The sequence below is a fragment of the Nicotiana sylvestris genome, chromosome 10, assembly GCF_000393655.2.
Source record: "Nicotiana sylvestris chromosome 10, ASM39365v2, whole genome shotgun sequence".
Classification (NCBI taxonomy): Eukaryota; Viridiplantae; Streptophyta; class Magnoliopsida; order Solanales; family Solanaceae; genus Nicotiana; species Nicotiana sylvestris.
In genome coordinates this window covers 116,518,117-116,662,295 of record NC_091066.1, presented here as the reverse complement: position 1 = coordinate 116,662,295, position 144,179 = coordinate 116,518,117, and positions in this window count along the sequence as shown.

Below are 144,179 nucleotides of genomic sequence, written 5' to 3'. Positions count from 1 at the left end.
GAATTGCGAAGGAATATGATCTAGGCTGTCATCGCAAATGCGAAAAAACTTCACAAAATCGAAGTCAACCAGGGGAGTCAAACTTCGCAAATGCGAAGTCCTCTTTGCAAATGCGAAAGTGCACAGTATAGCCATACTTCACAATTGCGAACCTTTGTTCGCAAATGCGAAAATCGAGCTTCAGAACTGGGCAATTCTGGAATTTCACATTTTTTGTCCCCAAACCATTTAATACCCGGCTAGGCTCATTTGTAAAGAATCTTTGTCATATCTTTTGCTTATTTTCTGTTCTTAAGGCTTGAGAGAACAAGGTTGGAAGCTAGGGCTTTGCACACACACTTTGGTCTTGAAGATTTGAAGCTTTTGGTTGAGAATTTCTTACCCATTTATGTTTTTTCTTCATTTCCTTGCTTTGTATTGTATATCTAAGTGAGTAGTATTTTATCCAACACTTAAATCTTGTTTATGGAAATATTCTTGCTTAAAGTGTGGATTAAATACCTTGTTGTGCTTATGTATTGAATGATTTTTATCCTTTTATGAGGTTAGTAATTTTTACTTTAATTATTCTTGTTCTTTAATATTTCCAAAGGGATTAGCTAACCCTAGGACTCGATCATTAACTCCAAATTGATTTTAGAAAAGATAATTTGGGGTTGGAAAAGATGAATTAACAAGAACTTTAGGTTTTAACCCTCATTTTATAGATTCTACCTAGGGATAGGATTGAACTACTTGTAGCCATTCTGGGTGTGCTTAATCTCTTAATTGTTTTAGAGATAATTCAATTAGGAAGTCTTGTTAGTCTTCGGAAGAAGCTAATTAATAATTATTATCCATGGCTAATTAACATAAACTTGCTCATATTTGTAAAATCATGAAATACATTGGATCGTTATTTGAGAGTAATTCCTGATGCATCCATACTTGTAGCCATTGATCATTTTACTTGCTTTCTAGGTTAGTTTACATTTCCGTTTTTAGATATAAAATATTTGCTAAACCAAAATCTAAGTGTTTGGCATTGCGCGATAAGTGATAATTCTCTTACATTCCTAATCGCCTACACATTGTTCTCTATGGGATTCGACCCCGACTCATAGTTGGATAAATTATATTGCATGTGACCGTGTCCATTTACTTTTTATTAGTGGATTTTGATGTCACCAAGCACTTGATGCAGTATTCAGGGAGCACTTTGCACCATTTTACTCTATCATGTTTTTTTTGCATTGGGGACATTGCAACATCTTTTGTTGGGGGTGGCTTCTTGTATAACTGTTGTTCTGGCAGATTGGTACTGTAGTTATTTTTCATTTTATTGTTAGTATATTTTCATGTGATATGTGATATTATTATGTTTAGTAGCTTCTTAATTTCTTATCTTTATATATATATATATATATATATATATATATATATATATATATATATATATATATTATGTTTTAGTTACTTGATGTTTATCAACTTCTTAATATTGGTTAGTAGCTTCTTAATTTTTTATTTTATTTTATTTTTCATATAGTATATGTTATGTTAGTGGCGATATCCTTGGTTTTTTTATACCACGGTTATTTTTTCGAGGATGCCAATTTTCTATGGTCATCACTTGTTTTAAAATGAATTTTGCATTCTGAGGATTTAAAAACCTCTTTCAACATCACATCGATTTGCGTGCACAGTTCGGGCGCGTAGCCAGAAAGCTAGTATGTGAAAATCTGTGACAGAATGTTGAAATTTTGACTTAAAATGCATTTAAGTTGACATCAATCAGCATTTTAGGTAAACGGACCCGGACCCATATTTTGATGGTCCCGGAGGGTCCGTTGAAAAATATGGGACTTGGGAATATGCCCAGAATCGAATTCCGAGGTCCCAAGCCTGAGAAATGAATTTCTAAAGAAAATTATTTTCTGGAAATTTTTATTAGTTTTCGAAATGAAATGCATTAAGAATTTGATGGTATCAGGCCCTTATTTTGGTTCTGGAGCCCTGTACAGGTCTTATATATGAAATAAGATGAGTCTGTGAAATTTGGTAAGAAACGGAAGTCATTTGAGGTGATTCGGACCCGTAGTTGTGAAAATTCATATTTTGAAAGTGTTTAGATTTTTCTTAGATTTCTACGCTAAATTCATTGTTTAAGAGGTTATTTTGGCGATTTGATCACACGGATAAGTTCATACGATGTTTTTGAGTTAGTTGTATGTTTGGTTTGGAGCCATGAGGGCTCGGGTGAGTTTCGGATAGGTTTCGAAAAGTTTTTGAACTTATGAAAGTTGCAGTACACAGGGATTTTGTTCTTCGCGTTCGCGTGGTCCCACTCGCAAACGCTTAAGGCAAATTTCCCAGGTGCCAGACGCAAACGTGAGGCTGAGGGGGGAGTACCGTTCGCGAACGCATCGAGGCACTCGCGAATGTGTAAGCCAATTGGCCGGGGGGAGGGGGTTCTCACTTGTTCTATGTGAACGCGGCCACTGGCCGGCGAATGCGAAGGCTCGAGGAGTCAAAGCTTCGCGAACACGAGCCTAAGGTCGCGAATACGAAGGTCACCTAGGCCTAACTCATCGCGAACGCGACAGGCCTATCACGAATGCGATGAAGGCCTGTCCAGTGATTTTAAAACAGAAGCAAAACGGGACTTAACCAAAATTTCATAACTTCTTCTTCCAAACTCCAAATTGGGAGATTTTTAAAAGGGAATTTCACCACCAATTCATAGGTATGTAATCTTAGACTCATTTTCTTCAATTTTCATTAACACCTATTAGATTTCTAGTCTTAAATCATGCTCTTAAGGATAGAAAATTAGGGATTTGGGTAGAGTTAGAGCTTTTTTGTATATTTGGGATTTAGACCTTGTTTTGGGTGTCGAATTTTGGAACGAATTATATATTCGGACTCGTGGGTGAATGGGTGATCGGGTTTTGTCCGAACCTTGTGTTTTGACCATGCAAACCCGAGGTCAGTTTTTGACTTTTTGGAAAAAATGATGGGAAAGCTATAATTAAGCATAGGAATTGGATTGTGTAGCGTTTATTGATGATATTAAGTCCATTATGTCTAGATACAATTGATTTGGAACCAAATTCAAAAGGAAAAGCGGTGTTTCAGGCTTGAGTTGGTCGTGGAAGTTCGAGGTAAGTGTTTGGTCTAACCTTAGCTTGAGGGATTAGGAGTTGTGTCCTATTTGCTACTTGTTTCTTGTTGTGTACGACGTATAGGCATGCTGACGAGTATCTATACATTGGTGTCGAGCATGACCGTGAGTCTTAAATTGAAATTTATTGTGTCCTAAATAATACAACGGATGCTTAAGTTGATGATTCTCTGTATTGAGCAAGGATTATGATTATTCTCGTGGAAATTACTTATGATTGATTATTGGTGTTAGTTGAGGTAGTTAGATGTTGGAACAAATTTGGATATAACTGTTTCTCCCACGCCGGGATGTATTTACTTATACTGTCGATTCACTTGTCGGGATAGCGTTGTTTCTTTATTGATCCCTTGCCAGGATAGCGTTGTTTATTTATTGATCCCTTGCCGGGATTCTATTTGTGAATTGGTATCGAACTGTATATGTGGATCGGGTTGCACGCCGCAACAATAATATAATTGGATCGGGCTGCACGCCGCAACAGTGATAAATTATATGGATCGGGTTGCACACCGCAATAGTGATAAATGATATGGATCAGGTTGCACGATGCAACAGTGATAAATGATATGGCTCGGGTTGCACGCCGCAACAGGGTTATTATGTTTTTAATCCCGTTGTGTGCCGCAACAATAGAAAATACAAATTATTTATAGATTTGCTGCGAGTTCTTCATTGATTTGCTGTAGATTCTAAACTGTTCCTTATGCTTTTGTCTTAATTTACTGTTGCCATTGATATTCCCCCGCAGCATGTACCCCCCTCCCATCTTTACTCGTTTATGCCTTTTTTATTTTCCATCGTATATTATATAACTGCACAGGTTTATCTGGTCCTAGCCTCGTCACTACTTCGCTGAGGTTAGACTAGGCAATTACTAACACATGGGATTGGTTGTGCTGATGCTACATTCTGCACTATGTGCAGATCCCGAAGCAGCTTTTGGACCATAGCTTTGGGTGGCTGCCTTCATTCCAGCAAAAGATCCCGAGGTAGTCCTGCAGGCATCCGCAAGCCTGACGTTCTCTTCAATCTTTTTATGTATTCTCTTTTCATTTACTTCTGAGATAGATTGTACTTTTCCTTTCAGACACTTGTATGTAGTATTCATAGACAGTCTGTGATATTGTGACACCTGATTTCGGGTAGAGACATATGTTGGCATTGTCATGTAGGCTTTGGTTATTTTTATCAGATTAAGTCTTCCATTTGTTTTATTTATAGTTAATGCTTCATTGTTGATCACATGTTAGTTTAAATTGTTAAAAAGGGCTAATAAATGAGTTAGTAATTCCGCAATACGCGACATGCCTAGATTTCACGAGTAGGTGCTATCATGACTCCCAAGGGCGGGAAATCCGGGTCGTGACAAATTTGTATCAGAGCACTAGGTTACATAGGTCTCACAATTCATGGACAAGCTTAGTAGAGCCTGAGGGATCGGTACGGAGATGTTTGTATTTACCCCCCAAAGGGTACAGAGTTACGAAAAACTTCACATTTATTCTTTCTTGTCGTGCGGTTTGGTTTCTCAATGCTAATTGAATTTCTACTTTGTTCTTTCGCAGATGGCAAGAACACACGCTTCCTCATCCACTGATCAGTAGCCCGAGCCCCCACCAGCAGCTCCCATGAGGGGAAGAGGGCAAGACCAAGGCCGTGCTAGAGGCTGAGGTATGGGCAGAGCTCAGCCTAGAGTAGCAGCACCAGCAGTGGAGCCTCAAGTTGACTTTAATGATGAGGTTCTGGCCTAGACAACTTCTACGGTCCCAGCTTAGGTCCCATAGGGGTTTATTGCTACCCTAGTACTCCAAGATGCTCTGGTCCGTCTAGTGGGCCTTAGGGAGAGTGTCACCTGGGTAGGCTTACTTCCCGTAGCCCCAGCCATCTCTCAGGATGGTAGAGGAGCCAAAACTCCTACTACTCGCACTCCGGAGCAGCTAGCTCCCCAGTTTTAGACACCAGCAGCTCAGCCAGTTAGAGTAGTTCAACCGGGTATGGTAGCTCAGACCAGCGATAAAGCATCAATGTCTGCCGATGATTTGTGGAGATTTGACAGGTTCACCAAGTTCCTCACTACTACATTCAGCGGTGCATCTTCTGAGGATCCCCAGGATTATCTAGACAGTTGTCATGAGGTTCTTAGTAACATGGGGATAGTGGAGACCAATGGGGTCGATTTTGCTACTTTTTTCTTATCTGGATCCGCCAAGACTTGGTGGAGAGATTGTTTCTTGGCTAGACTAGCCGGATCACCAGCCTTGACTTGGGAGTAGTTTACCCAGCTATTTCTGGAGAAGTTTCTCCCTATTACTCAAAGAGAGATCTATCAGAGGTAGTTTGAGAGTCTCCAGTAGGGTTCTATGACTGTTACTTAATATGAGACCAGATTCATCGACATGGCCCGTCATGCTCTTATCATACTTCCCACCGAGAGAGAGAGGGTGAGGAGGTTCATTGAGGGCCTTATCCAGCCTATTCGACTTTAGATGTCCAAGGAGACTAGGAGTGAGATTTCTTTCTAGGAGGCGGCCAATGTGTTTAGGAGAGTTGAGATGGTTCTATCGTAGGGAGTGGTCTGGGGTCTTGCAAGAGGCCTCGTCATTTAGGCTGATTCAGTGGTACCTCATCTAGAGGCACAAATTTGTATGGTAGAGGCCATCCTCCTAGGCCTTTTCAATCAGCTCTTCAGATTTCTCACGGTGCTTCAAGTAGCCATGGGTCCCACACATAGTATTCTGATCAACACCCCTACAGTGCACCACCAGCTCCTATCAGTGCACAGTCGCGCCAGAGTTTTCGGGGTGGTCATTCAGGTCGCCAAGTTCAGTTTTAGTTTCCTCAGCCACAACACTCAGGTGGATACTTTGCGTATGGTGAGTATGGTCATATCTGGAGGGCTTGCTTGAGATTGGTGGGTACTCAGTCACAGTAGCAGGGTCCCCGAGCTATGGTTTATGCACCAGGTGTTCCACCGCCCGCTCTGCCAGATAGGGGTGGGGGTAGAGGTGCTAGAGGTGGAGGTAGAGGTGTTAAAGGTGGAGGTAGAGGTGTTAAAGGTGGAGCTCAGACCGCTAGAGGTAGAGGCCAGCCTGCTGCAAGGCATCCCAGAGATGTAGTTCAGGGTAGTGGGCCCAGCCCCGATGTTATGCTCTACCAGCCAGGCTTGAGGCCGAGGCTTCCGATGCAGTTACCACAAGTACTGTTCTGGTTTGTGGCAGAGATGCTTCAGTTTTATTTGATCTAGGGTATACCTACTCCTATGTGTCATCTTATTTTACACCATTTTTTGTCATGCCTAGTGATTCCTTGAGTGCCCCTGCATATGTGTCTACACCGGTGGGTGATTCTATTGCGGTAGATCGAGTCCATCGCTCTTGTATAGTTGTGATTGGGGGTCTTGAGACTCATGTAGATATGTTTCTTCTAGACATGGTTGATTTCGATGTCATATTGGAGATGGACTGGTTATCACCTTACCACTCTATCTTAGACTGCCATGCCAAGATTATGACCTTAGCCTTGCCGAGTTTACCTCGTTTAGAGTGGATAGGGACTCTTGGTAATTATACCCATGGTGTTACCTCTTTTGTGAAGGCTTGGCGTATGGTCGAGAAGGGGTATCTGTCCTATTTGGCATATGTTCGTGATTCTAGTGTCGAGGTTCCTTCTATTGATTCGGTGCCTGTTGTTCGTGAGTTCCCTGAGGTATTTCCTTTAGTCCTGTTGGGTATCCCACCCGACAAGGATATTGACTTATGCATTGATTTGGCTCTGTGCACTCAGCCTATTTCTATTCCGCCGTATCGTATGGCCCCGCCTGAGTTGAAAGAGTTGAAGGAGCAGTTGCAAGACTTGCTTGAGAAGGGTTTTATTAGACCAAGTGTTTCGCCTTGGGGTGCACCGGTGTTGTTAGTTAAGAAGGAGGATGGATCGATGACAATGTGTATTGATTACCGATAATTGAACAAGGTTAGAATCAAGAATAAGTATCCATTGCCGAGGATTGATGATTTGTTTGATCAACTTCAGGGTGCCAAGGTATTTTCGAAGATTGACATGAGATCTGGCTACCATCAGATAAGGATTAGGGCATCCAATGTCCCTAAGACAACTTTCCGCACTTGGTACGAGGCATTATGAGTTCTTGGTGATGTCATTCGGGTTGACAAATGCCCCATCAACTTTTATGGATTTGCTAAACCAAGTGTTCAAGCCTTACCTGGATTCGTTCGTGATGGTCTTCATTGATGAAATTTTGATATATTCCCGCAGCCGGGAAGAGCACGAGTAGCATCTTAGAGTGGTTCTTCAGACATTCAGAGATAGTCAGTTGTATGCTAAGTTTTCGAAGTATGAGTTTTGGTTGAGTTGAGTTGCATTCCTGGCTCATGTTGTGTCAGTAGAGGGTATTCAAGTTGATTTGAAGAAGATTGAGGCAGTCAAGAACAGTCCTAGACAAGCACCAACTACTGAGATCCGGAGTTTCTTGGGGTCGGCATGTTACTATCGTCGGTTTGTGGAGGGGTTTACGTCTATTGCAGCCTCGATGACCAGGTTGACCTAGAAGGGTGCCCTGTTCAGGTGGTCGAACGAGTGTGAGGCGAGTTTTTAGAAGCTCAAGACAGCTTTGACTATGGCACCGATGTTGGTTTTGCCAATAAGTTCAGGGCCATATACAGTTTATTGTGATGCATCTCATATTGGGCTTGGTACGGTGTTGATGCAGGATGGCAAGGTCATTGCTTATGCTTCACGGCAGTTGAAGATTCATGAGAAGAATTATCCGGTTCATGATTTGGAGATAGTAGCCATTGTTCACACGTCGAAGATTTGGAGGCATCATCTGTATGGCGTGGCATGTGAGGTGTTCACGGATCACAATAGTCTGCAGTATTTGTTCAAGCAGAAGGAGTTGAATTTGAGACAGAGAAGGTGGTTGGAGCTAATAAAGGACTATGATATCACCATCTTATATCATTCGGGATAGGCCAATGTGGTGGCCGATACTTTGAGTAACAAGTCAACCAGTATGGGTAGTCTTGCTTATATTCCCGTTGGTGAGAGACCGCTTGCTTTGGAAGTTCAGGCTTTGGCCAATCAGTTCGTGAGGTTGGATGTTTCTGAGCCTAGTCGTGTGTTAGCTTGCACGGTCGCTCGTTCTTCTTTATTGGAGCGTATCCATGATCGACAGTATGATGATCCCCTTTTGTGTGTCCTTAGAGACACAGTGCAGCACGGAGGTGCCAAGCAGGTTACCTTAGGTGATGATGGAGTTTTAAGATTGCAAGGTCGAGTTTGTGTGCCTAATGTGGATGGACTTTGCGAGTTGATTTTTGAGGAGGTCCATTGCTCCCGGTACTCTATTCATCCGGGCGTCGCTAAGATGTATCAGGATTTGCGGCAGCATTATTGGTGGAGGAGAATGAAAAAGGATATTGTTGCATATGTGGCTCAGTGTTTGAATTGTTAGCAGGTTAAGTATGAGCATCAGAGGCCTGGCGGTTTGTTCAAGGACATTGAGATTCCTGAGTGGATGTGGGAGAGTATCACTATGGACTTCGTTGTTGGACTCCCACGGACTCAGAGGAAGTTTGATGTAGTGTGGGTTATTGTTGATAGGTTGACCAAGTCAGCACATTTCATTCCTGTGGCAGTCTCCTATTATTCTGGGAGGTTAGCTGAGATCTATATCGAGGAGATTGTTCGTCTTCATAGTGTGCCCGTGTCTATCATTTCGGACCGAGTTACGCAGTTTACCTCGCATTTCTGGAGAGCATTTCAGCGAGAGTTGGGTGCACGGGTTGAGTTTAGCACAACATTTAATCCTCAGACGGACGGTCAGTCCAAGCGGACTATTCAGATTTTGGAGGATATGCTCCGAGCTTGTGTCATTGACTTTGATGGCTTGTGGGATCAGTTTTTTCCTTAAGCAGAGTTTGCCTAAAACAACAGCTACCAGTCGAGTATCCAGATGAGCCGGGAGAGGCTCGGTTGTTGGGCACGAATCTGGTTCAGGATGCCTTAGACAAGGTCAGGATTATTCAGGATAGGATTCGTACAGCTTAGTCCAGGCAAAAGAGCTATGCCGATAGCAAGGTTCGAGATTTGGCTTTCATGGTCGGTGAGCGGGTATTGCTTCGAGTGTCGCCTATGAAGGGCGTGATGAGATTTGGGAAGAAGGGCAAGCTTATCCCTAGGTTCATTGGCTTGTTTGAGATTCTTGATCGAGTGGGAGAGGTGGCTTATAGACTTGCATTGCCGCCGATATTATTAGCCGTGCATCCAGTGTTTCATGTGTCCATTCTTCGGAAATATCACGGCGATCCATCCCACGTGTTAGATTTCAGCATTATCCAGTTGGACCAGGAATTGTCTTATGAGGAGGAGCCGGTAACTATTCTAGACTAGAAGGTTCGTCAGTTGAGATCGAAGAGTTTTCCTTTTGTTCCTGTTCAGTAGAGAGGTCATCCTGCTGAGGCATCAATCTGGGAGTCCGAGTCTGATATGCGGAGCCGTTATCCCCATCTTTTCCCCGACTCAGGTACTTGCTTCTTATGTCCGTTCGAGGACGAACGATTGTTTTAGACGTGGAGAATGTGATGACCCGAAAGGTCATCACTTGTTTTTAAAATGAATTCTGCGTTCTGAGGCTTTAAAAAGCTCTTTCAGCATCACCTCGATTTGCATGCGCAGTCCGGGTATTTAGCCGGAAAGCTATTATATGAAAATCTGTGAAAAATATTGAAATTTTCACTTAAAATGCATTTAAGTTGAGTTTGGTCAACATTTTGGGTAAACAAACTTGGACCTATGATTTTATGGTCTCGGAGGGTCCGTGGAAAAATATGGGACTTGGTCGTATGCCCGGAATCGAATTCCGAGGTCCCAAACCCGAGAAATAAATTTTTAAAGAAAATTATTTTCTGGAAATTTTTATGAGTTTTGCAAATGAAATGCATTTAGAATTTGATAGTATCGGGCCCGTATTATGGTTCCGGAGCCTAGTATAGGTCTTATATGGGAAATAAGATAAGTCTGTGAAATTTGGTAAGAAACAGAAGTCGTTTGAGGTGATTCGGGCCCGTAGTTGTGAAAATTCATATTTTGAAAGTGTTGAGATTTTTCTTAGATTTCTATACTAAATTCGTTGTTTAAGAGGTTATTTTGGCGATTTGATCGCACGGATAAGTTCATACGATGTTTTTGAAATAGTAGGTATGTTTTGTTTTGAGCCCCGAGGGCTTGGGTGAGTTTCGGATGAGTTTCAGAAAGTTTTTGAACTTATGAAAGTTGCAGGTTTTTGTTGTTCAGTACACAAGGATTTTGTTCTTCGCGTTCGTGTGGTCCCACTCGCGAACGCGTATGGCAAATTTCTGAATGCCAGTTTTCTTCTTTGCAAATATGAATCCTGAGACACGAATGCGAGGCTGAGGGGGGGAGTACCCTTCGCGCATGCGTCGAGGCACTAGCGAACGCGTAAGGTAATTGGCCTGGGGGAGGGGGTTCTCACTTGTTCTATACGAATGCGGCCACTGGCCCACGAATGCGAAGGCTCGAGGAGTCAAAGCTCAGCAAACACGAGCCTAAGGTCGCGAATGCAAAGGTCACCTAGGCCTAACTCATCGCAAACGCGATGAAGGCCTGTCTAGTGATTTTAAAACAAAAGCATAACGAGGCTTAACCAAAATTTCATAACATCTTATTCCAAAATTCAAATTGGGCGATTTTTGAAAGGGAATTTCACCACCAATTCATAGGTATGTAATCTTAGACTCATTTTCTTCAATTTCCATTAACACCCATTAGATTTCTAAGCTTAAATCATGCTCCTAAGGGTAGAAAATTAGCGATTTGGGTAGAGTTAGGGCTTTTTGTATATTTGGGATTTAGACATCATTTCGGGCGTCAAATTTTGCAACGAATTATATATTCGGGCTCGTGGGTGAATGGGTGATCGGGTTTTGGTCCGAACCTTGTGCTTTATTCCAGCGGGCCAGGGGTCATTTTTTTACTTTTTGGGAAGAATGATGGGAAAGCTATAATTAAGCATTGGAATTGGATTGTTTAGCGTTTATTGATGTTATTAAGTCAATTGTGTCTAGATACAATTGATTTGGATCCAAATTCAAAAGGAAAAGCGGTGTTTGAAGCTTGAGTTGGTCGTGAAATTTCGAGGTAAGTGTTTGGTGCAACCTTAGCTTGAGGGATTAGGAGTTGTGTCATATTTGCTACTTGTTTCTGGTTGTGTACGACATATAGGAATGGTGACGAGTATCTATACATTGGTGTCAAGCATGACCGTCAGTCTTAAATTGAAATTTACTGTGTTCCTAAATAATACTATAGATGCTTAAGTTGATGATTCTCTGTATTGAGCAAGGATTATGATTATTCTCGTGAAAATTACTTATGATTGAGTATTGGTGTAAGTTGAGGTAGTTAGATGTTGGAACAAGTTTGGTTATAGTTGTTTCTCCCATGTCGGGATGTATTTACTTATACTGTCGATTCACTTGCCGGGATAATGTTATTTCTTTATTGATCACTTGCCGGGACTCTATTTGTGAATTTGTATTGAACTGTATATATGGATTGGGTTGCACGCCGCAACAATAATATAATTGGATCGGGTTGCACGCCACAACAGTGATAAATGATACAGATCGGGTTGCACGGTGCAACAGTGATAAATGATATGGATCGGGTTGCACGCCGCAACAGGGTTATTATGTTTTGGATCAGGTTGCACGCCGCAACAATAGAAAATACGAATTGTTTATAGATTGGCTGTGAGTTCTTCATTGATTTGTTGTAGAGTATAAATTGTTCCTTATGATTTTCTCTTAATTTACTGTTGGCATTGATATTCCCCCGCAGCATGTACCCCCCTCCCATCTTTACTTGTTTATGCCTGTTTTATTTTCCGTTGTATATTATATAACTGCACAGGTTTATCTGGTAGTCTGGTCCTAGCCTCGTCACTACTTTGCCGAGGTTAGACTAGGAACTTACCAGCACATGGGGTCGGTTGTGTTGATGCTACACACGGCACTATGTGGAGATCCCGAAGCAGCTTTTGGACCTTAGCTTTAGGTGGCTGCCTTCAGTCCAGCTAGAGATCCCGAGGTAGTCCTGCAGGCATCCGTAGGCCCAGCGTTCTCTTCTATCTTTTTATGTATTCTGTTTTCATTTACTTCCTAGACAGATTGTACTTTTCCTTTCAGACATAGACAGTCCATGATATTGTGACACCGGATTCCGGGTAGAGACATATGTTGGCATTGTCATGTAGGCTTTGGTTATTTTATCAGATTTAGTGTTCCGCTTGTTTTATTTATCCTTAATGCTTTACTATTGTTCACATGTTAGTTTAAATTGTTAAAAAGGGCTAATAAATAAGTTAGTAATTCTACAATACGCGACTTGCCTAGCTTTCATGAGTAGGAGACATCACGACTCCCGAGGGTGGGAAATCTGGGTTGTAACATTTTCTTCTTGAACCGGGTAATTGTAGAGAATTTTTGTCGACTTTTCTCGATGATGGATATATAGACAACTTTCTTAAGGGAATTAGTCTTGTAGTTTAGATATAGCTATGTTAATATTAGGAAGAATAAATGGTTTGTGTTGGAGTTTGTGCCCATTGACCAAGTTGTGGCTTGCTTGGTACCAACATGATTTAAACCTCGTCATATGAATTCTTGGTTGTTGAAAAAGAAAAGTAATTGAAGTAGACATGTCATGACTTTTACACTCAAATTTTGGCCCTTTGATTCACTAAATAGTTTCCGATATAGACAGATGTAACCTCTTTGAGTCATTGATTTCAATTGGATTTTGGATTTGTATTCCACTTGAGTGTTCATGTTCCATGTGTGGTGAGATTATTTGTGAGTTCATTTGCATTACTTGTAGTCTAGAACTTGCCCGGAATGTGCTTCAAGGCGAAATCATAGACTAACTTGGTTTGAAAAATGATATTAGGCCTTCCTTGGACCGCTATTGTGCCTTAAATTTTCTACCCTTAAAAAGTTTCCCTAGTCAACCCATTTTGAGCCTTTAAACTTATTCTTTGGCAACCATGTTACAAGTTAATCCTTTGTTCTTTATTGATCTAGATTTTGGCAACCTACCTCCCTAAGTACTTTGAAAGTGTAAACATAAGTTAAAAGCCTAAGTTTGGAGGTAAAGGTTGGAAAAGTTATGATATGGAAGTTGTTTAAAAGGTGGAAGGTAGAAAAAAAATGAATGATAAGAAGTGAAACCTTCCTTGATTTTGAAAAGGAAGGAAGACCAAAAAAATAGAATAAAATGATAAGAAGTTGGGAATAAGGGGAAGATTAGGTGTGAAATGAAAAGTGAAGAAAGGATGGAGAATGTTTTTGAAGGAAGTGGATTTTGATTGTAAATTTCGAAGTGCTTGGGGAGGTTTTGAGTCACACTAACCAAAGTTGTGCCACACCTTAACCAAAAGCCTAAACTACAACCCTTTAAGTCCTAATTGATTTTGAACCAAGTTGTCTACATTAGTAGAGGAATACATGAAAGGCAAGCCTATGGTGCTACTGGTATGCATTTGAACATCTTTTTAAGAGAGAGTTAATTCTTTCCATTTGATATCCCATTTGTGTATTGGTTTAAGATTCATGAGTTTGAGATCCTCTCTTAAATGTGAGGGCACATGAAATTTTAGTTGTGAATTGAATCCCATTTTCAATTGGAAGAAATGACCGAAGAATGATAATTGTGATAGAGAGGCAAATTTTGAAAATTTAGTGTCAGGACTTGATTTGCTACTTTGATTTGCATAGTGCTTGGGCATTTGAAATGTAATGAAGTTTATGAAAAGTGTTCGGCAATTCATATGCATTGGTTTAATTGTTGGTATCAATCGAAGTCACGCATTTGTGCTTATAGTAGACCTTTTTGGCTTGGCATGATAAGGATACAATGTTGAGTTAAACACTTGGGAAGAGATTTTGTCGCTTTTATTGCTTGAGGACAAGCAATAGTTTAAGTTTGGGGGTTTGATAAGTTGTATTTTACCAACTTATCTTGTCTTTAAGCTTAAATTTTTGCAATGATTGATGTGACAAAATCATGTGTTTAATGCCATTTACTTCTATATTATAGGTTCTATGTGATTTAGAAGTGATGTTGAAGAAACCAAGTGAAACAAGTCAAAAAGAAGCTAAAAAGAGAAAAATCTGGGCAATGCCCTTAGTGGTCGCAATTTCGACATAAGCTTGAGAATTGCAAAGATTACAGGATTGGGTATTGCGAGGAAAGTATGGGAATGGCGAAGGAATATGATCTAGGCAGTCATCGCAAATGCGAAAAAGACTTCGCAGAAGCGAAGTCAACCAGGGGAGTAAAACTTCACAAATGCGAAGTCCTCTTCGCAAATGCGAAAGTGCACAGTATAGCCATACTTCGCAAATCGAGCTTCAGACCTGGGCAATTCGTGAATTTCATATTTTTTGGCCCCAAACCATTTAATACACGACTAGGCTCATTTGTAAAGAATCTTTGGCATATCTTTTTCTCATTTTCAGTTCTTAGGGCTAGAGAGAACAAGGTTGGAAGCTAGGGCTTTCCACACACACTTTGGTCTTGAAGATTTGAAGCTTTTGGTTGAGAATTTCTTACCCATTTATGTTGCTTTCTCCATTTCCTTACTTAGTATTGTATATCTAAGTGTGCAATATTTTATCCAACACTTAAATCTTGTTTATGGAAATATTTTTGCTTAAACTGTGGAGTAAATACCTTGTTATACTTATGTATTAAATAATTTTTATCCTTTTATGAAGTGAGTTATTATTACTTTAATTATTCTTGTTCTTTAATGTTTTCAAAGGGATTAGCTAACCCTAGGACTCGCCCATTAATTCCGAATTGATTTTGGAATGATAATTTGGAGTTAGAAAGATTAATTAACAAGAACATGAGGGTTTAACCCTCATTTTATAGATTCTACCTAGGGATAGGATTGAACTACTTGTATCCATTTTGGGTGTGCTTAATCTCTTAATTGTTTTAGAGATAATTCAATTAGGAAGTCTTGTTAGTCTTCGGAAGAAGCTAATTAAGAATTATTATCCGTGATAAAATAACATAAACTCGCTCATATTTGTAAAATCATGAAATACATTGGATCATTACTTGAGTGTAATTCCCGATGCATCCATGCGTGTAGCCGTTGATCATTTTACTTGCTTTCTAGGTTAGTTTACATTTCTGCATTTAGATATAAAATATTTTCTAAACCAAAATCTAAGTGTTTGCAATTGCGCAATAAGTGATAATTCTCTTACGTTCCTAATCCCCTACACATTGTTCTCTGTGGGATTCGACCACCACTTATAGTTGAGTAAATTATATTGCCTGCGACCGTATCCATTTACTTTTTAGTAGTTGATTTGGACGTCACCAGCCAACCACAAGTAATGGCCACAATCATCGCAAACTCTTTGGAACCCATATGCAAATAATTAAACTAGCGGAACTGAATAACTCTAGATCAGCCAAATCACACAGACTGCCAAACCCAACATTATTACGTCAAAGACACATGTAGTGCGCTATATTACTAAGAGAACCGATCATTTTGCATTAGCATACTAAACTAAACCGCTACTATGCTGACCCCAACTCCTTCTGATTATTCATGACCCATTGTTAAGCCAACACTACTCATTCCCAGTACACCATGTTCCTCAATCAAAAACTCATCCCATATGATCCCCACATGAAATCTCGTAGTCTTGAGATTTATTCTCGCTCATGCATCCAATAGTACCTCGAGCTAAAATGCCCACTCTACAAGTTGTTCTTTGAATATGAATTTGTTTTTTCCATCTCTCTAATACTGCCTAACAAAACTATACAGAAATGCCCCAGGTCTCTTCTATAATCCAATGTATATCTCTAATCCTCAATCTATATATCTCACACAAATCTTGAAATTGTTAGATACCATTTATCAAATCATGAATCCATTAGAGCTTTATCGTGAGTCTCCCACTCCGTCCTAGTCCTAACTACATAGCCAACCAGTGCGCCTTTAGCGCATTAATACTCCAAAAGGAAACAACCGAGCGAATCCTTTCCCTTGCACACTACCCCTATAAAAGAATGTCGAATCGATTCCTTTCACAACCTCCATATACCACTATGGTGAAATATCACGAACTTAGCAATTCCTTGATCAAATCATCCTAGATGATATCCTTCTCAAGTCATAACAAAACCACAAACGTACCTCAGTCCAACATCTATAACAACACATGACTAGATGACCCAATCGCCGATAGTAAATTCCCCCACTCGGCTTTAACTCACCATCACATAATCCAAGAACCCATAATGACTACTCTTCTTTAACTTCCACGATCCCACACTGTTACATAGCTGAATTTCTATAAGCACATGTGGTACTAAGCATCACACATCCCTGAATCATCGGCTCAAATGTGCACTCAACCTCGTGATAGTTGTATAATCTTAATCAAGCAATCCAAACTCATATAATAGCACAAACATTCCACTGGGTAGAGGGTAGAACCTCATAAGAAATCATGCAGCCCCTAACCTTTGACAGCCCACCTGCGTGACCTTATATTAACATTTTTCTATGACCTTGCCATGGATACAACCACGAAGAAATCACTAAATATCCTAAGTCCACACTCATCCACAAGCTGTAAAAATCATTTCATTTTCTTAACGAAAGATCCATCAACATATCCAAACTCAAGACCATCTAGTATATCAAGATGATAATGAAGCATTCACATTTACTTTGTAGCTTAAACAACCCTTCCTCTCTGTAATGCACCAGAAAATTTGTTAAGTAATTTAGGATTTCGTGGTGCCAGGTAGGCTAATTATAATATTTTACAAGCTATTAACATGATGGACATCAATTGGATTTGGTAAATAAGTGTATAAGTCATATAATAAGTAATTTGGGGTCTAAGGAAAGTCCTAATTCTAAGTTAAACTGGAAAATTTCATAATAGACTAAAATTCAAAATGAGTTCTCATAAGTCTACACTTTAGACGAGCATATCTAAATAAATATAAGGTTATATGTGATGAAAAACCTGTCAAATAAAAGTTCATCGGGTCTAATTTCTAACGCTTCAAACCGTTTATCATTTGGACATTCCTACACAAAGTTATGATCAAATTACCAAAGGCTGGATTTGAGATCAGTTTCGCAATCGCAAAACGACTCTGCGGACCGCATACGCATCGCATAGTGAAGCAAAGTCGGGCAAAAATTACGCTGTCGCATGTTGATTATGTTGTCGCATAATTGATTATACTATTGGATAATGATTATGCTGCAGGTCTGCTGCCCACATATCGATTATGCTATAGCATAATTGCACCACATATTTGACTTCGGGGGTCATTTTTGAAAATTTTCATATCCTAACCCACTTTGATAAATAAGCTTTGGGGCTTCATTTGGGGCAATTTTATACTAAATCTAGAGAGAGGTGAGACCATTTTAGAGAGAGAAGGAGGAAACGTAACATTATAACCATTCAATCATTCATCAATCTTCAAAAATCAAGGAAACCAATCACGTCATCATCTAAGAGGTAAGGTTCTATACACTAGACTTTAATTTCGAGTTTGGGGTATACGATGGGTTATTGAGGTATGATTCTTGGGAGGAATAGTATTATGTATGCATGCTTGTACAAATTAGGTTTGTGGGAAGATTGTTGTATACAAATAAGTAAATATTGGGTTGGGGGATGAAAGAAATCGTGTAAAAGAGCTTTGAAAACAAGATGCACAACTAGTGTTAGATAAAATGCTCAAATGAGCTTAAACAATCAATATCTTCCTATTTTATGTTCGATTTTGTTATGTGTCAAAGTATATTGAGATTCCTAGAATTTTCAGAACATTGTAGTAACTTAAGGAAAGCTTAAACAAGGTATGATGGCTAAACTTTCTCTCTTAGAATCAAATTCCATAAATATGTACATAAGTTCAAGCATGGTGGCTCAAATATCATAAATCTTATATTCCAAGTTATTATCCATAAACATGACTATTCCGAAATGAGCCTTATGAATAAATAAATATATATATATATATATATATATATATATATATAGACACAGACTAAGTATGAGTTGCATATTAAAATGTTACGGCTTGAGCCGTATTTCAAATAAAGGCTAGTATACCAAATTGTGTGAGAAAACTCGATATGGTTGATACTCCTAATTGCTCTTATGTGTACCAAATGTATTTGATTGATTGTGTCTAGTTGTTGGTAATCTATAAAGATGTTTGAAATGAATTAAATGAATTTGGGAAATAGAGGGTGGCCAACGTGCTGAGAACTTGAATTATAAATTGTGCCTGGCGATGCCTATGACATGAGAAAATGTGAACAGATTATGAAATGAGCCTTGACTGTACTTTCCGTAAATGATTTAAAAATAATAATAAAGTGGCCTAAAGGATTTGTACTCAATTTATGCCCATAAATGGTTGTTCGAGATAATGTTTTGCCTTATAAGTACATCCAACGTGATACAACTTGCTACATACTCCTATGTTGAAATTGTATATTGTCGTGATTGGAAATGAGTAATTCAAGAATAATTGGTGTGATTGCTTTCTATGACTTTGATGTGTGTTTCTATTGTGATTCGGTGTATCCCCTCCTTTTGGAAGAATCCTTTGTGTTTAAAGTTCCATTGATAATGAACTTGAGGTGTATAATTTCTGAAATTTTCTATATGACCATGATTCATGTTTCCTCTCATGTGTACTTGACATCTTGAATTTTAATGGCCTATTGTTGAAATTGATATTGATGTGAAATGTGGGGGAAAGGAGTTTAATTTATGAAAGGTGGCCTAGTGCCAAGTATGATGCGATAATTGTGGCTCCAAGTGACGATGAACTGATGTATGTGAATTAAACATGGAAATAAGATGAATGGTGGAAAAGGAAAAATATCTTTGTAAGACGACCTAGCCGATCGGGCCGTGATCGGACGCCATGCCGCACACATGGTGGAATTGTGCAGAAAAACAATTGATACCAAAATTGAAATGGGAATTGATATTGTCGAAAATGTCTCCAAAGGAGTTGACCTAGACGGTCATTTCGTGATCCGACTCCGTTCTAAAATTCACGGTGGAATATGTATACGTATATATTGGCACAAAAATTGTGATTGAAATTGGGAGTTTGTTATGATGTGCATATTGGGAACAATGGTATTGTGAACAGTGGTATTGTGAATTGTGGTGAATCGGTATTATATATCTTCTATCCAATAATAGTATTGTCTTCATATCTAGAGTTTCATTTGTTTTTACCTTATGAACTTTTGTATATTGAAAAATTGTTATGCTTAACTTGGTCTTTGGATATCATTGATTGTTACTTGTTGTTTGCGTGATTGTCTTTTCTTATATTGGCATTCTATTTTGGAAGAGGACTTTTAGCTATCCATACTAGTGCTACTTGATGGCGCTAACGTCCGTTTCACCGGGGGTGCTACATCTTTATATGGATGTAGGTGGTTCCATAGCAGGCAGTGGTGCTCGCAGCTAGTGACGCATCTTCCTTTCAGCTGACTTGGTGAGCCCACCTTCATTTTGGGGTCCTGTATCATTGTTTATCATGTACTTTGTATTTTGAGGTTGTCACGACCCTAGTTCGCCCTCCGTTAACCATCGTGACGAAAAACCATCGTGACATCGTGACCATCATACTAGGTAAGCCTAAGATGCGGAAGATAAACCAAATTTGCAGAAGAAAATAATTTAAAATAGAAATAGAGTAATAAAACAACGTTTAAAAGTGCCGCTCGGCATACACAATATTAACTCTTAAAACGAATACACTTTCCCAAAACCTGGAAACCCATGAATCACAAGCTACGAATATAATAAAACTACTCTAACTTCGGAAAGTCTACATCAACAGAAGAAAATGGAAGGGCTATCACTACAAGATTGAATGGAAAGGGACACCTCGGTTTGCGGACGCTGCAGATATACCTCGAAGTCTCTGGAACAGTCACCTCGCCTTAAGGGTGATAGGACATAGTCAAAGTACCTGGATCTACACATGAAAAACATGCGCAGAAAGGGCATGAGTACACCACAACGGTAATCAGTAAGCCAAGCCTAACCTCAGTCGGGTACTGATGAGGAAGGTCAGGGCCCTACTGAGGTTAAATAAAATATAAGGTATAAAGTGTAGAATAAGATAGTATAATTAAGTGGAACAATAAGAAATGATAAATAATAGAAAGAACAACAACAACTAGAACAGAGGAAAAATAATCACGAAAAGGAAATACAACTCAACACACAGATAACAACTGGGGTACCTTCCAAGATATCGTCATGTAATCCCAGTTACATCTATCCAGTGGATCTCCCGGGATATCGTCCCGTGGTCCATCATATATATCTGAAGGATCTCCTGTGATCTCGTCCCACAGTCCAACTATCAGTGCACGGGGATCTACCGAAATCCCGATCCGTAGTCCCAAATATAAATACCCAGTACTGGGGTAATCTACTGGGTGCAGTCCCGTAGTTCTATATAACTGTGTAGGGGGATCTACCGGAATCCGACATCCGTAATCCCAATTAAACAGACAAGGGGGATCTACCGGAATCCGACATCCGTAGTCCTAAATAAACAGACAATGGGGATATACCAGAATCCCACATCCGTAGTCCCAATGTAAATACACAACAACAACAAGAAAATATTCAGCAAATATCAATTTCATAATTAGGCAAACAAGTAATTCTAGTCTAGCATGCTGCACAGAATTCAGGTAAAGCAGATTGAGCAAATAAAGCAATTAAATTCCTTAGACATGATTTCCTACGCTAACAACAGGCTTAAAGTGCAAGTAATATAAACAGGGAAGGAAGCATACTAGTACTTACTTAATAAAAACCGGATTTTCAACAATTAGCTCAAGTACGTACTCATCACCTCACGTACAAAGCATTTTAGTTAACAACAATACCAAATCCTAAGGGGAAGGTCCCCCACACAAGGTTAGGCAAGCCACTTACCTCGAACCAGCTCAAAATCAACTCGAAACCACGTTCTTGCCACGAGTACTCGACTCCAAATGGCCCAAATCTATTTAGTTCAATTTCATAATGTAAATAATACTTCAAGTAACTGATTTTACAAAGAAATTCTAAACTAATACGCGAAGTTAGGTAAAATGACAAAAACGCCCCTCGGGCCAAAGTCTCGGAATCAGGTAAAATTTACATTTCTAGAATCCTCACACTCTCACGAGTTCAGTCATACCAAAAGTACCAAAAATGAACCTCAAATGATCCTTCAAATCATCAGTCAATGCTCTCTAATTAGTGAAGCCCTAACCCCCAAATTTACCACTGATTTTCCTTAAATTTTTATGTTTATAACCTTAAAAATCACCTCAATAACGAGTTTAGGTTCCAAGAATCTTACCTCCTCAAAGATCCCTTGAATTCCATCTCAAAAACCTCCCCAAAAGCTCACTCCCTTGATGAAAATGGTGAAAGAATAGCTCAAATTTGCCAAGGCAACTATTTATGTGTTCTGCCCATCAATCCCAAATCTGCGGTCCACCCATCGCATTTGCGATGCCGCTTCTATGGTTCTCACATAAAGTTCCATCTCCGCATCTGCGGTCCCACAGGTGCGGAAATCCTATCGCTTCTGCAGTCCCTGCTTAAATTCCTCTTAGTCGCTTCTGCGGCTCAACTCCGCATTTGCGGTAGTCGCATCTACGGTCTACCAACTGCAGATGCGGTTATGACAGCAGCCCAAAGACTTCAGCTGCAATTTCAAACTTTCCAACTTCCCGTTAACCATCCAAAATCTTCCCGAGGTCCCCGGGACCTCAACTAAAAGCACAAACAAGTTCAATACCCATGTCCAAACTTTTACCAATTCTTAAAACACCTAAAACAACATCGAAACGACGAATCAATCACGAATTCAAGCCTAAGAACTCCGAAACTCTAAAAATACGCTTTCGATCAAAAAGTCTATCAAACCTCGTCCGAATGACCTGAAATTTTGCACACACATCACATTGAACAATATAGAGCTACTCCAACTTTCAGAATGGAATTCCGACCCTCGGATCAAAATTTCACTATCGAACCGGAAACTTCCTAATTCGACCTTTCGGAATTTCAAGCCTAAATTAGCTACGAACCTCCAAAACACAATATGAACACGCCCCTAAGCCCGAATTCACCCAACGGAGCTAACAGGAGCATCGAAATTCCATCCTGAGGCCGTCTTCACAATGTTCCGACTATGGTCAAATTTCTAACAGTTAAGCTCTCATTTAGGGACTAAGTGTCCCAAAACTCTCCGAAACTCAAAACCGAACATCCCAGCAAATCAAAATAGCAGAATTAAACATGGGGAAACAGATAATAGGGGATCAGAGCGCTAATTCTTAAGATGACCGGCCGGGTCGTCACATCCTGCTACACTTAAACATTCGTTCGCCTTCGAATGAGCATAGAGACATACATGAAGTAGTGAAAAGATGAGGGTAATGGCTGCGCATATCCTGCTCGGTCTCCCAGGTCGCCTCCTCGACCGACTGGCCCCGCCACTAAACCTTTGTTGATGCAGTGTTCTTCGACCTCAGCTTTCTAACCTGCCTGTCCAATATTTTTACCGGTTCCTCAACATAAGATAGATTCTTTTCCAACTGGACTGAACCACGTGCGACGGATCACCGTGATACCTCCGAAGCATCGAAATATGAAATACCGGATGAACTCTTGTCAAGCTGGGAGGTAAGGCAAGAACATAAGCAACCTCCCCAACACTCCGCAATATCTCAAAAGGATCAATAAACCTCGGACTCAACTTTCCTTTCTTCCCAAATCTCATAACGCCCTTTCATAGGCGAAACCCGAAGCAGAACCCGCTCTCCAACCATATAGGAAACATCACGAACCTTCCGGTCCGTGTAGCTCTTCTGTCTGGACTAGGTTGTACGGAGTCTATCCTAAATCACCTTAACCTTCTCCAAAGAATCTTGTACCAAGTCTGTGCCCAATAATCTGGTCTCACCTGGCACAAACCAACCCACCGAGGACCTACACCGCCTACCATATAAGGCCTCATACGGTGCCATATGAATGCTGGACAAATAGTTGTTGTTGTAAGTAAACTCCGCCAATGGCAAGAACTGATCCCAAGACCCTCCAAACTCAATCTCACACGTACGAAGAATATCCTCAAGAATCTGAATAGTGCGCTCGGACTGTCCGTCTGTCTTAGGGTGAAATGTTGTACTCAACTCCACTCGAGTAACCAACTCATGTTGAAAGGCCCTCCAAAATCGCGATGTGAAATGAGTACCTCTATCTGAAATGATGGACACTAGAATACCATGCGGACGAACAATCTCCCGGATATAAATCTCCGCTAGGTGCTCTGAAGAATAGGTAGTACACGCACGAATGAAGTGCGCGAACTTGGTCAGCCAATTCACAATCACCAAAATAGTATCAAATTTTCTAAAAGTTCGTGGGAACCCCTCTACAATGTCCATGGTGATCCGATCCCACTTCCACTCCGAAATCTCTATCTGCTAAAGCAATCCATCCGGTCTCTGGTGCTCGTACTTCACCTGCTGCCAGTTGAGGCACCGAGCTACAAATCCAACTATGTCCTTCTTCATCTACCTCTACCAATAGTGCTGCCTCAAATCCCGATACATCTTCACGACACCCGAATGAATGGAATACCGTAAACTATGGGCCTCCTCTAGAATCAACTCCCGAAGCCCATCAACATTGGGTACACAAATCCTACCCTGCATCATCAATACACCATGATCACCAATAGTCACATCTCTGGCATCACCGTGCTAGACCTTGTCGTTGAGGACAAGCAAATAAGGGTCATCATACTAACGCTCCCTAATACGATCAAATAAAGAAGACTTAGAAACCACGCAAGCTAGAACCCGACTAGGCTTTGAAAGATCCAATCTCACAAACTGGCTAGCTAAGGCCTGAAAATACATCTCCATTGGTCTCTCCGATGCTAGTAAATAAGCCAAACTCCCAAACTCTCTGCCCGGCAACTCAAGGCATCGGTCACCACATTGGCCTTGCCTGGGTGATACAAAATAGTGATATAATAGTCTTTCAGCAACTTCAACCACCTCCTATGGTGCAAATTTAGATCCTTTTGCTTGAACAGGTGCTGCAAGCTCCGATGATTAGTATAAATTTCACAGGGGACACCGTACAAATAATGACGCCAGATTTTAGGGTGTGAATAATAGCAACTAACTCTAGATCATGGACAAGGTAATTCTTCTCATGTACCTTCAACTGTCCGAACGCGCCTGCATCAAAACCGCTCCATGGACAATCCTCGAAGCATCACAATAGATAGTGTAAGACCCCAAACCTGTAGGCAATATCAAAATTGGGGTTGTAGTCAAAGTTGTCTTAAGCTTTTGAAAGCTCGGCTCACACTTTTCCGTCTAGTGGAACGAAGCACCCTTTTGGGTTAGTCTATTCATAGGGGATGCAATCGATGAAAATCCCTCCACAAAACAACGGTAGTAACCTGCCAAGCCAAGAATATTGCAGATCTCTGTACCTAAGGATGGTCTGGGCCAACTCTACACTGCCTCTACCTTTTTCGGCTCCACATAAATACTCTCACTCGACACCACGTGGCCTAATAATGCCACATAATCCAACCAAAACTCACATTTCGAGAACTTAGCATATAACTTCTTTTCCCTCAAGGTCTGAAGCACAGTCCTCAGGTGCTGCTCATGATCTTCCCAATTCCGGGAATACACCAGAATATCATCAATAAAGATAATAACAAACGAGTCAAGATACGACCGGAACACATTGTGCATCAAATGCATAAAGGCTGCTAGGACATTGGTCCGCCCAAATGACATAACAAGGAACTCGTAATGACCATACCACGTCCTGAAAGTTGTCTTCGGGATATCTGGCTCCCGGATCTTCAACTGATGGTAACCTGAGCACAAGTGAATCTTAGAAAACACTTGTGCACCTTGAAGATGGTCAAACAAATCATTAATACAAGGCAAAAGATAACGAATCTTCACTGTAACTATGGTCAACTAGTGATAATCAATACACATACGCATACAACCATCCTCTTTCTTCACAAACAAGACAGGAGCACCCCAAGGTGATATACTGGGCCGAATAAAACCCTTACCAAGCAACTCCTATAATTGATCCTTCAACTCCTTCAACTTAGGAGGAGCCACACAATACGGAGGAATATAAATGGGCTGAGTGCCCGGCAACAGATCAATGCCAAAATCAATGTCTCAATCGGGCGGCATACCCGGAAATTCAGTTGGAAACACATCAGAAAAATCTCGTACTACTGGAACTGAATCAACTGAAGAGGTATCAATACCAACATCTCTCACATAAGCTAGATACGCGTCACACCCCTTCTCAACCATACGCTGAGCCTTAAGGAAAGAAATAACTCTACTAGGAGTGTGATCTAAGGCACCCCTCCACTCAACACGCGGTACACTTCACATAGTCGGTGTCACGGTTTTGGCGTGACAATCAAGAATAGCATAATGGGGAGACAACCAGTCCATGCCCAATATAATATCAAAATCAACCATGTTGAGCAACAATAAATTGGCTATAATCTCAAAACTACTAAAAGCAGCCAAACACGACCGATAAATGCAGTCCACAACAAGAGAATCTCCCACAAGAGTAAAAACATAAATAGGGGAACTCAAAGAATCCCTAGATACACCAAAATGCAGAGCAAAATAAGAAAATACATAAGAATAAGTGGAGCCTGGATCGAATAGAACCGATGCATCTTTGTGACAAAGTATAATACATGTGATGATAGAATCTGACGCAACAACCTCGGTATGGGTAGGAAGGGCATAGTATCTAGCCTGTACTTCCCCCTCTTAGGCAACCTCTACCTTCCGGACCTCCGCCTCTAGCTGGCTGAGCCAGTGGGGTAGCAACTAGAGCTGTAATCATAGCTTGAGAACTCTGCAGGGCATGCTATGAATGAGAAGTCTGTGGAGGTGCACTCCTCCCAAGTCTAGGGCAATTCCTCACCACATGGCGTATATCACCACACTCAAAACAACCTCGCGGCAGATGTGGTAGTGGAAACTGTGCGGTACGGGTACTTTGAGACCACTGAACATCTGAAACACTATGTGAAATCTGAGATGCAAACTGAGCTGGCTGACCCACAAAACCTCTACAAGAATCTTCCAGCAAAATAAAGACCAGTGGGTCTCTCCAATCTACGAGGTCTCCTCACTTCCCTATACTCTCTCTCCTGACCTCGTTTGTCCTCTCTCTCCTGGACCCACCCGACCAATGAGTACTTGTTGCTCTGGAGTGGGGGTTTGTGAAGTAGTTGGTACAACCTGAATCAACCCTGCCTGAACTAATGTACCAAACATGCTAAGGAACTGTGCTAATGTTTCTTGAAGTTCTGGACCAGTAGTAGCAGTAGGCGCATCTCATGCCTGGGCTCTGGCTGGAATTGCTAGTGGCTCCTTGGTGGCAGCTCGTGCGGGTGGACTGGCTGCACCGCATGTGCGTCCTCGGCGTCTACCGCATCCCCGACCTCCCCAACCTCTGACGGCTCTCGCAGGGGGCGCATATGTCTGATCATCTCTGGTAGCACGTGTCCTGACCAACTATGAGAGAATAGAAGACAGAAGTTTAGGATTCGTGATGTCAAAAATATCGTACAACAGGGAAATCAAATGAAGTGGAATTTTCCTAATGGTTACATAGCCTCTTGTGGATAAGTACATACATCTCCATACCGATCAGCGAGACTCTAATAAACCGGCTTGTGATTCATGACTCCTATTAACCTAGAGCTCTAATACCAACTTTTCATGACCCCGGTTTGCCCTCCATGAACCATCGTGACGGCACCTAGTCTCTACGACTAGGTAAGCCTAAGATGCGGAATATAAACCAAATTTGCGGAAAGAAAAAATTTAAAATAGAAATAGAGTAATAAAACAACTTTTAAAAGTGCCACTCGGCATACACAATATTAACTCTTAAAACGAATACACTTTCCCAAAACTCGGAAACCCATGAATCATATGCTACGAATATAATAAAAATGATCTAACTCCGGAAAGTCTACACCAACAAAAGAAAATAGAAGGGCTATCACTACAAGATAGAATGGAAAGGGACTCCTTGGTCTACGAACGCAGAAGATATACCTCGAAGTCTCTAGAACAGTCGCCTCGCCTCAAGGGTGATAGACTGAGTCGAAGTACCTGGATCTGCACATGAAAAACATGCATAGAAAGGGCATGAGTACGTCACAACGGTACTCAGTAAATGCAAAGCCTAACCTCGGTCGGGTAGTGACGAGGAAGGTCAGGGCCCTACTGAGATTAAATAAAATATAAGGTATAATAGTATAGAATAAGACAAAATAATTGTGTGAACAGTAAGAAATAACATAGAATGGAAAGAACAAAAATAACTAGATCAAAGACAAAATAATCACGGAAAGGAAATACAACTCAACACAGAGATAACAACCGGGGTACCTTCTAGGATACCGTCCTGTAATCCCAATTACATCTATCCAGTGGATTTTCGGGATACCGTCCTATAGTCCATCATATATATCTGAAGGATCTCCCTGGATCCCATCCCGTAGACCAACTATCAGTGCGTGGGGATCTTCCAGAATCCCAACCCATAGTCCCAAATATAAATACCCAGTATCGGGGGAATCTATCGGGTGCAGTCCCATAGTTCCATATAACTGTGTAGGGGATCTACCGGAATCCCACATCCGTAGTCCCAAATAAATAGACAAGTGGGTTCTACCGGAAACCCACATCTGTAGTCCTAATGTAAATACACAACAACAACAGGAAAATATTCAACAAATGTCAATTTCATATTAAGGTAAGCAAGTAATCTTGTCTAGCATGCTGCACAGAATTTAGGTAATGCAGTTTGAGCAAATAAAGCAATCAAATCAATTAGACATGCTTTCCTGCGCTAACCACATGCTTAAAATGCAAGTAATATAAACAGGGAAGGAAACATACTAGTACTTACTTAATGAAAACCGGATTTTCAATAATTAGTACAAGTATTCACTCGTCACCTCATGTACAAGGCATTTCAATTAGCAATAATACCAAATCCTAAGGGGAAGGTCCCCCACACTAGGTTAGGCAAGCCACTTACCTTGAACCGACTCAAAATCAACTCAAAACCACGTTCTTGCCACAAGTACTCGACAACAAATGACCCAAATCAATTCAATTCAATTTCATAATGTAAATAACACTTCAAGTAACTGATTGTACATAGAAATTCTAAGCTAATACGCGAAATTAGGTAAAATGACCAAAATGCCCTTCGAGCCCACATCTTAGAATATGATAAAATTTAAATTTCCAGAATCCTCATACTCACATGACTACAGTCATACCAAAAATGACCAAAATTGAACCTCAAATGGTCCCTCAAATCATCACTCAAAGGTCTCTAAATAGTCAAGCCCTAACCCCTAAATTTACCACTGATTTTCCTTAAATTATCATGTTTATAATGATAAAAATCACCTCAATAAGGAGTTTAGGTTCCAAGAATCTTACCTCCTTGAAGTTCCCTTGAATTCCCTCTCAAAAACCTCCCCGAAAGCTCACTTCCCGGATGAAAATCGTGAAATAATAGCTCAAATTCGCGAAGACAACTATTTATGTGTTCTGCCCAGCAATCCCGCATTTGCGGTCCACCCATTACATCTGCAATACCACTTCTGCGGTTGGGGAACCGCTTCTATGGTTCTCACTTAAAGTTCCATCTCCGCACCTGCGACCCAGGGGCCACATCTGCGGTCCCGCAGGTGTGAAAATCCTATCGCTTCTATGGTTCCTGCTCAAATTCCTCTTAGCTGCATCTACAGCTCAACTCCTCATCTGCGGTAGTCACATCTATAGCCTACCAAACCATAGATGCGGTTATGACAGCAGCCCAAAGACTTCACCTGCAATTTCCAACTTTCCAATTTCCCGTTAACCACCCAAAATCATCTCGAGGCCCTCGGGACCTCAACCAAAAGCACAAAAAGTCCAATACCCTATCCAAACTTATACCAATTCTTAAAACACCTAAACCAACATCGAAATGACAAATCAACCACGAATTCAAGCCTAAGAACTCTAAAATTATAAAAATACGCATTCGATCAAAAAGTCTATCAAACCTCGTCTAAATGACCTGCCATTTTTCACATAGGTCACATTCAATACTACGGAGTTGCTCCAACTTTTGAAATTCCATTCCGACCCTCAGATCAAAATCTCACTATCGAACCGGAAACTTCAAAATTCGACCTTTCAGCATTTCAAGCATAAATTAGCTACGGACCTCCAAAACACAATCCGAACATGCTTATAAGTGCGAAATCACCCAACGGAGCTAACGAAACCATCGGAATTCCATTTTGAGGCCATCTTCACATTGTTCTGACTACGGTCAAATTTCCAATACATAAGCTCTCATTTAGGGACTAAGTGTCCCAAAACACTCCGAAACTCAAAAACGAACATCTTGGGAAATCAAAATAGCAGAAATAAACACAGGGACAACATTTAATAGGGAATCAGGCCGTTAATTCTTAAGATGACCGGCCGGGTCGTCACAAAAGTATAATCGGAGCCTTGTTGCTGGCATTTCCATATTACTCTTCAGTTGTATTTAGAGGCTTCGTAGACAGGTTATGGGTGGTGTTTGATATTGGAGATAAAATTAGAAGTATTGGTATTGGCAAATATGTTTTTCATCATCATAACTATAAAAATTGTAATATTTTGGACTTTATAGTTGAAACTGCTAATGGAAATAAAATGGAAGTTGTTAATGAAATATTTACAAAGTATGATTAATGAAGTTCACCTCCTTTTTATTCATGAATTAGTTTGGGTAGAATGAAACCTAATAGACTTGCTCAGTCGAGTTTACTCGGTTGAGTGTCGGTCGCACTCTTCGGTTTTTGGGGCATGACAAAGTTGGTATCAGAGCCTAAAGTTTTAAAGTATCCTAAGATGTCTCAGAGCCATGTCTAGTAGAGTCCTTCTTATCGGTGTGTTGTCGACCACATCTATAAGTTGGAGGGTATTGGGACATTTAGGAATTTCACCTTCTTTGATACTCTAGATCGTGCAGTAGAGCTCAAGATAGGGAGCTAATTTTCTCGCTATGTCTTATTCGCAAGATGAGTAATCTTGATACCATAATCTATGAGTTTGAGCAATAAGGAGGGAATGACCTCACCATTGAATCTGAGGGAGATTTCCCAAGAGTTTCTTAGGAGAATGTATCGAACCATGGAGAGATTGGTCCGTAAGGGGCCCCTCCAGGATTCTGCACACCACCAGTGAGCGCGGGTACCCATTGTGATGTGACATATAGCCCGAGGGGCTAGTATTGTTTCGAGATATTGCACGAGGGGCGGATTTGTTGACATTGTGCCTGAGGGGCGAACCTTTATGTGTTTATCTTTCTTATTTGCGTGTCATTTACCCGATTAATTGTGTATTTGTGCCCGAGTGGTGGATTTTCTTTTCTAATTGCTTTGCATTCAATTGCTTAACTGTTAAAAAGTCATTTTTAATGGAAGTTTAAACTGAGCTAAGGTGCTTTAAGAGATTTCACAGCTTCATTGCTTTCTTACTGGTTTTGTACTACTCTATACAACATGTTGATGTATTTTTTGTGATTTCCTATCACTCAGTCTTTATTTATAATTATTACTCACTGAGTCGGAGTACTCACTTTACTCCCTACACCTTGTGTGTTGATTCAAGTATTTCTGCACCCGGTATCGGGTATTGGTAGAGCTGATACAGAGTCATTGGAGTTTAGCAAGGTAGCTACCCGACGTCCGCAACACTGCTTTACTCCCTCTTGATTTCATTAGACTGTATTTAGTATTTCCATAATTCTCATTATAGTTTAGACCTTAGTAGATGCTCGTGACTTGTGATACCCCGACGTTGGGCTGTATTCATTTTCGCACTTGTTTTATTTCGCTAAGTCTATACTTTTTGGGGATTTATCCTTATAAATGACTTAAATTAACTTATTAAACTATTAAAACTGAATTTGAGAATTGTGTCAGCTGGCCTTATCGTAATAAGAGGCGCAATCACGACCGGGTCCAGTTTGGGGTCGTGACAAGTTAGTATCAGAACCTAGGTTACATAGGTCTCGCGAGTCATGAGCAGGTTTAGTAGAGTCTCGCGGATCGGTACAGAGACGTCTGTACTTATCCTCGGGAGGCTGCAGAACATTTAGGAAAAATTTCATATTCGTATGGTAGCGGCCATCCTCCTAGGCCTTTTCAATCAGCTCTTCAGATTTCTCACAGTGCTTCAAGTGGCCATGGGTCCCACACATAGTATTATGATCAACACCCCTACAGTGCACCACCAGCTCCTATCAGTGCACCGTCACGCCAGAGTTTTCGGGGTGGTCATTCAGGTCGCCAGGTTCAGTCTTAGTTTCCTCAGCCACAACACTCAGGTGGATGCTTTACGTGTGGTGAGTATGGTCATATCTAGAGGGCTTGTTTGAGATTGGTGGGTACTCAGTCACAGCAACAGGGTCCCCTAGCTATGGTTCAGGCACCAGGTGTTCCACCGCCCGCTCCGCCAGATAGGGGTGGGGGTAGAGGTGCTAGAGGTGGAGGTAGAGGTGTTAAAGGTGGAGGTAGAGGTGTTAAAGGTGGAGCTCAGACCGCTAGAGGTGGAGGCTAGCCTGCTGCAAGGCATCCCAGAGATGTAGTTCAGGGTAGTAGGCCCAGCCCCGATGTTATGTTCTACCAGCTAGGCTTGAGGCCGAGGCTTCCGATGCAGTTACCACAAGTACTGTTCTGGTTTGTGGCAGAGATGCTTCAGTTTTATTTGATCCAAGGTCTACCTACTCCTATGTGTCATCTTATTTTGCACCATTTTTTGTCATGCCTAGTGATTCATTGAGTGCCCCTGCATATGTGTCTACACCGGTGGGTGATTCTATTGTGGTAGATCGAGTCCATCGCTCTTGTATAGTTGTGATTGGGGGTCTTGAGACTCGTGTAGATATGTTTCTTCTGGACATGGTTGATTTCGATGTCATATTGGAGATGGACTGGTTATCAGCTTACCACGCTATCTTAGACTGCCATGGCAAGATTATGACCTTAGCCTTGCCGGGTTTACCTCATTTAGAGTGGATAGGGACTCTTGGTAATTATACCTATGGTGTTATCTCTTTTGTGAAGGCTTGGCGTATGGTCGAGAAGGGGTATTTGTCCTATTTGGCATATGTTCGTGATTCTAGTGTCGAGGTTCCTTCAATTGATTCAGTGCCTATTGTTCGTGAGTTCCCTGAGGTATTTCCTTCAGTCCTGTTGGGTATGCCACCCGAAAAGAATATTGACTTATGCATTGATTTGGCTCCGGGCACTCAGCCTATTTCTATTCCGCCGTATCGTATGGCCCCGCCTGAGTTGAAAGAGTTGAAGGAGCAGTTGCATGACTTGCTTGAGAAGGGTTTTATTAGACCAAGTGTTTCTCCTTGGGGTGCACCGGTGTTATTAGTTAAGAAGAAGGATGGATCGATGACAATGTGTATTGATTACCGACAATTGAACAAGGTTAGAATCAAGAATAAGTATCCATTACCGAGGATTGATGATTTGTTTGATCAACTTCAGGGTGCCAAGGTATTTTCGAAGATTGACATGAGATCTGGCTACCATCAGATGAGGATTAGGGCATCCAATGTCCCTAAGACAATTTTTCGCACTTGGTACGGGGCATTATGAGTTCTTGGTGATGTCATTCGGGTTGACAAATGCCCCATCAGCTTTTATGGATTTGCTAAACCAAGTGTTCAAGCCTTACTTGGATTCATTCGTGACGGTTATTGATGATATTTTGATATATTCTCGCAGCCGGGAGGAGCACGAGCAACATCTTAGAGTGGTTCTTCAGACATTGAGAGATAGTCAGTTGTATGCTATGTTTTTGAAGTATAAGTTCTGGTTGAGTTGAGTTGCATTCCTTGCTCATGTTGTGTCAGTAGAGGGTATTCAAGTTGATTTGAAGAAGATTGAGGCAATCAAGTACAGTCCTAGACAAGCATCAACTACTGAGATCCGGAGTTTCTTGGGGTTGGCAGGTTACTATCATCGGTTTGTGGAGGGGCTTACGTCCATTGCAACCTCGATGACCAGGTTGACCTAGAAGGGTTCCCTGTTCAGGTGGTCGAACGAGTGTGAGGAGAGTTTTTAGAAGCTCAAGACAGCTTTGACTATGTCACCGATGTTGGTTTTGCCCATGAGTTCAGGGCCATATACAGTTTATTGTGATGCATCTCATATTGGGCTTGGTGCGGTGTTGATGCAGGATGGCAAGGACATTGCTTATGCTTCACGACAATTGAAGATTCATGAGAAGAATTATCAGGTTCTTGATTTGGAGATAGCAGTCATTGTTCACACGTCGAAGATTTGGAGGCATCATCTGTATGGCGTGGCATGTGAGGTGTTCACGGATCACAATAGTCTGCAATATTTGTTCAAGCAGAAGGAGTTGAATTTGAGACAGAGAAGGTGGTTGGAGCTAATAAAGGACTATGATATCACCATCTTATATCATCTGGGATAGGCCAATGTGGTGGCCGATGCTTTGAGTAAGAAGTCAGCCAGTATAGGCAGTCTTGCTTATATTCCCGTTGGTGAGAGACCGCTTGCTTTGGATGTTCAGGCTTTGGCCAATCAGTTCGTGAGGTTGGATGTTTCTGAGCCTAGTCATGTGTTAACTTGCACGGTCGCTCGTTCTTCTTTATTGGAGCGTATCCATGATCGGCAGTATGATGATCCCCTTTTGTGTGTCCTTAGAGATACAGTGCAGTACGGAGGTGCCAAGCAGGTTACCTTAGGTAATGATGGAGTTTTGAGATTGCAGGTTCGAGTTTGTGTGCCTAATGTGGATGGACTTCGCGAGTTGATTTTTGAGGAGGTCCATTGCTCCCGGTACTCTATTCATCCGGGCGTCGCTAAGATGTATCAGGATTTGCGGCAGCATTATTGGTGGAGGAGAATGAAAAAGGATATTGTAGCATATGTGGCTCAGTGATGAATTGTCAGCAGGTTAAGTACGAGCATTAGAGGCCTGGTGGGTTGTTCCAGGACATTGAGATTCCTGAGTGGATGTGGGAGCGTATCACTATGGACTTCGTTGTTGGACTCCCACAGACTCAGAGTCAGCACATTGATAGGCTGACCAAGTCAGCACATTTCATTCTTGTGGCAGTCTCCTATTATTCTGGGAGGTTAGCTGATATCTATATCTAGTAGATTGTTCGTCTTCATAGTGTGCCCGTGTCTATCATTTCGGACCAAGTTACGCAGTTTACCTCGCATTTCTGGAGAGCATTTCAGCGAGAGTTGGGTACACGGGTTGAGTTTAGCACAACATTTAATCCTCAAACGGATGGTCAATCCGAGCGGACTATTCAAATTTTGGAAGATATGCTCCGAGCTTGTGTCATTGACTTTGATGGCTCGTGGGATCAGTTTTTGCCTTTAGCAGAGTTTGCCTACAACAACAACTACCAGTCTAGTATCAAGATGAGCCGGGAGAGGCTCGGTTGTTGGGCACGGATCTGGTTCAGGATGCCTTAGACAAGGTCAGGATTATTCAGGATAGGATTCGTACAGCTTAGTCCAGGCAAAAGAGCTATGCCGACAGCAAGGTTCGAGATTTGGCTTTCATGGTTGGTGAGCGGGTATTGCTTCGAGTGTCGCCTATGAAGGGTGTGATGAGATTTGGGAAGAAGAGCAAGCTTATCCCAAGGTTCATTGTCTTGTTTGAGATTCTTGATCGAGTGGGAGAGGTGGCTTATAGACTTGCATTGCCGCCGATCTTATTAGTCGTGCATCCAGTGTTTCATGTGTCCATGCTTCTGAAATATCACGGCGATCCATCCCACGTGTTAGATATCAGCATTATCCAGTTGGACCAGGAATTCTTATGAGGAGGAGCCGGTAACTATTCTAGACTAGCAGGTTCGTCAGTTGAGATCGAAGAGTTTTCCTTCTGTTCCTGTTCAGTAGAGAGGTCATCCTACTGAGGCATCGACCTGGGAGTTTAAGTTTGATATACGGAGCCGTTATCCCCATCTTTTCCCCGACTCAGGTACTTGCTTCTTATGTCCGTTCGAGGATGAATGATTGTTTTAGACGTGGAGAATGTGATGACCCGAAAGGTCATCACTTGTATTTAAAATGAATTTTGTGTTCTGGGGCTTTAAAAAGCTCTTTCAGCATCACCTCGATTTGCATGCGAAGTCCGGGTGTTTAGCCGGAAAGCTATTATATGAAAATCTGTGAAAAATATTGAAATTTTCACTTAAAATGCATTTAAGTTGAGTTTGGTCAACATTTTGGGTATACGGACTTGGACCTATGATTTTATGGTCCCGGAGGGTCCGTGGAAAAATATGGGACTTGGGCGTATGCCCGGAATCGAATTCCGAGGTCCCAAACCCGAGAAATAAATTTTTAAAGAAAATTATTTTCTGGTATTTTTTATGAGTTTTGCAAATAAAATGCATTTAGAATTTGATGGTATCGGGCCCGTATTATGGTTCCGGAGCCTACTACAGGTCTTATATGGGAAATAAGATAAGTCTGACAAATTTGGTAAGAAATAGAAGTCGTTTGAGGTGATTCGGGCCCGTAGTTGTGAAAATTCATATTTTGAAAGTGTTGAGATTTTTCTTAGATTTCTATACTAAATTCGTTGTTTAAGAGGTTATTTTGGCGATTTGATCGCACGGATAAGTTCATACGATGTTTTTGAGATTGTAGGTATGTTTTGTTTTGAGCCCCGAGGGCTCGGGTGAGTTTCGGATGAGTTTCAGAAAGTTTTTGAACTTATGAAAGTTGCAGGTTTTTGTTGTTCAGTACACAAGGATTTTGTTCTTCGCATTCGTGTGGTCCCACTCGCGAACACGTAAGGCAAATTTCCGAATGCCAGTTTTCTTCTTCGAATATGAATCCTGAGACACGAATGCGAGGCTGAGGGGGGAGTACCCTTCGCGCATGCGTCGAGGCACTGGCGAACGAGTAAGGCAATTGGCCTGGGGGAGGGGGTTCTCACTTGTTCTATGCGAATGCGGCCACTGGCCCGCGAATGCGAAGTCTCGAGGAGTCAAAGCTCAGCGAACACGAGCCTAAGTTCACGAATGCAAAGGTCACCTAGGCCTAACTCATCGCAAACGCGACACTCCTATCGCGAACGCGATGAAGGCTTGTCTAGTGATTTTAAAACAAAAGCATAACGGGTCTTAACCAAAATTTCATAACATCTTATTCCAAAATTCAAATTGGGCGATTTTTGAAAGGGAATTTCACCACCAATTCATAGGTATGTAATCTTAGACTCATTTTCTTCAATTTCCATTAACACCCATCAGATTTCTAAGCTTAAATCCTGCTCCTAAGGGTAGAAAATTAGCGATTTGGGTAGAGTTAGGGCTTTTAGTATATTTGGGATTTAGACATCATTTTGGGCGTCAAATTTTTCAACGAATTATATATTCGGGCTCGTGGGTGAATGGGTGATCGAGTTTTGGTCCGAACCTTGTGTTTTATTCAAGCGGGCCAGGGGTCAATTTTTTACTTTTTGGGAAGAATGATGGGAAAGCTATAATTAAGCATTGGAATTGGATTGTTTAGCGTTTATTGATGTAATTAAGTCGATTGTGTCTAGATACAATTGATTTGGAGCCAAATTCAAAAGGAAAAGCGGTGTTTGAGGCTTGAGTTGGTCGTGAAAGTTCGAGGTAAGTGTTTGGTGTAACCTTAGCTTGAGGGATTAGGAGTTGTGTCCTATTTGCTACTTGTTTCTTGTTGTGTACGACATATAGGCATGGTGACGAGTATCTATACGTTGGTGTCAAGCATGACCGTCAGTCTTAAATTGAAATTTACTGTGTTCCTAAATAATACTACGGATGCTTAAGTTGATGATTCTCTGTATTGAGCAAGGATTATGATTATTCTCGTGAAAATTACTTATGATTGAGTATTGGTGTAAGTTGAGGTAGTTAGATGTTGGAACAAGTTTGGTTATAGTTGTTTCTCCCATGCCGGGATGTATTTACTTATACTGTCGATTCACTTGCCGGGATAATATTATTTCTTTATTGATCCCTTGTCGGGACTCTATTTGTGAATTTGTATTGAACTGTATATATGGATCGGGTTGCACGTCGCAACAATAATATAATTGGATCGGGTTGCACGCCGCAACAGGGTTATTATGTTTTGGATCAGGTTGCGCGTCGCAAAAATAGAAAATACGAATTGTTTATAGATTGGCTGTGAGTTCTTCATTGATTTGTTGTAGAGTCTAAATTGTTCCTTATGATTTTCTCTTAATTTACTGTTGGCATTGATATTCCCCCGTAGCATGTACCCCCCTCCCATCTTTACTTCTTTATGCCTGTTTTATTTTCCGTTGTATATTATATAACTGCACAGGTTTATCTGGTAGTCTGGTCCTAGCCTCGTCACTACTTTGCCGAGGTTAGACTAGGCACTCACCAGCACATGGGGTAGGTTGTGCTGATGCTACATACGACACTATGTGCAGATCCCGAAGCAGCTTTTGGACCTTAGCTTAAGGTGGCTGCCTTCAGTCCAGCTAGAGATCCCGAGGTAGTCCTGCATGCATCCGTAGGCCCAGCGTTCTCTTCTATCTTTATATGTATTCTGTTTTCATTTACTTCCTAGATAGATTGTACTTTTCCTTTCAGACATAGACAGTCCATGATATTGTGACACCGGATTCCGGGTAGAGACATATGTTGGCATTGTCATGTAGGATTTGGTTATTTTATCAGATTTAGTCTTCCACTTGTTTTATTTATCGTTAATGCTTTACTATTGTTCACATGTTAGTTTAAATTGTTAAAAAGGGCTAATAAATGAGTTAGTAATTCTACAATACGCGGCTTGCCTAGCTTTCATGAGTAGGAGACATCACGACTCCCGAGGGTGGGAAATCTAGGTCGTAATACTTTCTTCTTGAACCGGGTAATTGTAAAGAATTTTTGTCGACTTTTCTCGATGATGGATAGATAGACAACTTTCTTAAGGGAATTAGTCTTGTAGTTTAGATATAGCTATGTTAATATTAGGAAGAATAAATGGTTTGGGTTGGAGTTTGTGCCCATTGACCAAGTTGTGGCTTGCTTGGTACCAACATGATTTAAACCTCATCATATGAATTCTTGGTTGTTGAAAAAGAAAAATAATTGAAGTAGACATGTCATGACTTTTACACTCAAATTTTGGCCCTTTGATTCACTAAATAGTTTCCGATATAGATAGATGTAACCTCTTTGAGTCATTGATTTCAATTAGATTTTGGATTTGTATTCCACTTGAATGTTCATGTGCCATGTGTGGTGAGATTATTTCTGAGTTCTTTTGCATTACTTGTAGTCTAGAACTTGCACGGAATGTGCTTCTAGGCGAAATAAGAGACTATCTTGGTTTGAAAAATGATATTAGGCCTTCCTTGGACCGCTATTGTGCCTTAAATTTTCTACCCTTAAAAATTTTCCCTAGTCAACCCATTTTGAGCCTTTAACCTTATTCTTTGGCAACCATGTTACAAGTTAATCCTTTATTCTTTATTGATCTAGCTTTTGGCAACCTACCTCCCTAAGTACTTTGAAAGTGTAAACATAGGTTAAAAGCCTAAGTTTGGAGGTAAAGGTTGGAAAAGTTATGATATGGAAGTTGTTTAAAAGGTGGAAGGTAGAAAAAAAATGAATGATAAGAAGTGAAACCTTCCTTGATTTTGAAAAGGAAGGAAGACCAAAAAAATAGAATAAAACGATAAGAAGTTGGGAATAAGGGGAAGATTAGGTGTGGAATGAAAAGTGAAGAAATGATGGAGAATGTTTTTGAAGGAAGTGTATTTTGATTGTAAATTTCGAAGTGCTTGGGGGGGGGGGGGTTTTGAGTCACACTAACCAAAATTGTGCCCCACCTTAACCAAAAGCCTAAACTACAACCTTTTAAGTCCTAATTAATTTTGAACCAAGTTGTCTACATTAGTAGAGGAATACATGAAAGGCAAGCCTATGGTGCTACTGGTATGCATTTGAACATCTTTTTGAGAGAGAGTTAATTCTTTCCATTTGATATCCCATTTGTGTATTGGTTTAAGATTCGTGAGTTTGAGATCCTCTCTTAAATGTGAGGGCACATGAAATTTGAGTTGTGAATTGAATCCCATTTTCAATTGGAAGAAATGACCGAAGAATGATAATTGTGATAGAGAGGCAAATTTTGAAAATTTAGTGTCATGACTTGATTTGCTACTTTGATTTGCATAGTGCTTGGGCATTTGAAATGTAATGAAGTTTATGAAAAAGTGTTCTGCAATTCATATGCATTGGTTTAATTGTTGGTATCAATCGAAGTCACGCATTTGTGCTTATAGTATACCTTTTTGGCTTGGCATGATAAGGATACAATGTTGAGTTAAACACTTGGGAAGAGATTTTATCTCTTTCATTGCTTGAGGACAAGCAATAGTTTAAGTTTGGGGGTTTGATAAGTTGTATTTTACCAACTTATCTTGTCTTTAAGCTTATATTTTTGCAATGATTGATGTGACAAAATCATGTGTTTAATGTCATTTACTTCTATATTACAGGTTCTATGTGATTTAGAAGTGATGTTGAAGAAACCAAGTGAAACAAGTCAAAAAGAAGCTAAAAAGAGAAAAATCTGGGCAATGCCCTTAGTGGTCGCAATTGCGACATAAGCTTGAGAATTGCAAAGATTACAGGTTTGGGTATTGCGAGGAAAGTATGGGAATTGCGAAGGAATATGATCTAGGCAGTCATCGCAAATGCGAAAAAGACTTCGCGGAAGCGAAGTCAACCAGGGGAGTCAAACTTCGCAAATGCGAAGTCCTCTTCGCAAATGCGAAAGTGCACAGTATAGCCATACTTTGCAAATCGAGCTTCAGACCTGGGCAATTCTGGAATTTCATATTTTTTGGCCCCAAACCATTTAATACCCGACTAGGCTCATTTGTAAAGAATCTTTGGCATATCTTTTTCTCATTTTCAGTTCTTAGGGCTTGAGAGAACAAGGTTGGAAGCTAGGGCTTTCCACACACACGTTGGTCTTGAAGATTTGAAGCTTTTGGTGGAGAATGTCTTACCCATTTATGTTGCTTTCTCCATTTCCTTGCTTAGTATTGTATATCTAAGTGTGCAGTATTTTATCCAACACTGAAATCTTGTTTATGGGAATATTTTTGCTTAAACTGTGGATTAAATACCTTGTTATACTTATGTATTAAATGATTTTTATCCTTTTATGAAGTGAGTTATTGTTACTTTAATTATTCTTGTTCTTTAATTTTTCGAAAGGGATTAGCTAACCCTAGGACTCACCCATTAACTCCGAATTGATTTTGGAATGATAATTTGGAGTCAGAAAGATTAATTAACAAGAACTTGAGGGTTTAACCATCATTTTATAGATTCTACCTAGGGATAGGATTGAACTACTTGTATCCATTTTGGGTGTGCTTAATCTCTTAATTGTTTTAGAGATAATTCAATTAGGAAGTCTTGTTAGTCTTCGGAAGAAGCTAATTAAGAATTATTATCCGTGGCTAAATAACATAAACTCGCTTATATTTATAAAATCATGAAATACATTGGATCATTACTTGAGTGTAATTCCCGATGCATCCATACGTGTAGTCGTTGATCATTTTACTTGCTTTCTAGGTTAGTTTACATTTCCGCATTTTGATATAAATATTTTCTAAACCAAAATCTAAGTGTTTGCAATTGCGCAATAAGTGATAATTCTCTTATGTTCCTAATCGCCTACACATTGTTCTCTGTGGGATTCGACCACCACTTATAGTTGAGTAAATTATATTGCATACGACCGTATCCATTTACTTTTTAGTAGTTGATTTGGACGTCACCAACCAACCGCAAGTAATGGTCACAATCATCGCAAACTCTTTGGAACCCATATGCAAATAATTAAACTAGCGGAACTGAATAACTCTAGATCAGCCAAATCACACAGACTGCCAAACCCAACATTGTTACCTCAAAGACACATGTAGTGCGCTATATTACCAAGAGAACCGATCATTTTGCATTAGCATACTAAACTAAACCGCTACTATGCTGACCCCAACTCATTCTGATTATTCATGACCCATTGTTAAGCCAACACTACTCATTCCCAGTACACCATGTTCCTCAATCAAAAACTCATCCCATATGATCCCCATATGAAATCTCGTAGTCTTGAGATTTATTCTCGCTCATGCATCCGATAGTACCTCGAGCTAAAATGCCCACTCTACAAGTTGTTCTTTGAATATGAATTTGTTTCTTCTATCTCTCTAATACTGCCTAACAAAACTATACAGAAATTCCCCAGGTCTCTTCTATAATCCAATGTATATCTCTAATCCTCAATCTATATATCTCACACAAATCTTGAAATTTTTAGATACCATATATCAAATCATGAATCCATTAGAGCTATATCGTGAGTCTCCCACTCCGTCCTAGTCGTAACTACATAGCCAACTAGTGCGCCTTTAGCGCATGAATACACCAAAAGGAAACAACCGAGCGAATCCTTTCCCTTGCACACTACCCCTATAAAAGAATGTCGAATTGATTCCTTTCACAACCTCCATATACCACTATGGTGAAATATCACGCACTTAGAAATTCCTTGCTCAAATCATCCTAGATGATATCCTTCTCAAGTCATAACAAAACCACAAACGTACCTCAGTCCAACATCTATAACAACACATGACTAGATGACCCAATCACCGATAGTAAATTCCCCCGCTCGGCTTTAACTCACTATCACATAATCCAAGAACCCATAATGACTACTCTTCTTTAACTTCCACGATCCCACACTGTTACTTAGCTGAATTTCTATAAGCACATGTGGTACTAAGCATCACACATCCCTGAATCATCGGCTCAAATGTGCACTCAACCTCGTGATAGTTGTATAATCTTAATCAAGCAATCCAAACTCATATAACAGCACAAGCATTCCACTGGGTAGAGGGTAGAACCTCATAAGAAATCATGCAGCCCCTAACCTTTGACAGCCCACCTGCGTGACCTTATATTAACATTTTTCTATGACCTTGCCATGGATACAACCACGAAGAAATCACTAAATATCCTAAGTCCACACTCATCCACAAGCTGTAAAAATCATTTCATTCTCTTAACGAAAGATCCATCAACATATCCAAACTCAAGACCATCTAGTATATCAAGATGATAATGAAGCATTCACATTTACTTTCTAGCTTAAACAACCCTTCCTCTCTGTAATGCCCCAGAAAATTTGTTAAGTAATTTAGGATTTCGTGGTGCCAGGTAGGCTAATTATAATATTTTACAAGCTATTAACATGATGGACATCAATTGGATTTGGTAAATAAGTGTATAAGTCATATAATAAGTAATTTGGGGTCTAAGGAAAGTCCTAATTCTAAGTTAAATTGGAAAATTTCATAATAGACTAAAATTCAAAATGAGTTCACACATGTCTACACTTTGGACGAGCATATCTAAATAAATATAAGGTTATATGTGATGAACAACATGTCAAATAAAAGTTCATCGGGTCTAATTTCTAACGCTTCAAACCGTTTATCATTTGGACATTCCTACACAAAGTTATGATCAAATTACCAAAGGCTGGATTTGAGATCAATTTCGCAATCGCAAAACGACTCTGCGGACCCCATACGCATCGCATAGTGAAGCAAAGTCGGGCAAAAATTACGCTGTCGCATGTTGATTATGTTGTCGCATAATTAATTATGCTATCGATTATGCTATTGGATAATGATTACGCTGCAGGTCTGCTGCCCACATATCGATTATGCTATAGCATAATTGCATCACATATTTGACTTCGGGGGTCATTTTTGGAAATTTTCATATCCTAACCCACTTTGATAAATAAGCTTTGGGGCTTCATTTGGGGCAATTTTATACTAAATCTAGTGAGAGGTGAGACCATTTTAGAGAGAGAAGGAGGAAGCGTAACATTATAACCATTCAATCATTCTTCAATCTTCAAAAATCAAGGAAACCAATCACGACATCATCTAAGAGGTAAGGTTCTATACACTAGACTTTAATTTCGCGTTTGGGGTATACGATGGGTTATTGAGGTATGATTCTTGGGTGGAATAGTATTATGTATGCATGCATGTACAAATTATGTTTCTGGGAAGATTGTTGTACACAAATAAGTAAATATTGGGTTGGGGATGAAGGAAATCTTGTAAAAGAGCTTTGAAATCAAGATGCACAACTAGTGTTAGATAAAATTCTCAAATGAGCTGAAACAATCAATATCTTCCTATTTTATGTTCGATTTTGTTACATCTCAAAGTATATTGAGATTGCTAGAATTTCCAGAACGTTGTAGTAACTTAAGTAAAGCTTAAACAAGGTATGATGGCTAAACTTTCTCTCTTAGAATCAAATTCCATAAATATGTTCATAAGTTCAAGCATAGTGGCTCAAAGTTCATAAATCTTATATTCCAAGTTATTATCCATAAACATGACTATTCCGAAATGAGCCTTATGAATAAATATATATATATATATATATATATATATATATATATATATACACATACATACTAAGTATGAGTGGCATATTAAAATGTTACGGCTTGAGTCATATTTCAAATAAAGGCTAGTATACCAAATTGTGTGAGAAAACTCGATATGGTTTATATTCCTAATTGCTCTTATGTGTACCAAATGTATTTGATTGATTGTGTCTAAGTTGTTGGTAATCTATAAAGATGTTTGAAATGAATAATGAATTTGGGAACTAAGTTTGGCCAACGTGCTCAGAACCTGAATTATAAATTGTGCCTGGTGATGCCTATGACATGAGAAAATGTGAACAGATTATGAAATGAGCCTTGACTGTACTTTCCATAAATGATTTTAAAAAAAAATAATAAAGTGGCCTAAAGGATTTGTACTCAATTTATGCCCATAAATGGCTGTTCGAGATAATGTTTTGCCTTATAAGTACATCCAACATGATAAAACTTGCTACATACTCCTATGTTGAAATTGTATATTGTCCTGATTGGAAATGAGTAATTCAAGAATAATTGGTGTGATTGCTTTCTATGACTTTGATGTGTGTTTCTATTGTGATTCGGTGTATCCCCTCCTTTTGGAAGAATCCTTTGTGTTTAAAGTTCCATTGCTAATGAACTTGAGGTGTATGATTTCGGAAATTTTCTATATGACCATGATTCATGTTTCCTCTCATGTGTACTTGACATCTTGAATTTAATGGCCTATTGTTGAAATTGATATTGATGTGAAATGTGGGGGGAAGGAGTTTAAGTTATGAAAGGTGGCCTAGTGCCAAGTATGATGCGAAAATTGTGGCTCCAAGTGACGATGAACTGATGTATGTGAATTAAACATGGAAATGAGATGAATGGTGGAAAAGGAAAAACGTTTTCGTAAGACGACCTAGCCGACCGGGCCATGATCGGACGCCATGCCACACATATGGTGGAATTGTGCAGAAAAACAATTGAAACCGAAATTGAAATGGGAATTGATATTGTCAAAAATGTCTCCAAAGGAGTTGACCTAGACGGTCATTTCGTGATCCGACTCCGTGCTAAAATTCATGGTGGAATATGTATACGTATATATTGGCACAGAAATTGTGATTGAAATTGGGAGTTGGTTATGATGTGCATATTGGGAACAATGGTATTGTGAATAGTGGTATTGTGAATTGTGGTGAATCGGTATTATATATCTTCTATCCAATAATAGTATTGTCTTCATATCCAGAGTTTCATTTGTTTTTACCTTATGAACTTTTGTATATTGAAAAATTGTTATGCTTAACTTGGTCTTTGGATATCATTGATTGTTACTTGTTGTTTACGTGATTGTCTTTCCTTATATTGGCATTCTATTTTGGAAGAGGACTTTTAGATATCCATACTAGTGCTACTTGATGGGGCTAACGTCCCTTTCATCGGGGGTGCTACATCTTTAAATGGATGTAGGTGGTTCCATAGCAGGCAGTGGTGCTCGCAGCTAGTGACGCATCTTCCTTTCGGCTGACTTGGTGAGCCCACCTTCATTTTGGGGTCCTGTATCATTGTTTATCATGTACTTTGTATTTTGAGGTTGTCACGATCCTAGTTCGCCCTCCGTTAACCATCGTGACGACAAACCATCGTGACATCGTGACCATCGTACTAGGTAAGCCTAAGATGCGGAAGATAAACCAAATTTGCGGAAGAAAACAATTTAAAATAGAAATACAGTAATAAAATAGCTTTTAAAAGTGCCGCTCGGCATACACAATATTAACTCTTAAAACGAATACACTTTCCCAAAACCCGGAAACCCATGAATCACAAGCTACGAATATAATAAAACTACTCTAACTCCGGAAAGTCTACATCAACAGAAGAAAATAGATGGGCTATCACTACAAGATTGAATGGAAAGGGACACCTCGGTCTGCGGACGCGGCAGATATACCTCGAAGTCTCTGGAACAGTCACCTCGCCTTAAGGGTGATAGGACATAGTCGAAGTACCTGGATCTACACATGAAAAACATGTGCAGAAAAAGCATGAGTACACCACATCGGTAATCAGTAAGTGCCAAGCCTAACCTCAGTCGGGTACTGATGAGGAAGGTCAGGGCCCTACTGAGGTTAAATAAAATATAAGGTATAACAGTGTAGAATAAGATAGTATAATTAAGTGCAACAATAAGAAATAATAAAGAATAGAAAGAACAACAACAACTAGAACAGAGGCAAAATAATCACGGAAAGGAAATACAACTCAACACACAGATAACAACCGGGGTACCTTCCAAGATACCGTCATGTAATCCTAGTTACATCTATCCAGTGGATCTCCCGGGATACCGTCCCGTGGTCCATCATATATATCCGAAGGATCTCCCGTGATCTTGTCCCATAGTCCAACTATCCGTGCGCGGGGATCTACCGAAATCCCGATCCGTAGTGCCAAATATAAATAACTGTGTAGGGGGGATCTACCGGAATCCGACATCCGTAGTCCTAATTAAACAGACAAGGGGGATCTACCGGAATCCGACATCCGTAGTCCTAAATAAATAGACAATGGGGATATACAAGAATCCCACATCCGTAGTCCCAATGTAAATACACAACAACAACAAGAAAATATTCAGCAAATATCAATTTCATAATCAGGCAAACAAGTAATTCTAGTCTAGCATGCTGCACAGAATTCAGGTAAAGCAGATTGACCAAATAAAGCAATTAAATTCCTTAGATATGCTTTCCTACGCTAACAACAGGCTTAAAGTGCAAGTAATATAAACAGGGAAGGAAGCATACTAGTACTAATTTAATAAAAACCGGATTTTCAACAATTATCTCAAGTACGTACTCATCACCTCACATACAAAGCATTTTAGTTAACAACAATACCAAATCCTAAGGGAAAGGTCCCCCACACAAGGTTAGGCAAGCCACTTACCTCGAACCAGCTCAAAATCAACTCGAAACCACGTTCTTGCCACGAGTACTCGACTCCAAATGGGCCAAATCTATTTAGTTCAATTTCATAATGTAAAAAATACTTCAAGTAACTGATTCTACAAAGAAATTCTAACCTAATACGCGAAGTTAGGTAAAATGACAAAAACACCCCTCCGACCAATGTCTCGGAATCAAGTAAAATTTAAATTTCTAGAATCCTCACACTCTCACGAGTTCAGTCATACCAAAAATGAACCTCAAATGATCCTTCAAATCATCACTCAATGCTCTCTAATTAGTCAAGCGCTAAACCCCAAATTTACCACTGATTTTCCTTAAATTTTTATGTTTATAACCTTAAAAAGCACCTCAATAACGAGTTTAGGTTCCAAGAATCTTACCTCCTCAAAGTTCCCTTGAATTCCATCTAAAAAACCTCCCCAAAAGCTCACTCCCTTGATGAAAATGGTGAAAGAATAGCTCAAATTTGCCAAGGTAACTATTTATGTGTTCTGCCCATCAATCCCAAATCTGCAGTCCACCCATCGCATTTGCGATACCGCTTCTGTGGTTCTCACATAAAGTTCCATCTCGGCATCTGCGGTCCCACAGGTGCGGAAATCCTATCGCTTCTGCAGTCCCTGCTTAAATTCCTCTTAGCCGCTTCTGCGGCTCAACTCCGCATTTGCGGTAGTCGCATCTGCGGCCTACCAACTGCAGATGCGTTTATGACAGCAGCCCAAAGACTTCAGCTGCAATTTCCAACTTTCCAACTTCCCGTTAACCATCCGAAATCATCCCAAGGCCCCCGGGACCTCAACCAAAAGCACAAACAAGTTCAATTCCCATGTCCAAACTTTTACCAATTCTTAAAACACCTAAAACAACATCGAAACGACGAATCAATCACGAATTCAAGCCTAAGAACTCCGAAACTCTAAAAATACGCTTTCGATCAAAAAGTCTATTAAAACTCGTCCGAATGACCTGAAATTTTGCACACACGTCACATTGAACACTATAGAGCTACTCCAACTTTTGGAATGGAATTCCGACCCTCGGACCAAAATCTCACTATCGAACCGGAAAATTCATAATTTGACCTTTCGGAATTTCAAGCCTAAATTAGCTACGAACCTCCAAAACACAATATGAACACGCCCCTAAGCCCGAATTCACCCAACGGAGCTAACAGAACCATCGAATTCCATCCTGAGGCCGTCTTCACAATGTCCCAACTATGGTCAAATTTCTAACACTTAAGCTCTCATTTAGGGACTAAGTGTCCCAAAACTCTCCGAAACTCAAAACCGAACATCCCATCAAATCAAAATAGCAGAATTAAACATGGGGAAACAGATATTAGGGGATCGGAGCGCTAATTCTTAAGAAGACCGGCCGGGTCGTCACATCCTCCTACACTTAACATTCGTTAGCCCTCGAACAAGCATAGAGACATACATGAAGTAGTGAAAAGATGAGGGTAGCGGCTGCGCATATCCTACTTGGTCTCCCAGGTCGCCTCTTCGACCGACTAACCCCGCCACTAAACCTTTGTTGATGCAATGTTCTTCGACCTCAGCTTTCTAACCTGCCTGTCCAATATTTTCACCGGCTCCTCAACATAAGATAGATTCTTTTCCAACGGGACTGAACTAAAATCTAACACGTGCGATGGATCACCGTGATACATCCGGAGCATCGAAATATGAAATACCGGATGAACTCCTGCCAAGCTGGGAGGTAAGGCAAGAATATAAGCAACCTCCCCAACACTCCGCAATATCTCAAAAGGATCAATAAACCTCAGACTCAACTTTCCTTTCTTCCCAAATCTCATAACGCCCTTTCATAGGCGAAACCCGAAGCAGAACCCGCTCTCCAACCATATAGAAAACATCACAAACCTTCCGGTTCGTGTAGCTCTTCTGTCTGGACTAGGTTATACGGAGTCTATCCTAAATCACCTTAACCTTCTCCAAAGCATCCTGTACCAAGTCTGTGCCCAATAATCTGGCCTCACCTGGCCCAAACCAACTCACCGAGGACCTACACCTCCTTCCATATAAGGCCTCATACGGTGCCATATGAATGCTGGACTGATAGTTGTTGTTTTAAGTAAACTCCGCCAATGGCAAGAACTGATCCCAAGACCCTCCAAACTCAATCTCACACGTACGGAGAATATCCTCAAGAATCTGAATAGTGCGCTCGGACTGCCCGTCTGTCTCAGGGTGAAATGTTGTACTCAACTCCACTCGAGTAACCAACTCATGTTGAAAGGCCCTCCAAAACCGCGATGTGAAATGAGTACCTCTATCTGAAATGATGGACACTAGAATACCATGCGGACGAAAAATCTCCCGGATATAAATCTCTGCTAGGTGCTCCGAAGAATAGGTAGTACACGCACGAATGAAGTGCGCGAACTTGGTCAGCCGAGTCACAATCACCCAAATAGTATCAAATTTTCTAAAAGTTCGTCGGAACCCCTCTACAAAGTCCATGGTGATCCGATCCCACTTCCACTCTGAAATCTCTATCTGCTAAAGCAACCCACCCGGTCTCTGGTGCTCGTACTTCACCTGCTGACAGTTGAGGCACCGAGCTACAAATCCAACTATGTCCTTCTTCATCTACCTCCACCAATAGTGTTGCCTCAAATCCTGATACATCTTCACGACACCCGAATGAATGGAATACCGCAAACTGTGGGCCTCCTCTAGAATCAACTCCCGAAGCCCATCAACATTGGGTACACAAATCCTACCCTGCATCATCAATACACCATGATCACCAATAGTCACATCTTTGGCATCACCGTGCTAGACCTTGTCGTTGAGGACAAGAAAATGAGGGTCATCATACTAACGCTCCCTAATACGATCAAATAAAGAAGACCTAGAAACCACGCAAGCTAGAACCTGACTAGGTTTCGAAAGATCCAATCTCACAAACTGGCTGGCTAAGGCCTGAACATCCATCACTATTGGTCTCTCCGATGCTAGTAAATAAGACAAACTCCCCAAACTCTCTGCCCGACGACTCAAGGCATCGGTCACCACATTGGCTTTGCCCGGGTGATACAAAATAGTGATATCATAGTCTTTCAGCAACTCCAACCACCTCCTATGGTGCAAATTAAGATCCTTTTGCTTGAATAGGTGCTGCAAGCTCCGATGATCTGTATAAATTTCACAGGGGACACCATACAAATAATGACTCCAGATTTTTAGGGTGTGAATAATAGCAACTAACTCTAGATCATGGACAAGGTAATTCTTCTCATGTACCTTCAACTGTCCGGATGCGCCTGCATCAAAAACGCTCCATGGACAATCCTCGAAGCATCACAATAGATAGTGTAAGACCCCAAACCTGTAGGCAATATCAAAATTGGGGTTGTAGTCAAAGTTGTCTTAAGCTTTTGAAAGCTCGGCTCACACTTTTCCGTCTAGTGGAACGAAGAACCCTTTTGGGTTAGTCTATTCATAGGGGATGCAATAGATGAAAATCCCTCCACAAAACAACGGTAGTAACCTATCAAGCCAAGAATATTGTAGATCTATGTACCTAAGGATGGTCTGGGCCAACTCTACACTGCCTCTACCTTTTTCGGCTCCGCATAAATACTCTCACTCGACCCCACGTGGCCTAAGAATGCAACATATCCAACCAAAACTCACATTTCGTGAACTTAGCATATAACTTCTTTTCCCTCAAGGTCTGAAGCACAGTCCTCAGGTGCTGCTCATAATCTTCCCAATTCCGGGAATACACCAGAATATCATCAGTAAAGACAATAACAAACGAGTCAGGATACGGCCGGAACACATTGTGCATCAAATGCATAAAGGCTGCTGGGACATTGGTCCTCCCAAATGACATAACAAGGAACTCGTAATGACCATTCCAAGTCCTGAAAGTTGTCTTCGGGATATCTGGCGCCCGGATCTTCAACTGATGGTAACCTGAGCGCAAGTCAATCTTAGAAAACACTTGTGCACCTTGAAGCTGGTCAAACAGATCATCAATATGAGGCAAAGGATAACGGTTCTTCACTGTAACTATGTTCAACTGGTGATAATCAATACACATACGCATAGAACCATCCTCTTTCTTCACAAACAAGACAGGAGCACCCCAAGGTGATACACTGGGCCAAATAAAACCCTTATCAAGCAATTCCTATAATTGATCCTTCAACTCCTTTAACTTAGGAGGAGCCACACGATATGGAGGAATAGAAATGGGCTGAGTGCCCGGCAATACATCAATGCCAAAATCAATGTCTCTATCGGGCGGCATACCCGGAAAGTCAGCTGGAAACACATCAGAAAAATCCCTTACTACTGGAACTGAATCAACTAAAAGGGTATCAATACCAACATCTCTCACAAAAGCTAGATATGCGTCACACCCCTTCTCAACCATACGCTGAGCCTTAACGAAAGAAATAACTCTACTAGGAGTGTGATCTAAGGCACCCCTCCACTCAACACGTGGTACACTTGGCATAGCCGGCATCACGGTTTTGGCGTGACAATCAAGAATAGCATAATGGAGAGACAACCAGTCCATGCCCAAGATAATATCAAAATCAACCATGTTGAGCAATAATAAATTGGCTATAATCTCAAAACTACCAAAAGCAGCCAAACACGACCGATAAATGCAGTCCACAACAAGAGAATCTCCCACAAGAGTAAAAACATAAATAGGGGAACTCAAAGAATCCCTAGATACACCCAAATGCAGAGCAAAAGAAGAAGATACATAAGAATAAGTGGAGCCTGGATCGAATAGAACCGATGCATCTTTGTGACAAACCAGTATAATACATGTGATGATAGAATCTGACGCAACAGCCTCGGTATGGGTAAGAAGGGCATAGTATCTAGCCTGTACTTCCCCCTCTTAGGCAACCTCTACCTTTCTGACCTCCGCCTCTAGCTGGCTGAGCCAGTGGGGTAGCAACTAGAGCTGTAATCATAGCTTGAAAACTCTGCAGGGCATGCTATGAATGAGAAGTCTATAGAGGTGCACTCCTCCCAGGTCTAGGGCAATTCCTCACCACATGGCGTATGTCACCACACTCAAAACAACCTCGCGGCAGATGTGGTAGTGGAAACTGTGTGGTACGGGTACTTTGAGACCACTGAACACTGAAACACTATGTGAAATCTGAGATGCAAACTGAGTTGGCTGACCCACAAAACCTCTACAAGAATCTTCCTGCAAAATAAGGACCAGTGGGTCTCTCCAATCTACGAGGTCTCCTCACTTCCCTATACTCTCTCTCCTGACCTCATTTGTCCTCTCTCTCCTGGACCCACCCGACCAATGAGTACTCGTTGCTCTGGAGTGGGGGTTTGTGAAGTAGTTGGTACAACCTGAATTAACCCCGCCCGAACTAATGTACCAAACATGCTAAGGAACTGTGCTAATGTCTCTTGAAGTTCCGGACCAATAGTAGCAGTAGGCGCATCTCATGCCTGGGCTCTGGCTGGAATTGCTAGTGGCTCCTTGGTGGCAACTCATGCGGGTGCACTGGCTGCACCGCATGTGCGTTCTCGGCCTCTACCCCATCCCCGACCTCTGACGGCTCTCGCAGGGGGCGCATAAGTCTGATCATCCCTGGTAGCACGTGTCCTCACCATCTATGAGAGAATAGAAGAAAGAAGTTTAGGATTCGTGATGTCAAAAATATCGTACAACAGGGAAATCAAATGATGTGGAATTTTCCTAATGGTTACATAGCCTCTTGTGGATAAGTACATACATCTCCATACCGATCAGCGAGACTCTAATAAACCGACTTGTGATTCATGACTCCTATGAACCTAGAACTCTAATACCAACTTTTTATGACCCCGGTTCACCCTCCATGAACCATCGTGACGGCACCTAGTCTCTACGACTAGGTAAGCCTAAGATGCGGAAGATAAACCAAATTTGCGGAAGGAAAAAATTTAAAATAGAACTAGAGTAATAAAACAACGTTTAAAAGTGCCACTCGGCATACACAATATTAAATCTTAAAACGAATACACTTCCCCAAAACTCGGAAACCCATGAATCATATGCTACAAATATAATAAAAATGATCTAACTCCGGAAAGTCTACACCAACAAAAGAAAATAGACGGGCTATAACTACAAGATAGAATGGAAAGGGACTCCTTGGTCTACGAACGCAGAAGATATACCTCGAAGTCTCCAGAACAGTCGCCTCGCCTCAAGGGTGATAGGACTGAGTCGTAGTACCTGGATCTGCACATGAAAAACATGCACAGAAAGGGCATGAGTACACCACAGCGGTACTCAGTAAGTGCAAAGCCTAACCTCGGTCGGGTAGTGACGAGGAAGGTCAGGGCTCTACTGAGATTAAATAAAATATAAGGTATAATAGTGTAGAATAAGACAAAATAATTAAGTGAACAGTAAGAAATAACATAGAATGGAAAGAAAAACACCAACTAGATCAAAGACAAAATAATCACAGAAAGGAAATACAACTCAACACAGAGATAACAACCGGGGTACCTTCTAGGATACCGTCCTGTAATCCTAATTACATCTATCCAGTGGATTTTCGGGATACCGTCCTATAGTCCATCATATATATCTGAAGGATCACCCCAGATCCCATCCCGTAGTCTAACTATCAGTGCGCGGGGATCATCCAGAATCCCAACCCATAGTCCCAAATATAAATACCCAGTATCGGGGGAATCTATCGGGTGCAGTCCCATAGTTCCATATAACTGTGTAGGGATCTATCAGAATCCCACATCCGTAGTCCCAAATAAATAGACAAGTGGATTCTACCGGAAACCCACTTCTGTAGTCCTAATGTAAATACACAACAACAATAGGAAAATATTCAACAAATGTCAATTTCATATTAAGGTAAGCAAGTAATCTTGTCTAGCATGCTGCACAGAATTTAGGTAATGCAGTTTGAGCAAATAAAGCAATCAAATCAATTAGACATGCTTTCCTACGCTAACCACATGCTTAAAATGCAAGTAATATAAACAGGGAAGAAAACATACTAGTACTTACTTAATGAAAACCGGATTTTCAACAATTAGTACAAGTATTTATTTGTCACCTCATGTACGAGGAATTTCAATTAGCAATATTACCAAATCCTAAGGGGAAGGTCCCCCACACTAGGTTAGGCAAGTCACTTACCTTGAACCGGCTCAAAATCAACTCAAAACCACGTTCTTGCCACAAGTACTCGACTCTAAATGACCCAAATCTATTCAATTCAATTTCATAATGTAAATAACACTTCAAGTAACTGATTGTACGAAGAAATTCTAAGCTAATACGCGAAATTAGGTAAAATGACCAAAACACCCTTCGAGCCCACATCTTAGAATATGATAAAATTTGAATTTTCAGAATCCTCATACTCACACGACTACAGTCATACCAAAAATTACAAAAATTGAACCTCAAATGGTCCCTCAAATCATCACTCAAAGGTCTCTAATTAGTCAAGCCCTAACCCCTAAATTTACCACTGATTTTCCTTAAATTATCATGTTTATAATGATAAAAATCACCTCAATAAGGAGTTTAGGTTCCAAGAATCTTACCTCCTTGAAGTTCCCTTGAATTCCCTCTCAAAAACCTCCCCGAAAGCTCACTTCCCGAATGAAAATGGTGAAAGAATAGCTCAAATTCGGAAAGACAACTATTTATGTGTTCTGCCCAGCAATCTCGCATTTGCGGTCAACCCATTACACCTGCGATACCACTTCTGCGGTTGGGGAACCGCTCTATGGTTCTCACTTAAAGTTCCATCTCCGCACCTGCGACCCAGGGGCCACATCTGCGATCCCGCAGGTGTGAAAATCCTATTGCTTCTGCGGTTCCTGCTCAAATTCCTCTTAGCTGCATCTGCGGATCAACTCCACATCTGCGGTAGTCACATCTGTAGCCTACCAACCATAGATGCGGTTATGACAGCAGCCCAAAGACTTTAACTGCAATTTCCAACTTTCCAACTTCCCGGTAACCACCCAAAATCATCTCGAGGCCCTCAGGACCTCAACCAAAAGCACAAAAAAGTCCAGTACCCCTGTCCAAACTTATACCAATTCTTAAAACACCTAAACCAACATCGAAATGACAAATCAACCACGAATTCAAGCCTAAGAACTCTAAAACTATAAAAATACGCGTTCGATCAAAAAGTCTATCAAACCTCGTCTAAATGACCTGCCATTTTTCACACAAGTCACATTCTATACTACGGAGCTGCTCCAACTTTTGAAATTCCATTCCAACCCTCGGATCAAAATCTCACTATCGAACCAGAAACTTCAAAATTTGACCTTTCAGCATTTTAAGCATAAATTAGCTACGGACCTCCAAAACACAATCCGAACACGCTTATAAGTCCGAAATTACCCAACTGAGCTAACGAAACCATCGGAATTCCATTTTGAGGCCGTCTTCACATTTTTCTGACTACGGTCAAATTTCCAATACTTAAGCTCTCATTTAGGGACTAAGTGTCCCAAAACTCCCCGAAACCCAAAAACGAACATCCTGGGAAATCAAAATAGCAGAAATAAACACAGGGAAAACAGTTAACAGGGAATCAGGCCGTTAATTCTTAAGACGACCGGCCGGGTCGTCACAAAAGTATAGTCGGAGCCTTGTTGCTGGCATTTCCATATTACTCTTCAGTTGTATTTAGAGGCTCCGTAGACAGGTTATGGGTGGTGTTTGATATTGGAAATAAAATTAGAAGTATTGGTATTGGCAAATATGTTTTTCATCATCATAACTATAAAAATTGTAATATTTTGGACTTTATAGTTGAAACTACTAATGGAAATAAAATGGAAGTTGTTAATGAAATATTTACAAAGTATGATTAATGAAGTTCACCTCTTTTTTATTCATGAATTAGTTTGGGTAGAATGAAACCTAATAGACTTGCTCAGTCGGGTTTACTCGGTTGAGTGTCGGTCGCACTCTTCGGTTTTTGGGGCATGACAAAGTTGGTATCAGCGCCTAAAGTTTTAAAGTATCCTAAGATGTCTCAGAGCCATGTTTAGTAGAGTCCTTATTATCGGTGTGTTGTCGACCACATCTATAAGTTGGAGGGTATTGGGACATTTAGGAATTTCACCCTTCTTTGATACTCTAGATCGTGCAGTAGAGCTCAAGATAGGGAGCTAATTTCCTCGCTATGTCTTATTCGCAAGATGAGTAATCTTGATACCATAATCTATGAGTTTGAGCAATAAGGAGGGAATGACCTCACCATTGAATCTGAGGGAGATTGCCCAAGAGTTTCTTAGGAGAATGTATCGAGCCATAGAGAGATTGGGCTGTAAGGGGCCCCTCCAGGAGTCTGCATACCACTAGTGAGCGCGGGTACCCATTGTGATGTGACATATAGCCCGAGGGGCTGGTATTGTTTTGAGATATTGCACGAGGGGCGGATTTGTTGACATTGTGCCTGAGGGGCGAACCTTTATGTGTTTATCTTTCTTATTTGCCTGTCATTTACCCGATTAATTGTGTATTTGTGCCCGAGTGGTGTATTTTCTTTTCTAATTGATTTGCATTCAATTGCTTAACTGTTAAAAAGTCATTTTTAAAGAAGTTTAAACTGAGCTAAGGTGCTTTAAGAGATTTCATAGCTTCATTGTTTTCTTACTGGTTTTGTACTACTCTATACAACATGTTGATGTATTTTTTGTGATTTCCTATCACTCAGTCTTTATTTATAATTATTACTCACTGAGTCGGAGTACTCACTTTACTCCCTACACCTTGTGTGCAGATTCAGGTATTTCTGCACCCGGTATCGGGTATTAGTAGAGCTGATGCAGAGCCATTGGAGTTTAGCAAGGTAGCTATCCGACGTCTGCAACACTGCTTTACTCCCTCTTGATTTCGTTAGACTTTATTTAGTATTTCCATAATTCTCATTATAGTTTAGACCTTAGTAGATGCTCATGACTTGTGATACCCCGACGTCGGGCTGTATTCATTTTCGCACTTGTTTTATTTCACTAAGTCTATACTTGTTGGGGATTTATCCTTATAAATGACTTAAATTGACTTATTAAACTATTAAAACTGAATTTGAGAATTGCGTCGGCTGACCTTATCGTAATAAGAGGCGCAATCACGACAGGGTCTGGTTTGGGGTCGTGACAAGTTAGTATCAGAACCTAGGTTACATACTTCTCGCGAGTCATGAGCAGGTTTAGTAGAGTCTCGCGGATCGGTACAGAGACGTCTGTACTTATCCTCGGGAGGCTGCAGAACCTTTAGGAAAAATTTCATATTCTTGAATTCTTATCATGCGTCCTTGATTCAGCTTGAAATGTAACTCCTTCAATTCCTTCCACGCATTTGTATGTGCGCGTGAGCGCTCAGTATCATATATGCATCGGTGGCTTGTGATTCCCTGATCGAGGGGCGAGATGTGATCTCTGTGTGTTGATGTTGGGCCAGTCTGGAAGACTTGAGGCTAGATTTTTGCCTATGGCTCGAGCCTTGAGCTATTGATTGTGTGAGTATACGTTTCTAGATCTATATGTTCTGTTGTGTCCCTATTAAGGGAAGTAATGACTGGATAACTGCGTGATGAGGGTGATCTGACTACGAGATGTGTTCATATGAATCCAATGTGGCGAGAAGGGTCTGCTTTGGGGAAACAAGAAGTATTTGGTGTTTTTTTCCATCGTGATTGGATGTATATCCCCGAGTTATGAGTGTGTGAAGAATTTTTTCATATTTCCTATTTGGGAGTGAAGTAAATTTCATGTTGCGGTATGAGTTCAGACTCAGTAAGATTAAGTGACTGCATAATGTTTGTGACAGTGGAAGGTATACAAAAATGTTAATTTGAGGTGAAGCGAGTGGGTTATCTCCTGCGGAGTGTTCTGAAATATGTGTGATCCTTATGTTATTTGTTGGAAGATCTCTTTTAAAAGTGAAATATATGTGTTGCAATTTAAATTTGGGTCACTTAAGAGAGTGGGACTAACTGTTATGAGATTGAATGCGAGATTTGCAGAAGATTTAAAGTACTAGATGGTCGGTGTTTCACGAGTTTATGAAGGATCAAGTTTAATCTCACAATGGTATTATGACAGTAATAGGGTATATGAATTATGAGTTATTGTGTGTATTTTGATTTATGGCTTCGAGCCAAGTGGGGGAGTCTGCTGTTTATTAGTTGATTGCACGACTATGTGCTATGTTGGTTCCAGTTGAGGCATACGGGTGAATCAGTTATGGCCTACGAAGATTGAGATCGAAGATGGCTTGAGTAAAAGAAAATTCTTGACAAAGGTTATAGTATGCTTCATAGGTGTGTGAGAATCACGGAATGTCTTGAGTTGTTATTGATAAAGGATGTTGGTGCATAGAGCAGGAAGTTGCTTGGTTGTATTGGGATGAGGTGACATTCTGCGGTGTCGCAGTGCTAATGAGGTGCAGGTTGTTCAGTTCATTTGATGAGTCTGATTGTGGTTTGGGTAGAGTGGATGACTCTCAAGAATGGTTCTAATGAGTTCAAGATTTTTCATGTAATTGGAAATTTTCAAGTGTATGACTTGGCTAGAAACTAAGGTTTGCACTGGAGGGTGTCAAGACTTGTGTCATTTCTATATCAATTATGGGATTCTATACATCAGTATTAGGAAGGTAATGGCTTCAGATTCGCAGAAAGTCTCTTCAGGGAAGGTATTTTAAATGTGGTGCTTTTGGGAATATTTAAGAGAGTATTCAGCGGGTTATGAGCCTTAGACGGTGAGGTTTTATTCTTGGGCCTCGTGTGGTGAGTCTGGGTTGAGGAATTGAGATGCTATAGCAAGAAGGAGTATCAAGTTGAAGTTAAATCAAAAGGAAACTCGTATTGATGAGATCGCTTGGTAGTAGGCCGAATCGGTATGACAAGGATACAATTAGTTCTTTGGATGTTTACAAGGAAATGAGTTTCTACAGGTGTTTCACGGTAATGCTCTTAGATTTTAGTGTCCTGCATAGCTTGGTTGAGTTAGAAGGATTCAGTCATGTCAGGTTTGGTTTTGTGCAAAAGGGAGTCGGAGAGTTCTTAATGATTTCTACCACTCTTTAGAGGTGTATATTTTCTAGTGGCATGAGGAGCATGAGATGTATAGTAATTTTCTTCTAGATGGACTCAATGGAAAGTTCTTGGTTAGTTGAGTACATGGTTGCCTATGGCTCGGAAGGGATACGAAGTTCTCATGGTTACCCTTGGACGGTATGGTTTATGCGGTATGTAGTGTAGGCTTGAGATTTGCATATGTAAGGTCTCGGTTCAGTTTTAAAAGGAAGATCATAACATCCCTAGGCAACGGTAGCTTCTGATGATAAGGGAAATGATCTTCATACGATTAAGGAAATGGTATTGCTAATTGGGGTTATTTGACGAGGGTATATGTTTCAGAAAAAGGCAATGGGATTGACTTGATGGTACTCCGATAGTATTACAACACTCCCTTACTAGATCGACTGCTGATATTCGAGTTTGCTTGGTGGCACAAAAGAATTTTAGAGTATCTCTCATGGAATGATTGGTTATTAGAGGTGTGGTATGTATTAGGACGACAGAATTGGGATCGAATATGGTGATTCATGTGCTATATGGATTTGGAGACTCGAAGTTCTCCTAAATAGGTTATGTTGTGGTTATGGGTCGTGTGTATCGGCACTATATAGTGACTATCGGGGTTTGGAGATCCGAGTGGATCTTTTCCTGCTTGGTATGTTAGATTATGATGTAATATTGGGTACAGACTGGTTGTCTCTGTGTCGTGTTGTTATAGACTATTGCGCTAAGGCGACGCTGTTGGCAATGCCGGGAATGCCACGGATTAAATGTCGAGGTTCGACGGATTATGTTATTAGTAGGATGGTTTCATATTTCGAAGACCTAGTGGATGGCTGGGAAGGATTGTCTTTCTTATTTGGGATTTCATGGTGGATGTAAATGTAGAGACTCCTACCATTGATTCAGTTCCGGTAGTGAGGGAGTTTTCGGAGGTGTTTCTTATGGTCGGGCATGTCGTTGGGCAAAGTTTTTCATTTCGGTATTTATTTAAGTCGGGCACTGTATCGTATGGCACCCACAGAGTTAAAGGAGTTGAAGGAACAACTTTAAGGTTTCTTTGATAAGGGGTTCGTTGGCAGGCCAATATGAATGTGTGTTCCAACTTGAGTCGGCTTGGTTGGCTCCGAGTTGTATTGTTGAGGGATGTGTTGATTTGATTTTTATTGAGCATATTAGTAATCTGGGGCGATCCATGAGTTACCTTTACGTGTTGCGAGCGTTGGAATTGTTGGGTATATGCACCTGTGGTGCGGTGTTATTGGTGTCTCTCTATGGAATTCGAGCGGGAAGAGTATTGTGTATTGCTCGGCGGATGGTGTATCGGTTGTGTCCTTTCGGGTTTATGTAATGTTATGTCAATTGCATCGCCATGGTTATGATAATCTGCTTTGGTTTTAGGAAATCAAATGGCATGTGGTTGTCGATTTTGAGCATAGTGACTTGAGGTGTTTCATTTGGGCCAGTGTTTGGATGAGGTCGGGTAGTGGAGTAAAGCTATGTGGAAGTATGATCCTATGGGTTAAATTCATGTGTTCTATTTCTATGATGGGTAAAGGGTTCTCAGCATTGTATGTAGTGATACTGGCGAGCTTGCGGTACAACTCTTTCATTTGAGTCATTTTCATGATTGAGTATGTTTGGATTGTGGCTTATTGGTGCGTGGATTGCACAAGTTGTGGCGTTAGCCTGTGTTGATGCGTCATGTCACCAGAGTAGTGTGTTGGACTAGATGAGATCGTTGTGTTCATTAATGAATACGAACGGATTCAATTTCAGCACGTTGGAAAGATAATATCGAGGTTCGGCTCAGAAATTTGCTATGGTCTTTGACAAAGGAGAAGTGGCTTCATGAATGGTTGATCTGAGAAATGGGTATGTCTTACTGCGCGTCTTATTTATCATTGGCAGTATATGAAAGTGTTGGAATGAGACTTTAGTTGATAAGAGGTTTTCTACAGGTATTCGGTTATTGTGTGCAGCTACTGTGATTAGGAGTTATCACTACAAGTGTTTCAGTCATGTGGTATATCATGTAATTGCACCTAAGGTTGCATGTATGGGTTATTAGAACTTGTTTGGGCTTTTTCAAAGTATAGATGTGAGATTCTGATCTAGCGGATGATTTCGGAAGTGGAGATGTGGTTCTAACGTTTATGGGCTAGGTTGGATTGTGAAACTTCAGTTACATTATGTTATCGGACCTATATGAGATAGGGTGACGTGGGATCACCCTCGGGTATATGCATGGTAAGGTTATTCAGCGATTGGTTGGCTTTTGGAACAACGCTAGGCACATTCGAGGACGAATGTATGTTTAAGTTAGGGAGGATGTAACGACCCGACCGGTCGTTTTGAGCTTTTGCACTTTGAGTGCCAGTTCCCGAGCATGACTTGCTTCGTGTGATATATTATGACTTATGTAAATCGTTGGTTTTGCCTTTAAGGGTAGTCGGAACGAATTTGGAAGAATAGTTCTCAGTTTGAAGCTTGAAATTTGAAAGGTTTAACCAAGATTTGACTTGTTTGTATATGATCTCGGATCGGAATTATTATGATTTGGTTAGCTCCTTTAGGTTATTTGGTACTTAGGAGCGTGATCGGAATGCATTTTGGAAGTCCGTGGAAGGTTTAGGCTTGAATCGGCGAAATTGAGATTTTGGCATTTTCCGGTTGATAGGTGAGATTTTGATATAGGGGTCAGAATGGAATTCCGAAAGTTGCAGTAGCTCCGTTGTCTCATTTGTGACGTGTGTTCAAAATTTTAGGTCATTGGGACGTGGTTTGGTTGGTTTTTTTATTAAAAGCGTAATTTGGAAGTTCTTTAAATTCTTAGGCTTGAATCTGATGTGTTTTGGTTGATTTGATGTTGTTTGAGGTGTTTTGAAGATTGGTACAAGTTTGAATAAGGTTTTGGGATATGTTGGTGCCTTTAGTTGAGGTGTCGGTGGCCTCAGGTGAGTTTGGGGTAGTTAAACGGAGAAATTGCATATTGAGGTGTTGTAGGTTTTGCTTCAGGTCTGTTGCACACCTTTTGTTCTATGTGATCGCGTATATAGGATAGAGATCGCGTAGACTTAGTTGAGGGCTGAGGCAGAGCTACCTTACACGATCGCGTGGAGTGGGTTGCGATCGCGTAGGTCTGTGTGGTGTATCTTCGCGTTCGCGTGAGCCCAGTTGCGATCGCGTAGGTTTGAGTGCTAAGGCTTCGCGATCGCGTGTTGTTTTGTGCGATTGCATAAGGTTAAATGGGGGAGTCAGCATTTTGTGCTTCGCGATTGTGTGGCTTTATCCGCGATCACAGTGAAGGAAATTTAATAGTTGGGCAGAATGTTTTAAAAGCTCATTTCCGCAAATTTGAGGCTATGTTCCTCCATTGTTGGTCGATTTTTAAGCTTTTTGAAGAGGATTAAAGAGGGATTCAAGGGGAATCACTTGGAGGTAAGATTATTGGAATTAAAACTCGATATTAATGTGAAATTTACCTAATTAATCATGCAAATTAAGCAAAAAATTGAGGAATTAGGGCTGGAATTTGGCGAGTGTAAATTGGGGATTTGAAAGGGCAATTGAGGTCCGATTTTGAGGTTCTTAGTATGTATAGACTCGTGAAAGGATAAGGAACCTATTGATGTAAAGTTTATCGGAATCCGAGATATGGGTCCGGGGGCCGGGTTTGAGTAATTTCGAGATTTTTGATGTAAATTAGATATTTTCGAGTGGACTTTGTTCCCTTAGCATATTTTAAGGATTATGTACTGATTGTGTCTAGATTTGGAGCATCCGGAGGTCTATTCGTGAGGGCAAAGGCATCGCGGGTAAGAGTTTGGACCGGATCGAGGTGAGTAATGATTGTAAATGATGTTCTGAGGGTATGAAACACCGAATTGCACATCGTTGTGCTATATTGAGGTGACGCACACGCTAGATGACGAGCATAGGGTAGTGCACTGTTGGGGATTGTGACTTAGTCCATCCCAAATGACTGTTTAACTGCGTATTTGATTGAAAAATATTTGTTGTCATCATGTTTTGGGTTTGAATGCCATATTTGGGCCTCTTGCCAATTATTTGAACCCTTCGGGGATTTTTATTGATATTTCCTCACTGTTTTGACTTTAAACTTGTACTCAGTCATGGTATATTCTACTATTTTCAAAACTCAGCCATGTTTACTCTGCTTTAAGACTTGAAATGATATTTTGAATAACATTTTGGGCTGAGCATCATGTTTTACTATTATCGAGTGGCTTATGTGGTTTTGATTGAGTAAGGCCGATGGCCTGTCTTGTGAGGATACTTTTGGGTCAAGCTGCACGCCGCAACGGTGATACACTGATTATAATTATGAGGTCGAGGGCCTGAGTTTTGTACGCCACGAGGTGACTTGTTGATATGAGGCAGAGAGCCTAGTGATGATGCCACGAGATGGCTTGATATTGCGCTTGGGCCGTAAGGGGCCCCTCCAGGAGTCTGCACACCTTCAGTGCGCGCGGGTACCCATTGTGATGTGAAATATAGCCCGAGAGGCTGGTACTGTTCTGAGATATTGCCCGAGGGGCAGATTTGTTGACATTGTGCTCGTTGGGTGAACCTTTATGTGTTTATCTTTCTTATTTCCCTATCATTTACCTTATTAATTGTGTATTTGTGCCCGAGGGGCGGATGTTCTATGCTTATTTGTTGTAATTGCTTTGCATTCAATTGCAACTGTTAAAAAGTCATTTTTTTTAAAAGAAGTTTAAGTTGAGCTAAGGTTATTTAAGAGATTTCATAGCTTTCTTACTGGTTTTGTACTACTCTATACAACATGTTGATGTATTTTTCGTGATTTCCTATCAGTCAGTCTTTAGTTATGATTATTACTCATTGAGTCGGAGTACTCACTTTACTCCCTGCACCTAGTATGAAGATTCAGGCATTTCTGCACCCGATATCGGGTATTGGTCGAGCAGATGCAGAGTCATTGGAGTTTAGCGAGGTTGTTGCCTGAAGTCCGCAGCACTGCTTTACTCCCTCTTGATGTCATTAGACTGTATATAGTATTTCCAGAATTCCCGTTATATTTTAGACCTTAGTTGATGCTCGTGACTTGTGACACCCCGATGTTGGGCTGTATTCATTTCCGCACTTGTTTTATTTCGCTAATTCTATACATGTTGGGGATTTAACCTTATAAATAACTTAAATAGACTTATTAAACTATTAAAACTGAATTTGAGAATTATGTCGGCTGGCCTTGTCTTCACGAGAGGCGCCATCACGATCGGGTCCGGTTTGGGGCTGTGACAATGAATTTCTTACAAAATCTTTTTATTTAAATAGACAACATCTACTCATTTATGCCTATGCATGCACCGTCGTAAAGTTCACCTATGTGGTCTCAAGTTCCATGTAAAGCATCCCAGTGTTGAGATCCTTCTGGATTCACTCTTTTTCTCACTGGTGTATATGGCTTCTATGGTTTGAACAGTCATTCTACTTTCTTGTGAGTATCATCATGTAACCTTCTCACTTCCTAGTAATATAAGAGCATTCCTTGGACTTAGCACCTAACATATGAGTGCATGTCAATATAAATGGTCACCATGTGCATAGAGTCTCTCTGAAAATTAAGATCCTCACATCTTCATCATAGGAAGATCTTGTGTTGTCATCTTAGTATAACTTTCGTGTCCACTTGGGACATCCCGTAGCAAGTAGCTCACTTTATTCCTAGTATTGTGGTCACCCATGATGTGGTTTTGTATTGCAGTTTAGAAGTTAGTATAGCAGAAGCATGTCCAGCTCATAACAAATGATTATTTTCTCTTTATACCTCCACAACATGCGTTAATTGTGTTCCTTAGTTAGTGAATTCATTGTGCTAGTTTCCCAACACTTGTTCGATAACCATGAGAGAATATGTCCTTTTAGGTATCACTATAACACTTCCTTTCTCATAAGGACCCTTAATAGGCTCTCCGTCAAGACCAAATGCACCTTTGGGGGTTATCATAGCACAATGCCTACTTCTCATGTTGTCCTATCTTTCATTAGCATCTAGGTTTTTCTCAAGCCAAAATCCATGGAGAATTCATCATGAACATCTGCAAACCTTCCATGATTATTTTTATACTATCTCATTGGGTTCGGTTGCCTTTACACACTCGACTTCTGGAATCGTTGACTATGTCATTGTCATGAGCGGGGAGTTTTGCTACCCTTGGTATTCCACCTTCCTGGGTGGATAAGAGTGTTATTTGTCTTTCTTCCCATAGCATCATGTTATCCAATAGAGCCCCTCTAACCAATACATGATTTTGTCCCAATATTAAGATGTCCTAGCTATGTGGTTTCACTCGTATTGAGATTAGATGCCTTCAAATTTTTGCACATATCATGAGCATATTGCTTTGGAAGACAAGTGGTCGTATCTTTAGTTCTCTCATATAGGATCAATTATCAGGAAGGGTTAAGCTGTTTGAAATATGATAATCTCATAAGTATTCAACTTTTTTTCATCCTCGTGGGCTTGTGGCATATATTCCTTGTGCCAGTTAGCGTTAGGAGTGTAATTCAACTTTATGTGTTTTGAAATCCATATCGCATTCAAGGTGCAAGAATATTCTCATTCTTAATAACTAGATTTTCCCCACACTCCAGGAGATGACTGGGTCACATACTTGAATATTCCTTTTTAATGATTCCTATTGCAAATGTATTAGTTACCCCTATGCCTCATTTGTCTAATGATTGATGTCGTCACCACGGTTAACTATGTCAGTATTGTTAGTAGTATTATTTGTGTCTCTTAGCATATAACCTCATGAAATACTCTGCTCAGCACACAAATGCATTCCTGAATAATTCCAGCCTGATATTGAACTCCGTTGCTCCTTATTGTATTAAATCTATTGGGTATTGAAGGTTCAAACATGTCAAAGAGGAAACATCCCCGTGTGATCAGATATATTCGATAAGTAATTTTTATGGTCAGTTTATGATAGAACATCTTAAAGTAATTGTTGAAGGTCATCAAAGGTTTAGCGTGGGTGTTCGTGTAGAGATTTAGAGTTTAGGAACGTGAATGGGTTATTCTCAATATTTTCCCCCTGAAGATGTTATGTGAATTGATAATGAAGGTGACATAAGTGTATTTCACATTAGGCCGCGCTATGAGTATGATGTTTCCTCATCGTTGTTCTCCATGTATTATGTGTTTTCATATGTCTATGTCCAAGAATGTAGTTGGAAATCCCTTGTTCATCATTTTAATGGAAATTACTGAAGGTGGAGGTAAAGGATAATTGGCCTATGAAAGGTATCTATTTGGCATCCTTGATAGGTAATTTTGGGGGTGGAGATTGCTTCTGTGAATGTGTTATGGTGAGTCTAAAGTATAAGAGGCCACATTGAAGGCCGAGAGTGTTGTGGAGATAAAGTATTTTCTATTGATTGTATAGCAATTGGTTTTGACTTGAAAGGTACCTTCTAGGTATTATGATTTAGAAATGTGCAGTTCATGTCCAGGTATCCTTATGATAATGTAGTGCTTGTAATGTTGAGATTAGTATTATTGATATATACATTGTGGTGCTTTGTCTAGTTGTGGATGTGTTGTTAGGACAGTTTTGATGATTCTCTAGCAGATGGATAGGCCTAGTTATAAAGGAGACTCTACCGAAATTTCTGAAAAAATTAGGAATTAGTCAAAATTTAGGGACTTGAGGTAGGTCAGAAAAGAGATATATTATTTTAAGAATTTAGGGAGGACTCTACTTTTCATTCGAGGACGAATGATCCTAAGCGGGGGAGAATGTAATGCCCCGGAAAATTTCGTTAAGTAACTTAGTATTTTGTGGTACCGGGTAGGCTAGTTATAATATTTACGTGCTACTAATATGATGTACATCAATTGGATTTGGTAAATAAGTATATAAGTCATATAATAAGTAATTTGGGGTCCAAGGAATGTCCTAAGTCTAAGTCAAATTGGAAAAATTCATAATAGGCTAAAATTCCAAATGAGTTCGTACAAGTCCACATTTTGGACGAGCATATCTAGATATATATAAAGTTTTTTGTGATGAACAACCTATCAAATGAAAGGTCTTCGAGTCTAGTTACTAACGATTCAAATCGTTCATCGTTTGGACATTCCTACACAATGTTATGATCAAATTACCAAAAGTCTAGATTTGCGATCAATTTCGCGATCGCAAAACGACTCTGCGGACCGCATACGCGTCGCATAGTGAAGCAGAGTCAGGCAAAAATTAGGCTGTCGCATGTTGATTATGCTATCCCATAATTGATTATGTTGTCGATTATGCTATCACATAATGATTATGTTGCAGGTCTACTGCCCCCTAACATTATAAACATTCAATCTTTCATCAATCTTCAAGAATCAAGGAAACCAATCAAAAGTTCTTCATCTAAGGGTAAGGTTCTATACACTAGACTTTAATTTCGAGTTTGGGGTATAAGATGGGTTATTCAGTTACGATTCTCGGGTGTAATAGTATTGTCTTTGCATGCACATACAAATTAGATTTGTGGGAAGATTGTTGAATATAAATAAGTAAAGATTGGGTTGGGGATGAAGGAAATCTTGTAAAAGAGTTTTGAAATCAACATGCACAACTAGTGTTAGATAAAATGCTCAAATGAGTTGAAGCCATCAATATCTTCCTAATTTGTATTCGAATTTGTTATGTCTCAAAGTACATTGGGATTGCTAGAATTTCCAGAACATTGTTGTAACTTAAGGAATGCTTAAATAAGGTATGATGGCTAAACTTTTTCTCTTAGAATCGAATTCCATAAATGTTTTCATAAGTTCAAGCATGGTGGATCAAAGTTCATAAATCTTATATTCCGCGATACTATCCATAAGCATGACTATTTCGAAATGAGCCTTATGAATAAATAAATAAATAAATAAATATATATATATATAGACACACAATAAGTATGAGTGGCATATTAAAATGTTATGGCTTGAAATGAATTGAATGAATTTGGGAAATAGAGTGTCGCCAACGTGCCGAGAACTTGAATTATAAATTGTGCCTTGTGATGCCTATGACATGAGAAAATGTGAACAAATTATGAAATGAGCCTTGACTGTACTTTTCATAAATGACTTCAAAAAAAATAAAGTGGCCTAAAGGCTTTGTACTCAATTTATGCCCATAAGTGGTTGTTCGAGATAATGTTTTGCCTTATAAGTACATCCAATGTGATCCAAGTTGTTACATACTCCGATTTTGAAATTGTATATTATCGTGATTCGAAAAGAGTAATTCAAGAATAATTGGTGTGATTGCTTGCTATTACTTTGATGTGTGTTTCTACTGTAGTTTGGTGTGTCCCCTCATTTTGGAAGAATCCTTTGTGTTTAAAGTTCCATTGCTAATGAACTTGAGATGTATGATTTCGAAAATATTTTATATGACCATGATTCATGTTTCCTCTCATGTGTATTTGACATCTTGAATTGAATGGCTTGTTGTTGAAATTAATATTGATGTGAAATGTGGGGGAAAGGAGTTTGAGTTATGAAAGGTGGCTTAGTGCCAAGTTGATGTGATAATTATGGCCTCAAGTGCCGATGAACTAATGTATGCGAAATAAAGATGGAAATGAGATGAATGATATAAAAGGAAAAACATCTTGGTAAGACGCCATGCCGGACACATGGTGGAATTTTGCAGAAAAACAATTGAAACCGAAATTGAAATGGGTATTTATATAGTGGAAAATATATCTAAAGGAGATGACCTAGCCGTCGGGTCGTGATCAGACTCCGTGCTAAGATTCACGACGGGATATGTATATGTATATATTGGCACAGAAATTGTGATTGAAATTGGGAGTTGGTTATGATGTGCATATTGTGAACAATGGTATTGTGAACAGTGGTATTGTGAATTGTGGTGAATTGATATTATATATCTTCTATCCAATAATAGTATTGTCTTCATATCCCGAGTTTCATTTCTTTTTACCTTATGAACTTTTGTATATTGAAAAATTGTTATGCTTAACTTGGTCTTTAGATATCATTGATTGTTACTTGTTGCTTACATGATTCTCTTTCCTTATATTGGTATTCTATTTTAAAATAGGACTTTTAGCCATTCATACTAGTGCTATTCGATAGCACTAACGTCCCTTTTTGCCGGGGGCGCTACATCTTTAAATGGATGTAGGTGGTTCCATAGCAGGCAGTGTTGGTCGCAGCTAGTGACGCATCTTCCTTTCAGCTGACTTGGTGAGCCCCACTTCACTTCGTGGTCCTGAAACGTTGTTTATCATGTACTTTGTATTTTGAGGTATAGCCAGAGCCTTGTTGCCGGCATTTCTATATTACTCTTCAGTTGTATTTAGAGGCTCCGTAGACAGGTTATTGGTGGTGTTTGATATTGGAAATTAAATTAGAAGTATTGGTATTTGGCAAATATATTTTTCATCATCATAACTATAAAAATTGTAATATTTTTGAGATTATGGTTGAAACTGCTAATGGAAATAAAATGGAAGTTGTTAATGAAATATTTACAAAGTATGATTAATGAAGTTCACTTACTCTTTATTCATGAATTAGTTTGGGTAGAATGAAACCTAACAGGCTTGCTCAGTCGGGTTTACTCGGTTGAGCGTCAGTCGCGCTCTTCGGTTTTTGGGGTGTGCCCCTCTCGAATTTGAACCTTCCAAAATGTAAGAAGTCATCAGCCGGATGAAATACCCTTAATGTCCATAATGACCTAAATGGGACCAAACATTCTTTAGATCCATGGCAACTCTACCACAAATCCGTAATGATACGCTCTCAATTTTACGCCGGTATAGCCATCTTTAAAAGTATAACACTCGATCTGTGATAATTATTCCCGACATGCTGACTGTCAAACACCATGAGACATGCCTAATAATGTCCTTAGTCATCCTCCACCACCCATAATATTGCCTTTAATCATGATAAATCTCGGAAGCGCTCGAACAAATATAATACCACAAACTAGGATACTCATTAATGCGCTCAAACAAAGATAGATGTGCAACAATAAAAGCAATAACTCCACTATGCTCAGAGATGGCCAATCCCAATCCATATATCAAGGTCGGAACTTCCATAGCCCAAATAATCCTCTCCTCCACTGGAACAAATACCAAACTCCAAATCGTGACCCATATAATTCTCCTCACTAGGCATCAACTGCCAAAACATGTATGAAACCACTATATAATTCCATACTAATACCGTATCAAGACCCACACACGAATTAACACAATGCACTAAATAAGGCCCTAAATCTATGGGCAACACCAACACCGAGGTTTCTTTAAATGGAAACCTCTCCACAAGGAAATGATAGTAGTAACCCCCAAAACATAGGGAAAATCATCCTACATCACATACACAACATCACCATCGCTCACTAACACAGAACTGATATCGATTACTACCAATCACCTACAAGTGAATTGGAATGAATTGAAAATACAAGCTTCATGTGGAATAAATTCGCACAATAAGGAACCAAGAAAGGGAAATTTCCTAAAGCCCAATAGCCTTTCGAAGATAAGTACATACGTCTCTATATCGTTCCACTAGGCCTGCTCGTGACTTGTGAAAGCTATACAAACCTAGTGCTCTAATACCAACTTGTCACTACCCAAAATCCACAAAGGATGTGATGGCGCCTAACCCTCTCTCTAGGCAAGCCAACACTCAATCAAGATCACAAAATAAAATTATTAAACCACTAACTGTTTTCATAAAGTGAAGTAATCTCAAATAAATAACATGTGTACATAATTTATGATAGGGTCTAACCATAACCGCAACTGTATAATCAACTACCCAAATCCCGATGTCTCTACTTCACGAGCATATAATGAGAATAACTAAAATTAATTGAATATATACATCTATCAGAAAAAGAAATACATGAACATAAAATAGATGTGCAGGGAAAGGAACTCCATGTGCTGCAAATCGGATCAAGTACAATAGCTCACCACTAAGTTTCCAATATAATGCTCATACTCAACTCAACGGTACTGCTAATATCAGTCTCATAAATTGCATAAAATGTGCATAAGTATTGTATGAGTATAAAACTACGATAATTAGTAAGTATCACGTCTAGCCTCGAAGATGTAGTGGCGAGATGTTGACATCGACACTAACTATCCATCCAATAATCAGGTAAAAAATAAGTAAGATACGAGAACAAACATTGTATCAGCAAATGAATATGATAGTCTAAAGAAAGCATGTCATAAAGAGTTTAGGCAAGCTTAACAGATTAGGAGAGCAATTAAGATATCAACACCTTGATCCTCGTACTAAGATATGATTTATGTCAACAACTTTCATATCAAATCACTACATGAGTCAAGAAAAATGTACATATGCATGCTCGTATCCAACATATTGTGTATAATAGCCAATGCATGAGTCTAAGCTACAAATACATGTCTCTAATCAAATATCAATATATATAAGGGCCAATGCATGAGTCTAAGATTTCAATGCATGCCCCTGATCCAATATCAACACTCATAATGCAAATCCATGTGCCTAAAACAGGCCACATGTCCAATAGCACCAAAAGAATCATAGGTGCTGATAAGATTAGATTTTGACTACTTATTAGCGCTTTTTTACTTTTATTTTAGTCCAAAGGTGCTTAATTGTATTCCCAAAAATTGATGAAATGTGCTTAAATGCATGAGTATTGGAAAATGATCCACAAAGATGAAATCCAACTCAAAAAGGAGTAAAGTGAACTCAAGAACAAAAAACAGGCAAAAAGCACAATATGCGGACTGCAAAATTTTCACTGAGGCCGCCGAATGTGAAGTGAAGCCTGTCAGAGGCCTAATGTAATGTACGGCCATAGAAGCCACCAAAGAGTTCAACTTCAGAGAAGTTCCATCTCAAGATGTGGACCACACAATTATTGTAGGACCTTAGAAGTTTGCCATGTGGCCGGATTGAGATTTGTGCGGTACGGATAACGGCCCTATGCGGCTGCACTCAATTTTGGGCAGACCGCAGAACAAGTGACATGCGGCCGCAATCCGGAATTATAGGACCGCAGACCAAGCTCCTGCCAAGATTGAAGAAATGTGGACCGCATATGAATTGTGCGGCCGCAGAACCTCCGAAAGGGGAATTTTGTCTGAAATTTCTAGTTGTGTATAAATAGACTTTTTTCACGAAGTTAGGTAAAGTTTATGCATATATAAACATCTTTAGCCATTTTCCTTTAATGATTTAGCCAACTTTAACTTAATTTAGTGATTAAATATTAGATTTTTTTCTTTTAATCTTTGAATATGAGTTTTATCATCTTATCTTCCTTATTTTTTTCATTAACCATTATGAGTAGCTAGATTCTTAGCTAAGGTTGTGATCCAATCCTAGTGTGTAAATCTTATGGGTGATTAATTATATGCTTGTTTACCGCGAAAATGGTAATAACAATTAAATTTGATTATGGGACTCTAAGAATACGTGATCTATTTTTATGCTAGTTTGTTATGTAGTTGATGCTATGTGTGAAGTTTAGAAACAGGATAAGATCAAGGAACGAAGTGATAACCAAACATATGGGCCAATTATTGGAGCCTCGAGGTCGATTCCGGAGCTCGGAAGGGAGATATCGAGGGGGGTCGAAATATGACTAATAGTTGGGATAACATTAACTGAGGCTCTTTATGGACAATGATAAGCAATAATAAAGATCGACTATGAAGATAATAAATGAATGAAATAATATCAAGAGAGTATGTTAGAGAGCAAGTTAAATGTTCTTGTATATTTCGTGTGGAGCAACTAAAGCAACTGTCCATTACAAAGTGACAGGGATCCCCTTTATATAGGAAAGGAATCTCGTCATAGTACAACAAGCATTAATTACAAAGATACAGAGATGTGACAACTAGATGACACCCTGATTTGGGTCTTAGACTAGTCCACTAGGCTTTGTCAGTCCTAGTCGTATGCCTAGGGAGCTTCCCATTTCTACCATTACCGAGGTCGTCTTTATCCTGAGTTCGAATGTCGACGACCCTTCCGTGGTCCTAAGCCTTCGAGGTGCTTTTTTGAGATGCCTTAACAACGAGAAATTGGCCCCTCTGATTTCGCCATACACAATGCTTGTTTATGAAGGGGTATTCGTTATTTTGCTAAGTTTGTGCTTTATTTGTGAATTAATTATTGTAAACAATGATTTATGCCTTTTTGACTAAGTTTCTTCTTGAGAAAGAGAGACCTAGTCTAGGTCAACCTAACTAACAAGGATTTGGGTCAATTGAGAAATGTATCAACCCAATTAAAGGGTTCAACCTAGAGATAGTAACAACCCGACTTGAGCTCTTATAAACCTTTTCGGTAGATACCCATTTGGTCTTGAGAAAGTCAAATTGGACAAAACCATTCTCTGACCGAGAGGTATTGAGTGGGCAACATAGTGTTGTGAGTTATAATAAACCCCATTCAACATAACAACATAAAAGTCTTTATCCCATTAGGCGAACACCTAGGTCATGGTCACAACCCTAGTCCTTTTACAATATTTGAACAAATAATCAAAAACATCATCTGTTAGTTTCAATTACTTAGTTGCAATCTTAGCTTAATTTTGCTATAAAACCAACCAAGTTTGTGAAAGTGCAATTAAGGATAGTTCAAGCTCATATATCGTAATATATACACCTAAATTCCAATCTCATAGCATCCAGTGGAATTTGACCACGACACAAAGATGGGTATTACTATTGCATCGACCGTTTCACTACCTCAAATAGAGGGCGTGACTTGGAGGAGATCAATTTTTGGAAACCTATTAGAGGCCTAATGTAATGTGCGAACTGCATAACTTTTGTGGGGACGTAGAAGCCACTAAAAAGTTCAAGTTCGGAGAAGTGCCATCTCAAGATGCGGACCACACAACTATTGTGCGACCATAGAAGTCAGCCATGCGGCCGCACTCAGATTAGCGCGATCCGCAAAAGGGACCTATGGGGCTGCACTCAGTTTTTGGCAGACTACAAAACAAGTGACATGTATCTGCAATCAAGAATTATGCAGTCGCAGACCAAGCTCCTACCAAAAATGAAGAAAAAGTGCGGACCGCACATGGAATTGTGCGGCCGTAGAACCTCCGAAAGGGCAATTTTGGCCTAAACTTTCAACTGTGTATAAATAAACTTTTTTCACGAAATTAGGACATGTTTTTGAATATCTAAACATCTGTTGCCGTATTCTTTTACCTCTTTAGGTAACTTTAGCTTACTTTAGTGGTTAAATATTAGATTTTTTCTTTTAATCTTTGAATATGAGTTTTATCATCTTTTCTTTACTATTTTCTTCATTAACAATTGAGAGTAGCTAGATTCTTAGTTAGGGTTGTGACCCAACCCTAGTATGTAAAACCTTATGGGTGATTAATTTTATGTTTTCTTATGAATGGGTGTTTGTTATTTAGCAAGGTTTGTGCTGTATTTGTGAATTAATGGTTGCAAACATTGATTTATGCCTTTTTTACTTAGTCCCTTCTTGAGAAAGGGAGACCTAGTCTAGGTCAACCTCACTAATAAGGAATTGGGTCAATTGAGAAAGTGATCCACCCAATTAAAAGGGTTCAACCTAGAGATAGTAACAATCCAACTTGAACTCTTATCAACCTTTTCGGTAGATACCCAATTGGTCTTGAGAAAGTCAAATTGGGAAAAACCATTCTCTGACCGAAAGCTATTGAGTGGGCAACATAGTTTTGTGAGCTATTATACAGCCTGTTGAACAAAACATCATAAAAGTCGTTATCTTATTAGGAGAGCACCTAAGACATGTCACAACCCTTGTTCGTTTAAAATATTTGAAAAAACAATCAAAAGCATCATCTCTTAGTTTCATTTACTTAGTTGCAATCTTAGTTTAATTTAGCTATAAAACAAACCAAGTTTGTGAAAGCGCAATTTAGGATAGTTCAAACTCATAAACCGTAATATATACTCCTAAATCCCAATCTCATAGCTCCTGATGGAATTTGACCACGAAACAACGATGGGTATTACAATTGCATCGACAGTTTCACTACCTCAAATAGAGGGCGTGACTTGGAGGAGATCATTTTTGGCAGAAGGTGAAGTGAAGACTATCAGAGGCCTAATGTAATGTGCGGACTGCATAATTTTTGTGGGGCCACAGAAGCCACTAAAGAGTTCAAGTTCAGAGAAGTGCCATCTCAAGATGCAGATCGCACAACTATTGTGCGACTGCAGAAGTCACCCATGCGGCCGCACTCAGATTTGTGCGATCCACAGAAAGGCCCTATGGGGCCGCACTTAGTTTTTTGTAGGCCGCAAAACAAGTTACATGCAGCCGCAATGAAGAATTATTAGGCCGCTGGCCAAGCTCCTGCCAAAAATGAAGAAGAAGTGTGGACCGCATATGGAATTGTGCGGTCATAGAACCTCTAAAATGGCAATTTTGCCAAAACTTTCAGCTGTGTATAAATAGACTTTTTTCACGAAATCAGGATAAGTTTTTGAATATCTGAACATCTATAGCTGTAGTCCTTTACTGCTTGAGGTAACTTTAGCTTACTTTAGTGGTTAAATATTAGATATTTGTCTTTTAATCTTTGAATATGAGTTTTATCATCTTTTCTTCCCTATTTTCTTCATTATCAATTAAGAGGAGCTAGATTCTTAGTTAGGGTTGTGACCCAACGCTAGTGTGTAAACCTTATGGGTGACTAATTTTATGGTTGTTTATGAATGGGTGTTCGTTATTTAGCAAGGTTTGTGCTTTATTCGTGAATTAATGGTTGCAAACATTGATTTATGCATTTTTTACTTAGTCTCTTCTTGAGAAAGAGAGACCTAGTCTAGGTCAACCTCACAAATAAGGAATTGGGTCAATTGAGAAAGTGATCAACCCAATTAAAAGGGTTCGACCTAGAGATAGTAACAACCCAACTTGAGCTCTTATCAACCTTTTCGGTAGATACCCATTTGTTCTTGAGAAAATCAAATTTGGCAAAACCATCCTTTGACCGAGAGGTATTGAGTGGGCAACATACTTCTTTAGGCAACTTTAGCTTGCTTTAGTGATTAAATATTAGATTTTTTTCTTTTAATCTTTGCATATGAGTTTTATCATCTTATCTTCCCTATTTTTTTCATTAACCATTACGAGTAGCTAGATTCTTAGCTAGGGTTGTGATCCTACCTTAGTGTGTAAATCTTATGGGTGATTAATTTTATTCTTGTTTATGAAGGGGTATTCATTATTTAGCTAGGTTTCTGCTTTATTTGTGAATTAATGGTTGCAAACATTGATTTTTGCCTTTTTGACTTAGTCTCTTCTTGAGAAAGAGAGACCTGGTCTAGGTCAACCTTACTAACAAGGAATTGTGTCAATTGAGAAATTGATCAGCCCAATTAAAAGGATTCAACCTAGAGATAGTAACAAACCAACTTGAGCTCTTATCAACCTTTTCGGTAGATACCCATTTGGTCTTGAGAAAGTCAAATTGGGAAAAACCATTCTCTAACCGAAAGGTATTGAGTGGGCAACATAGTGTTGTGATCTATTATACAGCCCGTTGAACAAAAAACATTATAAAAGTCGTTATCTTATTAGGAGAGAACCTAGGACATGGTCACATCCCTTTTCCGTTTTAAATATTTGAAAAACAATCAAAAACATTATCTCTTAGTTTCATTTACTTAGTTGCAATCTTAATTTAATTTAGCTATAAAACAAACAAAGTTTGTGAAAGCGCAATGTAGGACAGTTCAAGCTCATAAACCGTAATATATACTCCTAAATCCCAATCTCATAGCTCCCGATGGAATTTGACCACGAAACAAAGATGGGTTAATACAATTGCATCGATTGTTTCTCTACCTCAAATAAAGGGTGTGACTTGGACGAGATCAACTTTTGGCAGAAGGTGAAGTGAATCCTGTTAGATGCCTAATGTAGTGTGCGGACCGCACAATTATTGGGCGGCTACAGAAGCTACCAAAGAGTTGAAGTTCAGAGAAGTGCCATATCAAAATGTGGACCGCACAATTATTGTGTAACCGTAGATTTTAGTCATGCGGTCGCACTCAAATTTGTACAGTCCGCGGACGGGTCCTATGCGGCCGCACTCAAATTTGTGCAGACCGTAAAGCAAGTGACATGCAGCCGCAATCCATAATTATGTGGCCGTAGATCAAGTTCCTACCAAGACTGAAGAAGAAGTGCGGACTGCATATAAAATTGTGCGGTCGTAGAACCAACAAAAGGGCTATTTTGTCTGTAATTTCTATTTGTGTGTAAATAGACTTCTTTCACGAAATTAGGTCATGTTTATGAATATCCAAACATATTTAGCCATTTTACTTTACCGCTTTAGGCAACTTTAGCTTACTTTAGTAATTAAACATTATATTTTTTCCTTTTAATATTTGAATATGAGTTTTATCATCTTATCTTCCTTATTTTTTTCATTAACCATTATGAGTAGCTAGATTCTTGGCTAGGGTTGTGACCTGACCCTAGTGTGTAAATCTTATGGGTGCTTAATTTTATACCTTTTTTATGAAGGGGTATTCGTTATTTAGCTAAGTTTGTGCTTTATTTGTGAATTAATGGTTGCAAACATTGATTCATGCCTTTTTGACTTAGTCTCTTCTTGAGAAAGAGAGACCTGGCCTAGGTCAACCTCACTAACGAGGAATTGAGTCAATTGAGAAATTAATCAACCCAATTAAAAGGATTCAACCTAGAGGTAGTAACAACCCAACTTGAGCTCATATCAACCTTTCGGTAGATACCCATTTGGTCTTGAAAAAGTCAAATTGGGCAAAATCATTCTCTGACCGAGAGGTATTGAGTGGGCAACATAGTGTTGTGAGCTATAATATAGCTCGTTGAACAAAACATCATAAAAGTCGTTATCTTATTAGGAGAGCACCTAGGACATGGTCATATCCCTTGTCCGTTTAAAATATTTGAAAAAACAATCAAAAACATCATCTTTTAGTTTCATTAACTTAGTTGCAATCTTAGTTTAATTTAGCTATAAAACCAACCAAGTTTGTGGAAGTGCAATTTAGGATTGTTCAAGCTCATATACTGTAATATATACTCCTAAATCTCAATTGCATAGCTCCCGATGGAATTTGACCCCGACACAAAGTTGGGTATTACAATTGCATCGACCGTTTCACTACCTCAAATAGAGGGAGTGACTTGGACAAAATCATTCTTTGGCAGAAGGTGATGTGAATCCTGTCAGAGGCCTAATGTAATGTGTGGACCACATAATTATTGGGCGGCTACAGAAGCCACCTAAGAGTTGAAGTTCAGAGAAGAGCCATGTCAAAATGCGGACCGCACAATTATTTTGCAACCGCAGATGTTAGTCATGCGGTCGTACTCAGATTTGTGCAGTCCGTAGAAGGGACCTATGCGGCCGCACTCAGTTTTTTGCAAACCATAGAACAAGTGACATGCAACTACAATCCAAAATTATGTGGCCGCAGATCAAGCTCCTACCTACACTGTAGAAGAATTGCATACTACATATGAAATTGTGCGGCCACAGAACCTCCGAAAGGCCAATTTTGTCTGAAATTTCTAGTTGTGTATAAATAGTCTTTTTTCACGAAATTAGGTCAAGTTTATGAATATCTAAACATCTTTAGCCATTTTCCTTTACCGCTTTAGGAAACTTTAGCTTACTTTAGTGATTAAACATTAGATGTTTTCCTTTTAATTTTTGAATATGAGTTTTATCATCTTATCTTCCCTATTTTTTCGTTAACCATTATGAGTAGCTAGATTCTTGGCTAGGGTTCTGACCTAACCCTAGTGTGTAAATCTTATGGGTGCTTAATTTTATACTTTTTTATGAAGGGGTATTTGTTATTTAGCTAGCTTTGTGCTTTATTTGTAAATTACTGGTTGCAAACATTGATTTATGCCTTTTTGACTCAGTTTGTTCTTGAGAAAGAGAGACCTGACCTAGGTCAACCTCACTAACAAGGAATTGGGTCAATAGAGAAATTGATCAACCCAATTAAAAGGATTCAACCTAGAGGTAGTAACAACCCAACTTGAGCTCTTATCAACCTTTCGGTAGATACCCATTTGGTCTTGAGAAAGTCAAATTGGGCAAAACCATTCTCTGACCGAGAGGTATTGAGTAGGAAACATAGTGTTGTGAGCGATTATACAGCCCGTTGAACAAAACATCATAAAAGTCATTATCCTATTAGGTGAGCGATTTACTTAGTTGCTCTCTTAGTTTAATTTAGCTATAAAACCAACCAAGTTTGTGAAAGTGCAATTTAGGATAGTTCAAACTCGTATACCGTAATATATACTCCTAAATCCCAATCTCATAGCTCCCGATGGAATTCGACCCTAACACTAAGTTGGGTATTACAATTGCATCGACCGTTTCACTACCCCAAATAGAGGGTGTGACTTGGACAAGATAATTTTTTAGCAGAAGGTGAAGTGAATTCTGTCAGAGGCCTAACATAATGTGCGGACCGCATAATTATTGGGCGGCCACAGAAGATACCAAAGAGTTGAAGTTCAGAGAAGTGCCATCTCAATATGCTGACCGTACAATTATTGTGCGACAGCAGATGTCAGTCATGCGGTCGCACTCAAATTTGTGCAGTCCGTAAAAGGGCCCTATGCATCCGCACACAGTTTTGTGCAAACCATAGAACAAGTGACATGCAGCTGCAATCCAAAATTATGTGGCCGCAGATCAAGCTCCTACCTAGACTGTAGAATAAGTGCGGACAGCATATGAAATTGTGCGGTCGCAGAACCTCTGAAAGGGCAATTTTGTCGGAAATTTTTAGTTGTGTATAAATAGACTTCTTTCACGAAATTAGGTAAAGTTTATGAATATCTAAACATCTTTAGCCATTACCTTTACTACTTTAGACAACTTTAGTGTCGCGACCCACACCGATGGGCTACGACGGGCACCCGGTACCTTACTCAACCGAATACCAACGTAACGCATCTTTCTTATTACATCATCATATACATGTGACATACGGGCCTAATAGGCCAACGTAATCATTTATAAACTCAAAACATAGGCCGACAAGGCCGTACAATCTTTCACGTACACAACATATGTCTACAAGCCTCTAAGAATACATAAATATCATAAAGGTCGAGACAGAGTCCCGCCATACCAGACAATATACATCTAAGTCATACTAACCAAACAAGCAACTCCGAAGCAATTAGAGCGTACCAACATCTTCCGCTGAGTTGATAGCCTACATGGAGGGCTCTCAACCTGTCTATCGGGACATGTGGGTATGAAACGCAGGGTCCCAGGCAAAAGGGACGTCAATACGAATAATGTACTGAGTATGTAAGGCATATGAATAAATACATAAGAAACATGGAAGACATATAGAGTACATGACTCAACCTATAAGGCTGAATAACTTTGTAAATCATAATTTACTTTTAGCGTCATGCATATGCGTATGAATGTCATGTCGTGCATAGGTACATGTTTCATAACATCATCAGCCTCTGAGGGCATCCCATCATATCATATCGGCCACTGTGGGCAAAATCATCATCGTATACCAGCTGATCAGGTGGTGGTGTGTATATAATGCCATAACCTTTCCCATATCCCATATACATATATACATACATATATACGCGTATATAATGCCGTTTGAATCATATTTACATATATATGCGTATATAACGCCGTTTAAATCATATTTCGGCCACTGTGGGCAACATTATCATCATATCCCAGCTGATTAGCTGGTGGTGCGTATATAACGCCGTAACCTTTTTCCATATCCCATATACATATATTTACATATATACGCGTATATAATTCCATCTGCTCATGGGTCAATGCACATGAATGCAATGCATGAAAAGTACGTCAATAAAATCATTCGGAAGGTCATAAGACCACTTTGCCTCTTGAGCAATATCAGAAAGTAACATCTTTTCAAGTTTCATATTTTTCTGAGACCCATGAACAGATGATAAAATATTATGACACATGGGAATTAAAGAACATAGGTATTTCAATTACTTCTATGAGTAGAGTCACTTATGGAATTTGTATATTTGCATGTTTTGTTCATATCGTATGGATCATGCCAAAAGAAAGAAGGGATAGCCTTAACATACCTGAGTCGATTCTCATGACAATCCCTTTAATACACGTCAATTATGACTAATCACATAATGGTGGATCGACGTAGGAAAGAATCTGTATGATATTCTTGAGAAAGATTGTATCGTGCTCTCTTAGAATCGCAAAATTCCGTTGCAATTGCACAGTATAGTTTCATATGAATTCCTCTGTTAAACCAAGAACTTTCGTTGGTATTAAGATATGGAATCTGCTTTGAATTCTTATTGAGTATGAAGAAAGCTATAAGCTTAGTTTGATTTTTGAAGGCTAATGAAGCCAAAGATGCCAAACCTTTTTTTTAATATCTACGTAGATGTCAAGTGTATGACATTTAAGATAGCCACCTTCAATTTTAAGTTGTGAGTCATTTCGTATGCATGGGGGGCTGCCACCTCATGCTCTTTAATGATTATCCAATATACCCTCAATTAAGTAGGTAATATCCCGTTACCCGGTAATTAATTAATTACCCGCAAAATTGAGAGTTATTCCCACTTACTTGAAATATTACTAACTTTTCACATACCTTATACGCCTTACTATTATGGTCATGTGGTATCTTGTATGGTACAAGTCCATAAATTTCGAGTATTTTAGCTTGAGGCGTATTTTATCCCAAAATACCAAATTTCAACGAAATTCATTTCTTAGACTTGCTCCCCCTTTCATCTTCATGAATTTACTAATCACTTGTGAAATAGGATAATCCTTATAATCCCCAAATAATCTTTTCTTTGGACTAATGTCAATTACCTTATGATAAATTCAACGTAAAATACTGCAGGGTGCAACATTATCGTAACTTATTACTACGAAGCATAACATTACCGTAATGTAATATTGCTGGGTAGAACGTTGTCGTAACTTAATACTGCAGGACGTAATATTGAAGTAATATTGCGGGGCGTAACATTTAGCTTACTTTAGTGATTAAACATTAGATTTTTTTCTTTTAATCTTTGAATATGAGTTTTATCATCTTATCTTCCCTGTTTTTTTCATTAACCATTATGAGTAACTAGATTCTTAGCTAGGGTTGTGACCCAACCCTAGTGTGTAAATCTTATTGGTGATTAATTTTATACTTGTTTATGAAGAGGTATTCGTAATTTAGCTAGGTTTGTGCTTTATTTGTGAATTAATGGTTGCAAACATTGATTTATGCCTTTTTGACTTAGTCTCTTCTTGATAAAGAAAGACCTGGTCTAGGTCAACCTTACTAACAAGGAATTGGGTCAATTGAGAAATTGATCAACCCAATTAAAAGGATTCAACCTATAGAAAGTAACAACCCAACTTGAGCTCTTATCAACCTTTTCGGTAGATACCTATTTGGTCTTGAGAAAGTCAAATTGGGCAAAACCATTCTCTGACCGAGATGTATTGAGTGGGAAACATAGTGTTGTGAGCTATTATATAGCCCGTTGAACAAAACATCATAAGAGTCATTATCCTATTAGGAGAGCACCTAGGTCATGGTCACTGCCCTTGTTCGTTTAAAATATTTGAAAAAACAATCAAAAACATCATCTCTTAGTTTCATTTACTTAGTTGTAATCTTAGCTTAAATAATCTATAAAACCAACAAAGTTACTGGAAGTGCTCTTTAGGATAGTTCAAGCTCAAATATCGTAATATATACTCCTAAATCCCAATCTCATAGCTCCCGATGGAATTCGACCCCGGCACAAAGTTGGGTATTACAATTGCATCGACCGTTTCACCACCTCAAATAGAAGGTGTGATTTGGACAAGATCATTTTTTGGCAGAAGGTGAAGTGAATCCTGTTAGAGGCCTAATATAATGTGCGGACTACATAATTAATTGGCGGCTACATAAGCCACCAAAGAGTTGAAATTCAGAGAAATGCCATCTCAAAATGTGGACCACATAATTATTGTGTGACCGTAGATGACAGTCATGTGGTCGCACTCAGATTTGTGCAGTCCGCAGGAGGTCCCTATGCGGCCACACTCAGTTTTGTGCATACCATAGAACAAGTGTCATGCAGCCGCAATCCATAATCATGTAGCCGCATACCAAGCTCCTACCAAGACTGAAGAAGAAGTGCTTACCACATATGAAATTGTGCTGCCGCAGAACCTCCAAAAGGGCAATTTTGTCTGAAATTTCTAGTTGTGTATAAATAGACTTCTTTCACGAAATTAGGTAACGTTTATGAATATCTAAACATCTTTAGCCATTTCCTTTACTACTTTAGACAACTTTAGCTTACTTTAGCGATTAAATATTAGATTTTTTTCTTTTAATCTTTGAATATGAGTTTTATCATCTTATCTTCCCGATTTTTTCATTAACCATTATGAGTAGCTAGATTCTTAGCTAAGGTTGTGACCTAACCCTAGTGTGTAAATCTTATTGGTGATTAATTTTATAATTGTTTAAGAAGGGGTATTCATTATTTAGCTAGGTTTGTGCTTTAGTAGTGAATTAATGGTTGCAAACAATGATATATGCTTTTTGACTTAGTATCTTCTTGAGAAAGAGAGACCTAGTGTAGGTCAACGTAACTAACAATGATTTGGGTAAATTGAGAAATTGATCAACCCAATTAAAAGGTTCAACCTAGAGATAGTAACAACTTGACTTGAGCTCTTATCAACCATTTCGGTAGATACCCATTTGGTCTTGAGAAAGTAAAATTAGGCAAAACCATTCTTTGACCGAGATGTATTGAGTGGGCAACATAGTGCTGTGAGCTATTATACAGCCCGTTGAACAAAACATCATAAGAGTCGTTATCCTATTAGGAGAGCACCTAGGTCATGGTCACATCCCTTTTTCGGTTAAAATATTTTAAAAAACAATCAAAAATATCATCTTTTAGTTTCATTTACTTAGCTGTAATCTTAGTTTAATTAAGCTATAAAAGCAACAAAGTTTGTGGAAGTGTAATTTAGGATAGTTCAAGCTCATATACTGTAATATATACTGCAAAATCACAATCTCATAGCTCCCGATGGAATTCGACCCCGAGACAAAGTTGGGTATTACAATTACATCGACCGTTTCACCACCTCAAATAGAAGGTGTGACGTGGACAAGATCATTTTTTGGCAGAAGGTGAAGTGAATCCTGTTAGAGGCCTAATGTAATGTGCGGACTGCATAATTAATTGGCGGCTACAAAAGCCACCAAAGAGTTGAAATTCAGAGAAATGCCATCTCAAAATGTGGACCACACAATTATTGTGCGACCGCAGATGACAGTCATGTGGTCGCACTCAGATTTGTGAAGTCCGCAGGAGGGCCCTATGCGGCTGCACTCAGTTTTTTGCATACCATAGAACAAGTGACATGCAGCCGCAATCCATAATCATGCAGTCGCAGAACAAGCTCCTACCAAGACTGAAGAAGAAGTGCTTACCACATATGAAATTGTGCGGCCGCAAAACCTCCAAAAGGGCAATTTTGTCTGAAATTTCTAGCTGTGTATAAATAGACTTCATTCACGAAATTAGGTAAAGTTTATGAATATCTAAACATCTTTAGCCATTTCCTTTACTACTTTAGACAACTTTAGCTTACTCTAGCGATTAAACATTAGATTTTTTTCTTTAATCTTTGAATATGAGTTTTATCATCTTATCTTCCCTATTTTTTTCATTAACCATTATGAGTAGCTAGATTCTTAGCTAGGGTTGTGACCTAACCCTAGTGTGTAAATCTTATGGGTGATTAATTTTATAATTGTTTAAGAAGGGGCATTCGTTTTTTAGCTAGGTTTTTGCTTTAGTTGTGAATTAATGGTTGCAAACAATGATATATGCTTTTTGACTTAGTATCTTCTTGAGAAAGAGAGACCTAGTCTAGGTCAACGTAAGTAACAATGATTTGGTTAAATTGAGAAATTGATCAACCCAATTAAAAGGTTCAACCTAGAGATAGTAACAACTCGACTTGAGCTCTTATCAACCGTTTCGATAGATACCCATTTGGTTTTGAGAAAGTAAAATTAGGTAAAATCATTCTCTGACCGAGATGTATTGAGTGGGCAACATAGTGTTGTGAGCTATTATACAGCCCGTTGAACAAAATATCATAAGAGTCGTTATCCTATTAGGAGAGCACCTAGGTCATGGCACATCCCTTGTTCGGTTAAAATATTTTAAAAAACAATCAAAAACATCATCTCTTAGTTTCATTTACTTAGTTGTGTTCTTAGTTTAATTAAGCTATAAAAGCAACAAAGTTTGTGGAAGTGCAATTTAGGATAGTTCAAGCTCATATACCGTAAGATATACTCCTAAATCCCAATCTCATAGCTCCTGATGGAATTCGACCCCGAGACAAAGTTGGGTATTACAATTGCATCGACCGTTTCACTACCTCAAATAGAAGGTGTGACATGGACAAGATCATTTTTTGGCAGAAGGTGAAGTGAATCCTGTCAGAGGCCTAATGTAATGTGCGGACCGCATAATTATTTGGCGGCAATATAAGCCAACAAAGAGTTGAAGTTCAGATAATTACCATCTCAAAATGCGGACCGCATAATTATTGTACAACCGCAGATTTTAGTCATGCGGTCGCACTCAGATTTATACAGTCCGCAGAAGGGCCCTATGCGGTCGCACTCAGTGTTGTGCAAACCATAGAATAAGTGACATGCAGCCGCAATCCAGAATTATGTGGCCGCAGATGAAGATCCTACCAAGATTGTAGAAGAAGTGTGGACCGCATATGAAATTGTGCGGCCGCAGAACCTCCAAAAGGGCAATTTTGTCTGAAATTTCTTTTTGTGTTTAAATAGACTTCTTTCACCAAATTAGGTCAAGTTTATGAATATCTAAACATCCTTAGCCATTTTCCTTTACTGCTTCAGGAAACTTTAGCTTACTTTAGTGATTCAACATTAGATTTTTTTCTTTTAATCTTTGAATATGAGTTTTATCATCTTGTCTTCCCTATTTTTTTTATTAACCATTATGAGTAGCTAGATTCTTAGCTAGTGCTGTGACCCAACCCTAGTGTGTAAATCTTATGGGTGATTAATTTTATGCTTGTTTATGAAGGGGTATTCGTTATTTAGCTAGTTTTGTGCTTTATTTGTGAATTAATGGTTGCAAACAATGATATACGCCTTTTTGACTTAGTATCTTCTTGAGAAAGAGAGACCTAGTCTCGGTCAACGTAACCAACAATGATTTTGGTCAATTTAGAAATTGATCAACCCAATTATAAGGATTCAACCTAGAGGTAGTAACAACCCAAGTTGTGATCTTATCAACCTTTCGGTACATACCCTTTTGGTCTTGAGAAAGTTAAATTGGGCAAAACCATTCTCTGACCGAGAGGTATTGAGTGGGCAACATAGTATTGTGAGCTATTATACATCCCGTTGAACAAAAGATCATAAAAGTCGTTATCCTATTAGGAGAGAACCTAGGTCATTGTCACAGCCCTTGTCCATTTAAAATATTTGAAAAGACAATCAAAAACATCATCTCTTAGTTTCATTTACTTAGTTGCAATCTTAGTTTAATTTAGCTATAAAACCAACCGTGTTTGTGAAAGTGCAATTTAGGATAGTTCAAACTCATATACCGTAATATATACTCCTAAATCCCAATCTCATAGCTTCCGATGGAATTCGACCCAATACCAAGTTGGGTATTACAATTACATCGACCATTTCACTACCCCAAATAGAGGGTGTGACTTGGAGAAGATCATTTTTTAGCAGAAGGTGAAGTGAATCTTGTCATAGGCCTAATATAATGTGTGGGCCGCATAATTATTTGGCGAAAACAGAAGACACCAAAGAGTTGAAGTTCAGAGAAGTGCCATCTCAATATGCTGACCGCACAATTATTGTGAAACCGCAGATGTCAGTCATGCGGTCGCACTCAGATTTGTGCAGTCCGTAAAAGGGTCTTATGCGACCGCACTCAGTTTTTTGCAGACCATAGAACAAGTGATATGCAGCCGCAATCCATAATTATGCGGCCACAGACCAAGCTCCTACCAAGACTGAAGAAGAAGTGCGGACCGCATATGAAATTGTGCGGCCGCAGAACCTCCGAATGGGAAATTTTGTCCTAAATTTTCAGGTGTGTATAAATAGACTTCTTTTACCAAATTAGGTCAAGTTTTTGAATTTCTGAACATCTGTAGCCATTTTCCTTTACCGCTTTAGGCAACTTTAGCTTACTTTAGTAATTAAACATTAGATTTTTGTCTTTTAATATTTGAATATAAGTTTTATCATTTTTCCTTCCCTATTTTATTCCTTACCCATTATGAGTATCTAGCTAAATGCTTAGCTGGGGTTGTAACCCAACCCTAGTATATAAACCTTATGGGTGATTAATTTTATGCTTGTTTACGAATGGGTGTTCGTTATTTAGCTTGGTTTGTGCTTTATTTGTGAATTAATGGTTGTACACATCTATTTATGCTTTTTTGAATTAGTCTCTTCTTAAGGAAGAGAGACATAGTCTAGGTCAACCTAGCTAGCAAGGAATTGGGTCAATTGAGAAATCAATCAACCCAATCAAAGGGTTCAACCTAGAGATAGTAACAACCCGACTTGAGCTCTTATCAACCATTTTAGTAGATACCCATTTGGTATTGAGAAAGTGAAATTGGGCAAACCCATTCTATGACCGAGAGGTATTGAGTGGGCAACATAGTGTTGTGAGCTATAATACATCTTGTTCAACAAAACAACATAAAGTCTTTATCCCATTAGGCGAACACCTAGGTTATGGTTACAGCCCTAGTCCATTTACAATCAATGAAAAACATCATCTCTTAGTTTCAATTACTTAGTTGCAATCTTGGTTTAATTTAGCTATAAAAACCAACCAAGTTTGTGTAAGTGAAATTTAGAATAGTTCAAGCTCATATACCATAATATATACTCCTAAATCCCAATCTTATAGCTCCCTATGGAATTCGACCCTGACTCAAAGTTGGGTATTACTGTTGCATCGGCCGTTTCACTACCTCATATAGAGGGTGTGACGTGGACGAGATCAGTTTTTGTCGCCATTGCTGGGGTGCTAAAAATGGATTTAGCTATATATTTGGTTTTGTGTGTGAATTGTCTTCTTTCCCTTTTGAGTTACTAATCTTTTTGGTGAAACAATTGTAGGTGAACCATGGCTCTCAACAACAATGATCCTCTTGGAAATATGCCTATGAGGGATGTGGAAGTGGAAGATGATCAAGTTGAAGAGGTTCCCCTTGAACCTCAAGCAAATAGACGAGGCCGACCGATTCAAGACTATATTCCCATTCCACCTCCTCCTCCACAAAGAGAAGCTCCATACTGGGTGTCGCAACATGAAGGATGCGCAAGTGCCATACTCCCGCCCCACATTAGGGAGGGAAACATTCAAATCACAAATGTTATGCTTACGTTGTTGGAACAACAAGGATTCTTCACTGGGCTCCGAACCAAAATTCATACATGTAGTTGAAAGAGTTTGTTGACACTTGATAGGGGAGTAAACAGACAAACGTCTCCAAGGATGCTTTACGGTTGAGTTTATTCCCTTTATCTCCGTGGAGAAAGGCTTTGGATTGGTAAGAGAGGTTTCCAAATCATTCTATCCATACATGGGACGAATTGGCCAAGAAATTCAATTCCAAGTTCTTTTCTCTCGAGCATATGGCAACTTTTAGGGATGAGATTCTAGCTTTCAAACAAGAACCAAATGTGTCTTTCCATGAGATATAGAGAGGTAACGAACTAGGGTGAAAGAGTGCCCGAACAATGAAATGATAGAGGATATGATTCAACAAACTTTCTGTAGAGGGATCAATAATACCAATCAATGCATGGTCAACCAACTTTCCGCTAGAAATTTCATGATAACATCATATGTAGAAGCTTGTCGGTTCTTGATGAGTTGGAAGATACTTCATCGGGATGGCAAAGTAGAGCAAACATTCCTCAAGGTCATCCAAATGTGATTCACTTGCATAAAGAATTACATGATCATGGGCAAGAAATTACCGAGTTGACCACCACAATGAATCAACTAGCTAAAGCTCAACTTCAACAAGTGCAAGGTTCTAAGCGAGTCCATGCAATGGAGAGAGTTAGTATGATGGTAATCAAGAGAAGGCAAAAGGGTCCTAAAGTGCAAAATCGGGCTGAAAATTATGTGCAAGATGATAGTGGGTTTGATCAAGATGATCATTACAATGAACAAAAGGAGGAAGTACAATATGTGAACAACTTCCAAGGGAAAAAAAACAACAATCGAGGTCAGAATCAACAATAATGGCGACCACAAGGAAATCAAGGAAATTGGAATGGTCAAAATAACCAAGGCAATTGGAGTGGCAATAATAGAGAATATTGGGGAGGCAACAACCAAAGAGTGTGGAACGATAACCAAGGGAATTGGGGGTTGGGTTTTCAAAGGTCCGTGATGTATCAACAACTGAAATACCCATCTCCATATCCTTCCCAAGGTCAGAGTTCTTCCAACAATGAGAAGGGCCAAATAGAGAACATGTTCAAATAAGTGATGGAGAAGAATGGCGACTCTGATGCTCAATTAGCCTCTCACCAACTTCAATTCGTAATTTGGATGTTCAATTGGGGAAAATCTTACATGCGTTGAACACTCATCCTAAGGAGGCACTACCAAGTGATACGGTGGTGAACCCAAAGGGTGAAAACTACATGGGACATGCCATGGATGTTACTATAAGGAGTGGAAAAGGTAGGGAAGCAACCACCTAATGTCAAAAGAAAATTGTAAATGATGAGCAATTGGTACAAGAAAGTGAGATGCCAAGCAATGAATTGCAAGCAAAAGATGAGGTGAGAATTGATATTGACGACAATGTGGAGGAGAATCGTGAGGAAGTGAACCCGTCTAGGGAGCACATTGTTGACATACCGGAACCGGTAGTGCCAAAGGCTAAGGCACCAATGCCAAGGCCTCCTCCTCCATACCCTCAAAGGATTGCCAAGCAAAATGGTGAGAACCAATTAAAAAATTTCATTGACATGATGAAGATTCTATCCATCAATGTGCCATTTGTTGAGGCTTCAAAGCAAATGTCGGGTTATGCATAATTCATGAAGGACTGGGTGACAAAGAAGAGATCGATGAATTGTGAAACTATAAAGATGACTGATAAAGTGAGTGCAATTGTGCACTAAATGGCTCCCAAATTAGATGATCCTGGCGCTTCCACAAGCCCTTGCACCATTGGGAGTGGCGACTTTGCTAAAGCTTTGTGTGATCTTGGGGCAAGTATCAACTTAATGCCCTACATGGTTTTCAAAACTTTGGGGATTTGGCAACTAAGACCCACATCTGTGAGGTTGCAAATGGTGGATCGTTCCATGAAGAGACTGCTGGTTTTATTGATGATGTCTTGGTTCGTCTTGCTAAATTCATCCTCTCGGCAAACTTTGTGATACTTGATTGTGAAGTGGACTATGAGGTGTCGATTATTTTGGGTCGGCCTTTCCTTGCTATTGTGAAGGCTCTTATTGATGTGAAAGCTGGTGAGCTCACTTTCTGGGTGGATGATGAAAAGGTGTTTTTCCATGTGTACAAATCTCTGAGGAAACCGAATAGCTAATGGTTGGATGTAGGGGTTGTGTACCCCATTTACAATAGATAGTGGTCTTCTCAAATGCAACGTGTTCCAAATAAATGGGGCATGACGGTGGTCAACAATAACAAGAATGAGTTTATTCCTACAAGAACAGTAACTGGGTGGAGAGTTTGTATGGACTATCTGAAGCTCAACAAAGTCACAAGGAAGGATCATTTCCCACTTCCCTTCCCTCATCAAATCCTTGATAAGTTGGCCGGTCGTGCTTTCTATTATTTCCTTGATTGGTGTTGTAGCTAAAATCAAATTCTTATTGCTCCTGAGGATCAAGAGAAGACTACTTTATCTTTTCCTTATGGCACTTTCACATTCTTACCGATTCCATTTGTGTTGTGCAATGCGCCAACAGATTTACAAAGGTGTGTGATGGCTATCTTGACGGACATGGTGGAGGATTTTCTTGAAGCTATCATGGATGAGTTTTTTGTGGTCGGGGATTCATTTGTTGATTGTCTAGTAAATTTGGACAAAGTATTGTCAAGATGGGAAGAAACAAACTTGGTGCTCAATTGGGAGAAATGTCATTTCATGGTTGAGTAAGGCATAGTCCTTGGCCACAAGATCTCAAAGATTGGCATTGAAGTGGACAAGGTAAAGATTGACGTGATTTCTAAACTTCCAACTTCAGTCAAAGCCGTGGGGAGTTTCTTAGGCCACACTGGATTTTACCGGGGGTTCATCAAGGACTTCTCTAATGACGATTGCATAAGATCCATCAAGTTTCTAAAGCTCAAGTCACCACTACTCCCATCATTACTGCTCCAAATTGGAGTGTTCCTTTTGAGCTTATGTGTGATGCAAGTGATGCAGTGGTAGGGTCCATTTTGGGGGCAACGCATCAACAAGATCTTTCATCCAGTTTTTTATGCAAGCAAGACCATGAATGGTGCCCAAGTCAGCAACGAGAAAGAGCATCTTTCCATTGTGTTTGCTGTGGAAAAGTTTCTCCCGTACTTGATGGGTGTAAAGGCAATTGTTCATATGGATCATGCGGCACTTAGCTATCTCATGAGCAAGAAAGATTCTAAAGCATGTTTGATGAGATGGGTCCTATTGTTGAAAGAGTTTGACATTGGTATCTAAGATCGAAAAGGGAGTGAAAACCAAGTGGCGAATAACTTGTCTCATTTGGAGGGTGAGGGGAGGCCACATGTTGGCCTTGAAATCAATGACTCTTTCCCCAATGAAAAACTTTTGGCTATTTCTATGAAGAAGATGCCTTGGTTTGCAGATTTGGGAAATTATCTTGTGCGTGAAATCATTCTGGTTGAGTTCTCTTCAAACCAAATGAAGAAGCTCAAATGGAATTGTCAAGACTACTATTGGGATGAACCGTACCTTTTCAGATTTGCGCGGATGGAGTGATTAGAAGATGCGTACTTATCAGGCCTAAATTAAATATTTATGTGCTAAAATATGAAAAATCTTGGGGAGGGTCAAAAATCACATGTCTACATCCACTATTAATTAGTCGATCGCACGGTTATGTGCAATGTTGGTTCCAGTTTGAGGCGTGCAGGTGAATAAGTCATCGGCTTCAATGCCAGTCACATTAGCTATACCGGGTGTGCCATGGATTGAGTGGCGAGGTGTAACTGATTATGTTCCCAGTAGAGTGATCTCATTCTTGAAAGCCCAGCGTATGGTTGGGAAGGGTTGTCTTTCGTATCTAGCCTTTGTGAGGGATGTCGGTGCTGAGACTCCCAGTATTGATTGTGTTCCAGTTGTGAGTAATTTTCCCGATGTGTTTCCAGTAGACTTGTCGGGCATGCCACCGGACAAGCATATTGATTTTGGTATTGACCTGGTGCCGGGCACTCAGTCCATTTCTATTCCGCCGTATCGCATGGCACCAGCGGAGTTGAAGGAATTAAAGGAGAAGCATTAGGAACTCCTTGATAAAGGGTTCATTCAGCCTAGTGTGTCACCTTGGGGTGCGCCAATTCTATTTGTGAAGAAGAAGGATTACACTATGAGGATGTTCATTGATTATAGAAAATTGAACAAGGTAACGATTAAGAACAAGTATCCTTTGCTTGCATTGATGATTTATTTGACCAGCTTCAGGGAGCGAGAGTATTCTCCAAGATTGATCTTCATCCAGTTTATCACTAGTTGAAGATCAGGGACTCAGATATTCTTAAGACAGTTTTGACCACAGCTCCAGTGTTAGTGTTGCCATCAGCTTCGGGTTCATATACCGTGTATTGTGATGCTTCGAGAGTTGGTATTGGTTGTGTATTGATGCAGGAGGGTAGAGTTATTGCTTATGCTTCTCGTCAGTTGAAGCCCCATGAGCTGAAGTACCTCATTAATGATTTGGAGTTGGCTGCCATAGTTCACGCGTTAAAGATTTGGAGGCATTACTTGTATGGTGTGTCTTGTGAGGTGTTTACTAATCATCGCAGCCTCCAGCACTTGTTCAAATAGAAGGATCTCAATTTGAGGCAACAGAGGTGGTTGGAGTTGCTTAAGGATTATGATATCACTATATTGTACCATCCGTGGAAGGCCAATGTGGTGGCCGGCGCGCTAAGCCGAAAGGCGGTGAGTATGGGGAGTCTAGCATATATTCCAGTTAGCGAGAGACCTCTTGTAATTGATGTTCAGGCCTTGGCCAATAGGTTTGTGAGGTTGGATATTTTGGAGCCCAGTCGGGTGTTGGCTTGTGTGGTTTCTCGGTCTTATTACATGATCGGATCAGGGAGCGCCAGTATAATGATCCTCATTTGCTTGTCCTTAAGGATAGAGTTCAGGCGATGATGCTAGAGATGCGACCATTGGAGATGATGGGGTGTTGAGGATGCAGGGCCGGATTTGTGTGCCCAATGTAGATGGGCTTTGGGAGTTGATTCTAGAGGAGGCCCATAGCTCGCGGTATTCCATTCATCCGGGTTCCATGAAGATGTATTAGGATTTGAGGTAGCACTATTGGTGGATAAGAATAAAGAAACACATTGTGGGATTTATAGCTCGGTGTCTCAATTGTCAGCAAGTGAAATATGAGCATCAGAGACCGGATGGCTTGCTTCAGCGGATGGATATTCCATAGTGGAAGTGGGAGAGGATCAGTATGGACTTTGTTGTTGGACATCCACGGACGTTGAGGAAGTTTGATGCTATTTGGGTGATTGTGGATCGGCTGACCAAGTCCGCGCACTTCATTCCTGTGTGTACTACCTATTCTTTAGAGCGGTAGGCAGAGATCTATATCCGGGATATTGTTTGTTTGCATGGAGTCCTAGTTTCCATCATTTCAGATAGGGGCACTCAGTTTACATTGCAGTTTTGGAGGTCTGTGCAGCGAGAGTTGGGTACTTAGGTTGAGTTGAGCACAACTTTTCACCCTCAGACAGACGGGCAGTCCGAGCGCACTATTCAGATATTGAAGGACATGTTGAGTGCTTGTGTCATTAATTTCGGAGGGTCATGGGATTAGTTTCTACCGTTTGTAGAGTTTGCTTACAACATCATATACCAGTCGAGTATTCAGATGGCTCTATATGTGGCTTTGTATGAGAGACGGTGTAGATCTCCAGTTGGTTGGTTCGAGCCCGGTGAGGCTAGACTATTGGGTATAGACTTGGTGCATGATGCTTTAGACAAGGTGAAGGTGATTCGGGAGAGGCTTTGTACAGCGCAATCGATACAAAAGAGTTATGCTGACAGAAACGTTCGGGATGTGTCCTACATTATTGGTGAGAAGGTTCTGTTGAAGCTTTTACCCATGAAGGGTGTTATGTGATTTGGGAAGAAGGGGTAAATTAAGTCCTCAGTTCATTGGGCCTTTCGAGGTGCTTAGGAGGATTGGGGAGGTGGCTTATGAGCTTGCTTTACCACCCAGCTTGTCGAGTGTGCATCCGGTATTTCATGTTTCTATACTACGGAAGTATATTGGGGATCCTTCTCATGTTCTAGATTTCCGCACGGTTCAGCTGGATGGTGACTTGACTTATGATGTGGAGCCATCAACTATTTTGGAGCATCAGGTTCAAAAGTTGAGGTCAAAAGATATAGCTTCAGTGAAAGTGCAGTGGAGAGGTCAGCCCGTGGAGGAAGATACACGGGAGACCGAGCGGGAGATGCAGAGCAGATATCCTCACCTGTTGGAGGCTTCAGGTATGTTTCTTGACTCGTTCGAGGACGAACGTTTGTTTAAGTTGGGGAGGATGTGACGACCCGGCCAGTCGTCTCATGAGTTATCGCTCCATTTTGCCCCATTTCTGCTTCTTTATGGTTTGTTTATCCGTATTATGTGGTATCGGGTTGGTCGGATCGAATTTGGAATGGTTTTGGTAAGGTTTGAGACACTTAGTCTCTAAAAGTAGCTTTAGAGTTAGAAAAGTCAACCGAGAGTTGACTTTTTGTAAACGACCTCAGAATGCGGATTTTATGGGTCGGATAGCTTCGTTAGATGATTAGGGACTTAGGAGTGTGTCTGGAATATTTTTGTGATTTCCGGTTTAGAATTAGGCTTGAATTGGCGAAAGTTAGATTTTGGTGATTTCCGATCGGCAGTGGAAAATAGGCTATCGAGGTCGAAATGGAATTTTGATAGTTGGAACATGTTTGTAATGTCATTTTGGATATGTCTGCAAAATTTCAGGTCAATCGGAGTTGTTTTGGATAGTTTCGGCGTCGTTGATGGAATTTAGGAATTTCAAAATTCATAGGCTTGAATTCGATGTAATTTTGGTGTTTTGATGTCGTTTTGGTGTTTCAAAGGCTCGACTAAGCTCGAATGATGTTATGGGACGTGTTGGTATATTTGTTGATATTTACGAAGGCCTCGAATGGATCTCAAAAGGTTAACGGGTCAATTTATACTAGAAGAAAAGCTGCTACATTTTTTCACAGCAGCATGAACAGTAACTCGGGTGAACACTAACTCCGGTGAACAGTAACTCGGGTGAACAGTAAAACGCGTGAGCAATATTTAAATAAAACCTTCGCGACCATTAAACCCTTTTACACCATTTTTTGAATGGGGAAAGAGCTTTGAGGCGATTTTGAAGAGAGGAAATCATTGTTCTTCATTGAGGTAAGGATTTTGGACCCTAAAACTCAATTATTTGTAATTAAGGAACAAAATATCATTGTTTAATTCATGAAATTCAGTAGAAAAAAGTGGAGTTAGGGCTTCAGATTATGAGATCTTCTAGGGATGATTTGAGGGGTCAAACAAACTGTGATTTTCGAGTTCTTTATATGTATGGACTCGTGAGATGATGAAGAACATTTTGGTATAAAGTTTATCTAGTTCTAGGACGCGGGCCCGGGGTCGGGTTTTAACTAATTTCGGGTTTAGACTGATTTCGATATTTTTCAATTGGAATTCATTCGTTTAGCATAATTTGATGATGAAAATCTGAACTTTGGAGCACTCGAAGTTGGTTCGAGAGGCAAGCGTGTTGCAGAGTAGCTTTTCGGGCTAGTTCGAGGTGAGTAATGATTTTAAATGTTGTTCTGAGGGTATGAAACCCCGGATTATACAATGTTCGGTTGTGTTGAGGTGACGCACACGCTAGATGACGAGCGTGGGGTCGTACACTATTGAGGATTGTGACTTAGTTCATCCTCAATGACAATTTTTATATATATTTGGTAGCTAATTTTTTGATATTATTATACATTGGGCTAAATGCCATATCTGGGCTTCGTGCCAACTGTTTGAACCCTTAGGGGATCGTTAATGATATTTTCCTGACTGTTTGATTTCATACTTGTGCTCAGTCATGCCAGATCTTTCAATGTTTTCAAAACTCAGCTATGTTAATCTGTTTTAGAAACCTTAAATGATGTTTTAAAGATATTTTGAGCTGAGCTGCATATTTTTACTATTGCCCGAAGGGCCTATGAGATTCTGACTGAGTAAGGCCGAGGGCCTATATTGTGAGGATAATTTTGGGTCAGGTTGCACGCCGCAGCAGTGATACACTAATTATGATAATGAGAATGAGGGCCTGAGATTGTACGCCACAAGGTGGCTTGATATTGATATGAGGCCGAGAGACTGTTTATGATGCCACGAGATGGATTGATATTGCGTTTGGGCCGTAAGGGGCCCCTCCAGGAGTGTGCACACCCCCAGTTAGCGCGGGTACCCATTGTGACATAAGATATAGCCCGAGGGTCTTGTATTGTTCTGTGATATTTCCCGAGGGGCTGATTTGATGTTATTGTGCCCGAGGGGCAGTTCTTATGTGTTAACCATTCCTAGTTGTTTTTCTTATCTATTGTTGACTGCTTAAAAAGTTGTTTTTATGAGATTTCATCATTAAATTGTGTTACTGATTTTGTTATGCCTCTGATAGCTAAATATCGTGTTTAACGTGATTTTATATCGTGCAGTCTTCATTTATTCTTATTACTCACTAAGTTGGAAGTACTCACTTTACTCCCTGCACCTTTGTGTGCAGATTTGGGTGTTATAGGTCCTTCTTCTGAGGGTTGACAGTCCCAGCAGATCTTCGGAGGTTTACTAGGTAGCTGCTTGGCGATTCGCAGCCCAGTGCAACTTCCCTCTATCTTATTTCTTTTGTGATTCAGTTATTTATTATGGAATAGACTTTTAGACTGGTAGTATTGTTTTAGATGCTTATGACTGGTGACACCTGTCACTCCTCCTTTTTTTCTACTACACCCCCGAGAAGGGATATAGTATAAGGGAGTTTTTCCAATTAAAGGACAATCGAAACGGGATTTACTGTTAAAAGATTCAGAGTTGCCACTTGGAAGATTTATGGTGTCCCAAGTCACCGGTTTAATCACGAATCGAGGAAATGTTTGACTCTGTTTAACAGTCCGCGAACCAGAAATCCGAGTAATGAATTTTGTTAACCCGGGAGAAGGTGTTAGGCATACCCGAGTTTCGTGGTTCTAGCACGGTCGTTCAACTATTATATTCGGCTTAATTATCTGATTTTGATACAAGTTTTAAACCTATATGAAAATTTTGACTTTTTAACCACTTTTATTCATTTTTTTAGAGAAAATTACAACGCTATTAAAACATGTCTTGAACCACGTCACATAAATGCACCAGTGGCTTTTGACATATTTTAACATCGTTGAGATTTGGATTTGGGTCACATAAATGCACACCCGAGTTTAAGAAGGTAATATTATTAAACTGACGCGCCTAAAGCAATTACGAATTTGCAACTTTGCGAGGGCCATGGAAACTAAATGGCACGCCTAGATATAATTAGAAGAGTCATGCTTAATTAAGAGGGCCCAAGATGTCGGATCTGTTCTCCATGTATATTAACAGTATATGATTGTGAAAACGGGCCCGGAGCAATTTCAGTGCATAGGCTCCAAGATCTCTTCCCTTTTTAAATTAAACCCATAGCCAATACAAAAGCCCAATCCCTAAATTTGCTCCTACGAAAACTTCTTGCTTTCCTGGTGTCTTGCGTTGGTACAATGACAGGAAAAAACAAACTGTCTATGCCATGAATTCAAAGCTGACTAACTAATCACCATTTTAATAATAAAGATTTGAAGGAAACAATAGCATTTAAATCTCATAGTATGCTAGATCTCAGCTGGAGAGTTCAACAGGATAACCGAATCAAACACAGAAGTGTAACTCGAATCAAGAAAAGGTTAAACATTGAGAACGATCGTCTTCACAACTAAGCAATTTCTTTGCATCAAAATGTTGGCAGTATACATCAACTAGATTTCACTTAAATCATGCAACTCATGAAACTTCATAGTAAACAAGAACCAACAACTTCATGACCATTGAATTCATTATAAAGCATAAGCTAAAACATTGTCATACTCAAACTTCGTCGCTACAGCTCTGACTGGCTATCAAAATTCGCACCCAATTTGAAGTTTTAACAAAGGGAAAGATGTCCCCACAACTAAACCGTGGAGAAAAGAAAGTTCCTATGAATCAACTTAGAGACTCAACCAAACTGGCTGCTGAAGATAGATCTAATCACATACTAAGGAGGGGCCTGCCATTAAACAACAGTAGCTATGAAACAGTTTAAAAGAACATCAGATGAACAAAGACGAATCAGTTTGTATGGAACCTGATCCCAACTCAAAACACTTCAATTTACACTAGCAAGCCTTCATTATAAAAACATCAAAATCGGTAGAACACCACAGAATATTGTGAAATCAGCAAAAAAAAACTAGTCACAGAAACTTTAACACTGTTGAATCCTCAAACAGAACACCATGGCTAATAGCACAGAATTTTCGAACAAGAGCAGGAAATAGAGCTGCCTAGACAGTGCAAAATAGGGCAGGCCAGCAACTGCTCAAATTGACTTCTTCAACAGCTCGAAAGAGCAGAAGTCTTGTAGCAGAAACAAGGCATTTAAATCTCATAGTATGCTAGATCTCAGCTGGAGAGTTCAACAGGATAACCGAATCAAACACAGAAGTGTAACTCGAATCAAGAAAAGGTTAAACATTGAGAACGATCGTCTTCACAACTAAGCAATTTCTTTGCATCAAAATGTTGGCAGCATACATCAACTAGATTTCACTTAAATCATGCAACTCATGAAACTTCATAGTAAACAAGAACCAACAACTTCATGACCATTGAATTCATTATAAAGCATAAGCTAAAACATTGTCATACTCAAACTTCGTCGCTACAGCTCTGACTGGCTATCAAAATTCTCACCCAATTTGAAGTTTTAACAAAGGGAAAGATGTCCCCACAACTAAACCGTGGAGACAAGAAAGTTCCTATGAATCAACTTAGAGACTCAACCAAACTGGCTGCTGAAGATAGATCTAATCACATACTAAGGAGGGGCCTGCCATTAAACAACAGTAGCTATGAAATAGTTTAAAAGAACATCAGATGAACAAAGACGAATCAGTTTGTATGGAACCTGATCCCAACTCAAAACACTTCAATTTACACTAGCAAGCCTTCATTATAAAAACATCAAAATCGGTAGAACACCACAGAATATTGTGAAATCAGCAAAAAAAAAACTAGTCACAGAAACTTTAACACTGTTGAATCCTCAAACAGAACACCATGGCTAATAGCACAGAATTTTCGAACAAGAGCAGGAAATAGAGCTGCCTAGACAGTGCAAAATAGGGCAGGCCAGCAACTGCTCAAATTGACTTCTTCAACAGCTCGAAAGAGCAGAAGTCTTGTAGCAGAAACAAGGCATATAAAATTTCGAACAAGAGCAGGAAACAAAGTTGCCTAGACAGTGCAAAACAAGGTAGCTTTTCAGCAGGCTAACAGTCCAAACAAATGTTCCCAAAATGCTGCATATTTCAACACAATTCATTGCTTGAATCAGTTGTTTTTAGTAGCACGACATAACAGAGTTCTTATAGCTGTAACAATGCAGATAACTTTCGAGCAGGGGGGAAGAAAATAGAGCAAATCTACACATATACAAGCAGCGACACAACTGAGTTTCAACACAAATTTAAACACACACACGAACACACACAGCTGAGAGCAGTCCTAGCTTGAACTTGCAAACACACACGAATAAGGTTTCAGCAGAAAATTCGTCAAATAATCCTCCAAATTGCTAATATTCATATTCATTCCCAATCCTTTTACACGAAAAGATAGCCGACGATCATCCCATAAGTTCACGACCGGGATTCGAAGAACAGAGAATAGAACCACACTAACCTAAACCTGCTTACTGGCAGATTGAACCAACAGAAGCCTAAATGACAGTAACAACGAGATACAAACTCAGAAATTCCAGCATACTCTATTATGACTTGGGAGTATTTTCAATTCAAAAAAAAGTAACATAAAATGGACCTGAACCAAGGCCAAACGAGTTTAGAACTCGACTAAGAACAAAATAGACATTGAGTTTCCAAATTCAAACTAAACTATGGTGGAATTCGAACACAGAAAAACATGGAATCACGAGCGATAAAGAAGAAGATAAGGGATGAACCTGAGTTGCAAAACTTAGATTAACTCTGCCTTGAACCCGATACAAGTGAATTTGACAATAAAACTCAAAGAACAGCGACTACAAATGCGTTAGGATGCAAAAACTACAAACTCAAACTCGAACGGTCAACTCAATCTCAACTCAGTTCGTCTCCATTTCTAAAGGGAATCGAAGAAGGATAATGGAAAAACTCTTCTTCAATTTTTCCGTACTTTGAAACAAAACTAAGAACAGAGCAAAAGAGACTGAAATTTTCACCTTCCTCCCCAGAATCGCACCTGAAAACGCAAAAGCCATCAAGGAAAACTAAAAATGATTTTTTTCAATCTTTTCTCTCCAAATATCAAACTCCGAAAATTTTCTCTGTCTCTCAAAATCGGAACTGGCCCTATTTGAAAATGAATCCCTTGATGAATGTGGGGCTTGGATTAAGTGAAATCGATCCAATGCCTCACACTCATCCAGCTCGTCGTGCTCAGAACCTTCCAATCATGAGATATAGCTCAAATTCGAGCGAGTGAGAGGAGAGGGGAATCTTTGGTGTCAGAAACCGTTAGAAATGGCGATGGGGAGAGAGGGGGAACGCTTGAGGTGAGATTTGGGATTCACTCGCCCGAATTTGGACTGAATTTGGGGCTTGGTTCGAGTGATTTTGGAGAAGACGAACAGTACACGTTGGTTTAGGCTTTGGGCTCATCCGCTCATCTCCTGTAGGTTTCATTATTTATTTAGGGAACATGTCAGGTTGGTAGGCGGGTTGGCCGGGTATTGGAAGGGTATGGGGATTTCTGGGTCGGGTTTGGCCTTGTTTTTGGGGAAAAAATATTGGGCCATGGGTAAATTAGGACAATATAGCCCAAACAACTTCTTTAATTCCCTTTTTTCAGTTAATTCTTTTTCTTCTTTTTTCCAAAAATAAATTAAAATCTAAATTAAATCCTATGACCTAATTAATCTGAAAAAACACTAATTAAAACTAATTAAAGATTATCACAATTAATTAAAAGTAAATTAAAACAAAATTACTCAAAATCAAAGTTCATATTAAAGAGTGCAAATTAAACTATTTTTGTGATTTTTCAATTCTTATAAAATAACTAATTTACTAATTAATTCAAAAATGCAAAGTTAAATCCTAAATGCAAATGCGACATATTTTTATATTTTTTGTTAATTAAATAAAATAAATATGCATAGACAAATGCAAACAATTATCAGAAAATGCCACAAAATCCTCAAAAATTCCAAATAATGAAAAGATATTATTTTGTTTGAATTTATGGGAGTAATTCATTTAGGGAAAAAATCACGTGCTCACAGCTGCCCCTCTTTGACCGGAAACACGAAGAGTTTTCGTGCAAAGATAAAGTGAGCGGATACGAGCGATTTTTGCTCGTTTGAATACTCCGTGGGAAGCATTTTTGAAAGATTTGACCGCACCCTGCTTCCGAGGTTGCCTACATATCCTTGGCTAAAAAGGAATCAGGTCAGTATAGTTCAGGAATGTTTGGTAGCTGGGACTACCAGGAAGCTGTGATTTCGCTGTTGCTGCTATTGTTGCTACTTCTTACTAAACCCACTTATTACCCCATATCAGAATAAAACAAGAAGCTAGACTAGACTATGGTCTATGGATTACGAAAGTCCTATCTATATCTTCAAACTTGCTCTTGTGTTTCTTGTTGCCTTGTTGTCCTCCATTATCCCGGTGACATCCATTTGTTACCACCTTGAATTGTAAACTGAGATGTTTTCCCCTTCTTCAGGTGGGGCCTGACTACTGAACTTGATATGTATTCTCATGCTATCCAGGCAGGCTCCTGACTTCAAAACGAGAATGTATTCCCATGCTATCCAGGCGGGCTCCTGACTGTTAACTTGAAATGCATTTCCTGCTCTTGAGGCGGGCTCCTGACTTCAAAATAAACAAAGCAAAGAATTTGAAAGCTAAAACTTAAATGGTACTCCCTTGTTCTCCAGGTGGGCTCCTGACTACTGTGCTTGAATGTATTCCCTGCTCTCCAGGCGGGCTCCTGACTTCAACTTAAAATGTATTTCCTGCTCTCCAGGCGGGCTCCTGACTGCTGACTTGAAATGTATTCCCTGCTCTCCAGGCGGGCTCCTGATCCTGACTTGAAACGTATTCCCTGCTCTCCAGGTGGGCTCCTTACTTCAAAACGTGAATGTATTCCCATGCTATCCAGGCGGGCTCCTGATTGCAACTTAGACGAAACAAGGAATTTGAAAGCTAGAACTTAAATGGTACTCCCTTGTTCTCCAGGCGGGCTTCTGACTGCTGCATTTGAAAGTATTCCCTGCTCTCCAGGCGGGCTCATGACTTCAAAATAGATAAAACAAAGAATTTGAACGCTAAAAACTTAAATTGTACTCCCTTGTTCTCCAGGCGGGCTCCTGACTTCAACTTGAAATGTATTCCTTGCTCTCCAGGCGGGCTCTTGACTGCTAAACTTCAATGTATTCCCTGCTCTCCAGGCGGGCTCCTGACTGCTGACTTGAAATGTATTCCCTACTCCCCAGGCGGGCTCCTAACTTCAACAAAATAGACAAAACAAAGAAAATTTTCTGCCCCGGTTTGGTGGCTGGGCACAGATGTGAGTGTAAAACTAAATCATATTACCAAGTATCACTAAGAATTTAAAATCTAGGTCCCATTATTCAGGGGGTCCTGACAATTCTTTACTACGACAATTTTAAATCTAAGTTATATCTTCTACAGGTGTGACTTCTGCTAAATCTTGCTATCTAAGAGAATCTTTAAACTACTCCCCATCATCCACGGGGGTCTTGAAAATCAAAGGTCAAATTTTATCTTAAGGGTGACAACTTTCATGTCTGAATTATACTACCCTACAGCAGAGTTTACGCTAAATGTTGTTATCTAATCGAAATCTTAAAGCTAAGTCCCATTATTCAGAAGGGTCCTGAAAACTTCTAGTTGAATCCTATCTCAAACATGTAAACTTCTAAGCTAACTTATATTCTTTTGGGATACATTTATGCTAGATTATGCTATTTCTGAACTTTAAACTATGTCCCATTTTCCAGGAGGGTCCTGAAAGTTTACGGTCAAACCTGTTCTGGTGCTTTCTCTTTTCCCCTACGGAGAGTTTCTCCGAATCAAACGAATTTTCTGCCCCTGTTTCAATCAAAGAAAATTTTGTCAGTTTAAAGTGGTGGTTAGCTGATGGCATTCTTGCTGAACATCTTTCTGCTGCAATGTTTTGTTCTGACTGACTTCTCCGAACTGGCCCTGAACCGCTTTGACTTTCTGACTAACATTCAAACCTCATGACCTTTGACGATCCGAGTGTTCTATACCCCGCTGTTGTTTTACCTCTGACCCCTTTATCTGAACTTTTGCATCTCCCATGACATTACCAAACCATTCTACCGATGAAGCTTCCGGTGATTCCTTGTATCCCCCTCTTACATCATGTTATCCTTAGTATGCTTTGTCCACTCCGTGCTTTGCAATTTTGGAATTTGGTAGTGAGCTTTGAAATCCTTTTCACTTGATTTGAACAAGACTGACATTGAAACATCTTTAGATAAATACCCAAAAGAAAATGAAATGCAATGACTTTGCGAGTTAAGGATAAGAAGAATCCAAAACCAGATGACTGCTATAAAAGGAAAAAGAAAAAGAAACTTATCTGAGTGGAATAGCTGGTACCAATGATCATGACATGCATTTCGAATTAATCGGCCCAATCTGTCCAACCAATCAACTTTCAGTTGCCGTACTTCGGTGCCCCAGAATTTCCATAACCTGATTACTTTACCCAAACCTTGACCTTGTTCATCCTGCGGCGCCTGGAAAGGTTTTCACCAGCAGACCTCTCTCATTCTAATTTCTCTCAACTTTCGTCGCCTTACAGTGCCCGTAAGGGTTTTCACCAATAAGACTCTCTCATTTTAATTTCTCTCAACTCTCATCACCTTACGGTGCCCGTGAGGATTTTCACCAATAAGACTCTCTCATTTTATTTCCCTCCTTGCTTGAACCAGAGTGTTGCCCCCGGCATGAATTACCTTTTACCTGCTTGACTTGGCATTTCTCAAAGACTGATCAGAAGGTCTTTCTTTGGATCGTAATGTAGGCTTTTGGACATGGCTAGGAAGGAAGGGTATAAAAGGCTCAAAACAATTTAAATGGGTTAGAATTACAACTTTCGGAATCAGGTTTCCCACAACAACCACAACTTCTGCCACAGTTTCTTGCTTGGGGACTTTTGGATTTTTGTTTCGATGAGACCGAACCGTGAGGCTGGCTACGTATCCTTAAAAGGAATCAGGTCGAACGTAGTTCATGACATAGAAATTACTTTGTTGTTGTGATTTTCTTTTCTTTTTCTTCTTCTCTTCTTTTTTCTCTCTTGCTTTTCTCTTTCTTTTTTTTCTTTTTTTTCTTCTTTTTTCTTCTTTTACTTTCCTCTTTTTCTTTCATTTTCTTTCTCTTTTCCTTTATTCCTTTTCTTATCTTTCATGCTTGTGTTTCTGATATTTTCTACTGATTCCGAAAGAGGAGTAAGAAAAAAAAGAAAAAAAAGGCTCAAAAGGGGTGACAAGTGATCAAGTGTTTAGATAGCAGAACAAAACACCTTCGTCATTTCAATCTTCAAAATATGCCAAATACAAACAAGTACAATCACACAAAGAAATCATACATAGTATCTCTTAACCGCATCGGAATTTATAGCTATTTCCACACATTTCCCTTCTACATCTGTCAAATATAACGCGCCATTGGACAACATTCTAGTTACAACAAATGGTCCCTGCCAATTTGGGGCAAACTTTCCTTTTGCTTCAGCCTGATGAGGCAAGATACGTCTTAACACAAACTGACCCACTTCGAACTTCCGTGGATGTACCTTTTTGTTATATGCTCTCGCCATTCTCTATTGGTACAATTGGCCATGACATACTGCTGCCAATCTCTTTTCATCAATCAGACTTAATTGCTCCAAGCGGGTTTTGACCCATTCAACGTCATCAATTTCTGCCTCAGCGACAATCCGAAGGGATGGGATTTCAATTTCTGCGGGTATTACTGCCTCCGTGCCATACACCAACAAATAAGGAGTGGCCCCTACTGAAGTACGGACAATAGTGCGATAACCCAACAATGCAAACGACAACTTTTCATGCCACTGTCTAGAACATTCCGCCATTTTTCGAAATATCCTCTTTATATTCTTGTTGGCTGCCTCGACTGCTCCATTTGCCTTAGGGCGATATGGGGTGGAATTGCAATGTATAATCTTAAATTGCTGATATGTCTCCGTCATCAGATGACTATTGAGATTAGCGTCATTGTCCGTGATGATTACCTTCAGAATCCCAAACCAACAGATGATATTTGAATGCATAAAGTCGACCACTGCTTTCTTGGTCACAGATTTGAATGTTTTCGCTTCAACCCACTTAGTGAAATAATCAATGGCTACCAGAATAAACCTGTGTCCGTTTGAGGCTGCTGGCTCGATTGGCCCAATGACATCCATGCCCCAGGCAACAAAAGGCCATGGTGCAGACATTGTATGTAATTCAGATGGTGGAGAATGAATCAAATCTCCATGCACTTGGCACTGATGACATTTACGCACAAAACTGATGCAATCCCGCTCTATAGTGAGCTAGTAATAACCTGCTCGGAGAATCTTCTTTGCTAGAACATACCCACTCATATGCGGTCCACAAACCCCAGAGTGTACCTCGGTCATGATAACTGTGGCTTGTCTGGCATCTATGCATTTTAGCAATCCAAGATCTGGAGTTCTTTTGTATAACACACCTCCAATGAGGAAAAAACTGCTTGCCAATCGTCAAATTGTTCTTTTCTGATCACTTGTGGCCTGTGCCGGATATACCCCCATCCGGAGGTATTCTTTGATATCATGGAACCATGGCTCCCTATCAAGTTCTTCTTCTACCATATTACAGTAAGCATGCTGATCACGGACCTGAATCTGCAAAGGATCCACATAAGCCTTATCTAGATGATGTAACATTGACGCTAGAGTGGCCAAACCATCGGGGACTTCATTATATATTCTTGGGATATGCCTGAACTCTATTAACCGAAATCGTTGACAAAGATCATGCAAACACTGTCTGTACGGTATGAGTTTCAAATCCCGTGTTTCCCATTCTCCCTGAATTTGGTGCACCAGGAGGTCCGAGTCACCCAAGACCAAGACTTCGTGGACACCCATATCCACAGCTAACCTCAAACCCAAAATACATGCCTCGTACTCAACCATGTTGTTAGTACAGTAAAAACGAAGTTGAGCCGTAACAGGGTAGTGCTGCCCTGTTTCAGAAATAAGTACTGCTCCTATCCCCACGCCATTCATGTTTGCGGCTCCATCAAAGAAAAGTTTCCATCCAGGCTTCTCGACTTGTTCCAACTCATCAATGTACATCACCTCTTCATCAGGGAAATAAGTTTTCAAAGGTTCATAATCTTCATCAACCGGGTTCTCGGCCAAATGGTCTCCCAAGTCCTGTGCTTTCATTGCAGTTCGAGTCACGTAGACAATGTCAAACTCTGTGAGCAGGATCTGCCACTTTGCAAGCCTCCATGTGGGCATAGGCTACTAAAAGATATACTTCAATGGATCCAAGCGAGATATGAGATAGGTAGTGTAAGATGACAAATAATGTTTCAGCTTCTGCGCCACCCAGGTTAAGGCGTAACATGTCCTCTCAAGCTGTGTATACTTGACCTCGTACGGCGAGAATTTCTTGCTGAGATAATATATGGCCTGCTCCTTCCTTCTAGTAATGTCATGTTGGCCCAATACACAGCCGAATAAATTATCCAATACTGTCAGATATAGGATCAAAGGTTGCCCTGGTTCTGGCGAGACCAATACGGGTGGATTTGAAAAATACCCCTTTATCTTATCAAACGCCTCCTGACATTCATCTGTCCACTTGACTGCAGCGTCTTTCTTTAATAGTTTGAAGATTGGCTCACAAGTTGTCGTGAGCTGAGCGATGAACCTGCTGATATAATTCAATCTCCCCAACAAACTCATCACCTCAGTCTTATTCTTTGGAGGTGGCAATTCTTGGATGGCCTTGATTTTCGATGGGTCCAATTCAATACCCCGGTGGCTGACTACGAACCCCAACAACTTTCCAGACGGCACCCCAAAAGCGCACTTTGCCAGGTTGAGATTAAGATTGTACCTGTGAAGCCTTTGGAAGAACTTCTTCAGATCTCTGACATGGTCAGACTGCTTTTCAGACTTTATGATCACATCATCCACATACACCTCGATTTCCTGGTGTATCATATCATGGAATGTTGTTGTCATTGCCCTCATGTAGGTCACCCCAACATTTTTCAAACCGAATGGCATGACCCGATAGCAATACGTTCCCCATGGTGTGATGAATGTCGTCTTTTCTGCATATTCCTCGTCCATCAAGATTTGATTATAACCTGCATAACAATCCACAAAAGAACCAATCTCATGTTTGGCACAATTGTCAATCAATATATGGATGTTTGGCAGGGGAAAATTATCCTTCGGACTTGCTTTGTTGATATCTCGATAATCAACGCACACCCTGGTCTTGCCATCCTTCTTTGGCACAGGCACAACGTTGGCTAACCATGTGGGATACCGCGTGACCCGAATAACTTTCGCATCGAACTACTTGGTGACCTCCTCTTTGATCTTTACACTCATATCCGTTTTGAACTTTCTCAGCTTCTGTTTGACAGGAGGGAATGCCGGGTCAGTGGGCAACTTGTGAACCACCAAATTAGTGCTTAGACCCAGCATGTCATCATAGGACCATGTGTAAAAACGTCTTTGTATTCGAACAGTGCTTTGATTATCTCCTCCCTGAGTTGAGGTTCCAGATGGACACTTATTTTAGTTTCAGGGACATTTTCTTGGTCCCCTAGATTAACTGCTTCTGTGTCATTCAAATTAGGTTTGGGCTTTTCATCAAAATGACTTAGTTCCTTACTAATTTCTTCATAGGACTCATCATCCTCAAATTCCAACTCGTCATCACACTCAATTTCTTGTATTATTATTTCAGAGTTAGATTGGCTTTTAAAACTGGGCTGAAGATTCCTCATGCATGTCATGTCATTGATATCAGCATAAAAAGAACTATACAAAAGAAGAAAACAAAAATAAAATTAGAAGAAATGAAGGAAAAGGAACAATTGCATTTCATTGAATATAAATATAACAGGATTTTAACAAATCCAACTGGACGGAACATAATATCTGAATTACAGACCCTGGAATAATCCAAACAATTAAAAGAATATCAAAACCCACTACCAAGACTCCCTCCGTGTAGGAAGAGGAGTAGCTTCCCAGTTGTTGATTTTTGCACGTGGTCCCACGAATTGCACATCTGCCTTGCTTGACCCTTCCCCAGCCTGAAACATTTGCCTCGGCAAATAACCTTTCGAACCCCTTCTCCTAGTCTCCATTGGCACCAATCAGTGGTCCAGGGACCTTTGACAACAGTTGCTTTGTGGTACCCGGCCTGACGAATGACCTAGACAGACGCGGGATTGGCTTTGGCAATGCCCATGCTTTATTTTTCATTTTTCTAGCTCTTCTCAAGTCTGCAACGGTAGGCTTGAACCCCAGACCAAAAGTATCTAGATTCCTTGGAAGAGAAACTGGCTGCACAATACCTTGCAGAGATGCACCCAAACCTTTGCCCGGTACGAAACCATTTTTCAATATTTCAACAGCTACCATGACTGATGCAGCAGCCATCTTTGGAGTTGGAGCGCACTTTCCTTCCATAATTTTCTCTACCGATACTCTGTCGAAAACTTGATAAACCCATGGTCCCTTGCCATCATCAACCTCTATGAACGGAACAATGGCACCATTGGGCACACACAGATTATCTTCGCCATGTACAACAATTTCTTGTCGATCCCATTCAAACTTGACCATTTGATGCAGAGTAGACGGGACTGCTTTGGCAGCATGGATCCAGGGTCTTCCCAACAACAGATTGTACAAAACAGCCACATCGAGCACCTAGAATTCCATAGTAAATTCAACTGGTCCTACTGTGAGCTCGAGCACTATGTCCCCGACTGAATCTTCCCCTCCACCGTCGAATCCTCGAATGCAAATACTGTTCTTGTGAATTCTCTCATCCTCCACTTGCAGCTTGCTCAATGTGGAGAGAGGACAGATGTTCGTGCTAGACCCAATGTCAACTAGTACCCGAGTAACCACAGAATCTTCGCATTTCACCATCAGATAGAGGGCTCTATTGTGCTCGGTACCCTCCATGGGTAACTCATTATCAGAAAAAGTGACTCGATTTACCTCAAATATCTTGTTAGCTATCTTTGCCAAGTGGTTTATTGAGATTTTGTCAGGAACGTGGGCTTCGTTCAAGATCTTCATCAAAGCACGACGGTGTTCGTCTAAAGGGATCAATAATGACAAGAGCGAGATTTGAGCTGGTGTCTTCCTTAACTGCTCCACGATGGACTAGTCTTGCACTTTCATCTTTCTCATAAATTCTTCTGCTTCTTCCTCAGTCACCACTTTCTTCACCAACATTGGGTTATCTTTTGAAGTCTTGGCTTTCCTCAACTCTCCGGGGGCAAAGCATCTCCCCGATCGAGTTAAACCATGGGCCTCACACACTTCTTCTTTAACCTCTTTCCCTTGGTAAGTTACTGTCACTCGTTCATAATTCACCGAGATTGCTTTGTTGTCAACTATCGGTAATTGAGTTACAGGTTTGATTACAACAGGCTCTATGCGAGCACCCTTCATGACCACAACAGGTTTACTTGTAACCCTAGGTACCACCACTTTAGCTTTCTCTAGTTTCACTGTGACAGCGCTTGACGACCCTTTCCCAGCTACCACAGTTGGCTTATTGTCTACCCCTTTCAACTGGACTACTGATTTCCCACTGGTTACCTTTTCCTTTGAACTGGTTTCACTGGAACGGATCATCATTACCGTCTGCGAGGGTTTCTTAGCCTCCCCTCCCTTGTGTATCAACTCAATCATATGGGTCTCATGGTGAGCTGGTCGCGGATTCTGGTTGATATTTGGTGCTTCTGGGGCCTGAACCTCGATCCGATAAATTTTGATGAGCTCTTGTACAACTGTTTTCAGTTTCCAGCATTTTTCTGTGTCATGGCCCGGGGCCTCTGAACAATACTTACAACTCACCGAGCGATCAATATTTCTAGGAAAGAGATTCAGCATTTTGGCCTCGATTGGATCCAACATACCCAACTGTCTCAATCTGTGGAATAGGCTGGTATATGATTCTCCCAATGGAGTGAAAGTCTTTTGCTTCTGCAACCTCTCATTCTTAAAAGCTTGATTGGGCCGAAAACCTGTTCCAGGAGGATTTCTGTAGGCCTTTGGGGGTGGATGGGTATTTTGTGGAGCTTGGTAGGGACTCTGTGGTGTTGGCGCACGCCATTGTCTGTGAGCGGGGGGTTGGGTATAGGTTTGTGCGTGATGGACAGAAAAATGGGGATCTGGCGCTGGGTAATAGTGTTGTGGTGGGTTATATGGTGTGTGGGGGTAAGTTTGGGGATAGGGTTGAGGCTGGTTGTAGTAACGGGGAAGGTTCCTGGATCCAACCCAAGCTCCCGACTCAGTTGTCTCAACATCCTCCTTCTTCTTCTTCCCGAGCACACCCCAGTACCGTTTTGAATGGCCTGAGTGGTTACCTTGATTGCTGAATAACTCATGATCTTGTTGGACTTGAGTCCCTCTTCAACCATGCCTCCCATTTTCACGACTTCATTAAAGGACTTACCTACTACTAACACCAAGTGACCAAAATAAGTGCGCTCCAAAGCCTGCAAGAAATAATCAACCATCTCACTCTCTTTCATCGGGGGGTCAACCCTCGCTACCTGCTCTCTCCAACGGAACCGATATTCTCGAAAACTCTCACCAGGCTTCTTCTTGATCTTCGTCAAAGACAGACGGTCTGGGATGATTTCGAGATTATACTGAAAATGACAGGCGAAGGCTTGGGCCAAATTGTCCCATGTGTACCACCGGCTATGATCTTGTCTGGTGTACCATTCTAGCGCCGACCCACTCAAACTTTGGCTGAAATACACCATCAACAATTCATCTCTTCCACCTGCTCCTCTCATCTTGCTACAGAATCCCCTTAAGTGTGCTACCGGGTCACCATGCCCATCGTACAGATCAAACTTGGGCATTTTGAACCCTGCTAGCAACTGAACATCTAGGAACAGACATAAATCCTTATAGGCCACACTCACTTGACCTCCTAGCCCCCTCATATCTCGAAACGATTGCTCTAAGCTTTTGACCTTTCTGATTATCTCTTCATGCTCGGGGATTTTAGGCGGTTTCTCGGTCTCTACCGGGATATCAAGATGAGGAGTGTAAGTATATGGCTCTGGAACTTTGAAGGTGGGTTCAGGGGGATAGTACTGGTTGTCGTGAGTTTGGAACAGGGGTTCACTGGAAGATCGGTGTAATGTAGCAGGTGGAGGTGCCACAAAAACAGGTGTAATTGGTGGGGGAGGGTACGGGACTTGTTTGGGTGCTGGAGCTTGAAAAGTATGGGAAGTGGTGCCATGGCATTGTTGGTAGAGGGGAAAGGCTGGAGATGAGTTCACAGTGGGAGGCTCCGGAGGTTGGGCTGATGGTGGGATATAAGCAGGATTGGCGGGATAAACCAGTGGTGGATGCCCCTTCGCCCAAGCTTGGTACATTTCAGCCATCTGCTGCTTCAGCTTATACATTTCTTCCCTCATCGCATTAACGTCCATTTCTTGCACCTCTTTCGATGGGTCGACAATACTTGTTTCCGATTCCTGGTCGACCATATTCAGCCTGTCTTTCGATCGGGTGTTGTAGGAGTGAGTTGCCAGAATGCCAGTCAACTAACCACCTGCCTGGACTTAATACATCAAACAACAACCTTGTTAGCGATTAGGCTTTAACAGATTGGTAACTGCACATTGGGCATGAATACAACAAAAAAATTAATCGTCTCTATTATGTATTTGATCGGTTGCATGCGTCATTCCGGCCTTTTCTTACCTTTGATTGCAAACCTCCCCCTTTTCTTTCTTTTTCTTTTCCTTCCTTTCGTTCTCTCTTTGTTTCTATTCTCTCTTGATTTTCTTATTTTCTCTCTCTTTTGTTTTTCCGCTCTTTCTTTCTCTCTTTTATTTGGTTACGGTCGAATCCTATGGAGATTGCCTACGTATCATGACCCCGCATGAATCAGACCAAGCATAGTTCTTGGAGATAAGTGTGAAAGTAAATAAAACATTTTTTGGGATTTTTCAGTTTTTATAAAAACAAACGCTTCGATTACAAAAACTCAATACTAACAAATTCCAAAAGACTAATAGACTCTGGTGCAAAGACAAAATATAGACTCTGAAAATAAGCTATCATACTCCAAATAAATACAGACTCAAAAACAGAAAGAAAATACAAACCCAACATGACTTACAAACTCTGACAGAAAAGGTAATACAGACTCAAACGAAAAAATTACGAGTACATCAATGCTCCTGGTGCCCGCGGGACGTCATTCAGTCTCGCCGCGGGCCTATGTACAATATCCCTTTGAAGTCGGTCCAAGTCGTTCATTATTTGTTTAACAAAGGTCATCACTGTTGCAAAGAATGTAGTGCGAGTCATATCCTCACAGATGTGGCACTTCATAATGATGTAGTCGGAGATGTTTCTAATTCTCTCTCTTATGATGCCCTTTTCTTGCAACAAACGCCCAATCTGTTGGGCCCTGGCCTCCAAAGTTTGCTCAGCCGCATGATTTTGCTCTTGAAGTTTTTGCAAATCTATTTCTAATTGCGCCAATGCTGTATAACAATGTTCCCTTTCAAATTTGAAGTCTTTTGTCTGCTTGATCATTTTGTTTTCCGTGGCGATGGCCCTTTTCTTTAACCCTGCGACCTCATCGTCGTACCTTTCTCTTAACTGCTTAACCAGGCGTACTCGTTCATCTGCGTTTTTAGCCAATTGTTTTTGAGACTTGGCTAGTTCAATTTCTGCTTTGTTTAAATCGAAACTATAGTCACTCAGTTTCTGCCTTAGGTTAGCTATGAGTTTTCCATCCCTATCGCTTTGGGATGCATTTTCTGCCTCTACTTTCATCTTCAGAATTGGAGCTCGAAGGGCTTCATTTTCTTTGGCTAGCCTTTTCTTTTCCCCTTCATCCGCTGCAATCTGCAAGCTACTCTCGAATTGAAGCTCCCTGACTTGCTTTTCCAATTTTCCTATTGTGGCCCTGTACTCATTCTCCTTAGCTACCCAAGCCCACTGTTCTTGAGACGCTTCAACGAATTTCTGAACGTGAGGCTTTTTGGCTGGTCTTTCTGGTTCAGCCCTTGCAGCGTTCTTATTTCTATACCAAGCAATATAGGTGGGTGAGACTTCGCCTCTAGATAAATCACGCACTCTAGTGTTTACTGTCAAGTACTGGCATTCATTCCAAATAGAAAGAACTGTCTCTTCATGAAATTGACCGTCAGAACTAACCTCAACTGCATGGACACTAAGATCTTCATCTGGGTGAATCACCTGACACCTTCCCAACTGTCTCATCGCCCGGTAAGGAGCGTAAGTCTGAATACCTCGCAGACCCATCAGGAGGAAGTAAGGACCAGTTCAGGCATATACATAATTTCTTCAACAAGAAGCCAACCTAATGTCCACTCTATTTGCCCTGCAGTAATGGAGCGAAAGCAGGATACCCACTCTTCAAACCCCTCTGGCAGCTTAAACCCTGCAATTCTTGTGTCAGGCTCTTCAATACAACTTTTCTCTATGGATCCATAACTCATATACTGAGGGTGATGGCACAGGTGCTCGATCATCCACATCTGTAATAGCAAATTGCACCCCTCGAAAAAATCTGCCCCAGCTTTACAGGCTGTGAGAGCTCGGTATATCTAAAACACTATCATAGGGGCGAGAATGCTCTTTGCATTGGTAATCAGAACCTTGATGACTCCGGCCACCCGCAAATCGATATTCCCGTCTTTTCTAGGAAATACCACAAGGCCTAAAAAGGCTACATGAAGGCGAGACGCCTATGCTCATCCCATTTTGTTCGATTTCCTTTGCTACAAACTCCGCTTGGCGGATCGTTGAATCCCCCCACATGTCCATACCTCTAGTATATAAAACGTAGAGTAGCAAAACCATCATCCAACTCGGAATACGGGACTCCCTTGCTTATATTTAGCAAATCCATGAATTTGTGAGAGTTAACGGCTCTTGGAGCGATCAGATACTTATGCCTTAGCCCCTCAGTACTTCCCATATAACTTGCTATCTCTTCTAAGGTTGGGGTGAGTTCAAAATCCGAAAAGTGAAATACATTATGGGCCGGATCCCAAAACGTAACCAAAGCCTTTACGATATCTCCTCTAGGCCTGATTTTTAACAACCCGGTGAGACCTCCCAAATGTATATTGACCTTATCTTGCTTCGATTTTCCCAGATCTTCCCACTACATATGCAACTCCAAAGGGATCTTGTTCATGACTGCTATCAGCAAACTTGGACTCGTGCTCATTCTGCACATTTATTAGGGTGATTAAGCAAAATCAAGACTCATTTGACTCAAGGACAAAATCGACACTTTTTTTTCTCTTTTTTTCAAAAATGAAATCCGATTTTGCAAATACGGCCTTTCAGCACCTCGAAGACGAATATTTTAAGGCTGTGTTGGCTAACCGGTGAAAAACTTGAAAAATGACTATAGGCGGCTGTTCTTGCAAAAACAGCCTTCCGGTGCCCTTTTAGGGACATTCGGCTATTTCTGACAAGAATGGAATCACCCTAATTATCTTCAAAAAATAATTTTTTTGTTCTTTTGGCCACTTTCACAAAAAAGGAAGTTGGACCCGATGGGGGTTGCCTACGTATCTCACACCCTGTGAGAATCAAACTGGCGTAATTCGGGCAAATAAAAAATACTTCTTTTTTTTCTTCTTTTTTTTTCACTCCATTGGCAAAACTTTTTTTTTCATTCCATTGGCAAATAAAACAAACTATTTTTGAACACAAAGATTATTCAATTTCTCAAAAATTCGGCAGAGTTTCGACACTATTTGGACATTGGTTTTTTGAAAACAGACGATTAACTCTCTTTAACCCTCATACTGCTATTTCTTTTCCAAATTCTCTCCTTTTATTCAAAAGCCGGTCAGCATGCAAATCTAAAGCAAATAAATGCACAAGTAGCAAGTAAGATGCATCAGGGTGGTCTTTTATTTCGGGTGCACCTGTCCTAGACAAACCTAACCCCTGTGTTGAGTCTCTAAAGTCAGATATGCACATGATACAAGAAAAACGCTCCTACTAGGGATCCGGCATGAGGTATTGTTATACTAGGTTTAAAACTCTGGGTTTATTTGTTCTAGACCTGGCTTACCCGAGCGGACAGCTTGAGCCGAGGAGGGGGTTGCGTACCGGTAACAAAAGGATCATCCAGCTTTGCAACTTGTCTGAGCCTCATTCTATTTGGGATTTGACACTAATAGAAAGAAGTCACGACCAGCGTGCACTCCTCAGGAGAGAGAAGAGAGGGGTTCCGTAGTAGTTTATATATATACAGTTCAGATAATATCAAAGCGGTAAAAAACAACATTTAGCACATTAGGCCCAATCATGAAATAAAATCAGATAATAAATAAAGCCAAACATAACAGTTATTCTATGCTCGAATTCTTGAACCCTGAACCAGAGATTCTTGGTTCGGTCCCCAGCAGAGTCGCCAGAGCTGTCACACCTCCTTTTTTCTACTACACCTCCGAGAAGGGATATAGTATAAGGGAGTTTTTCCAATTAAAGGACAATCAAAACGGGATTTATTGTTAAAAGATTCAGAGTCGCCACTTGGGAGATTTATGGTATCCCAAGTCACCGGTTTAATCCCGAATCGAGGAAATGTTTGTCTCTGTTTAACAGTCCGCGAACCAGAAATCCAAGTAAGGAATTTTGTTAACCCGGGAGAAGGTGTTAAGCATTCCCGAGTTCCGTGGTTCTAGCACGGTCGCTCAACTGTTATATTCGGCTTAATTATCTGATTTTAATACAAGTTTTAAACCTATATGCAAATTCTGAATTTTTAACCACTTTTATTCATTTTTTCAGAGAAAATTACAACGTTATTAAAACATGTCTTGAACTACGTCACATAAATGCACCCGTGGCTTTTGACATATTTTAATATCGTTGAGATTTGGATTTGGGTCACATAAATGCGCACCCGAGTTTAAGAAGGTAATATTATTAAACTGACGCGCCTAAAGCAATTACGAATTTGCAACTTTGTGAGGGCCATGGAAACTAAATGGCACGCCTAGATATAATTAGAAGAGTCATTCTTAATTAAGAGGGCCCAAGATGTCGGATCTGTTCTACATATATATTAACAGTATATGATTGTGAAAACAGGCTTGGTGCAATTTCAGTGCATAGGATCCAAGATTTCTTCCCTTTTAAAATTAAACCCATAGCCAATATAAAGCCCAATCCCTGAATTTGCTCCCAGGAAACTTCTTGCTATCTTGGTGTCTTGTGTTGGCACAATGACAGAAAAAACAAACTGCCTATGCCATGAATTCAAAGCTCACTAACTAATCACCATTTTAATAAGGAAGATTTGAAGAAAACAATAGCATTTAAATCTCATAGTATGCTAGATCTCAGCTGGAGAGTTCAATAGAATAACCGAATCAAACACAGAAGTGTAACTCGAATCAAGAAAAGGTTAAACATTGAGAACGATCGTCTTCACAACTAAGCAATTTCTTTGCATCAAAATGTTGGTAGCATACATCAGCTAGATTTCACTTAAATCATGCAACTCATGAAACTTCATAGTAAACAAGAACCAACAACTTCATGACCACTGAATTCATAATAAAGCATAAGCTTAAACATTGCCATACTCAAACTTCGTCGCTACAGCTCTGACTGGCTGTCAAAATTCTCACCCAATTTGAAGTTTTAACAAAGGGAAAGATGTCCCCACAACTAAACCGTGGAGACAAGAAAGTTCCTATGAATCAACTTAGAGACTCAATCAAACTGGCTGCTGAAGATAGATCTAATCACATACTAAGGAGGGGCCTGCCATTAAACAACAGTAGCTATGAAACAGTTTAAAAGAACATCAGATGATCAAAGACCAATCAGTTTGTAGGGAACCTGATCCCAGCTCAAAACACTTCAATTTACACTAACAAGCCTTCATTTCAATACAATGAAACCGGCAGAACACCACAAAATATTGTGAAATCAGCAAAAAAAACTGGTCACAGAATCTTTAACACTGCTGAATCCTCAAATAGAACACCATGGCTAACAGAACAGAATTTTTGAACAAGAGCAGGAAACAGAGCTGCCTAGACAGTGCGAAATAGGGCAGGCCAACAATTGCTCAAATTGACTTCTTCAACAGCTCGAAAGAGCAGAAGTCTTGTAACAGAAACAAGGCATATAAAATTTCGAACAAGAGTAGGAAATAGAGCTGCCTAGACAGTGCAAAACAAGGCAGCTTTTCAGCATGCTAACAGTCCAAATAAATGTTCCCAAAATGCTGCACATTTCAACACAATTCATTGCTTGAATCAGTTGTTTTTAGTAGCACGACAGAATAGAGTTCTTATAGTTGTAACAATGCAGATAACTTTCGAGCAGGGAGAAAGAAAATAGAACAAATCTACACATATACAAGCAGCGACACAGCTGAGTTTCAACACCAATTTAAACACACAGACGAACACACACAGCTGAGAACAGTCCTAGCTTGAACTTGCAAACACACACGAATAAGGTTTCAGTAGACAATTCGTGAAATAATCCTCCAAATTGCTAATATTCATATTCATTCCCAATCCTTTTACACGAGAAGATAGCCGACGATCATTCCATAAGTTCACGGCTGGGATTCGAAGAACAGAGAATAGAACCACACTAACTTAAACCTGCTTACTGGCAGATTCAACTAACAGAAGCCTAAATGACTGCAACAACGAGATACAAAATCAGAAATTCCAGCATACTCTATTATGACATGGGAGTATTTTCAATTCAAAAAGAAGTAACATAAAATGGACCTGAACCAAGGCCAAACGAGTTTAGAACTCGACTAAGAACAAAACAGACATTGAGTTTCCAAATTCAAACTAAACTATGGTGGAATTCGAACACAGACAAACATGGAATCACGTGCGATAAAGAAGAAGATAAGGGATGAACCTAAGTTGCAAAACTTAGATTAACTCTGCCTTGAACCCGATACAAGTGAATTTGACAATAAAACTCGAAGAACAACGACTACAAATTTGTTAGGATGCAAAAACTACGAACTCAAACATGAACGGTAAACTCGATCTCAACTCAGTTCGTCTCCATTTCTGAAGGGAATGGAAGAAGGATAATGGAAAAACTCTTCTTTGATTTTTCCGGACATTGAAACAGAACTAAGAATATAGCAAAAGAGACTGAAATTTTCACCTTCCTCCCGAGAATCGCACCTGAAAACGCAAAAGCCAGCAAGGAAAACTAAAAATGATTTTTTTCAATCTTTTCTCTCCAAATATCAAACTCTGAACCTTCCAAGGCCTCACACTCATCCAGCTCCTCGTTCTCAGAACCTTCCAATCATGAGATATAGCTCAAATTCGAGCGAGTGAGAGGAGAGAGGAATCTTTGGTGTCAGAAACCGTTAGAAATGGTGATGGGGAGAGAGGGGGAACGCGTGAGGTGAGATTTGGGATTCACTCGCCCGAATTTGGACTGAATTTGGGGCTTGGTTCGAGTGATTTTGGAGAAGACGAACAGTACGCGTTGGTTTAGGCTTAGGGCTCATCCGCTCATCTCCTATAGGTTTCATAGATTTATTTGGGGAACGAGTCGGGTTGGCAGGCGGGTTGGCCGGGTATTGGACGGGTATGGGGATTTTTGGGCCAGGTTTGGCCTGGTTTTTGGGGAAGAAATATTGGGCCATGGGTAAATTAGGACAATGTAGCCCAAACAACTTCTTCAATTCCCTTTTTTTCAATTAATTCTTTTTCTTCTTTTTTTTCCAAAAATAAATTAAAATTTAAATTAAATCCTAGGACTTAATTAACTTCAAAAACACTAATTAAAACTAATTAAAGATTATCACAATTAATTAAAAGTAAATTAAAAGAAAATTAAAAGAAATCAAAGTTCAAATTAAAGAGTGCAAAGTAAACTATTTTTGTGATTTTTCAATTCTCATAAAATAACTAATTTACTACTTAATTAAAAAATGCAAAGTTAAATCCTAAATGTAAATGCGACATATTTTTATATTTTTCATTAATTAAATAAAATAAATATGCATAGACAAATGCAAACAATTATCAGAAAATGCCACAAAATCCTCAAAAATTCCAAATAATGAAAAGAAATTATTTTGTTTGAATATATGGGAGTAATTCATGTAGGGAAAAAATCACGTGCTCATAGCACCCCGATGTCGGGCTGTATTGGCTTTTATTTCCGGAAATTATATTGTTAAATGCTTATTTTGGGATTTTATTTCTGATTAAAGACTTAGTAGTTATTATTTTAATTGCTTAAAGTGAATTGGAAGTGAGTCGGCTGGCCTTGTCTTCACGAGAGGCGCCTGGCCTTGTCTTCACGAGAGGCGCCTGGCCTTGTCTTCACGAGAGGCGCCATCATGACCTGGTTGGGTTTAGGGTCATGACAATAAGGATGCTAGTGATCTTGTCAAGCGCTGTGATTAATGCCAAAGGGCCGGTGGAATCTCAAAGAAAAATGAAATGCCCTTCACCACCGTTTTGGAGATTGACATTTTTGATGTGTGGGGTATTTATTTCATGGGTCCATTTGTGAGCTCTTATGGAAATACCTAAATCCTAGTCGCGATTGATTATGTGTCTAAGTGGGTTGAGGGCGTTGTTTTGCCTAATAATAAAGCGAGGAGTGTGGTGGCATTATTGAAGAAGAACATCTTTACAAGATTTGGTACTCCAAGGGCTATCATAAGTGATGGGGGTTCGCATTTTTACAACAAGTCCTTCGACACTTACTCACAAAGTATGGTGTCTGTCACAAAGTTATGACCCCCTATCATCCTCAAGCAAGTAGTCAAGCGGAAGTCTCCAACCGGGAGATAAAGAGTATTTTATCAAAGACAGTGAATGCCAACAGGACGGATTGGTCAAAGAACTTGATGATGCTTTATGGGCTTATAAGACGTCTTTCAAAACACCGATTGGGATGTCTCCTTACCAGTTGTTGTTCGGGAAAGCTTGTCATCTTTTGGTTGAAGTTGAGCATAAGGCCAAGTGGGCTTTGAAGAAGTTGAACCTTGAATGGGATGTCGCCGCAAACTTAAGGGTAGCACAATTAAATGAGCTAGATGAGTTCCAGTACCATGAATATACAAGTTCAACCTTATACAAGGAGAAGATGAAGTATCTCCATGATATGTACATTCGGAACAAGGAGTTTAAAGAAGCTGATCTTGTGCTATTGTTCAATTCTTGGTTACGGATGTTTCTGGGAAAGTTGAAGTCTTAATGGAGTGGCCCGTTTGAGGTTATTAGTGTGACACCCTTTGGTGATTTGGACTTGAAAAATAAGAATGATGAGGTGTTAAGAGTCAATGGGCATCGGGTGAAGCATTATCTTAGAAAAGTTGATGATGGCCATGTCGTGGCGGTTCTTCATTTCAAGTAATTGGTTCTTACGCCCCGCAGTATTACGTCGATATTATGCTCTGCAGTAGTATATTATGATGATATTACGCTTCGCAGTATTAAGTTATGACGATGTTACACCCTGAAGTATTGTACATTGAATTTGTCGTAAGATAATTGTCATCAATCCAAGTAAAAGATTATTTGGAGATTATAAGGATTATGCTATTTCACAAGTGATTAGTAAAGGTGGAAGGGGGAGCAAGTCAAAGAAAACGAATTTCCGTCCAAGTTTGGCATGTTGGGATAAAATACGACTCGAGCTAAAATACTTGGTATTTATGGACTAGTACCATACAAGGTACCACATGACCATAATAGTAAGGTGTATAAGGTATGTGAAAAGTGATTAATATTTTAAGTAAGTAGGAATAATTCTCAATTTTGCGGGTAATTGATTAATTACCGGGTAACGGGACATTACCTAGTTAATTAATAATTGGTGATGGATTAATTGAAGTCTTGGATAAGATAAGCTTGCCAAAACGTGGCAGCCACATAGAAATGCACTAGGTGACTCTTGAATCCCCTTGCAAGGTTGCAACAATTCAAGAGATAAGAACCTTATCTCTTGGATTAAAGAATGGCATCACAACACTTCTTTAATTTACAAAAATGAAGACATTTTACATCTTCAAAGTGATGGATAGCTTCAGCAAGAAAATATATACAATATTTTGATCAAATTCATTAAGGGAGATGGAATAAACATTCAGCAAAGTAACGGATGAATTATCAACATTTCGTATGAAAATGTAGCAACGGGATTTTGCAATTCTAAGGGATTACAGTGCAATCCTTCTCAAGAATATTGTACGGATTCTCTCCTACTTCGATCCGCTATTATGTGTTGTTTCAATTGACATGTGTTAAATGGATTGTCAAAAGAATCGGCTCAGGTATGTTAAGGTCATCCCTTCTTTCTTTTGGCATGATCCGTACGATACGAACGAAACGTGCAAATGCACAAATTCCATAAATAACTCTATTCATAGAAGTATTAGATATATCTATGTTCTTGAATTTTCATGTGTCATAATATTTTATCATCTGTTCATGGAGTCTCAGAAAAATACGAAAGTTGAAAAGAGTTTACTTTATGATATTACTCAAAGGCAAAATGGTCTTATGACATTCTGAAAGATTTTATTAACGTACTTTTCATGTATTGCATTCTTTACATTGACCCATGACCAGATAGAGTTATATACGTGTATATATGTATGTATATATTTATGTATATGGGATATGGGAAAGGTTGTGGTGTTATATACGCCCCGCTACCTGATCAGCTGGTATATGTTGATGATTTTGCCCACAGTGGCCGATATGATATGATGGGATGCCCTTAGAGGCTGATGATGTTATGAAACATCTACCTATGCACAACATGACATTCATACGCATATGCATGATGCTAAAAGTAATTTATGATTTACAGAGTTATCCATATTTATATGTTGATTTAATTACTCTATATTTCTTCCATGTTTGTTATGTACTTATTTATGTGCCTTACATACTATGTACATTTTTTGTATTGACGTCCCTTTTGCCTGGGGACGTTGCGTTTCATGCCTGCAGGACCTGATAGACAGGTCGAGAGCCCTCACAGTAGGCTATCAGCTCAGCGGAAGATGTTGGTGCGCTCCATTTGCTTCGGAGTAGCTTGTTTGGTTAGTATGATTTAGATGTGTATTGTTTGGTATGGCGGGACCATGTCCTGACCTTTATGACATCTATGTACTATTAGAGGCTTGTAGTCATATGTTGTGTACGTAAAAGATTGTACGGCCTTGTTGGCCTGTGTTTTGAATTTATAAATGATTATGTTGGCCTATTATGCTCGTATGTCACGTGTGCATGATGATGTAATAAGAAAGATACGTTACATTGGTACTCGGTTGAGTAAGGTACCTGGTGCCCCTCGCGACCCATCGGTTTGGGTCATGACAAAAGTGGTATCAGAGCAGTTTTGTGCTAGGGAGTCTACAAGCCGTGTCTAGTAGAGTCTTGTTTATAGGTGTGTCGTGCACCACACTTATAAGCAGGAGGCTACAGGGCATTTAGGACTGTCACTCTTTCTTCTTACTCTAGATCGTGTGGTAAAGCTCACTTATAAGAATTCAAGTCTCGAACTTCTATTCGTAATAAAACGATGCCTACATTCGGAAAGACGATCGATAAGAGATATAGCTGTGGAATTGTTCATTTTGAGGAACTCGATTTTGCATCTTGCTTATGATAAGTAAATGTGAGGTCTTTAGCAAATCATGGGTCTATTGTAAGGTGTAAGCTCCCTGATAAGAAGCCTTAAGGAAAGAATTTCTATCCACATTTATGGTAGAAGATAACGAGAGATTAAGAAAATAAATACAAGTTTCAACAATAAAAATGAAGAAGGGTACTAGGCACCCAGTTAATGAAGATTATCAATATTACAGTTCCGGCAGAAAAATATAAGCATTGTGAGTTACCCTCAATCGTAACAAAGGTATGTATAATTGGCCACACCCATCTTAGTTATACCATATTGGGGGCTAATAGGTGTAGATTCAGAAGAGGACGGGATATCACGATCCGGATGGGGTTAGAGTGGCCCAAAATAGTGAATGGATTGTTTGCTTTAGTTGACATTTCTGAAGGATATTGCAAATGCGCTAATAGATCTCCTCGTGAGATACCTAGATGGTGAACCCTAAAATATTAAAGCTAGACATGAGCACTGGAAGCCTTGAAGGAATAAATATTACCTTATTGTGGCTCCCGCCCCCAGTAAAGAAAGAATGTTAGGCAATTGGAAGAGCCAAGGGATGGAGCAAGGGGAGCCAAAAGCAAAAGAATATTCTGTTCGAGTTTTCAGAGTAAAGCAGTAGACATAGATAATTAGCGGGAGATAAAAAGAGAGTTAATGAAGCATTTTGAGTAAGATGTGATACACAGATGACAATGGTAGGTCAAAAAAATGATGACAGTATTACAGAGTTTACAGTCAAGTGAAGGAAAAGACAAAAGATGACAGGCCTTGAGACAATAAAAGAATATAGGCCATAAAGTCATATCCTAATATCGAGAAATAAGTTCACAACTCAAACGTGATTAACAGAAGGAAAAATTAGACACCAGATTACTAGAAATTAATATGGACTGGTGAGAAAGATAAACTAAATATGAATTAGGAACTGAGTGATTTGATAATAGTCAGCATCATGAGAATTTTAGATCGCATTCCGGCAATAATAGGATGGACAACAGAAGAAGATTCATGAGAAATTCAGAGAATGGTCATTCAAGAAGATGCTTCAATAAAGCAAGCAATGTTAGCAAAGTTAAGCTTAAGTGATTGTATGTACCAGTTACATTAATTGTCACCCTCGCGAGTAAGGGAATTTGTCATCCTTGGTATAGAAGGATTGCCGCAAGGCGAGTAAGGATCATTGATGTTGTAAAACGATGCCAAAGATGAAGAGGTAAAACATCTATAGGTAGATCCTTGGGACTTCAGCTTTTAGTACACCCCTAAAGGGGGGAATATGGAGTGATATGGCATTAAATCAGAATTAAGTGGTTCTAGTGACTATGAAATGATAAAGGAAGAATGCGATAAATGAAAGAGGAATGAGATGCCACTTATCCAAATCTTATAGATACACTACGATTCAAGAATATTGTGCAAGCACGACGTCAAGGAGAGGAAGTAAAGGTTCCTGCCCGAGCTGTTATAATAAATAAGGAGCCAGTGCGAGACGTAAGTTAAGATAAAGGAAGATCCCAGTTATGGCTAAACATGAGGTTACAGACGAGTCGTCAGATCGTGTAAGATAAACATAGTAAAATCCAACATGGAGAATTCAACCTCGAAGAATATCATTATAATACTTGGGATATATTCAAACAAGAGTCGGGTAGTTAAAGGTACCGTATAAGCGTTACGGGGATAAAAGAGAGTGCCACTAGGAAGGCAGTCAAAATATCAATTCAGAAGCAATCATACAAGCACAAGGGCATGGAAGTAAGCAAGTACAGATGGTTATAGGCATGTAAGGACATCAAAAAGGTCCGTAATAAGCTCACAGCTTTACGAGAGTCAAGGGTTCTCCCTAAGTACTAAAACGAAAGACTAGCTGAGGAGATAAGAAAGAAGGCTTCAACCTAAGCACAACGACCTTAAGAGGAAATGGTCGTGTAACAACAATCTCGCAACAAAGAGTGACATCAACTGAGTAATCAGGAGTTTGATTATTGGACCCAGAAAATTATAAACATCATGATCGAGAACATTGTAGGATCTCCCTTAAAAATCAGAGGTACGCGATAGAGAGTACAACAACCATAGTCTATTACGGCTCTACGATAAAGGCAGTAATAAGAAGTCAGTATGAAGCACCCACCGGATTGTAGTATTATAATAGAGCTTCAAGTTGTGGTGTGAATTACACCTAGGTGGAAGGGTGGTCAGGAAAGAGATAGAAGATACGATGCGATATTTTAAGGTAAGTAAGGTAAAGGTGAAAAACATACAAGATACTCAAAGGCGGAAGATCGTGAATAGTCCATACTTCGGATAGAAGGTTATAAGCACGGGGATCCAATAAACAGGAATGATAGCAGCATCGTGGGCAGCATATCTTCCAGCCTATGGTTTCTAAGTACTAAGAGATCTAGTTAAGAGAGTAGAGAAAAGTTGGCGACGATGTGATGTATCGCTTGACGTTCCAGAATAACATAAGGAAATCTATGGTACAAGCAAGTTGAAGGAAAGTTGTGAGTAGCATAAATGGATATGTATAGGTCGCAAGCTAAAGTATGGTAGAGCGATAAAGTTTTAAGGAAACATGAGTAAGGATGGGGAAAGGCAAGTGAAAAGGTGACGAGAATGGATAAGTCTTTAGGATTAAGCCTATGAAAATAAGAAGAGTAGACAGTTTCTCTATGTTATACAAAGCTCACTATAGACTTAATGAACTCAAATGAGTCTAAGATTAATAGCATTTAGAAGGAATGAAATGCTGACCTGGTAATAAAATGAGGTTATAATTGTGACAGATAAAGGATGATGTTTGGGCCTTCGTTTGAATAATGATTTGAAAAAAAAGAAGAAAAAAGAAGAAGAGAAAGAGAAAACATTTTGTTGGCGGCACGAAATTAGGATACCCCATAAGGTGAATCACATTGAGACACTATGAAGTACGATTATGGAAATCACTTCAAATATTCCTCAATGCAACCTAAGCCCTAGCGGCAATGTATTACGTAAGAAATTTCAAGTCTTCAAGTAGAGGATTGTAGATCAACATTGAGGTGAATAAACAATGGATAGATACATGTTACAAAGTATGACATGAGATTAGGCCATGATTCTTAAGACGAACGGTAATGAAGAGGCATTAAAGAACTGAGATTTATACCTAAAGGATAAGCAACAAAAGTAACTGGGAGCTTTGTAAGTATACCTCAGTAACGATAAATTGAAGTAAAAATTATGGTATAGTATGACCCATGTAGATGCAGTAAAGTCACCTATAGATGCCCAGAGAGGCATTTTACAAAATAAGGCCTAGAGATTGACTTAAAGATAAAAGGGAAAAGGAAAGATGAATCGCATAAGCGCACTTATGAAGCCAGGGTCATACATACTGCATGACAGGAGGTAGTAGCAGTTGCGAGATTAGAAAGATTTCGACCATAAGTCATGATAAGAGCAAAACGACTGGGGGGGGATACTCTAGACTTTGGATTTATTCATAGAGCAACTACTTAAATGACAAGGAGAGTATTAAGGTACTCACAAGAGGTATAACTTCTTAAACTGATAGGTGCATCAGTCAACATTCGAGGACGAATGTTCCAAAGGGGGAAATAATGTTACGCCCCGCAGTATTACGTCGATGTTATGCTCTGCAGTAGTATATTATGATGATGTTATGCTTCGCAGTATTAAGTTACGACGATGCTGCACCCTGAAGTATTGTACGTTGAATTTGTCCTAAGGTAATTGGCATCAGTCCAAGTAAAATATTATTTGGAGATTATAAGAATTATGCTATTTCACAAGTGATTAGTAAGGGTGAAAGGGGGAGCAAGTCAAAAAAAATGAATTTTCATCCAAGTTTGGCATGTTGGGATAAAATATGGCTCGAGCTAAAATACTTGGTATTTATGGACTATTACCATACAAGGTACCACATGACCATAATAGTAAGGTGTACAAGGTATGTGAAAAGTGAGTAATATTTTAAGTAAGTGGGAATAATTCTCAATTTTGCGGGTAATTGATTAATTATCGGGTAACGGAATATTACCTAGTTAATTAATAATTGGTAATGGATTAATTGAAGTCTTGGATATGATAAGCTTGCCAAAACATGACAGCCACATAAAAATGCACTAGGTGAATCTTGAATAACCTTGCAAGGTGTCAACCATTCAAGAAATAAGCACATTATCTCTTGGATTAAAGAATAGCATCACAACACTTCTTTAATTTACAAAAATGAAGACATTTTACATCTTCAAAGTGATGGATAGCTTTAGCAAGAAAATATATACAATATTGTGATCAAATTCATTAAGGAAGATGGAGTAAACATTCAGCAAAGTAACGGATGAATTATCAACATATTCGTATGAAAATGTAGCAACGGGATTTTGCAATTCTAAGGGAGTACGGTGCAATCATTCTCAAGAATATCGTACGAATTTTCTCCTACTTAGATCCTCCATTATGTATTGTTGCAATTGACGTGTGTTAAATGGATAGTCAAAAGAATCGGCTCAGATATGTTAAGGCCAACCCTTCTTTCTTTTGGCATGATCCATACGATACGAAGAAAACGTGCAAATGCACAAATTCCTTAAATGACTATATTCATAGAAGTATTAAAAATATCTATGTTCTTGAATTTTCATGTGTCAGAATATTTTATCATCTATTCATGGGTTTCAAAAAAATACGAAAGTTGAAAAGAGTTTACTTTATGATATTACTCAAAGGCAAAATGGTCTTATGACATTCCGAAAGATTTTATTAACGTACTTTTCATGCATTGCATTCATGTACATTGACCCATGACGAGATGGCGTTATATGCGCATATATATGTATGTATGTATATATATATATATATATGTATATGTAATATGGGAAAGGTTATGGTGTTATATACGCACCACCACCTAATCAATTGGTATACGTTAATGACTTTGCCCACAGTGCCCGATATGATATAATGGGATGCCCTCAGAGGCTGATAATATTATGAAATATTTACCTATGCACGACATGACATTCATACTCATATGCATGATGCTAAAAGTAATTTATGATTTACAGAGTTATCCAAACTTACAGGTTTAGTCAATTACTCAATATTTCTTCCATGTCTGTTCTGTACTTCTTTATGTGCCTTACATACTCGGTACATTTTTTGTACTGACGCCCCTTTTGCCAGGGGACACTGCATTTCATGTCAGTAGGTCCTGATAGACAGGTTGAGAGCCCTCCAAGTAGGCTATCAGCTCAGCGGAAGATGTTGGTGCACTCCATTTGCTTCGGAGTTGCTTGTTTGGTTAGTATGATTTAAACGTGTATTGTTTGGTATAGCGGGACCCTTTCCCGGCCTTTATGATATTTATGTACTCTTAGAGGCTTGTAGACATATTTCGTGTATGTGAAAAATTGTACGGCCTTGTCTGCCTATGTTTTGAATTTATATATAATTATGTTGGCCTATTAATCTCGTATGTAACGTGTATATGATGATGTAACAAGAAAGATACGTTACGTTGGTACTCAGTTGAGTAAGGTACTAGGTGCCCGTCGCGACCCATCGGTTTGGGTCGTGACATTGGTAATCTGTGTTGTGCCGCAACTTTAAATCATACGTTTCTTGGGAGGCAACCCATGTGTCTTTTTCTTTTTCTTTTGCTTATTCTTTATATATGTCTTGTTTTGTGCTAACTGGTTTTTAAGTGTATGCAGGAATGAGTGTGTGTTGCAAAGACTGTGCCCTAAAAAGTTTTTGCTATGTATGGAAAATCTATGACTGCACAAATATGAGTGCTACAATAGAGTGGAATCTGCGGCCGCACAAATTTTGTGCGGACTGCACAACTGGAAAGACAAAAGTGCACACTCTCTGAAGTTTGTCTGTCACAAAAAGTCCATTCTGCGGCCACACATATAATTGTGCGGACCACACAAATTCTGCTGTTGCACTCAATAATGTGTAGATCGCAAAATCATCGAAGGGTAATTTTGTATTAGGTAGAGGAGTGCAGCTGCATATGAAATTGTGCGGACCGCACTCATCTCTGTAACCTTTGCCAAGTTGTGTTAAGTATAAATAAAAGACTTTATGCTCCTGTTCAAACTTTAAACATTTTGAACATTCACAAAGGCAAAAAGAAGCACTATGCACTCATTTGATTCAAGCATCCCTCACTTATTTCATTGCTTTGATTATTCCTTACATCACTACATTACTGGTATGTTCAATCCATCCTTAGATTTTTCAATTTTCTTAATTTTTGTACATAATTGTTTGATTATTTTGAGCCCTAATTGTAAAATTCATCATTATGTTGAGCATTAATGCAATGGGTAACTTGCTACATGCTAATTTGGGGATGGGTAAACTAGTTACCATGTTTAATTAGTGTTACCTTGTCAAAATCTTGCTTAAAAGTTAGAACCCTTGTCACGACCTCGGTTCGCCCTCCGTGAACCATCGTGACAGAACCTAGTCTCGACGACTAGTTAAGCCTAACAAATGCAGAAAAATAACTAACTTGCGAAATAAATAATCAAAAGCTAAAAAGAACTGAAAGAAACAATATCTAAATGTCGCCCGGCATATACACATTTCTTAAAATCCGATACACTATCCCAAAACCTAGAAACTCACGGATCCACAAGCTGAGAAAAAAACAATACATAGCTAATCTCCGGAATGTCTAAAAAGAACAAAAGTACAGAAGGGCTAAATACTAAAACGCAGGAATAGAAAGAGACTCCTCGGTCTGCGAACGCGGCAGATGTACCTCAAAGTCCCGTAGAATCGCCTCGCCTCAAGAATGGTAAGCCTGAGTAGAGGTACCTGGATCTGCACATGAAAAACATACGCAGAAAGGGCATGAGTACACCACAGCAGTACTCAGTAAGTGTCAAGCCTAACCTCGGTTGGGTAGTGACGAGGAAGGTCAGGGCCCTATTAAGATTAAATAATTATAAAGATGACAGGATAAGATAAGCAGTAGAATTGAAAATCTAGAGTAAGAATCTACACAGGATAATAAGACTACAATAACGGAAACAGAGATGAATCAAAACCACAAGGAAGTAGTCGAGGATATCTCAGTATCCCGAGGATCTCTTAGTACCCTCAATATATACCAGGGATCTCTTGGTATCCTGAGGATCTCTCGGTATCCTCAATATATGCTAGGGATATCTTGGTATCCCGAGGATCTCTTGGTATCCTCAATATACATGCTAGGGATCTCTTGGTATCCCGCACCTCAGTCCAGATTATAAATACGTACAGAGGATCTCACGAGATGTCATCCCGTAGTCCCAAATTAAAAACACATAGAAACAACACAAGAATACTCAATTAAATGCAAATTTCGTACCAAGTAAACAGTTAATTCTAGCCTAACATTCTTCACGTAATGCAATTAAAGCAGTTTAAGTAAATAGGCAATTAAGTCAACTAAACATGCTTTTCTAAACTACAACAGGCTAAATTCGCGAGTAGAGTAAAGCAGGAAAAAGGAACACAATTGAAATACTTAAAGTAAAACCGGATTTTTAACAATTAGCTCAAGTACGCACTCGTCACCTCATGTACAAGGCATTTCAATTATCAAATATATCATAATATCCTAAGGGGAAGGTCCCCCACACAAGGTTAGACAAACCACTTACCTCGAACCAGCTCAAAATCAACCTGACGCCACGTCTTTGCCACGAGTACTCGACTCCAAATGGCCCAAGAACATTGAAACCTTGTACTCTCATGAGAAACCTTGTATTTTCAGAAACCTTGTACTCTCATGAGTCTGTACACAACAAGAACATTGAATTCGGAGTCCAAATGACCCCTAGATCCTGATTTAAAGGTCTCTTAAACTCAAGCCCAAATTACCCATTTTTCCCAAATTTTTCATCACTAATTAGGTCTGTAATCACATAGAAACGAGTTATGAAGTCAAGGATTTTACCTCCAAGTGATTCCCCTCGAATCCTTCTTCTATCCCCTTCAAAGAGCTCCAAAAACAATTAGAAATGGTGGAAATAAACCCCCCAAGTCGCGGAACCCCTTTTAAAATAATGCGCAGCAGTTTCCACAGATGTGGTCCCGCTTCTGCGGAACAAATGTCGCATCTGCGACTTCCCACTTAAGGCTAGATTCCGCATCTGCGACTCCCAGTCTGCAGATGCGGTACCGCTTCTGCGATTCCTAAGGAATTCCCAAACTCTACTTCTGCGGTCTCTACGCCACTTCTGCAGTCCCCAAACCGCAGATACAAAAATACCAGAAGCAGCAAAAAATACAACAGCTGCAACATGTTCCTCAATTTGTCGTTAACCATCCGAAATAACCCTGAGGCCCTCAGGACCTCAACCAAAAGCACAAACATCACCTAATACCTTGTTCAAACTTGTACCAACTCTTAAAACACTTAAAACAACATCGAAACCTCGAATTAAACAAGGATTTAAGCCTAAGAACTCCAAATTTCCTCAAAATACGCTTTCGATAAAAAAGGCTATCAAACCTCGTCCGAATGGCCTGAAATTTTGCAAACACGTCACATTTAACAATGCAGAGCTACTCCAACTTCCGGAATTCCATTCTAACCCTCGGATCAAATTCTCACTATCGAACCGAAAACTTCAAAAATTCAACTTTCGGCATTTCAAGCCTAAATTAGCTACAAACCTCTAAAACACAATCTGAACATGCTTCTAACCCCAGAATCACCCAACGGAGCTAACGGAATCATCGGATTTCCATTCCGAGGCCGTCTTCACATTTTTCCAACTACGGCCAACTTTCCAACACTTAAGCTCTCATTTAGGGACTAAGTGTCCCAAAACTCTCCGACACTTAAAATCGAACATCCCGACAAATTAAAATAGCAGAAATAAACTCGGGGAAAGCAGTTAATAGGGGATCGGGGCGTTAATTATTAAGACAACCGGCTGGGTCGTAACATCCTTCTACACTTAAACATTCGTTCGTCCTCAAACGACCATAGAGACATACCTTGAGTAGTGAAAAGACGAGAGTAAACCTTTACTGATGCAATGTTCTTTGACCTCAGGTTTCTAACTTGCCTGTCCAATATCACCACCGGGTTCTCAACATAGGATAGATCCTTGTCCAACCGGACTGAACTGAAATCCAACACGTGCGACGGATCACCTTGATACCTCCGGAGCATCGAAACATGAAATACCAGATGAACTCCTACCAAACTGGGAGGTAAGGAAAGCTCATAAGCAACCTCCCCAACACGCCACAATATCTCAAAAAGGCCAATAAACCTCGGACTCAATTTCCCTTTCTTCCCAAATCTCATGATGCCCTTCTTAGATGAAACCCGAAGCAGAACCCGCTCTCCAACCATATAGGAAACATCACGAACCTTCCGGTCCACATAACTCTTCTGTCTAGACTAAGCTGTACGGAGTCTATCCTGGATTACCTTAACCTTCTCCAAAGCATCCTGAACTAAGTCCGTGCCCAATAATCTAGCCTCGCCGGTTCAAACTAACCCACCGGAGATCTACACCGCCTACCATATAGAGCCTCATACGGTGCCATTTGAATGTTGGACTGATAGCTGTTGTTATAGGCAAACTCCGCCAATGGCAAGAACTGATCCCAAGACCCTCCAAACTCAATCACACATGCACGGAGCATATCCTCAAGAATCTGAATAGTACGCTCGGACTGTCCATCCGTTTGAGGGTGAAATGTTGTACTGAACTCCACCCGAGTACCCAACTCATACTGAATGGACCTCCAAAACCGTGATGTGAAATGAGTACTTCTATCTAAAATGACGGACACTGGAATATCATGCAGACGAACAATCTCCCGGATATAAATCTCCGCCAACAGCTCCGAAGAATAAGTAGTACACACAGGAATGAAATGAGTAGACTTGGTCAGCCGATCTACAATCACCCAAATAGCATCGAACTTCCTCAAAGTCCGTGGGAGCCCAACTACAAAGTCCATGGTGATCCGCTCCCACTTCCACTTCGAAATCTCTATCTGCTGAAGCAACCCACCCGGCCTCTGGTGTTCATACTTCACCTGCTGACAGTTAAGGCACCGAGCTACAAATCCAACTATATATTTCTTCAGCCGCCTCTACAATAGTGCTGCCTCAAATCCTGATACATCTTCGCGACACCCGGATGGATGGAATAACGCGAACTATGGGCCTTCTCTAGAATCAACTCCCGAAGCCCATCAACATTGGGTACACAAATTCGACCCTACATCCTCAATACCCCATTCTCACCAATAGTCACATCTCTGGCATCACCGCGCTGAACCTTGTCCTTGTGGACAAGCAAATGAGGGTCATCATACTGTCGCTCCCTGATATGATCAAATAAGGAAGACCGAGAAACCACGCAAGCTAGAACCCGACTAGGCTCCGAAAGATCCAATCACACAAACTGGCTGGCTAAGGCCTGAACATCTATCGCCAAAGGCATCTCTAATGCTGGTAAATATGCCAAACTCCCCAAACTCTCCGCCGGTGACTCAAGGCATTAGCCACTACATTGGCCTTGCCCGGGTGATACAAAATGGTGATATCATAGTCCTTCAGCAACTCTAACCACCTCCTCTGGCAAAATTTAGATCCTTTTGCTTGAACAGGTGCTGCAAGCTCCGATGGTCAGTATAAATCTCATAAGGCACACCGTATAAGTAATAGCGCCAAATCTTCAGGGCATGAATAATGGAAGCTAACTCAAGGTCGTGAACAGGGTAGTTCTTCTCATGTATCTTTAATTATCTAGACGCGTAGGCAATCACCCTACCGTTATGCATCAACACCGCTCAGTGGCCAACCCTCGAGGCATCACAATAACCGTAAAGAATCTGAACCTATAGGCAGTATTAAAATTGGGGCTGTGTTAAAGCTGTCTTGAGCTTCTGAAAGCTCGCCTCACAATCCTCCGTCCACTAGAACAGAGCACCCTTCTGAGTCAACCTGGTCGTTGGGGCTACAATCGATGAAAACCCCTCTACAAAACGACAGTAGTAACTTGTGAGCACGTAATTTTTGCCTAACAAAAAATACTCTAAAATAAATCAAAAATAAAAAAAAATTCTCTTAGTATGCAATTTTTAAAATTTATGTGGCGTTTATTAATTGTTTATGTTTTGTCCGTAAATGTTTGCTTTGTTATAATTAAACGAAAATAAAATAAAAATACATGATGCATGCATATCTAGGATTTAATTATGCATTTAAAAGACAATTAAAAGAAAATCACAAAAAATATGCATTTACCTTATGTTGGTCTTTTAATTATGTCATTGTGTGATTAATGTTTTTCTATGTGTTAATGGTTGTTAAAAGGGTGATTAATGTTTTGTAAGAACAATTTTGTTTTTATAATTAAAAGTAGGAATTTAATAATTAGGAGTAAAATTAGGAAATAGAAAATAAGTTTAAAAAATGAAAAATCGGACCTGGACTGAAATCCAGGCCCAAACAAAATCAATTTCCCCACAGCCCAATCCAAACACCCCATGTCCGGTCCAATTCAACCAAACCAAACGACAACGTTTGGTTATATCTCATCAAGGGCCGTTGGATTAAATCAATCCAACGGCTAATATTCCACACCCCTTACCCGTAACCCCTACCCGATCCATTACTAGGGCCAACCCATTCCCCAACTAAACCAAAACGACGTCGTTCCTGTAAGAAGATAGATCCTGGCCGTCTATTCTGATTGATCCAACGGCTTATAACAATTCATCCCTCCCCTATATAAACCTAAATCCATACCCCGGCCCCCTAACTAAACACCCCCCTCCTCTCTTGTTCATCATCATCTCCGAAACACACCCCTAACCCTAGCCGCCTTAATTCTCCATAGCCTGAAACCCGGCGGCAACAACGCCGCCGGTCACCACCTTAACACCCCTGAACCCCCTGACCATCCTCTATCCAAATCTGTTAGCCACTAAGTTCGAATCCTCCTGGAGGTTCTCGAATATTCATTTGAAGATTCAAGCCAAACTCAGATCCAAACCAAACAGCCCCTAATTAACACCACAGCACCCCCTAAACTACCTCGTTAGGGATTTGTTGTTTGTTTGGATCGAATCACCTCAGAGCTTCTCGAATCTTCATTTGAAGATTCGAGCCGAACAAGAACTCACCCAGAGCTGTCTCAAATTCCTACCCAATGACCCCTAGGCCTCCCTCACCCCTAAGGCATCTTTGTTTCCCTTCGAATCTACCCAGAATTGGTCGAATCCTAAATTTGAAAAAATCTGAAACCCTAAAATATCAAATCATGGAAGTTGTCCGATAAATTAAAGGATTGAGGTCTAAGAGACTTTAATCGAGGTATTCTCAATTGAGAATACTTCGAATAAAGTCTGTTCAGCCTCAAAAGGTCCAAATCCAAGTTGACACTGTGTCCGTATAAATTCGAAGGTTCAAAGGTATTTTTCCTATTCCTTTCTGTATTTTATGTGTATATTATTGCCTGTTTCAGTAGCCCGTGTAATTTTCATATTTGTTTATTTAAATTCTGTGATTCTGCCTCATATCCGTTTATGTGATCAAATTATAGCATTGTCTCTGTTTGTTGTGATTGTTTACAATATGTGTAATCGACTCAACTAAGTTCGTCGATTAGTTATATTATAAAATCCTGTTTCTGAAAATGTTGATTGATACAACCTGTTTATCTACTTGTAGACTGATTGTTTGACAATTATGGTAGTTAGTCAGTCGATTAATGAGTGGTGTCAATTAATCAGTTTCTGTAAAATCTTTGAGTCTGGTAATAATCCTGAAGTTATTTGATTTGCTTACTATCATTATTTGCTGATCAATGTCAGCTATAGTCATCTGATTAAGCTTCATTAATTAGTCTGGCTATATAAACTGAGTCATTTCAATATTCTGTTTGGTTTTAATCTTGATTGTTAATTATCAAATTAGTTAAAAACTCTGTAAATATTGTTCTGACATGGTATCCAATGTTTTTCTTTTTATCTGCGTTAAAGCCATAGGATTGGTTATAGCTGTTTGAATAGATTGTAGAATCTGTTCTGATTTTTGTATTAAGATCAGTAATAACAGTAGGATTTTAGGGGTACTGTTGGGAATAAAACAGTGAGGATAATATGATAATAGTAGTGTGTTGATAGTGAAGTGTTAATGGCTATTATTTAATGAAATAATGGGAAACAACGGATAACGGGAATGCTAGAAATAAGGAAAAAAGCACCTTTAGTGGCTGATTTATTGGAAAATCAGCATCAGTGCTATGAGAGTGGAGAATTGCTGATTTTAAAAGGAAAGGGTGTCCGGGCAGCATTAGGGGAGTAACATATATAAGAGGGGAGTTAGGACTGATTGAGGAAGAGAGGAAGAGAACCAGAAAGAGAGAGAATAAAAAAGAAAAAATACAGAGAACAAAAATCTGAAGAAAAAGAGAGGAGAGAGAGAAAACAACCATATAGAGAGAAATATGAAATAAGAGGAAGATAGAAAGAAAGGAAAACAGAAACAGTAAAACAGAATTCCACATCGGAAACTAGTATTGAAGCTGATTCTGTGTTTTGAAATTGAAAGCTTTTTCAGTCTGCTTTGTCCTAAGTCGCAAAATCAGAAATATTGTTTTTCATTGAATCTGTCCGGATTTATTTGATCCTATTGTTCAGTTAAAAATATGAAATTTCTTAAAAAATACTGCTATTGTGTGTCTGGGTTTCACGGGTCCCATTTGTTGCTCAAATCTGCTGAGTTATTTGGCGCTTTCTGCTGATTTTGTTACTGCTGCTACTGCTGAAATTTACCCCTTCTGCCCTCATTTCCAGGTACATATTTTTAAGACTCATGTTGTGAAAAGCTTCAACATTGGAAGAAAAATGAAGTTTGGGATTATAATTATGTCTTTTACTCGTTTAAATCTATTAGTTTAAATTTCAGTTTTGTTTTAGTTATTTAACATGGTAGTATGCTTGACATAATGACTATTAGTTAATCATTCCCATTTGAAGTTCGTATAAGTGTTGTAATAGTGTTATCTATTTCAGAATTTCATTATGTATAGTTGTGATTGAATTATCAAAATAGGAAATATGGCATAAAGTTGGCCATTAATTAAGTCTTGTGGCATTGTTAGTTAAGTAAAGAATAGTATGGAAATGGCAAAAACTATATCGCTAGCCTATTTTGTCAACCATCCGATTTAGTTGTAGATCGAATGATGTTAGTTTTATTTTTTTCATATATGGCATAATAGTGGTTATGTTTATAATCAATAGTTGAAAGATGCATTAGTACAATCCGCCGTTATGTTCATAATGTTGAAATATGGCGAATAATGTTATATGTAATATCATCTTATTAAGTCAACAGGTAGATTTGTTCTCTTTCTTAATAACAAATGGCCTAGGAATTTATACAATGCGAAAGTTAGTGTTTAGCAATAGTTCACATCGATTGAGAATAAAATTGGTTTGATTATATATATATCCCAAACTCAATCATAAGCAGAATTAATCAAAATAATTTCGCCTATTAGATTAAGAACAAACGATGTAGAAGTAGATTAGATTTATAATGTGTAACAATTTTAAGAATGCAAAAATAGCATTTGCTACAAATAGAATAATGAAAATTCTTCGAAAATATCACTCCCTTTCATGAGTCGATTTTTTTAGTTTCATACGCCATTCGCATTTGAGTATACATATATTGTATTTACGAGAAAAATGGTAGTATTAATCACACGTTGTTTATTTTATTCTTTAAATTAGAATGGCTTGGAGGAATATAATTTATACGCGAAAAATATAATTTGCGATCAACGTCTAATAAATTGTGAATTCTTTTCGAGGAATTTAGAGACTAGAAAAATATTGATTTCTCATGACTTTCACATAAAAATGCATGGACGTAATAAATAATTTATGGAAAATCTATACTACTATTAAGAATATTTTGCGTGATTAGGGATGCGTTCGCGTAACCTGATTATATTTCTAAAAGCAATTCGGATTATGCGTTCGCGCAACTAATAGCGAACATTTAATAAAAAGGGGGTTCTTCGGAGAATATCAATAATAATTTCATATAACCCGAGATGTGCAGTCCACTATTTAATCATACAAGAGCGACGAACGTTCTTAATTTTAAGCACAATTTCGAACATAAGTCTATTTTTTATAATAAAAATAAACAAGAAATAATATTATCAACCTTTCTGTGTACACGTATGCGTGGCACGATTCTCTACAAAGGGAATATAATACGAATATACGTACGCGTGATTCGTTTACATAATTGTAAACAATCTAAACAAAAGCGGTAATAAAATTGGGCAACAAATAAAAATGTATTTAACAAATCAAGATAATTAAGCCAAATATAATAACAGTTAAGCGACCGTGCTAGAACCACGGAATTCGGGAATGCCTAACACCTTCTCCCGAATTAACAGAATTCCTTAATCGGATTTTCTGGTTCGCAGAATGACAAATAGAGTCATATTCTCCTCGATTCGGGATTAAAACCGGTGACTTGGGACGCCTTAAAATTCCCAGGTGGCGACTCTGAAATAAACAAACAAATCCCGTTTCGACTGTCCTTTAATTGGAGAAAACTCCTTCGCACCCTCGCCGGGGGAGGAAAGAGGAGGTGTGACAGCTCTGGCGACTCCGCTGGGGAATAAAAGTGTGACCTAGAACCACTGGTTCAGGGTTCAAGAATTCGAGGTTAAAATAACTGTTATAGTTGGCTTTATTTATTATATGATTTTTACATGTTTATGCTTAATATGCTAAATGTTGCTTTTTACCGCTTTAATATTATTTGAATTGTGAATATAAAACTGTTATGAAACCCACCTTCTTTCTGAGTCTTCTAAATTTATGGTGCACACGTGCGCGTGGCCCACCTTTCTGTTAAAAGTCATACCAAATAAGACGAAGTTGGGACAAGTAACTAGGCCGGGTAGACTTTCGTGCTCCCGGTACGTTGCCCCCACTTCGGCTCAAACTGTCCGTTTGGGTGAGCCAGGTTTAGAACAATATGCCTCAGGTTTTTCACCTAGAATAACTCAGCCATGTACCGAATCCCTAGTAGGAACGTCTATTTGCATCATGTACATTTGGCCTTGGAGACTCAACACAGGGGTTGGGTCTGTCTAGGACAGGTGAACCCAAGATGAAAAGACTATCCTGATGCATCCTACTTGCTACTTGTGCATTCATTTGCCTCGGATTTGCTTGTTGACCAGCTTAATTGAAAAAAAAATCATTGTGAGAGCCGAGGAATAAAATAGGTTGTTTTAAGAAAATTACCAAAAAATAGTTTTAAGTTTTATATATATAGTTTTAAGTTTTGAAAAAAAATAAGAAGTGCTAAATAAATAGATAAATTGATCTTTTTTTAGTGTCTATTTTCAAAATGAGTCTTGATTTTGTTAAAATTAATTTCAGATACAAAATGAGCACCACACAAAACCCGCCGTCCGCAAATGCAGACGAGTTTCTATTTCGGCTTCAGATGTGGTGGTATGAGTTAGGCGAAGATGGTCACAAATGGGTCATTAAGCATTTGGGAAATCTCACAGATATTATGAAAGTTAAACCACGGGATGATCTGATTGCGGCGTTAGTAACTTTTTGGGACCCTGTTCACAATGTCTTTCGTTTCTCTGATTTCGAGCTTACCCCTACATTAGAAGAGATAGCTGGATATGCTAGTTTTGACAGAGATCTAAGAAATCAAAATCTGATATTCACAAAGGCTCCCTCAGTGCATCGATTCTTCGGTCTTCTAAACATCAGTAATCAAATCAGAAAAAGCAATATTGTCAACGGGTGTTGTTCTTTCAACTTCCTATATTCAAGATTCAGAAAGCCGGATGGGTTTGAAATTCATGAAAAGGGCCTTACTAACAAGCAAAACAAAGACACCTAGCAGATTCACCGTCGCTTAGCCTTCATGGTGGCTTTTCTAGGAATCATGGTCTTCCCAAACAAAGAACGAACAATTGATATTCGCACAGCGAAAGTTGTACAGGTCCTCACCACCAAGGAAAATCACACCCTTGCCCCGATCATCCTCTCAGACATTTATAGGGCGTTGACTTTATGTAAATCAGGGGCAAAAGTCTTCGAAGGATGCAAAATTTTGTTGCAAATGTGGATGATTGAACATCTGCAACATCAGCCCAAGATCATACAGTATGGTCCAAGCAATGATAATTTCATCGAGAGTTATGAGGAAAGAATAAAAGATTATAAGTCCCCAGAAGGGATGGAAGCCTGGGTATCTCATCTAAGGGCTTTAACTGCGAATCAAATTGAGTGGACTTTGGGATGGCTCCCAATGAGGGAAGTGATACACATGTCAACCTCGAATAGTTATTTGCTACTATTGGGATTGAGAAGCATCCAGCCATATGTGCCACTAAGAGTTCTAAGACAACTAGGGAGATACCAAGTAGTTCCTGATGATGAAGATTTGAGTATGCAAGTAATCGAGTTACACCCTGAAGCCACTCTTCCCGAGGCTCTAATTCAGCAGATGTGGAATGGATGACAATACTTAAAAAGTGATACACAAGTCCCAGACAATACAAAGGGCGAGATAAATCCAGGATATGCAAGGTGGTTTGAGAAACGGTCTCGCGTGGATGATGTACCAGAACCTGAGCTAAGAAGGCCAACAAAAAGACCCCATGTTCAAACCTTTAATGATAAAATCCAAGAGCGGTTGATTTGGGGAGAAAAGGAAAAAGGGTACAAAGCAACTATCCATGCCCTAAAGGAAAATCTGAGGAGCCTCAGTCTGGAGAAAGATTTGCAAGCACAAGAAGCCGAAGGCGAGAAGAAGAGTCTGGCTTGTGAGAATAAAAATCTTCACACTCAATTTCAAAAAATGAAGAAAGCTTCTGAAACACCAATGAGGAGTTGGAAGGATCAAAAAATCATCGCCAATCTTTTTGAAAAAATGCAAGATTATGATTCCATTTTTGCAAAAACCGAAAAGGCGTTGAGCAAAGCTAAAGAAAGAATCCAACAATTAAACGAAGAAGCCAGATCTAATAAGGAACGCCAAGTAAGGCAATTCGAAGAAGACAAGGCACAATTCAAGAAGGAAAAAGACCGTTGGATACATTCAGAAGCCCAACTTCATGCACAACTGGAAGAGGCGAGAAGATACAACAGAGAGCATCAACATGCAGACATCGACAGAGAAAGAGCACAATCAAGACTCGATCAGGCCAGACTCCGAGCTCAATTAGAGTCAGCTTTAGATCGTGAAGACCGTATCAGAGATATAGCCACAACTCGCCAACAGCAACTGCAAAACCAAGACCAGCATCTCCAAAACTTCAGGGCACAAATCCATGATTTAGCAGTTTACACTTCTCAAAGTTATGTGAACTGCCAAGGGATGGATTATGAAAGGTTTATAGAGCATGCACCTATTTTTGCCCGTCATCTGGCAACGAAGTTAGAAAGAATGTATCGTACGCTGGGAGGTCATCCAGCTCAAGCCCCACATTGAGCAGATGATCCAATGATTAACAACAGAAGTGGAAAGTGGAGCATGTTCAGAGATGTTAAGAGTTGTGTTTTTTATTTTGATTTGGGTGTGTGTGTTTTCAAACCATTTTCTTATAATGTTTTCCAAATGTAATGTTTGTTCCATCTTTGTATTATTTTTAAGAATAAATAAAAGTGTTTGCCTTACGTCCGAACTACGCAAGGTCTGATTCATGCGGGGGCATGATACGTAGGCAATCTCTATAAGATTCGACCACAATAAAAAAAAATAATTTAAGAAATAAAATAAGAATGAGTAACAATAAAAAAAAACCAAGAAAAGCTGAGATGACACAAGCAGCCGAGCAAATGCATAATAGAAATGGGTTATTTGTCTAGGAGCATTGCATCTCAACGTGTAATTATATATGTGTTTAACTCTCAAAACTAACAAGTTTGCTCATTTCCAGAAATCAAGCAGTTAGTTTTTTAAGAGATACTGCCATATTATCATTATCATACGAGATCGAAAGGACCAATACCCGAAAGTATGTCTATCCCAGATGTCGACACAGGTATTGAGATAGAGGAGATGGATGTCGGTAAAATGAAAGAAAAGATGTTTAAACTCAAACAGCAAATGGCTGAGATGTATCGGGCTTGGTCTACAGGGCAGTCACCCCCATCTTACCCAACTAACCCTGCTCCATCAATGGCCCAAACTCAGGATAATCTTACCACTAAATTACCCCCAAATTTCCCCATCTACCAACACTACCGAGGCACCACCTCTCAGACACCGCAGTCTCCCCCTCCTAAACCAGTTCCATACTTTCCTCCACCTGTAACTCCTGTCTTTGTGGCACCTCCCATAGCTACACTCCACAAATCTCCTAATGAGCCTACATTCCAGGCCCAGGACAACCAATACTACCCCCCGGAGCCCACCCTCAAAGCCTCCGAAATCCATTCAACTACTCCTCGTTTTGACCTCCCAACTGAAATTGACAAGCCAGCCAAAAATGCTGAACAAGAAGAGATGATCAGGAAGGTCAAAAGCCTAGAACAATCGTTCCGAGACATGCGAGGGTTAGGTGGGCAAGTCAGTGTAGCCTACAAGGATTTGTGCTTGTTCCCAAATGTACAATTACCAGTTGGCTTCAAGATGCCCAAATTTGACCTATACAACGGTCATGGTGTTCTAGTAGCCCACTTAAGGTGTTTCTGCAGCAAGATGCGAGGAGCTGGGGGAAAGGACAAATTATTGATGGCTTACTTCAGTCAAAGTTTAGGCGGATCAGCTTTGGAGTGGTATACACGCCAAGACCATGGGAGATGGTACACCTGGGATGACCTGGCACAGGCATTTGCATACCACTTCCAATACAATCTGTAAATCATCCTAGATCGACTATCTTTGACAAAATTTGAGAAAAAACACAATGAAAGTTTTAGAGAGTATGGCTTCCTGTGGAGAGAACAAGCAGCAAGGGTGGATCCTTCTATGAAGGAAAGTGAAATGGTGGACTACTTCCTAAAAGCCTTGGAGCCAACTTACTATGCCCATTTGGTTTCGGTGGTAGGAAAATCCTTCAACGAAGTAGTGAAGATGGGAGGTATGGTATAAGAAGGCCTCAAGACCAATAAAATCATGAGCTATTCAGCTATTAAGGTGACTACTCAAGCTATTCAAGGCAGGGTAGGAGGAATCGGAAGAAAGAAAAGGGAGGAAGCAGCGGTAGTTGATTCCGAAACT